The sequence below is a fragment of the Filicampus tigris genome, chromosome 21, assembly GCF_054856515.1.
Source record: "Filicampus tigris isolate MCC_2025a chromosome 21, RoL_Ftig_1.0, whole genome shotgun sequence".
NCBI classification, from domain to species: Eukaryota; Metazoa; Chordata; class Actinopteri; order Syngnathiformes; family Syngnathidae; genus Filicampus; species Filicampus tigris.
This window is the reverse complement of record NC_141237.1, coordinates 13,732,786-13,837,662: the sequence shown is the minus strand read 5'-3', so window position 1 is coordinate 13,837,662 and position 104,877 is coordinate 13,732,786. Positions and strand designations below refer to the sequence as shown.

The 104,877-nt window shown below is 38.0% G+C and overlaps 3 protein-coding genes across 9 annotated transcripts; 1 reads left to right on the top strand and 2 right to left on the bottom strand.

The window, feature by feature from the left end:
- Positions 1 to 1,598: 1,598 nt before the first annotated feature.
- LOC147127710 (ferric reductase 1) lies at positions 1,599 to 25,762 on the bottom strand. Of its 3 annotated transcripts, XM_086020108.1 has the most exons (15): positions 25,576 to 25,762; positions 25,219 to 25,355; positions 19,610 to 19,719; positions 19,328 to 19,493; positions 18,724 to 18,918; positions 16,817 to 16,918; positions 14,669 to 14,825; positions 13,310 to 13,417; positions 12,383 to 12,498; positions 10,714 to 10,800; positions 8,097 to 8,188; positions 7,876 to 7,934; positions 3,955 to 4,098; positions 2,218 to 2,244; positions 1,599 to 2,140 (listed from the first exon to the last, which is right to left on the bottom strand). In XM_086020108.1, the coding sequence occupies exons 1-15, from the start codon at positions 25,760 to 25,762 to the stop codon at positions 2,130 to 2,132; spliced, it is 1,698 nt and encodes a 565-aa protein (XP_085876234.1). In that variant the 3' UTR covers positions 1,599 to 2,129. The 3 variants fall into 3 exon arrangements, 2 of the variants coding, with proteins under 2 accessions (XP_085876234.1, XP_085876233.1); XM_086020107.1 differs by having other exon boundaries at positions 1,599 to 2,244; XR_015084126.1 differs by lacking the exons at positions 1,599 to 2,140; positions 2,218 to 2,244 and adding an exon at positions 6,269 to 6,338.
- Positions 25,763 to 27,410: 1,648 nt separating this feature from the next.
- Positions 27,411 to 74,315, top strand: abcd3a (ATP-binding cassette, sub-family D (ALD), member 3a). 5 transcript variants are annotated; one of them, XM_086020100.1, is made up of 24 exons: positions 27,411 to 27,559; positions 27,681 to 27,850; positions 32,175 to 32,211; positions 32,318 to 32,416; positions 40,212 to 40,300; positions 41,410 to 41,479; positions 43,236 to 43,333; positions 47,395 to 47,518; positions 49,185 to 49,241; positions 52,080 to 52,222; positions 57,077 to 57,146; positions 58,856 to 58,925; positions 59,348 to 59,445; positions 60,729 to 60,820; positions 62,959 to 63,047; positions 64,718 to 64,790; positions 64,868 to 64,931; positions 65,225 to 65,302; positions 65,774 to 65,839; positions 65,927 to 66,016; positions 68,139 to 68,258; positions 69,178 to 69,282; positions 71,817 to 71,873; positions 73,568 to 74,315. In XM_086020100.1, exons 1-24 carry the CDS (start codon positions 27,557 to 27,559, stop codon positions 73,643 to 73,645), a joined length of 2,040 nt encoding a protein of 679 aa, XP_085876226.1. In that variant the 5' UTR covers positions 27,411 to 27,556; the 3' UTR covers positions 73,646 to 74,315. The 5 variants fall into 5 exon arrangements, with proteins under 5 accessions (XP_085876226.1, XP_085876227.1, XP_085876228.1 ...); XM_086020101.1 differs by having other exon boundaries at positions 27,467 to 27,850; XM_086020102.1 differs by lacking the exons at positions 27,411 to 27,559; positions 27,681 to 27,850; positions 32,175 to 32,211; positions 32,318 to 32,416 and adding an exon at positions 39,230 to 39,375.
- Positions 74,316 to 76,728: 2,413 nt separating this feature from the next.
- On the bottom strand, positions 76,729 to 89,686 carry f3a (coagulation factor III, tissue factor a). Its single transcript, XM_086020106.1, has 6 exons — positions 89,422 to 89,686; positions 86,453 to 86,561; positions 86,134 to 86,327; positions 82,455 to 82,636; positions 82,208 to 82,376; positions 76,729 to 78,512 (listed from the first exon to the last, which is right to left on the bottom strand). Exons 1-6 carry the CDS (start codon positions 89,495 to 89,497, stop codon positions 78,370 to 78,372), a joined length of 873 nt encoding a protein of 290 aa, XP_085876232.1. The 5' UTR covers positions 89,498 to 89,686; the 3' UTR covers positions 76,729 to 78,369.
- Between the last annotated feature and the right edge of the window lie 15,191 nt (positions 89,687 to 104,877).

Sequence of the window (104,877 nt, the reverse complement as noted above, 5' to 3'; positions counted from 1 at the left end):
GACAAGGCATTCTGATTAATATTGTGTTTGTGGAATATGAACTAAAACGCAAAATCCACCCATTTTTAGTAATCTCGGGGGGCGGCCATTTATTCACTTCTGTCAACTGAAAATAATATCACAAGGATTGAGGGCTCAGGTAACGACCAATCACAGCTCACCCGTTTTCTCAAGCTGAGCCGTGGCTGGTCGTTACCCCTGCCCTGAGCAGTTGTGATGTCATTTTCAGTCGACAGAAGTGATAAAATGGCCGATAGTTAAAAACGGGTGGATTAACTCTTATTCCACAAACGCAATATTTACCAGAATGCCTTGTTTCAACTAGTGGGCTTGCATAAAACACATTCTTGAAAAAAATATGTTTGGGTTGACTTCCGCTTTAAAGAGGTAGTCAACCCAAACATATTTTTTTCAAGAATATGTTCCCAGCAGGCCCACTAGTTGAAACATGGCATAAAACACATTCTTGAAAAAAATATGTTTGGGTCGACTTCCACTTTAAAGAGGTAGTCAACCCAAACATATTTTTTTCAAGAATATGATCCCAGCAGGCCCACTAGTTGAAACACGGCATTCTGATTAATTTTGTGTTCGTGGAATATAAATTAAGCAGCAAAATGCACTCGTTTTTAGCCATCTGGAGGAGCGGCCATTTTGTCTTCTGTCGACTGAAAATGACATCACAACTGCTCACAACGACCAATCACGGCTGACCTGTTTTCTGAATCTGAGCCGTGATTGGTCGTTGTGAGCAGTTGTGATGCCATTTTCAGTCGACAGAAGACAAAATGGCCGCCCCAAGAGATGGCTAAAAACAAGTGGATTTACACTTACTCCACAAATGCAATATTTTTCAGAATGCCCTGTTTCAATTAGTGGGCTTGCATAGAAAATATTCTTGAAAAATAAATGTTTGCGTTGACTTCCCTTTTAAGACCATTTTTGTCCTGTCTCGAGGACATCAAAGCCTGGATATCACAAAAGTTACTTTGACTCAGATGTTTGTTGACCAGATGAGTAATGGTATTAATTACATCATCTGTGCCATGCCCCTGCTTATAGGCAAACTGGCAACAGGACGAAAATCATTATTTTAATCTGGACGGGTTTTTTTTTTTGGTACAGGTAACTGATTTCTTCCAGCAAGTGGGAACGGTGTGCTGATCTGATCAGTGACACATATAGATTTTAAGACATTGTCACACTCCAAAGAGAAATCATGGGTCTCAAATCTAAAAAAATAAGTAATTTAATTCATTTGTTTTTTGCAAGTCATTTGGAGTACTGAGACATTTCTTGGCTGTGGTTATGTTGGTGATGGACTTCATGGTATCCCACAACTTCCAAGAGTTCACAGCATGAAAGTTCTGTTCAATTATGTACAGTTGCTGCCAATTTCCAGCAACTTAACAAAGCCATCGAAGAGGAGTGGACCAACCTTAAAAAGGATGATCAATGATCAACATTCTCATCAGCTCTACGTGAAGGAGATGTGTCACATGAAGCAAATAGTGGGCACACCGGTGTAATGGTCGTGCTATCTAGTCAGCATCCGGATATCCCACACATTTGTGGATGGATTATGCTCACAAACTTCAGACGGGTTTTGGAACAGTATTTAATAGAATTAGGCCTTTTGTATACATTGAATAGCATCATCAAAAATGGGAGCAAAACACAAGTGTTGCGTTCATATTTATCGACGACGGCTACGGGGACAAACTTCTAAAATCTTCAATCGTGAAGCCAAGCCAAGAAAAAAAAATGGTTATAGAGGGTAAAAGTACACAATTCACAAAGTATTCATTGAATAAGGACTATTTCACCGTTATATAAAAACATCCATTTTGATTTTGTCTTCATTTCCTTGTACTACAAAAAGGTGGTGCTCCTGGTACTATATTTTGTCATCTAGTGTGCTGTATGTGCAACACATTTATGATCTATACTCAGCATATTATGTAAACAATAATAACAACAATAGAAGAAGAACTCACACTATTATCAAGTACAACAAATTACAATTTTTTTTTATGTGTAATTGTTCAAATTATAACATCCCAATTCCAAACAACAATGCTGTCAAAAAGACTACATTTCCAGTGATGTACAAGGCCACCAGCGGGACATCAGCCTTTATCTATAGGTAACATCAAACAGTAATACAAATCAAAAGTTTTATCATTTAATTAGGATTCAAGCTTTTTTTGATCTTACCGTATTTGAGTCTTACCATTGTTGTATCTGAAATATAAAGAAAAAAAGCTGTCAAAGCACAGAAACAAAACAAACAAAGGATGCTGAAAGAAGCAGAACACTATCCCAAGCAACCTTGACAATCTTGTGGGAATACAGCATTCATACAATCATAGTTCATTAAAGTGATGACAATCCTAATGAAATGACAGGGACCCGAGGAACATTAGTGGAACATTAATCTATTTTTGGGGAGGATCCAAAGTAATATATATTTTGGTTCACACGGCAAGATTTTAAAATTGTCAACTGACTTCCAAACTCTGAGAGACGTGGCGAGAAAAAAAATCACGCGTATAACAGTCTTGAACGTACCGTGTGTGGTGTGCAGCCACACGGCAAGATTAACACATCACACACGAACCGATTCATTCACGGATATACATTTTGTGAACAGCTTGACGTGATACTAAAAGACTATTCTTGACAAAGAAGTTCTTGTGATGGGGTATTTTAATATTAACTATGTTTATGAATATAAAAACGGGGCAAAAGAGTTTAAGGACATAGCAAAAAAATATGACCTTATTCAACTTGTTAAAGGTCCAACAAAGATGACTTCTATAATCCAGGTTCAAATCGATTTGATGTTTAGCAAAAGGCTAGATATGATGATAAAATCTTTCAACATGGTTACTAGGTTATCTGGCCATAGTTACATTTGAAGAAAGACGAATATTTCAAAATTCCCAAAAATGAGATGAGTCATTTTAATGCTCAAATGTCATCTCATGTCATGTCATCTTCCAAACCGCTTATCCTATACAGGGTCGCGGGGAGTTGCTGGAGCCTATCCCAGCCGTCAATGGGCGAAGGCAGACTACACCCCGAACTGGTCGCCAGCCAGTCGCAGGGCAATGCTCAAATGAATGAAATTAATTAGTGTGAATTGGTATTAGAAAATGACGTAGAAGCAGACTGTCATACATTCATATCTACAATTAAATCAATATTAAACCAGTTCCAAAAAGAAATAGAACCATTCAATTCCAAGAAAGTTGCTCTCCCATGGATAAATACAGTATAAACATAATGAAATTGATGAAAGAGAGAGATTCTGTCTTAAAAGTAGCATTCAAATCCAAACAAATACATGCGAAAGTATACAACACTCAGAAATAAAGTAGTAAAAGAACTAAGACATGCCAAAGTGAATTTCACAAGTGCGAGGGAAACTGTAAAATGATCTGGATCAGTTGAAGAAACTGACAGGGAAGGAACATAAAGCTGCAGGAAGTCACTTTCAACTACAAATAAAAGGATGCCTGACTGGAAAAACCATTAGAAATTACTTCTGCTCTTAATGAGCATTTGTTGGATATACTCCTCATACACAGACCACTCAAAGAGCATACAGAGCTGATGAATTAAATCGTATTGCTTTTTTTGAAACTTAAAAATTCGGTGGGTGTTGATCTTGTGTGTTGCTCTAAATTTCAACACAGCAAGTCATATGAGAAGGGGGGCTGATGGTCATAGACAACTGAGGTCTGCGGGGGTCTATGGACGAGGGGCTGGAAATAAGGGGTACAGCTTGACTCTCTTGTATCATATGGAGTATTGTAAACTGCGTACCTTCAACAGATGCACCAAAACAAAACACATGTAACAAAAGTGTGTTAAATATGTCTTATGGTCAAAGTTTTATGACTATAAAAATGTAAATGGAAATCAAAATACGAAGTACAGTATATTCACCTGATGTATTAACCTTGCGCTTTGAGTTGATCTCCAAGAAAATACAGAACAAAGCCTCCCAGGTGACCAGACCGCCCATCACTTTCATCAGCCATTGCGCAACAGTGTAGTCGATTATCTTCAGGCCAGTGAATATAGCTGCAACTGTGCGGCGAAAAAGAAGAATTTGGATGAAGAACTGCTCCTGATCAATCATTTATCTTCTCAAATATTTAAATGTATGTTTGGACTGAAATATAGTGGAACCTCAAGGCCCAGTTGTTCAAAAGGTGTTATTTGGATCAATATTATCTTGATTTTTGAAATCAATCCATCCGTTGCTCATAACAAACTTGTATTTGATCAGTCGGATCCATATCAATGTACCATGTGCCTTATATAAAGGTGCGGCTATTCTGTGGATTTTTCTCTCACCACTAGGGGCGGTCTAACCGGAATTACAATTCAATACAGTACAATTGCCATTAACAGGATGTGACTGCAGGTGGTGGCGTTCAACAGGCGAGGGCGCTATGCACTAGGTTATGAATTAGGTCAGGGGTCACCAATGTGGTGCCCGCGGGCATCAGGTAGCCCCCAAGGACCAGGTTAGTAGCCCATGGGCCTGTTCCTAAAGTTGCTCACCAGTGATGGGACATTGTGATTATCCAGGAATGTTGTAGAAGTGATTATGTGAATATATAAACAGTGGCAGGTATTTACAGAGGTAATGTTTCATATTGATATTTATGTTTCCTAATTATTATGAGAAATAATGAACATGCTCAGTCTATTCATGTAAATGAAAATTCGGAAGTATGTATCTAACTGGTAGCCCTTGCCATAATCGGTACCCAAAAAGTAGCTCTCAGTTTCAGAAATGTTGGTGACCCCTGAATTAGGTGGTATGCGAAAGTACAGCAAAAGGACGCTAACTGACAGCCTGGTGTGGCAGTGGGCAGTGGAATGAAGACAAGTACTTCAATTTTCCTTGGTTCTGTTCAGTTTTAGTCACCAAAGTTACGGCCGTGTTAAAAGGCACTGTTATAAAGAATCTGCTCAGGTACATACATGTACATTTCTAGTTCAAAATCGTTCTGTAAATGCAGTAAATATCTAATAAGTCGATTCAGAGGCGTTGCCAGGAGCTAGACATTCCCCAGGAATAACTGAGGCGGATTTTGGGCAAAGACCTCAAGTTGTACCCTGACAAAAGATCAAACAAATGCACACCCAAAGGAATTTTGTAAAAAGAAAAAAAAAAGAAAGAAAGCAGAAATTGCAGACAAGATCGGGGCTATTTCAAGAAAGGAGTGTCTGTGTTACCGACAATTTCAAATGTATACTGTACCTACGCTAGTCTAAACAGGGCATTTTGATTACAATTGTGTTTGTGGCATAGGAGTTAGGCAGCAAAATTCTCCTGGTTTTGGCCATCTCAGGGGGCAGCCATTTTCCCACTTTCTGTCAAATGAAAATGACAACGCAGTTGCTCAGGGCTCAGGTAACGACCAATCATGGCTCACCTGTTTTCTGAAGCTGAGCTATGATTCATCGTTACCTGAGGATAAGCAGCTCGGGTAGAAATTCAGGTATCTCTCATTTCACAGGCAATGGACTAAAACAAACGTATGTACTTACACGTTCAGTAAATACATAATGTAATTTTTTGTCACTGCTATCATAAAGGTGATTCGGAAAACAAGTTCGAGGATTCATTCAATCAATACTGAAATAGTAAACTGTTTTTTGAAATATGCAGGAAATAAAAACAGTCAGTTCACTTTAGACCCATGTGCATCCAAGGTATAGTTGCGGTTTGTGGACATCCCGACTCGAGCTATATGACACGGCCAGCTACCAGTACTGGGACAAGAAAAAAAGAGACCAGGCTTGGAGAACCGTGAGCGTGTTATGTTATACAGTGGTACCTGTCATGTCATGTCATCTTCCAAAGCGCTTATCCTGTACAGGGTCGCGGGGAGTTGCTGGAGCCTATCCCAGCCGTCAATGGGCGAAGGCAGACGACACCCCGAACTGGTCGCCAGCCAGTCGCAGGGCACAACAGTGGTACCTCTACTTATAAAATTAATTGGTCCCGGAAGAAATTTCTTAAGTGGAACATTTTGTAAGTAGAGACGTGTTTTCCATGTAAATGCCCTAATCCGATTCCAAGCCCCCCAATATTCAGACATAAATGTTTTATAAAGCATAAAAACTCATCAAAACATGTAACAAATACATGTTAAAATGAGATCATTGCACAATAAATGAGAGTTGTGCATATTGTAAAACACAAAGAATAGAGCAAAGAATAAAAATGATGGTCGTTTACCTTTTAAATCGCTGTCCTCATCGTTTTTTGTCCTCTTTGGTTCAAGTTCTCTCTCAGAAGTGGTTTTTGCCTAGCGTTTTGTAAAGAACTGATTTAATAACGTGGCGACTGTCGATACATTACAGTCATATTCTTTGGCGAGATCAACCAAACGCACCCCTTTTTTCATACATTTCTATTATCTCTTGCTTTGTTTGTATGGACCAAAAAAATATTTCCTTCTTGTTTTTCCTTTCCTCGTTTCTAATTTACGTCAAACTATCGGAACACCTCATGGCCCGAGGGGCGAATGACGAGGACGCTGCATAGACATATCTATCACATCTCTATATCTACCTGTCTATCTACAAACACAGACACATACGGTAGAGGTCCCTCTTAGCCAATGGGATGCCAGGAAGATGCTAGTTAATAGCCAAAGGCAGAGCAGCTAAGAGTATGTTCAGGAAACTCTGGAGCTGCGAGTAGCAGCCCATACTGTATTTTTACCTTTCGTATCTTGAAATTTATTTCGTAACAAGAGGCAATATTTTCCTGTTGAGGCGTTTCTTTACTTGAAAATTTCGTATGAAAAGAGGTTCGTAAGTAGAGGTACCACTGTACATGGTTTGACTTTTACTTTTTTACAGCTGTTGAAGTTTACCAAGACGGCAATATTGTCTGCATTATCTTTAGCACAGTGTCGGCCACTTGATTCCGATGTCGAAACCTTTTTTTTGTTTTCGTCTACTACCAAGCAAAGCCCCTCCCTTCTCCGAATTTCCCCACGGTCAAACGCTGGCGCTCCTTCTTCTTCGCCTTTTCTTCTCTCCGTGCAGATTGAACGTGTGCAGTGCACAGCATTCAAGCTGGGGCGTTCCCAAGGCAAGTGACTACGCACAGTTGGGTAACTAGTGGCGCGTTTGAAGCGTTCAGAGGCAATTTTTGTCATTTGCCCAACTAGGCTGAAATGAACTTTTGGCCGACTCGTGACCACGTCACACGCATGAGGGATGATTAGTGGGTCAGGCTAAAACCCACCTCCGCCCATGAATTGGTTGCCAGCCAATCGCAGGGCACACAGAGACAAACATCCGCACTCACAATCACACCTAGGGGCAATTTAGAGAGTCCAATCAACTTACCATGCATGTTTTTGGAATGTGGGAGGAAACCGGAGTATCCAGAGAAAACCCACGCAGGCACGGGGAGAACATGCAAACTCCACACAGGGAGGCCGGAGCCGGGATCAAACCCACGACCTCAGAACTGTGAAGCGGACTTACTAACCAGGGGCCCACCGTGCCACCCAATACAATACAATACGATACAATTTTATTTATATAGCGCATTTCATAACAGCTAGAGCTGTAACAAAGCACTTGACATACAAACAACAAAATAGCCATAATACAAATTAAATGGATATATACTGTGTGGTAAATGTGATTTATTTGACCAGTTAGAATTTAATTTAAATCATATTTTGTTCCCAAAGGTTCAACTCTATATATCCTGGGAAATGTGTCAAAATTCTTTCATGCGTCCCAAACCAGAGGTTTCACTGTACACAAAATATGACAATATACTGTGATGTGTATCTGTACATGTACAAGAGCAGTACTTACTAGCCAAGACTTTTATTACCACTGCGATCAAAGCATGAGACCAGTTGAACAGAAACCTCCTGTCAAAGACAAAATGTATATAACAGAAGTATTGTAAGGCTCGAAATAAGCGCCATTGCATTGCCGTTTGCAGAGCAAAATTTGGATGAATGGTGTTGAAAATGGATGGATGGATTTTAAAAAGCGAACAGATCATAGGTGAGCAATATGCAGCTACTTACAGGTGATTTTGTGGTCCACAGCGCAGCCAAGCCAGTGTGAGCTGGAGAAAACATAAAATCATAACCAGGCATCCCAGGACAGGATGGGCCCCCTGCACACATCAAAAATGATTTTTCAAGTGAATGCCTGGTTTAATACCCAAATTATAGTTGAGTGTTCAAAATCCCTTCATATTGCCTCACTGAATGTATTGCAGTTTTTGATGACAGGCACAAATTACACTTTCATGGGATGACTATGTTTGCTCTTGTGCCAATTTTGTAGTCCCTCCTCTTCCTTAACTGCTGGATACAGAAATGTGTAAATTTAGAAAACAATGTGTGAGAGGTCAGGAGGACCCCTGCCCAGTGCCCACTCTTTGTAATTCAGCTACTCCCAGCATTTGCTGATTGGCAACAAGTTAAGTGAGATTTGACACTACAGCGGTTGTATTTGTAGATGTGAGTAACAGGCAGCAAATTGTGCCTCATTCTGTCCCGACTCCACATGTATTTGTGGGCTGATGATGTCCAACTAAACCAGGGTTGACATTCAGAAGAAATTAAGTGCATAATGGCCAGAAATTTAAATTCTATGAAATTCTTTTTACTCTAGTTATTTTATAAGTTATTTTGCAAAATGTCACAGTTTTAGGTTAAAGATAAATACTTTATTAGTACTCCATGGCCTTTTGTATGTCAATAGAACAGGATGCACTCATGCACCCAGCAGATCTCCACATTCAGAAAGAAAATTAGCAATCTGTCATGAGCTGACAAATTTAAAGCAGTACCCGTATTTTCCGGACTATAAATCGCTCCGGAGTACAAGTCGCACCAGCCATAAAATGCATAATAAAGAAGACAAAAAACATCTAAAAGTTGCACTGGAATATAAGTCACATTTTGGGAGGAAATGAATTGTGCTCGTAGTATGCATCATTTCCACCGAGCTACAATGGTAACATTTAGCTAACAATCACACATGTAGCATACAAGAAAGTTACGGTAAGATAACTTTAAACTCACCAAAACGGTTGTAGATCGATTAAATAAGTCTTTTATTTATTCCCGATCGTGTAGAATGTTTCCAAGTCTCCAAAAGTAATTATCTCTTTGTTCTCTTCCCCGCTCTCAGCTCCCTACTCATGTGGCTGATGCAAGACCCCAGCCAGTGTCTTAAAGCAACAGTACACTATTTTGTATAGATAGTCACATTGTCTTTATCATACTATTTTAATCACTCATTTATTAAAATGTTAGATTTTAACCGTTTAAATTATTCATGCATTCTAATAGCTTTTAGGATTTATCTTTATGTTTCTTTATGTGGGTTACAATAAGATGTGAAATGATATACACTATACATGTTATTCTGCCCCTTGTAATGTCAATATGTAATGCAGGTTTATATGCAGCCTTAGACGCCCTCCTGTGGTTTTTTGGGCTTGTGTTGTTGGTTGCTGACGTTGAAAAGGAAAGAGATACAATATAACGTGTTAATAATTTCACGGTAAGTCAAACCTTGATATGGAACACAAAGTGTGGGGGGGGGGACTTTTTTGCTTCTGAAATGGAATTATGTTCATTCAGTTAAGAAGAGATATTTTGTTACTATTTTGGTTGAAAATGTTTTCTTTGCATGTATGTAAGCTCTGATTAAATCAATTTCCTCTTCTTCTTCTTCTTCTTCGTCTTCTTCTTAGTAGTAGTAGTGAGAGGGTGTTGCTATATATTTTATGATGAAGGCCATCTCGCAGGGCTGTACAAAATGACCTCTGGACCATGACGTGTGTAGGGCTGTGAATTATAAGGGCCCGAGCATGGAGGAATTAAAAAAAAAAAAAAAAGTATTTAACACGTCACAATTTTTATCACTAAATATATTTCCAAAGGTTCTATCGAAATGAAATTTTTACCAGATGTTGGCAATAACCCAATAATGAATACATGCAAAGAAAGCAGAACAAATAACTTTAGAAGCTAAGTTGTGTGTAAATGTGAAATGACACACGGAAAAAGTAATGAATACGTGAAGAAGGGGAGGTGCACAAAGGCATGGCAAGCCATGCCATTCTGCTTTTGGAAGAGAAATGGCACTGCACATCAGCCTAAAAACCAGAGATGGGCACTTTAAGCGCTTCGGACCTTACATTCCTTCGGTCCGCCCTCCCGACACTCCCAAAAAAAAACAACAGCAGTGCACTCATAAACAATATTTAAAGCTCATTAGCTGGCTAATTTCACATGCCCATAGTTGACAAAATATTAACGACATCCCCTGATCGTAACCCCTCAGGAGGACAAGGAAAAACAAACAAACAAAAAAAAAAACATCCAGGGGAAAAATGAGACATCTTGTAGGAACCACAGATGGGGGAAATCTCCCTTCCAGGATGATCAGGATGCAATGGATGCCGAGTGGGCAACATGCAGCGGCCATGGAGCTTCTTGGCTCCTGATGCATGGAGCTCCGTGTCTGGCTGGTAAGAAGCTCCTCTCGTTCTCCTAAACTTGTTCGAAAGCTACTTCTGCCTCGACAAGCCACGGTAGCTGGCAGGAGCTAACAACCATGGCTGCCTGCCCTTCTGCCTGTAGTATAATACAGTTGGAGAAAGTACAAATGTGGGGAACTGACCTCAGACCAGGTCTTTACGTATATGAAGGGAAGAGGGAAGGCAATCACTGTGGCTGCTACTGTAACACCCATCACTGAAAAATGAACCTGGAAAGACAAAAGTACACATGTATTGTATTGTACTGAGCACTTACAGAGTTGATTATTGTTATTTTGTCTTTTTTCAATTCAATATTTGCATACCTTGCATGCTGTATCTCTCCGTCTTTAAATTTATTGTTGTGAAGATTAAAAATCTTGGATGCACATGGGTCCAAAGTGAACTGACTGTTTTTATTTCCTGCATATTTCCAAAAACAGCTCGCTATTTCAGTATTGATTGAATGAATCCTCGAACTTGTTTTCAGAATCACCTTTATGATAGCAGTGACAAAAAAAATCACTGTTGCAACACAACATTATGCCATTACACTATGTATTTACTGAATATGTAAGCGCATATGTGTTCAATTTGGTCCACTGCCTGTGAAATGAGAGATGCCTGAATTTCATCCATCCATCCATAATCCGAGCTGTTTATCCTCAGGTAACGACCAATCATAGTTCAGCTTCGGATCAGAGGTGAGCCATGATTGGTCATTACCTGAGCCCTGAGCAACAGTTGTCATTTTCAGTTGACAGAAAGTAGGAAAATGGCTGCCCCCTGAGATGGCTAAAAACAGGAGAATTTTGCTGCCTAACTCCTATTCCACAAACACAATTGTAATCAAAATGCCCTGTTTAGACTAGCGTAGGTACAGTATATATTGGAAATTGTCGATAACACAGACACACTCCTTCCTTGAAATAGCCTCGATCTTGCCTGCAATTTCTGCCTTCAAGTCTCTGATTGTCTGGGGGTAATTCTCACAATCGAGGTTGACACAATTTTTTTACAAAATTCCTTTTACATTTGTTTGGTCTGAATTTTGTAAGGGTACAACTTAAGGTCTTTGCTCAAAATCTGCCTCAGTTATTCTTGGGGAATGTCTATATCCTGGAAACGCCTCTGAATCAACTTATTAGGTCTGTGAGCGACAGAGTCTCTGACAACTTAAACATTCCAGCCACCCTCACCCTCAAATATCATCCAGTTGGGACAACTTCAGCTTCAGGGCTCAGGTTCTGAACAGTTCCTTTGGTTATGAATATTGACCCATCTGCTTTTTATATTTTCAGTTAATACATTGAAAATGGATTTCCTTTGAAATGTTGTCTTCACAGATTTAAATTACCTGATCTGAAAATAATTCTCCACACAAAAAAGTTCTCTGCTCAGTTGTCCAATGCAATTTTAGAAAAAAAGCTATTGAAGGTTCTTTTTGCCATCCCTTCCTTCTGAATAATCACAAATTGACATAAATAGTATTATCAATTTAAAAAATGTATCACTCACTATGGTTTGCAATCATTTTGGGTTACCCTGAATCTACCTCTCATGTCATTTCTTTTGATATCACACTTGGACTAACAGATTATGTTTGACCCGGGCAAGATATTTGAAGGCAACCCAACAGGTTGCAAACGATGATCTTGTATTTTGACCAATTATGAGTTTTTATGAGAAAAAGTGTATACAGTATATGTTGTGCATCAGAATTGAAATAACACCACTAGTGGTGGACTTCAAAATGTTCACTGTATTGTATTGAAAAAAGACAGTTTTCAACATTGTATCTTCAGTCCCCACCACAAACCAGACATCTTTGCCAAATAATTTATGCTCCTTGGCCACTCCTTTCAAATATCTGGCTACCATCATTCCTAAGGATCCTGTGGTCATCCAGGATATCAGCATCAGAGCTCCTGAAAAACATTTAGGTATCAAATGCTGAAAATGAAGTCAGAATTCAAATTATGTAATTGCAGCGACAACTTAAATATCTAATGTCTGTAACAGCTTAAGTATGTAATGCAAATGCAACGAAGCAACGCTAATGTGTAGTTACTTTCAGTGATTAAAGCGGAAGTCAACCCAAACATTTTTTTCAAGAATATGTTCTATGCAAGCCCACTAGTTGAAATAAGGCATTCTGATAAATATTGCCTTTATGAAATGAGTGTTAATCCACCCGTGTTTAGCCATCTCGGGGGGCAGCCATGACCAATCACGGCTCAGATTCAGAAAACGGGTCAGCCGTGATTGGTCGTTGTCAGCAGATGTGATGTCATTTTCAGTCGACAGAAGACAAAATGGCCACCCCCAGAGATGGCTAAAAATTATATTTATATATATGTTATATTATATTATTATATATTTTATATATATATATATATATATATATATATATATATATATATATATATATATATATATATTTTTTTTTTTTTGTTTTGTTTTTTTTTGTTTTTTTTTGGGGGGGTTGACTTCCGCTTTAAGTAGTTGTTTACGTTTAACTTGTAAGCACACAGTTATCATTTTACTTTTATATCTACTGTATATATATTTGGTTTATACATATTGGTTTATACATAATCTTCAAAAGAGAAAAATCTTCAGAAAAATCTGAGAATCAAAACTAATGGTTTAACAAAAAAATCTTTACTACCTTGCATTGGTAAAATATTCACATTCAGAAATCAACTGTATTACCCGTCACCTAAAAATGTATCTCACCATGCGCTTTGATGATGTGAGGCCATCCAGCTGTTCTGACAAGCTGAGGTCTGGAAATGTCTACCTTGTTCGCACTTAGGAATGTATTTGTATGGAACTGGATTTGTCCTGTCGGAGGAAAGCAAACAAAAATAGAAGTATTGCTTAAAATGTGTATATTTAATGGTCCCCAAAATAGATTGTCTTTAGTTTTGGTTGTTGTTGTATCTTATGCTGATTCAGCACCAAAGTTCTTTAATTATGGGACTGCTGCAGAACAAGCAGCCCACATTATTATATTATATATATGTATTATTCATTTATTCTTCTTTATCGCCTCTTTTTCAACCAGTTTGTGACCCACACCGTTTAACGTATCCGCACAAATTAAAATCCATAAAATGAATGTGTCGCCATGTCAAAAGCCACCAAACGAGTTTTTCCAAGCCATATTTCTCTCACATACTGTAACGAATAGATGTGATTTTCATATTTTTTTGCCACTTCTTCCATATTAATCAAGTATGAAACTTTTTTTCTGAAAATGCACACTCACCCCAGGGGCGGAGCTATGGGTGGGCCTGGGTGAAAAAAATATACTTATTTTTGAAATTATTATTGAAATTATATTTTTTTAATTATTTTTGAATTTGTGTTTCGTTGTATTTTTTTTATTGTATTGAATATTAAGAATGGCATAATTGTGGTTGTCTAAGGAAGATCTGAACTTCATATTATTCAGTTTGTCATTTTATTTGAATATATGATGTGTCGGGACAGGAGGATTGTGCTCAGTGAGGGAAATATTCAGGCCCACCCTGATTTTTCCAGGCCCACCCATTAGCCACGTTCTGGCTCCGCCCCTGACTCACCCTACTGTGTGTGTTTAAAGACGGTGACTGAAATTGCAAACGAAAAAGAGGATTTCCATGCGTGAGTATTGCGTCGCCTTAAAGTCAAGCAGAGTGCGAGGTCTCAGGAAATTCTAAAAAAATTAATAAATAAAAATAAAAATTAAAAAAAAAAACCTACCGAAAAACGCTAATAAACATTGAATACACATCCATAAGGTAAAAGACAGAACTTGCAGATTTACAAAATGAGAAACTGTAAATAAATGAATGACTTGCATTTTACCCAAAACTGCATAACATATAAATATATCATGTAATTTTGTGACCTAAACAGTTATGCAATAGTAACATTTATTTTTCCCCAATCACAAATAATGTTGTGCCCTGCGACTGGCTGGCGACCAGTTCGGGGTGTAGTCTGCCTTCGCCCATTGACGGCTGGGATAGGCTCCAGCATAAGCGGTTTGGAAGATGACATGACATGACACAAATAATGTCTTTATTAAGGAATAGAAAACGCCCTTACCATTGCTGCCGCTGGATCCATAGGCAAACATGAGATAGTAGGATGTGTTAGGATCTTTAAAGCCAGTGTTCCTTTGAGTTGAAATAGGGTTGAACGAGGTAAACGAACAGCTGATCACTCTGTTGTGCATGGACACCCTTAAATCTGAAATATTACCCTGACAAGGAGGTTACAATTTTTAGCATCGAGTTCAATCAACAATTTGTTTCACACAGTTACATGTGAAGCAGGGGCGGAGCCAGAACGTGGCTAATAGGTGTGCCTGGAAAAATCAGGGTGGCCTGAATATTTCTCTCACTGAGCACAATCCTCCTGTCCCGACACATTGCATATTCAAACAAAATGACAAACTGAATAATATGAAGTTTAGATCTTCCTTAGACAACGCCATTCTTAATATTCAATAAAATAAAAAACACAATGAAACAGAAATTCAAATATAACAATAATAATTTAGAAAAAAATTAAATTTACAAAAAATTTAAAAGTATATATTTAGTCATGAATCTCACTGGGTGGACAGTCTGTCAATATGGGTGGGCCTGTGCACACCCACGGCTCCGCCCCTGATGTGAAGTAGATGTAAAGCATACTGTATGCAGCTCGGCTTGGATTTTAAATGTCACAAAAGGCAAAATTCACAATTGTTACACATTTTGTGAAACAGGTAGGACACAATATATGTACTGGTTATTTAATTTAACACTTGGCAAGTGAGTAGGCACGCCAGAGACCCAACAACTATACTGTATATATTGTATGTTGCTAACAACTATATATGCTGTATATTGCTGGCACCAGGCCGAAACCTTGTACCTCCAAAAATAGTCCCTTTTCATGATACCCCAAAAACAGCATGTTTGTTCAACCATTAACATTGCATCATCAAAGAGAGATTTTCAACATTAAAAATTGGTCAATTGTAACAGAGAATACAAAGTAAACTTTGAGTTATCAACCTAAAAAGGTGGATGTCTTGTATTGTCAGCATGACTGGGAGTGTAGGGCTAAAAGTCTTAGTATGCAAACCCCTCTAACTAAATTTCAAGGTAACTTTTTTTTATTTTAAAAATGTTTAATTTTATTAATTTTCAAATCTTTTTTTAATTTTTGCATTTATTTTGACTTTTTTGTACTTAATATTTTTTGTCGTTCTTATTTCCATATATATATATATATATATATATATATATATATATATATATATATATATATATATATATATTTTTTTTTTTTTTTTTTTTTTTCAGAATTGTAATTTATTTTTTCAAGTATATTTTTTATTTTCACTTTTATTTATTTATTTTTTTCATTTTTGGCAGTTTTGGTCCTCCTGCAAATGCAGAAGGAAAGGGTTAAGCTATTCGCCTATTCGCTTTTTGGTTGATCGACATGTCAGTGCAGCTCAATGCAGCAAGCACCATCAGCTACGTTGGCGAATAGTTCAACCCAAGCCACACTCAGGACCCGCCCCTCATTTAAATAACTGCAACCCAGCACTACTGTTAAAACATTTTATGCAACAAAATGTGTTCTGCCCTGCGAACACACGTCGAACACAACAAATCCCTGCCTACCCCGCCAAACAAGCTCCCACCCATCGCATCAAAAAAATAAATAAATTCTGTGCAGCAAAGTTTCTCTTGCCAGTCAAATGTCAACTGCATCAAGCCGAACAGATGGCAACTTAAAGCTGGAAGATACACCGCCCCAGAAACGTGAAGCAGTAATTGCAGCGAAAGGTGACTCTACAAAGTATTGGCACAGGGGGGCTGAATACAAATGCAAACCGCATTTTTCTGATTTTATTTGCTTAAAATTGTGCAAACTATGTATCATTTCTGTTCCACTTTCACAATCATGTGTTACTTTGTGTTAGTGGTTCACTTAAACTTTCAATCAAAAACATGTAAGTTGGTTGTTATAAGGTATCAAAATGTGAAATAGTTCAAGAGGTATGAATACATTTTCAAGGCACTGTACATAAAAGAGTCCACTGCAAAATGCTGGCAGTTTTAAATTGTGAAAAAAAAAGGCATAACACGTCTCCTGGAGAAAACAAGCATATGTCTCTTTTAATGCTGAATGCTCACATCTAATATGAAAAAGTCTGAATGTGTTTAATAACCTGTATGATATTTTCCATACCAGAGGAATAGTTTGTGGAACTGTCCGTCCTACTGAAAAGGCATGCCACAACTGCACCAGGCCATTACTTGCTTTGCCACACACATAGATGTCATCATTTCCCTTAAAAAAAACATCACAAAACAGCAAACAATTAATTGTCTCACTAATATAACATAATTAAGTTGTTACCTAAGGTTGGTTGATTGATTAAGAGAAGAATGCCAGCACTCTACTTTTGATCCGAAGTTATGGGCCGTGACACTTCAACACACAAAACACATACCGGTAACCCTTTTTCAAAGCGGAAGTCAACCCAAACATATATATTTTTTAAGAACATCTTCTATGCAGGTCCACTAGTTGAAGCATTCTGATTAATATTGTGTTTGTGGAATATGAGCTAAGCGACAAAATTCATACGTTTTTAGCGGGCGGCCATTTTGTCACTTCTGTCGACTGAAAATGACATCACACACCCTCAGCGCTCAGATACCCACCAATCATAACTCAGCTTCAGAAAACAGATGAGCTGTGATTGGTCGTTACCTGAGCCGTGAGCAACTGTGATGTCATTTTCAGTCGACAGAAGTGACAAAATGGCCACCACCTGAGATAGCTAAAAACGGGTGGATATTGCTGCTTACCTCATATTTCTTATTAATCATATTACCTTGTTTTTTTCCCAATGATTTACTATCGCAAAACATTCTTTTGATCATTATTATCATTATAGTCAATATATATATATTTTTTGCCTGATGTGTAGCGCACTATGGTATATATTGTACACAGGGCTTGAAATTCTTTCCGCTGTAGCTTGTGACACTGCAAATTCAACTATCCACTTTGGTGGGTGCATAGATAACTCTCTATGCACGGTTTGGCACATATGTAGTCCACGGATTGATTGGTGAAATAAAAAACTTGTGCGTGTTCACGTGAAGGCAGCATGTTTAATCCAGGGCCAGATATACGCTGCGGCCGACGTGCCCTTTCTAATCAAATCCGTGCAAACTTACTCAGCCATTTCTCCTCAGAAGCGGAAGTATGAAGTATGAAGTATGCTGTGTTTATTGTTTAAGGAAATATGTTAACTATATAAATGTGTGTGCCTTAAACAGTTATATTTTGCATGCATTTATACTAGACCTGTCAAAGTTAAACCGTTACCTATGGAGATTAATTTGAATTTATACTATATACTATAATGCATTAAAAAAAATGTACTCAGTTAAATTTACTCCCTGTAGCAGCTGAACTCTGCTCACTTTGCAGGCAAACTTAGAGGAGAGTCACTGTCACAAAGACTGACTTTTACGTAGTTTTACTTTAAAAAGTTGCTTGACGGCTTATTGGAGAAATCCAAAATGATTTGCGCACTTTCCAAAGCCAAATTCAAATACTATATTAGTTGTACATCTTTGGTGTATCATATTTTACAGTAAAATAATTGTATTCAAGCATCAAAGAAATCTATTAGAACGGTTTTTGAATCAAAGTATACTTTTATTTTTTTCTCACATTAATTCCAAGATTTTACTCAAGTAAATATTGGATCCAAGATTCATAAAAAAATGTAGTTGAAAAATACGATTAATCGCGATCAATTATGGAAATGTTGCGATTAATTAGTTTTAAAAATGTAATCGCTTGACAGTACTAATTTATACATATAATGTTGTTTGAAGAGTCTAATTTAGAGTGCCATCCTTTCATTTTATCATACCGTTAATTCTATCCAGTTCACAGAGAGCTGGAGCCTTGAATGACTACTGGACACTGTTTTTATTTGTTTTGGTTAGAAATGGCAGCCCCTTCAGAATATCTTCAAGTTAATGTCTTTTAATTATGGGGGCAGGCGCTAAACCTGGAAAACAGAGAGAAAGCTCACCTCATGCACGTCATAAAATAATACACTACAGTACCATTGTCTGATCGTCTGAAAATCCAAATGAGATGTATCCGTCAGAGGTCCCTGTCATCTCATAATGGATGACTGTGTCACTCGTTGACAACATGATGGCGGACATGAAGTAACAGTTGGTGTTGACTTGAGGGATACAATTTGATGGGTGACTGAAACACACCTTTGTGACACCACAATCCTCACTGGAAATAGCCTGCAGTAGCAAAAACATGCATGGTAAAATCAGTTTCATACTTTTTTTTTCTGTATTCAATTCAGATATTGTTTCTCCCTGTAAAAGCAGTCCCCTATTAAAATCTGACATACCGTATGTAAGAAAGACTATGGAGGGCAGGATAAATCACAAAGACAGACAAGAAAAAAACATGAAAACTGTTAGCGAAGATCTGGAGAGCGTTTGGCGTTTGACGCATTTTGCTAGATTTGCCAACACTCACAAACGTTTGCCCTTCAGTGAAATAAGGGCTTTATGAAAGTTGCCAACACTACCTGCAGAGCGACAGATCGTTACTCAAAAAAAACCTAAGGTGATTGTAATGAATGTGTGCAGGGCTGGTAAACTTTCCATTTGACTTATTACTGTGACAAATATGACTACTTACCCGTGATGGAAGGGATTGATTTATTAAGGTTGTTTTTTTTTCTGCTTGTTGTTCTGTTGTTTTGGTGGAGTCCATTTGAACTGCATCCAAGTACTCATTTGTGAAGATCAACATTGGGCTTAAAATGTTCACCCAGAATGTACTGTAATTCTGCACAAAGGAAGCACTGCAAAGCCACCAAATTGTGTTCACAACAATAATTGTAGAAAAATATTAGTGAAGTTAAAGACGTGTAGCTTTTTGATGGCAGCCTAGCCAAAGCATGGAGTTGACCATACTTACTGGAACTGAATAGGTTTTGCAAATCTTTCAATTCTTCCAGAATCTTCTGATCTCCATATCACCTGAATGGAGGTCTTTGGTGATTGTGATATATGGGACACAGCTGAATTCTGTTTTTAAAAAAAACAAAAAAAAAAACAGGACACTCACTTGAGAGTGCACTTCGCTTATTTGCGGAAATATTGTACATACCAAATTGCAGAGCTGGGCAATCAATCTAACCGACGGACCGGTCTGTCTATCCGCCGATGATGAACGCTCATTTTGTAGGCGAAAAACAATAGACGGGAAATGCCAAAAAAAGGCGGACTATGCATAGGGGGAAGTGCATTTTTGCCCCTATATGTATGTATCACCTCTAACCTGACTCGGCGGGGGCGGGGGGCAGCGGAGGGCCATGGCTAAGGGGTCCTAAAAGGGGATGTATTGAGTCCGGCTGTGATATAGGCGATTACTGTTTGGTCTGGCTTGACGGAAGGGTACCCAGGCAAATTTGAGTAAAATGCCCACCTCTGCCAAAATGTACGTGCTAAATTACATATCGTCGCTGTCATGTGATTAACACTTAACTCCATCCATCCATCCATTATCTATACCGCTTATCCTCACAAGGGTTGCGTCCAATCAACTTACCATGCATGTTTTTGGAATGTGGGAGGAAACTGGAGTACCCGGAGAAAACCCATGCAGGCATGGGGAGAACATGCAAACTCCACACAGGGAGGCCAGAGCTGGGATTGAACCCATGACCTCTGAACTGTGAGGCGGACGTGCTAACCAGTCTTCCACCGTGCCGCCAACACTTAACTCCATTTTTTTTAAATTTTCTTATTTTTACATGAATCATACTTCCACGTTACAGACGTCGCATTAAAGTGAAAATTAAAAAAGTTTGCAAAATTGGAGATAAGTCTTTTTCTCAGGACAGCGACGATATGCAACATAACCAGGGGTGCACATAAGTGCTGCACATGTGAAAATATTAAAGAGTGCACCAATTTCGATTGTGTTATTGTGCATTTGCGTATCAAGCATATTGCACCTCAGCCGCCTGCGTGTTTACGGTCAGACCAGCCTCCAGTCAAAAAGTCATAATCAAGCCAGCCACCACAACAATAGCTGCAAGGTCCAACTTCCTAATAAAAGCCTACACAGGCATTGATATCCATTTGAATGTGCATGTTTTTGGAGACAATTTCAATCTTCATTCAACCAGTTTTGTAAACGTCAGAGATATTTTTGAGTCAACCTAACATGTTTTGTAAATATCAAAGAAAATTTAAAGCCTTCGCTGAACCGAAAGGGTGTTTTATTTCCCTAACTATCAAAGACACAGTATTTGAGTTCAGTGAACCTAACATGTAAACACCAGGAATGTTTGGCGTCTTTTCCAAATCAAATGTACAGCAGTTTTTTTTTTTAAACATCATTGACAATTTTCAGTCTGTTTTATGAAATATCAATGACAATTTAGTCTTCAGTGTAAAAGAAATAAAGTACTTCTTTGGGGAACATTGAACAAAATCAAAATTAATCAACAACCCGAATGTGCCTTTTTTTGTAAACAACAGACACATTAGAGTCTAAAATGCAGTTAACATTATGTTACTTTTGTTATGTTCTGTGTTTTGAGTTTTGAGGTTAGTTTCATGCTTTTCCTTGTGTTCCTTTGTCTCTCGTTAAGTTATTGAGCCCACCTGTCCTTGTCATCCCGGTCCCTTGTGTTAACCAACCAGCTTCCTCCTACCCTCTGTGTCTTGTCCAGGTGTTCCTCGTTGTATCGTTAACTTGTCTGTATTTAGTTGCCAGCTTTCTTTCAGCCCTGGTTGGTTCGTCTGTTCTGTCCTATCTTGTCTAAGCCCTCTCGTCACTGTTCAAAGTCAAGGTCGGTCTAGTCCTAGTGTTTTAGTTGTTTTGTTCCTTGTTGTTTATTTGGGTCTTAAATATGTTTGTTAGTTTAGTATCATCCCAGCACCTTGTTTGCATTTTTTTTCCATTAAATACTTTATATTGCACACGCAATCCTTTTTTCCTAAATGACTCCAATTAATCTCGTTTCAACAATATACATCATCCTTAAGTATTACTTGTTAGCGGGGGCGCAGATAGGATTTTGTAACTCGGGGGGACCGTATATGACATCCGCTTCGCTGATTCCTTTGAACTGTCTGTCTGCTCAGATTTGGCCCACCTCAAAAATGCGCTTGATGCGACTACTCACCAGACTCAATCACTGGTACAGATGGTACAGTGATGAGTCTGGATTTCCAGGCTACAAAAAATGTGCCTACAGTGTCCGTATTTTTTTTTCTATTTGTTACGTTTAAGTATAAGTTTCTCCCTTGGTCACTGTATCTGATCTTGGTCAGAGATGGCATATGCTTCCTGCCATTTCGTAAAATATGCCACAGCAGCTAGGACATAATGGTTGCCTTTGTCGGTGGGTGGAATGGGCCCATTATATCCATCCGAATTCTCTCCATAGGAGCGCCCCCTGCTAGCTGTTGGAGATGAGCGTGAGACTGGTCTGGAGGACCCTTGTGCACTGTACAGAGGTCAGCAGCGACAAAAGTACTCAACATCTCTCCTGAGCTGACCCAGGAGAAACTTTAACAGAGACTGTGAAAGGTTTTTGACACCAAAGTGCCCTGCTACGGAGAAGGATTAGAGGGCCAGTGGGGGGAAAAAATAGGTTTGCAAAATTCTCACTTTTATCTCAGAATTCTGACTTTATTCTCAGAATTCTGACTTCAAAGTGAGAATTCTGAGAATAGTCAGAATTCTTAAATAAAAGTGAGAATCTTACCAACCTTATTTTTTTCCCCCCTCACTGGCCCTAATCCTCTTCCGTACCCTGCCCCAGCAGGCCCATGAGACGCTTTCAATATAGCGTCTCATCTCTCACAGCCTTGGGCACAACCACCTGCCACCTCTCCTCCCTGGTAGCGGGCTCCTTCCCTCACCCGGAGAGCCCTGATCTTTGAATACCGTTTTTAGTGGCAGGTGAGTGTCCAGCGACCTCCTCCCATTTAGGGTTTTGACTGAACTCTACCCGCTGTAATAGGGGTCACAGGTCAGCATCCTGTTCCTGCTGCTTCCTCCATTCGGGTGCATCCACAACTTGCTGCTCCCTACATACAGGCTCGAACTGATCATGTGCGGGACCTGGCTCCTCATCACATACTTCTTTCTCTCGGGATTCTCTTCTCTTGCCAATAATAGACGTGTGGGGGACAGTTTTTTTCAGGGACATAAAAAAGGCTTTCTGTAAATTATGTTGACTTTATTTACAACTTTACCCATTTTTCTTTAAATGTTAAATCCAAAGCTGGGCATTGGAGTGGTGCCCAATACGTCTGTTTGTTTATGACCAAATCATATTCGAGTGCGCTTCAAGGACCACTCGGGAAAACATAAACTCAAAGAATATTACAGTGCGTTTAATATTTGCGTTATGCAACGGGGAGACAACTTGCCTTCACCGTAAAGTAACTTTCGTAAAGTAAAGTTACTTTCATAAGGGCCCATTGAGAATGCTCCGCCATCTCCGTGCTGATACCTACGCTCAGTCACTGGTATAATGAGAAAACGTTTGGTGGAATGGGTGGGGGAGTACCCATTCTGGGGCAAGGGCCAGTACACCGGAAGGAAGAAGAATAATGAGATGAAGAAAAAGGAGCGCTGGCGATTGATCGCAGGAAATTTGAAACCTGAATGCCGCAGCCACTTCATTTGCGGACATCGGAGAGGGGAGGGGCTTTGCTTGATATTAGACGACGACTGGCAAAACAAATAAAATGTTTCAACATCACAATCAAGTGGGCGACACTGTGCTAAAGCTAATGCAAACAATATTGCCGTCTTGGTAAAAAGTTCAACAGCTGTAAAAAACTAAAGGAAGTAAAAACATACCCTATAACAAGCTCCTCGCTCACGGTTCTCCAAGCCTGCTCTTTTTTTTTTCTTGTCTCAGTAGTGGTAGCTGGCCATGTCATATAGCTCAGGATGTCTACAAACCACAACAATATTTTCCGAAAATCTTTTCCACACACGACTCACCGAGTGTACATGATGCTGTGTGTAGTACTTCCCGATGCTGACTGGCTGCCGCGAGGCGAAGAGGGAAAAAAGTTCATTTGTTTTAGCCGCGCCAAATGGACAAATGGGCGGATTTTCTGTGGTTCGCTCCACGTCCCGCCGTTCCAAACGCATCACCCGCGCAGCCCCACCCGCAACCACGCCCGCTCACGCTAACTACATTGACTTCAATTGAATCGTGCCGCCAGATTCAACTGAACATTGACATGTCGTAGCACCGAAACTGCTCCTGCGCGATTTGTTTCTCCACACACGGACTGATGGTGTCCCAGTAGGCGCTCTGGAAACGGAGGGGAAACCAGCGAGCCAAGCAGCAACCCAAAGGGCTGACCAACGGACCGGCGTATCCGCCCATCCGTTCAGACTGAATTACCTCTCTCACGTCCGCTGCACTGACATATAAACAATGACCGCTGTTAAATAAAGCAATTACATTACAACCCCCCACTCGCTCACTTCGTCTCCTTACACACATATTATTGCACACATATCATTACACAAGTGTGGTGGCAAGCGGTTCCTCATACAGTTAACCCAGAAGTAGGTGCCCATAAGGTCAGCAGATTTGAAAAGTCAATTAGCCAGCTAATGAGCTTCAAACAAACCTCTGCCGTTAGCATCCCCCCAGGGCATTATGCACGGATGCTTTTTTTTTTTTTTGAGTGGGTGGGGGCAGATGTAAGGACGGAACCGCTTTCAAAGGACCAGGATGGACGGGGTCTGAGGACACTAATTTTTATGAATAATTTATACATATATATATATATATATATATATATATATATATATATATATATATATATATATATATAAGATATTTTAGCGCTGTCAAAATTAAAGCATTAACTCCAGAGATTAATTTAAATTTCGTAACGCACTAAAAAAAATTTACTCAGTTAACTCAATTTTATTTACTTCCTGTAGCAGCTGACCTCTGCTCACTGTGCAGCCAAACTAGAGGAGAGTCACTGTCGCAAAGACGGACTTTGACATAATTTTACTTTAAAAGGTTGTTTGACAGCTCATTGGAGAAATCCAAAATAATTTGCACACTTTGCACACCCAAATTCAAATACCATATTAGTTGTACGTCTTTGGTGTATCGTTCAACTGTTGTATTTTACAGGAAAATAATCTTATTCAAGGATAAAAGAAAGCTATTATAACAGTCTTTCAATCGAAATATACTTTTATTTTTTTTTCCACATTAATTTTAAGATTTTACTCAAGTAAATAACGGTTCCAAGCTTCGTAAAAATTGTAGCTGAAAATACGATTAATTGCGATTAATTATGGAAAATTCGCAATTAGATAAAAAATGTAATCGTTTGACAGCACGTTTGACTAAAACTAATATATATATATATATATATATATATATATATATATATATATATGCAACTTTAGGTGTACCTTTCACCATATCAGTGAGTTAAATCCCCCAAATGTACAACATTTAAGACCATACAATTTTTTCCCCTCCCTCAGTGTAATGATCTCACAAAACTCACAGTTTTCTGGCTGCAGTTCAGAAGCTGGGCACCTCCTGTTTTCAGAGTGAAGGAACCAACAGGAGACAACTCTCCTGATACTCTTGCCAGTAACAGGAAGCCAACGAATGGTTTGGAACCTGTGGCCTGAAGTTGAACTAAAATAAAAAATGACATGGTTTCAAGTCAGCAATCAAATGACGGTGGTGTTACAAAAAAAGTGAACATTATCGGCAATAATGAATGTCGGAAAATAAAATACGTTGTGATTGGGACAACTTTAAAAATATAACATTGTGATCAATACAGTGTGTGTATCTGAAACGAACTAACTAGAATATACATAAACAGTACCTACTTTATACTTCTATAACTTACCTGTGATCTCCTCTCTAAAGCTGTAGTTTCTATGGTCTGTAGTGATTGTAAAGGGTGCTGTGTCACCTTGTCCATGCAGCCCAGAGTGGTGGGGGTGCAGGTTCTCACAGCTGTCTGCCACTTGACCAGAACTGTAGCTCCACACCACAGGACCAAGACACCAAAGCAACAACACAACATGGTCCATTGATAAATACATTGTCTACAAAAAGAAAGCTTATAAAAAATAAAGTGATGCAAGTAACTCAGGTGTGTTCTAAAGCAATGGTGGGAGGAGGAAATAAGAGGGAGGGGTTTAAACAATGCTGAAAGAGAGGATGAAATAAGAGGAAGGGATTTAAACAATGCTGAAAGAAGACCACATAATAACAGTGCACACCCTTGAGCAGTAGACACGAGTTTCATGTTCAATGATCAGTTAAAACATTATGTGTGAATATTGTAAACAATGGATCTGGAAATCCTTGTTTTCAACTTTGAATGCAGACCTTCTTATAAAGATTATGATAATTAAGTTCTCAACACAGTGACTGATGTGGCAACAACGTTGAATTGGCATTCAAAAAAGTCCAAAACTAAATTATGTCACAAATTCATTACAGTAGTCAGAACGATTCGGTGAGAACCGGAACGATGGTCCCGGTTCCACTCGATTCCCGGTTAAGTATACTCAACACAGTGACTGATGTGGAACCACGTTGAATTGGCATTCAAAAAAGTCCAAAGCTAAATTGTCACAAATTCATTACAGTAGTCAGAACGATTCGGTGAGAACCGGAACGATGGTCCCGGTTCCACTCGGTTCCCAGTTATCAATGCCCAGTTCTAGTAACACTTAAACTGTTGTAAATAATTCAATCCACTCATGATACTCTCAGCCGCTAAGTGGATGTGAATAAGAAATTGGACCGACTGACAAAATGTATAAGGACGGAAGCGCTTTAAAAGCAAGAGGACGGACACGGTCGGAGGACAATTATTTTTATGAATAAGGACGGAGGGGCGATGACGGATGGGTGCCCAGGTTGCAGATGGAGGACGGACTGGCAAATGGGTGGAAGTCCCCATCACTGGTGATTTATTCTTTGAAACATTAATATGAAATATAAATATACAGTAAAACACACACAATATTGTTATGTCCCTGATAGAATTGAAAAAAAAAGAAGGAAAATTGAGATAAATTGTTCAGGAAAGAAGGAGGAAAGGAAGGATATAAAAGACAGATATTACTCTGCCACTACATATAGTACTGTATGTGGTGTATGTGTTAATATTTATTGAATGTTGTTGTTCTTAAAAAATAACAGAGCCTGAGTCTTTTTTTTATTGATAAAATTTTTATTTATTTATTTAACCAAGATATTGTGTTGTTCTACATTTCAATGAAAATGTCCATATCCTTGAGAAGTGAGATAATATCACTTTAAAAGGCTGCACACTTATTTTTGCAAAAAAATTAAATAAAATACTTACTAATTCTTAATTATTATTGTAAATTTAAACAAAAACGAATGATACTATAGTTTATTGTGATAATTTCGGGGTAGATGTATCATCCGCAAAAATGTGTTATATTGACAGGCCTACCACTACCAATAAGTAATTACGTTGAGGCAACTTTGCTCGCGCAGTTTTTCTCACAAACTTACATCAGAGAAAGGAAAGGTTTTGTGCCGCCCACAGGAAAATGTTTGGTGCCCCTGTCCTACGAACTCGCAGCCTCGACTGCAACGTGTTAATTTAGCTACCTACCTGCACTTGCACAAGATGAAATTACTTTCTATATCTCACCAGCAGATGGCGATAATCCAACCAGGGAAAGAAGAAAACCACAGGCCTCCTGTTTCAGTCACACAGAGATTTTACATAGGCAGAGATTATACTAAATGTGGGAGGAAATACAGCATCACGTGACCAGCTTTGTCTTAAAACATGTAGCTGTCCTGAATCTGGCTGGCATTAAAGCATTCTTGACGAAATGGTAGTATTTTTAGCCGTTGAGGAAATACTAACTTAACGTCATGGAGATACAAATTCTAAGTAACATCAGACTTTGAAGCAAAAAGTCGTTTTCCTCAAATTTGTATTCTTTTCCGGCGCAGCGTCTCTGGAGGACACAGTCTGACCATTCGACCCATAGACCCAACGCCTGTGTTGAAACAATGGCGGCTTTTAGTAAATATGTCACAGCGAAGAATTCTTCCATAGCAGGTGCCATTTTATTGGTCTTATATTTGTTGAAAAACAGAAGACGACGGCCAAAACATGACATGTAAGTGGATAGTGGTGTGGAACGAAAAGTATTTTACGAAACGTGAAGGCGTTCCTCGATACTTGGAGGTTGGTGACTTTGACAGGTGACATCCTAAGTGTGCTAAACTTTGTGCTAAATTGTGTGTATTGAAACTTATCGTCAGCTCAGTTAGCCTAACAGTTTACTCTTGATTAGATACTATCAAATGCTATGTCAAGTTGATATCGATGTTGGTCAACGCTAAAATGAATTCAGTTGCTAATGCGTGTATTTTACTGACACTGAAAGGTGTACAGTTTGATTCAACAAATTATTGATCGAACGCATCGTGAATAAAGCCTTTGTGCTAGCATAATTTCTATGCAAATGTTAAGCATTCCCAAGTTATCTCTGGTTAAGGTGTGCCAAAGGTCATGCTGCATTATCAAATCTCGGTAGGTTAATCTTTGCATGTCATGTTGCCAAAGTCTAGCTAATGGTGCCAGTTTACCTAAATCATCTGATTAATTTTGCTTCGTAAATATTGCTCAACTAAAGTGGTAAATACTTAAATTTTGTATTTAAAAAAAAAGTTGCATCAACAGTATTTAAGTGTTGAGTAAAGGTTGTGAAAACCTTTGTATGTATATATGAGTGTGTATATATGTATATATATATATATATATATATATATATATATATATATATATATATGAGTGTGTGTGTCTATATGTATACACACACACTCATATATGTGTGTATATATGTTTACATATATGTGTGTGTGTATATATGTGTGTGTATATATGTATATATGTGTGTGTGTGTATATATGTGTGTGTATATATGTATATATATGTGTGTGTATATATGTATATATATGTGTGTGTATATATGTATATATATGTGTGTGTATATATGTATATATACGTGTAAGTGTATATATGTATATATATGTGTAAGTGTATATATGTATATATATGTGTAAGTGTATATATGTATATATATGTGTAAGTGTATATATGTATATATATGTGTGTGTGTGTATATATGTATATCTATATATGTGTGTGTGTATATATATATTTATTTATTTGTTTGTTTGTTTGTTTGTATTTGTGGGTTCAATCCCAGGCCATTGTGACCATGTTGAAGTATCCTTACTAAGATACTGAACCCCCAGTTGCTCCCAATGCTGCATCATAAGGAGGTAGATGAGGTTCAGTTTGAAGCGCTTTGAGCACCAAAGGTAGAAAAGCGCTATACAAGTGACAGTCCATTTGCCATTTACACACAAATAATAGTGATGCATAACATATAATCGATAATTGGTCTAACAAGATAGATAGAGAGGGAGAGAGAGGGAGAGAGAGAAAGAGAGAGGTATATAAATATATATATATATATATATATATATATATATATATATATATATAAATATATAGATATAGATATATAGATATATATTAATTTTGTAAGTAGGGACGTGTTTTCCATGTAAATGCCCTAATCCATTCCAAGCCCCCCAAAATTGAGACATAAATGTTTTATAAGGCATAAAAACACATCAAAATATGTAACAAATACATGTTACAATTAGATTATTGCACAATAAATAAGAGTTGTGCATAATGTAAAAAACAAAGAATAGAGTAAAGTATTAAAATGATGGTCGTTTACCTTTTAATTGTTGTCCTCATCGTGTTTTGTAAAGAAGTGATTTAATAACGTGGTGACTCAATACATTACAATCATAATCTTTGGTGAGATCAACCAAACGCATCCCTTTTTCATCCATTTATATTATCTCTTGCTTTGTTTGTATAGACAAAGAAAAACGATTTTCTTCTTTTTTTCTTTTCCTCGTTTCTCCATCACTTTCTTGGGGTCCACAGCGAATACTGTAATTCACGTGAAACTATTAGAACACCTTATGGCCCGAGGTGCGAATGACGAGGACGCTGCATAGACATATCTATCACATATCTATCTATCTACCTGTCTATCTACACACATAGACGAATGCGGTAGAGGTCCCTCAGCCAATGGGATGCCAGGAAGATGCTTGGTAATAGCCAATGGCAGAGCAGCTATGAGTATGTTGCGTTCACAAAAACTCTGGAGCTGCGAGTAGCAGCCCATACTCTATTTTTACCTTTTGTATCCTGGAATTTCTTTTGTAACAAAGGCAATATTTTCCTGTTTTGGCGTTAAGTAACTTGAAAATTTCGTATGAAGATACGTTCGTAAGTAGAGGTACCACTGTATTAACCCATTAAGGCCTAAAGCGCCTGGCTCAACAGCTCCCCAAAACCTAAGGTCGTCTTTGGAATTACCCTTGAAAACCTGGAGTTTTCCCAGAAATTCAACAAAGTAATTAATATCCCAGCCCCTGTAGTAGACAGAAACATAATTCCAAAAGAATTTCAGAGCTTTGACGTGTGGCTTTCACACAGACCCGAGTTTATTCATCTTTACTCTTTCAATCGAAGAGGTAAACATAAAGTGTCAGTGCAAGAGAAGCACTACTTTTAATTCTTTTAAAAATCGAGTGGTAATTACCATCCTCTTTTCTGTTACAAAGATGTCGATATTGTCATCATCTACAAACCTATATCTTAACCATATATCACATTCGACTAGTTCTACTGGTTCAAAATTCACAATCGCGTCGTCTATATCACTGCCGTTATTGATTTCAGAGCTCCCGCGATCGACGGCGTCCGCCATTACTGCTCGAAAAAATTCCGGATATCCTTCGACGACTCACGACACCGTCACATATCTATTCTGATGCATTTCATTGGTTAAGAGACCGAGAATTAAATAATAAATAGAAAATGACGTATACGCTCTCCCGGCTTTAACGGTAGAAAGACTCTACAGCGCTCTCGGCTCTAGTGGTAGAAACGAGGTTATGCGCTCCCGTCCTTAATGGGTTGATTTCAGTCATATGCAAAAAAAAAAAAAAAAAAAAGTGTTCTATCACACCAACATACTGTTTTTTATAATTATGTAATCGTAGCTGAAGTCATCTCTAATTATATTACATAGGGCGCGCCTCCCCTACGGGAGCCGCCATGTTTTGCCGCCATCTTTCTGCTACGGGTACCAGGAGACAAATTCAGCAAATGTAGTTCCTCCACATCATGACTACAGCATGTGTAATAAATGTAATGCACTTACTTTGTCACTTGAAAGAATACTAGAAGTCGTTTGTGATGATATTTTGCTTGTACCTCTGCTGATGAATTTGGTGGTAGGCTTGCAACGTGTGGTCTGAGGCACCATAATGCACGTGATTCAAAATGCATGCACTTCCACTTCGAATTTACGTCATTGCATTCCATTAGTTCATCACTAGATGGCACTAAAGTGTGCACATTGGACCTTTAATTTAAGAAAAGTTCCAGACGTTAGCCTATGGAAAATCTAAATAAGAATAAAAAAGGAATAAGCAGAGCAGGGCATTCCGTCTGACCGACGGACTGGTCTGTCTCTCCGCCCGGGGGGGGGGCGGGGGGGGGGGTGTCAGCGACAGCTAAGGGGTCCCTATAGGAGGCACGTATTTAGTCCGGCCGCAGTGAGGCTTCCATTACACATTGGAGGCGGAAGTTGGTCGACGGGCGCGCATTCAAAATGTTAGCCTGACTGGCCCCTAGGCTTGACAAAAAGGCGGATAAACGGACGGCGGAAGGGTGTAGACGGATGGCAATAAAAGGACGGGCAAATTTTAGTGAAATGCCCACCTCTGTAAATAAAGTTAAGGCTATACAGCAAATACAAAGTTACTGGAGTGACATTGTCTTAACGGCCGCAGCTGGAATCGGGAGCCAGTTAATCTGGAAGACAATTGAATCGGAACACAACAGCCTACACATCACGCTAAAATAACCCAATTCACGGCCAACCTCCTGTAATGACGGTCAAATAGCTGATTCATGGCAGGCCCAGAATTCCTCGCACCGGCTATTGACCAATCAGAGCCTTTCATGGCAAAATAACCACTGCCTTTATGAGAAACTGTATTCTTACGGGCTATGAGGCAATGTCAGAAAACAATTACTTTTCGTCGCTCCAACACAGCACACAGTCGCAAATATTATTTTTAAGTTATTGGCTTTTGAGGATAGCTGTGTTATACTGTTATGTCAATCATAAGTTAAGTTTTGTTCTTTAATTTTTTTGGTTACAACAATGGCATTTGTCAGAATTCGTATATTATGGGAATGATAATGGTAGTTTTGAAATGTAGTCTTTTTAACAAATTACAGCTCTCACAAGGGGATGTTAATGGCTACTTGTTAAAGGAAAATATTGAACAGTACAAGCTGTAAGACTTCATTTTGTTCCTTTCTTGCAGTCCGAAACAAGGATCAGATTTGGTGCTGAACTTGGAGGTAAGTGCATTTTTTAAAATATTATAATAATTATCAAATAAAAATACTCTAATATTCTCTAAAGATTATTTTTCTTAATTGCACTTTTGTCATGTCTTTCGCACAGAAGGATGGCAAAAAAGACCGTGCAGCAGTTGACAAAGTTTTCTTTCTTCGAATTCTACGGATATTGCGGATCATGGTACCTCAGTTTTTTTGCATGGAGGTAGGAATTCAGTCTTATCTTGGTTTTGCATGTTTACAAGTCACTCAGACGCAGATTTATGGGGACATACTTGCAGTTTAACCATCACTTGAAGATGGGTAAGAAATCGGGAATTTAGTAAACGCCTCCTTTTAGCAGGGATTGGGATCAAGCCCTGCCGCGAAAAGTGAAACATGTTTTTGTCGTTGCCCATATTATTGTTACGTACGGTAGGGCTGGCAATTATCGAAAAATTAATCATGATTTTAATTTTTTTTTTATTGATATAGAAATCACGATGAATTGATAATTAATGAACTTATTGGCCTGACCTGGGACCTTGGTTCATGTACAGTATGTTGGTACGACAATAACAATTCCTTGAGTCGTTGAAAACTTGAAAGAGCAACCAGAAAATAAGTTAGTACCAAAGTGAAATAATGTACTGTACTATACTGTAAAAGTAGTAACAAAAATCAGTAATAAAAAATATAAGGACTGTCTGTTCCTGCTGTGTGTGCGGTGGCCTTTTAGCGGCAGGGTGGTGCCATGCATGCTTTAAGTACACAATTAACAGTAAAATAAGAAGAATAGAAGACGAAAGTTGCAATTGAGCTTTAGTAACCCATCAAGGCCTGAAGCCTAAGGGCAACCCCAGAATCACCCTCTAAAACCCCTAAAAGCGCCTGGCTCAACAGCTCCCCAAAACCTAAGGTCGTCTTTGGAATTACACTTGAAAACCTGTTTTCCCAGAAATTCAACACCGACGAAATAATTGATATCTCAGCCCCATTTAGCAAGGCAAGGCAGTTAACAACATTCAAAAGCAAAGCAGAGAAAACAAAAGTAGCTAACAAAGTTGCAACATATAAACACATTAACAGAAAACTTAGAAAAACATTTAAAAGTAAAGTAAAGAAATAAAAGAGTGTTTCTAAAATATATAAAAGAAAAAAATGATTTAAAATTGTTTATAGGACCTTAATCAAAGATATGAGAAAAAAGTTTTTAAACCTGGATTTAAAAGCATTTACACTCGGTAGCACATAAATCCAAAAGAATTTGAGAGCTTAGACATGGCTTTTACACAGGCCCGAGTTTATTATTATTTACCATTTCAATCAAAAATGTAAAAATAAATGTAATGCAAGAGAAGCATTATTTTTAATTAATAAAAAATAGAGTGGTAATTACAATCCTCTATTCTGTTATAGGGCTAGACTGATTATCAGCTGGGCTGATTATCTGCTCAGATTTTCAGTGTTCTGATGGATATCGGCATCTGCTTTTTTAAAAAATCTGAGGGCCGATAATAAATCCATTTAAAACTGTGGTAACTTCAAGGAATTATTTATTTAAATTCTGACTTAACTGTTAACTGTTAACTTTCTCACTTAACCGGCCCTGGGAACACTCTGCACTTTTGTTTTTGTTTGAAATCAAAACAAAGATAAGTGAAATTAGAACATTTCAGTTATTTTGAAATTTTGGAGGACTACATTTACTGTAGAAAACTACTTGGAGCTATTGTTTAAGTTTTCATTTAACTTTTGAAGACATGCTGATCACCCTGCAGGAGCTCCCTTTTTGTTAGAATTTTACCACATAGATGTATATTGGCAAAGATTTATAATAATAATTTTAAAAATCTACATTATGTAAGTCTGAAAAATATATATGCTTAAAGACGATTCACCAGATTTGGACGCCAATATTTTCCTTTTTGCTGAAAATGAATATCGGCTCCAAATATCGGTTATCAGCCTTTTTGACCACTTATAATCGGTATCGGCCCTGAAAGAACCATATTGGTCTATCGCTAGAACAAAGCCATTGATATCGTCATTGTCAACAAACATACCTGTATATCTTAACCATATATCACGTTTGACTGGTTCCACTGGTTCAAAGTCCACAAGCGTGCCATTTATAGCACTACCGTTAGTTATTTCAGAGCTCGTGCAATCGTCTGCGTCCAGCGTTACTGCTCGAAAAAATTCTGGGACATCCTATAGGGCTCACGACACCATCACGTGTGTATTCTGATGATCTCATTGACTAAGAGGATGAGAATTGGTTAAAAAAAATGACATATACGTGCTCCGGCTCAAAAGATACAAAGACGCAACAGCGTCTAGTGGTAGAAACGCGGTTATGCGAAACAGGTTGATATAGCTCGTTTTTCACAGGTTAGGAAGAATTTATGACTTTTAGTATTATTACATAAACTGTACGGTGTTTGTGTGAATAATTCATTCTTTAAAAGAAAACTACTCCCGGGAAATCAATGCTAATTTCCCGTTAGCATGTCAATGCATGTTAATAATAATTTTACATTGACTTTAGCATTAACATTGGCAATGTTTCTAAACGAAACGTGTCTTTTATTTAAATGTGCAGTGTGTATAATTCTAAACAACAACAACAGTTCTTTGATTGCCTACATTCCGTCCAACTCACAGTTCACGGATTCATGACTTTGGTAGTTATTTCATTTCATTTTTATTTGAATAGGAACAGATGCCACAACATAGATGCATGAAAAAACCATCTGTAATGCACAGCATCACAGCATTTATATTTAATGTTAATATCCAATACCGGTCCCTAAAAGGGCTTTAAGACAAACACACACAAAAACAGCATGTAAAACATAATCTCATTTCTAAAACAGAGAATCATGGACATTATTGGAATAAAAAAGAAAATCAAAATAAATCATAGACTAGAAAACTAAAATGGAAAATTATGTAATGGATTCAATTTAATATGTAATTTTGTTTTACTCTCTTAAGAAGCAGGTGAGGATCTGACTCCCCTGACCACACATCCCTGGAATGGGAAAAAAATAAAACACTGGATGAACATAAGAAACAAAACAATGCAGTAATCCGTCACAGTCAATATTTAGGCTTTGATCAATTTACAATTTGATCAATTTTACAATAATTAAATTGGATTAATTAAATAATATAAGGAATCCTTTCAGTTTAACCTGAAAGTTTTTTTTATGTAAACCAAATTCATATGTTGAAACAAAGTATATTTTTAAAATTTGTCTTAAAGATATGTCATACAGTGTTATAATCCATCCATCCATTATCTATACCGCTTATCCTCACAAGGGTCGCGGGGCGTGCTGGAGCCTATCCCAGCTGTCTTTGGGCAGTACAGTGTTATAATGCTGAATTAAAAAAAAAAGAAAAAAATACTTTGACATACAAACATTTGGAATAATACGCAAGGCAGCTTTATTTATATTGCACGTAATTACAAGTACAAAATTAAAGACATTTGAAAATAAAAGTCCAGAAATAAAAGATAGCTTACTAGTGCGTACAATGCAAGAAAAATATTTAGTTAAACATCATTTTAAAAATTCTTTAAAATAGCTAAATCATAGGCATGGAAAAATAATCATAGTTTTTAACCTGGACTTGAAAACATTCATACTTGGAGCTGACAACATGTTCCGAACAAATTCCTTAATAAACCCTTTTATTGTTTAATGAGGTGTTTGGCCCAAATGGCTAACATTGTACTTTAAACAATAAATGATGGAAACTTGTTCAAGAACCAAGTGTTCCATCAATGACTAGCTTAATGTCATTGGGTGGGTGCAAAGGATCCGCTCTCCCAGTGTCAAAGATTGTCATGCTGACGTTCTCCAGTTTATCAGCTTCATTTTCCTACATAATCTGCAAACACACAAAAAAAGCAATAATGCAATTAGGGACATATTCTGCTTAGCGTCATTCTTTTTGCGTTATTCTTGGGCACTTTCTACCAATTGCACAATTCTACCATCTAGGCTTCTGACACACCAACCACGCGTAGCCAGTAAAATCCCGCGCAGCCACTAATGTGGTGTGACCCATTGACTTCTGAGGCTTCTTGCAATGCCCGGATTGTGGAGTTTTCCTGAGTCAGGGTTCCAGACTAACATTTTTATACCAGGAACGCAGTAGCCCCTAACTTAAAATTTTAGGAGCGCTGAAAGAAAATTTAGGGGCGCGCCCGATAAGTCAGTCTCGTTTTTTTCCCAATAGGTGACAGAATGTGTCCAATGTATGAGACAAACTTATGATATGAAGTAAATAAAAAATATGTATTGTGAGTTTACTAATAACATTTTCAAAATATGAGTATTATATTTGTATCTACCTCCAAATAAATTTGGGTGAGAAACGATCCCGTTTTATTCCACTAGATCAGTGTTTTTCAAACTTTTTTTGTGTCAAGGCACATTTATTTCATTGAAAAAATAAGTACTGTTTATTTTCTCTTGGTTATTTTCTGTTTTAATCAGCAACGTTGCTGCAGTGTTAAAAGACACTGTTAGGAAAGAATCTGCTCAGGTACACACATGTACATTTACAGTTCATAATCGTTCTGTAAATGCAGTAAATATAAAAGTTTTCAACATAGATAGGTGCGGCTTATATAAAGGTGCGGCTTATTTAAGCTTTTTTTCCAAAATGTTCTAGAAATAGAGTGGGTACGGCTTATATAACGTGCGGCTTATAGCCCGGAAAATACGCTACATTATTATTCTGAACCAAATAACTTGCCAAGAAAACAATACATTGAAGTTCAGGCTAAAGAGAGATTAAAATATATTATCGTTACATATTCAGAATAACAACACAGAATGGACAATAACCTGCCAATATTTATTTTTTGGCAGCATCATTAAAATCAAGTGATAAATAAATGTACGTAAATGAATGTAAAACAATCGCTTCAAGTATCAAGTGTAAACGTTTAAACATTGCACACTACATGCATTTATTTTAAGTAAACAAACCTTTATAACTACTCATGACAAAACCGTCTTCTCTCTTGTATAAACAGTACAAAATGTATACTATTTTTTTAATTACTTATATTGCACACATTTTTTGTAAAGGAAAGCTGGCTTTACACACTTGATGAACTGGTATTCAGGGGAATCATTTCCTTGACAATATAACGAGTTATAGCCCTCGGAATTTCTTTGCCGATGCAAACTTTTTCATAAGGAGTTACTAACGCGAATGCTGCTGTTAGCGATGTTTCCTTAGCACGTCAATGGCCACTAGTTGTTGCCTCCCCTTTATCTGTCTTTTTTAAAGCTGTTTAACAGGATTCATACTGACGTCGGTGGTGTTTTTTAAAAAAAAAATATTAAGTGTTGATCTAAGTTTGTGTTGTTGCCTCTGGATCTGGCTACTGGTAGATGGCAAATTTTCCAAAAACTGGCGCTTTTCTTTAGATCCGCATCATTTTTGTCAAATCCGAAGTACGTCCAAATAATAGACGGCCTTCTTTGGCACAAGCTTCTCCCTCTCCTCCTCTTTAGTGGCAGAAGTTCCTTCTTCCATTACATCCACTTCGGTACTCGGCAGTCACAGCAAAACTCAAGGTTGTTATGGTCCCGCTTTGGTAGTGGTGGGCGATATGGCAAAAATATATCACGATTTAAAAAAAATAAAATCACAATAATGATTTTATCATCATTCTTTTTTTACATGTTTTTTTTTAGACTAATTTGCACATTTTGCAACATATAAAATATATTTAAAATGTATATAAAGCTCTAAAAGAACAAAAATTGCATTTTAAGACAGCTAAGCTTTCTGAACAGATTTTTAATTTGAATAGTGTCAATTTTTATCAAAATGTGCAGTGAATGTGAACATAAAAGGTAACATAACGTAAACATAAAAACACAGCTCGTAATCCGGGTCGAGTACTTTGAAAACTTTTAAACCCCACATTTTCCAATCTTTTGATGGGAATCATGTCTTCAGCAAGGCAATAGGTCACTGCCTCAGTTACTTCTTTACACTGCTTTTTCATACAGAGTGAGTGTCCTTGTTGAATGACTGTGTTACTGTGGGTTGTGTTAGCTTGGAGCTAGAGGCTGCCTCTGGCTACCATATGTCTGCTCAACGTTTGCTTTGGCTGTCAGCGTAGTTTTTTGGGTGCCGTTTCCGTAAGTCATTAAACAGGTTTGTCGTGTTGCCATCTGACGTACGAACCAAGTCTCTGCAAACTTTGCAAATAACTGGTTTGCACTTTCTCCTTCGAGGAAAAGCCAAACCAAATCGACACTGTGGATGTGGAGTTTCTTTTTGGAACCAACTCTGCTTCGTGGTGACTTTCGGCTATAGCTTCCCGCTATACAAACAAACAGGAAGGCGGGGAGTGTCACATACGGTGCAGTGTGCGTGCTATGATTGGTTGGTCGGGTATGCGTCAGCGGCTTTGAGCCGCCATAGAGCAGCCCGACTGTAGACCAGGAAAATGAACAGTCTAGTCACTTTATAGACTTATTGCAGTTATTTGGGGGCCTGTTTATATATATATATATATATATATGTATATATATATATATATGTATATATATATATATATATATATATATATATATACATATATATATATATATATATATATATATATATATATATATATATATATATATATATATATATATATATATAAACAAACCAATAATATGTTTGCAAATTGCATTTGAAGCAATTTGAAACAAAAATAAATACATGTTGACTTCATATTAAAGACGACACAAGAACTGTAACTTAAGTCACAATAATAATGTTTAGCATGGTTTTTCTTTTTCTGCCAGTAAAAGTAGTGTATATTTGCACAAGATATGTTATTTAAAATAAATCCCTCGTGCCAATTGCAAAGTGGAGTCTGTGCCCTAAACATTTGGAAGGCTTGTCCGGGCAATAGATTTTGTTATCTTTTTGTGTCTCTCTGATGTTGATGGGTGGGAGTTGCTGCGTACAGTGTTTCAACGTTGCGCACGACGCCAAATCTGACTCTTGTGTTTTCTTGCTTTGGAGTATATCATAACATCATCGTAAACCAAACGATGGTTGAATAGATTCGTCACATTGCCGGTGGGTGCAGAGACAACTTGCACTTTATAAGTCTTTGCTCACCATCTTCCACGGCGAACCCAAAATGTAAGCAAATAAGCCATTTCGACTTGCCTTGCTTGTTTACAAGTCGTTCCTGTGGCAGTTCGTGTGCCATTTTAGGTCTGTTACTCTGTTAAAACGTTGAGTAGTAGTGTGTGCAGTGTGACTTGCTGGGTGCGGGGTACGGGGTACGGGCTGGATGGCTGGCTAGCTCGCTAGCTCGCTAGCTAGTTAGCTTGGAGAGGGCGGCGCGGCGGAGCATCTCGTGAGCGCATGCCTCAAAACAACTCAAAATTAGTATTAATAATCGTTTTTTTACGGTTAGGCCAATTTGGTAATCATGGAGTGTAATAATTGAAAATGTAATTGAATTTCGATTAATTGCGTAGCACTATGTTGTAACATATACACACACAGAATACGTGTGTTGAATAAACAGCCTATTTCCATAGCTCTTCGTGCTGGTGAGATTGCGACATGGGCTAGTTATTAACATGCATGTGCATTTGGATAAGGCGCTTCTGTTTCCCTCCGGTGTGCGGCTCTCAAATTTGCGCGCTGCATTCAAAGAATGATACCAGTACCAATAACCAGCATCGGCGCTTAATTTGTTCGTACTTGCCGATACACCCATATCTACTATCGCACAAAGGTAAAGATTTCCCGAATATTTGCCGGGTTTGTGTATGTTTAAAAAACAGAATTGAACATGTCGCTCCACAATTTACAGACCACTCTAAAATAGATACGTTGGTTCCAAAAGCCAAGGTCACTAGCGCCATTTTGACTTGGCCTTAGTCGATGAGCAAAGATGATAAAAAACATAATTAGCAAGAGTGTTTTACAACCTCTAGTAACTATGCTCTTGCCACTGTTTTCAGACTGGGTACCTGATCCTTATTGCTGTGATGTTAGTGGCAAGGACCTACTGTGACGTATGGATGATCCAGAATGGAACCATGATTGAGAGGTCAGGCTGTTTTCACAGTTGTGATGGTGCCATATTTTACAAAATAAATATTGCTGCTAGTGTTGCCAGTATCGATACTTTAAAAAGTATCGATACTTACACTGCGTATCCGAATACAATGCTAATATGTATATATATTAGTTTTAGTCAATATCTCAATAAACATGAGAACAATTTCCAAAATTTTGACTAACTATTTTTTGTACAGTATGTGTTCAACCCCAAACATGAAAGTAAGGTTGATAATGTAGTGTATAAATTGAAAAAATCTTAAGTTTAATCAATTTAATGAATGCAAAAATACAGCCCACAACAAAATCAACTATATCTAATATTTTGTTATATATATTATATATATATATATGTGTATATATATATATGTGTATGTATATATTTATATGTATATCTATATGTATATATGTGTGTGTATATATATGTATATATATATGTATATATATATATATGTATATGTATATATATATGTATATGTATGTATGTATATATATCTTGGATGTATGTATGTATATATATGTATGTATATATATATGTATGTATGTGTATATGTATGTATGTATGTATGTATGTATGTGTATATGTATGTATGTATGTATATGTGTATATATATATATATATGTGTATGTATGTGTATATATATGTATGTATATATATATGTATGTATATATATGTATGTATATATATATATGTATGTATATATGTATGTATATATATATATGTATGTATGTATGTATGTATAAATATATGTATATATATATGTATATATATATATGTATATATATATATATATGTATATATATATGTATGTATGTATATATATATATATATATATATATATATATATACGTATATTTATATATATATGTATATTTATATATGTATATTTATATATATATACGTATGTTTATATGTGTGTAAATGTATATGTGTATATATGTGTTTCTCAGTAGATAAACATTGCATTAATCATTAATTAATAAAGTTATACATTGCTTTTGTGCTTATAAACATTGCATTAATCATTAATTAATAAAGTTATACATTGTTTTTGTGCTTATCCCCTTTTTTTTGTCTTTGTCCATGTTGTTTTGCAGTGCAATAATTGGCCGCTCAACAAAAGATTTCAAGACCTTCTTGTTCAGCTTTATCCGATTCATGCCACTTGTAAGTGTCTGTTTTATTCATATTATTTTTATGGTTAACATCTATTATATTTGTTTAACTATTTCATTTTGAAAGCTTTATTTTGTGCACTATTTATGTCTTTTCAGTCAGTCGGTCACTCACTCACTCACTCTGGATATGGAACATGAACACACTTTTGTTGAGCCGACTGTTTTTTTTCTTCCGTTAGAGAACAAAAATAGAAAAATCACTTGTACATTTCAATTGAAAAATAAATAGTTTATGGCCCAAAATGGATTGGCACAGTGGTACATTGATTTATTAGTGCCCCACTTAGGTTTTTTGAATAATGAGCAGGTCACAGTCTTGATTTTTATTTTTTTTGTTTCTCTTTCTTTTTCCTTGTGTTGCAAGCCAAAATTTGAGTTACCAGCATGCATCAGACACTCCACAACTCGAGTGAAGTGAAAACAAAAAAAAAAGGGATCCACATACAGTTGCCAATACTGTTACGCACCCATCTAGGGTTAGATGCATAACATAAAAGAAGGGAATCACTCTCAGTCCCCAAGGGTGGTATACAGAAATAAAAAAAAAATTAAATACCTTGCTGCCGCAGACATAAATCACGCTGTGTTGAACAATATCAATCCCTCTGGCGCTCTGGCAATTTTTAAAGCAGGAAAAACCCTGGTTTCTGAATTTACTGACTAGGCCTCATCCTTTTCCAGGCAAACATAGGGATGCCCAGTGTTCCAATTTCTCTGTTTTTTGTTGGCTGAATGTTAAGCTATTGCGGATAAATCTAAAATGTTCAGGAGAGAAAAGTTTGCGTGCTTAAGTGCTATATTCTTACAGTACATTCACACACATATTATTTTTATTATAATTTTTAAATCCTGGCTTTGCACACTTTCCATCAATGTTTATTGTTCCATCCAGACTTGTGAGATGCAATTGTTGCTGACAAAATCAAAATGTTCCTGACAACCTATTCAGAAATACTCACTGCTTCACTAGTGATTATAGGCTTGTTTTCCGACGATTGTCAGCAGATTTGTAACACCCATTTTTAGGTCCAAATTGTGTGAGCCGATGATGTCAATGTGAAAATGACGCAAGACGAATTGCTATATTTCCGTTGTTTCTGGTCGTTATTTTCTCATGACAGTTGAAGAATTAAGCAAAATAAAACCAATGGGACGGACACAAGTGAGAGGATTGTAATTTGGAGCCATCGTTTCAGTGATTCTGACTTCAAAGATAGTGTTTAGGTCAGAGTTTTGAAGGAAAATTAACTTTAACCAGGATGGATAGTCGGTCCCACTCCGGAGCAATAGCTTCTTTGTGGCTTAAATTAAGGTGCTGCCTCATCCGAGCGGCTCTTTGGGCTCGGCTATTGGACACCTCCTTCTTGTGACATCATTGCAGGGATTAAAGACCTCCTTTGCCACGATGAAATTCCGGCATTTGAAAAAATTACGAAAAAAAGAATACATCACAAGTAAAGCTGCCCTGACAGCTGGAAAATGTAAAAACTTTTATTTTGTAGGTGCCGCGGGAAGTATTAAGTGAATCTTCGTGACGTATCTTCCAATCGCAATGCACATGATTGGCAAGCGGGAGGGCACAGGGCTGAAGGTTTGACAAAAAAAAAATTTTACTTTTTAACTAACTTAGCATGCGACTCAGATGAGTTGCTTTATTTTCTGAATTCCTTAATCCATTACTCCTTGCACTACACTCCCTTTTGAAGTCAGTGTCCGAGGGATTCATATGATATGTTGTCTTACAGATAGCCTTGGTGAACAACTTCCTCAAGTTGGGCCTGAACGAGCTGAAACTGAGGTTTCGAGAGCGGCTCACAAAGAACCTGTATGACCAGTACCTACAGTAAGTAATACAAAATAGCGTAAATAGCAAAATAGGCTTTGTGTAAGCATTTTTTCAAACTCAAATAACATACTGTTGTTGCGGCTTTATACCTGTAACTATAATTATTAGGGGTGTAACGATACATTTTTTGTTGTTTTTCAGATATGATACGTATCGATATAAGGCCTTCCGATTCGACATAAAGCACTTCTTCACTTTTTTTGAATAATACAATTTGATACGATAAAAACGATTTTGATAGGGTATTTCCATATGATATTATGATACAGTAACAATGGCTTTCTTTGTAAATAAACATTACAAATTAACAGTAACTCCAAATAAACAATATTATTTTTTCCGTGGATTTTATTTTAAAAACTCAGCTTTGCAGTTTTCAAAATGTAAAAAAAACAACACATTGCTCTCAGAACAAGCTAGTTCTCTTAATAAATATTCTTGCATAAACAAAGAACAACAGATCAAGCTTGTTCTCTTATTACATTCTAACTTACCTTATTATCAGAATATTATGTTATTTATTATGCATTAAAACACTATAAACAAACCTTTTTGATTAAGTGCTTCATATATCTGAACAATATTTAATACTCTTTATCAAATGAAACTGCCGCTGTGTTTGTTCTGTATAAAGGTCAATTGCATGTTACAGTAAACAATTTTGCTAAAGACTTAGCGTAAAATTCTGTGCATAATACTTCCCCCCCAAAATGATCACAAACGGCAATGCCGTCACAAGCTGAAAGAATGTTCAATCGCTGATTAAGGATGCTAAAAAAATTACTTAGGCTAGGTTCACACCGCAGGCAAATGCGACCCAGATCGGATTTTTTTGCCCATATGCGACCTGTATTAGATTTTTTTTATGACAGTCTGAACGGCTCATTTCTGATTTTTTCAAATGCGACCTGGGTCGCTTTCATATTTGGTCCTAGATCGGATACGTATCTGATCTTTTCCAGTGCGTTCACGGTCTGAACGGCCGGGTCGCATTTAATCCCACTTGAAACATGAAGCATAAACATTTATGGCGATCGTAGTAATTCAGCCGCGGCTCAGATAGATTCATTTTTTACGCACGGTTAGGACGCGACGTCATCGTCAGTGATGAAATGAAATGAGATATTAAAGCCTCGCGTCATCATTTCCCCCCAAAACTGTATTTATTTCTACTTGCTACCTAATCGCTTGACTATATAAATGCCGCAAACACAACGTCGGGTGTGACGTCGTCTCTTCTTCTGCGCATGCGGGCCACTTTTCATACAAGACACGAGGTCGCATTTATAATGTAATATGAACGCTTACACAAAAAAATCGGATTTAAAAAAAAAATCCTAATTGAGCATTAAGACCTGCGGTGTGAACCTAGCCTTAATTACGCTGACACTGTGTTCTACAGCGCCTTTTGCGGTCGCTACGCTAGTGGCTAACAGTGCTGGCAAGAGCTGTCTTGATTACTTTTCAGATGTACTTAATTAGTCGTAAATCACTCTGCACACTTTCATGCTGACAGCCTGACACAGTTGCCATTCCTACTGATAACTTTTTTAGCCAATGAGGCTTGTTAAAATGTGCTGTTTTAGCCGGTGAAGTCACTACTGTCGTGACGTCAAGTCTCGAACAAGTAGTGCCTTTACGAGCTCGTACATTTCAGTACTTAACGTATTTTCACGACCATAGGGCGTATTTAAAAGTCCCAAATTTTCTCCAAAATGGACGCGGCGCCTGATAATTGCATTTGTGTGCACACAAAAGAGTTCCAAAATCTGTAAATGTTGTGTGACTTCGATGAGCGCTCTGTTGCTTATCTAGAGAAAAGGCAGACGTGACTGACGACAGCATGCAGATGTAAAAGGGGAAGGGTGGGCGTGACAGAGGACGCTAAAGTCATGCCCCCCCCAGTAGGAAAGTAGTGCTGGCCGTTATCAGAGCTGGGCAGTCCGTCCCAGGGGTGGACGGTTCGGACTCTCCGGCCCGGCCGGACGCCCATTTTTGGGGTGGGGCGTGGGGGCTGACAAATTTTTAAAAAGGGCTCAACTAAGCAAGGCCAGAAGTGGATTTTAATCCAGCCCACTAATCGTCCCTCATGCGTGTGACGTGGTCGCGAGGCGGCCAAATTTCATCTCAGCCTACTTGCGAAAGGCTTCTTTTTAGGCTTCTTTATACTCCCTCGTCCGGAGCGAGCGACAACTGCCGCATTGCATCACGCGACCGACGCATTGGGCTGTTGGCAACAGGTCTGCAACACATGACTTGCACACATCAGGAATTGTTGCTGCTCTGATCGGTCCATTATGTCACATGTTGCAATGACATACAGTTTCCCACACGTAAAGGATGCCCCACGCAGCTCGTTGCTGCTGCAAAGCAAGTGCAAGCTAGTTTGGCAGCCGCGTGGGTGTTATGTCCCGTATGTGTGTGTAAAGAAGCTACACATGCACGTACCACCTTTGCCGCCACCTTCCAGATCATTTTCACAATACAATTAAATGCATCGTCTAATCATCTAGGTCCCTTTGTTGTCGCAGGCACGAGATCCATTGTTGCCGCTGTCTTTTTGATTGTTGCTCGACAGTAAAAAAGCAGACTAGAATTGGCCATAAAAGGCAGAGGAAATTCCGCCCTGCGGTGTCCTAGTCAGTAGCTGTAGCGACGCCCCCCGACTTGGAATGACACTGTGAAACATTTTCTAAACACCGTTGTGTACGCGAGTACAAAGTCAAACTCCGCGCAGCACTGCAGCAGTGACACGTTCGCGGATGTCTTATATTGAAGTTTAGAACAACCTCTCTCTAATTCACCTCTCTCTCTCTCTTTCAAACCTAAGTATTTTTTAAAAAACTATATCTAATAAAAAATAGTGGTGCAACGGCTCATCTTTGCTGTTTATGGTTGCTCTAATCGGTCAACTAGAGATTTTATTTTGTGATACCGGCAGTGATTCAAATTAACCGGAGGCAAAAACGAAGTTGTTTGAAAGCAGACGCGCACAATGTCTGTCAAATCTTCAACGTGATCACTTAACACCATCACAACATACAAGGTTATGATCTGATGACTTTATATCAGTTATTGTTTTCTTTTTACTTTTCATTCAAGATTTACGTCGCACTGCTGTTTAACATTAATCTGTTAATTATATAGGTATACAAATTTCATATACGTTGATGGAACATTATACAACATTAGCAGTTAGCAAGCTAGGTCGAGCTCGAAAAGCTTCGACGGGTCATAAAGACGAGTTTATCTGGACACAAACCATTTCATGAAAGACGTTTTACACCATTAAACTAGTGATCGACGAACTGTCTCAAACAAAAGCAACATACTTTGCTAGGAGACAAAGATCCAGCCGACATGCCCCAAAAGTAATTTGCAGGCTCTTGATAGCATCAAAGTCCACCCAATGTGGCGATGTATGTCCTTATCGCGACCTTTTTCACCAAACTAGACATAAGTAGTCCGATGACCAATAACGCTAATAATGGATAAGGCTTCTCCTCGTATTTTCCTTCCACATGCGGCTCTCAAATATGTGCGCTGCGTTCAAATAATGATACCAGTATCGCTAACCGGCATCGGCGTTTTATTTGTTATTACCGGCCGATCCGATACCTGAGTTTTTTAATGCGGTATCGGGATACCACCCGATACCAGTATCGGTATCGGAAACAACACTAGTTCTTGGCCTGCATTGCGAATGGCGACGAGCGCCGGGCTTAAAACGTTGCTAAAAAGTCACTGCAAGTATGTAAGTATGATCCCCACTGTGGGATCAATAAAGGCCTTCTTATCTCTTATCTCTTATCTTATCTCAAAATGTCACCAACGACACCTTGATAGTCGGCGAATCCAACGTTCGCTACGTCCGCAAATGTTTGCCGCTCAGTGGGGTAAGGGCTGTAGCTGGAACATTTCTTTATATCTATATATAAGTATTTTTAAGTACTGTACTGTATAAATAGTATTTGGACCTTAAAATATTGTCCAATTCTGGTGTGATTCTTGACAGTTATTGTGAATGTATTCCCTGGAATCTTCTTCCTGTCTCTCAGGGGTTTCACCTACTACAAAATGGGCAACTTGGACAACCGGATTGCCAACGCAGACCAGTTGTTGACTCAAGATGTGGAAAAATTCTGCAACAGTGTCGTGGATCTCTATTCCAACCTCAGCAAGGTACAAAACTTTGTTAGCTCTCTGCTTAGTGGTTCTTTAGCTTCTCCTTGGCTGCAGATTGGTGCGGCGGTCTACCAGTTCACAAATTTGCTCAAAATACGTTCAATCATATGTAATTATTATTGTTATATATTGTTATTTTGGCTAGGGGGAAAAGTCGACCAACAAAATCGGTTGACACAAAAATTTCTGCCTCGAAATGGGGGTGGGTCGATTACCTGAGTTATCGATATGATAATCAATTCTAAAAAGACCTGTTACTGACAGTCCTAGTTATTATTACTAATTAATGACATCCATTTATGTGAAGACACTGACCATGTTAATAATTGATCAGATTAGGAAACAGATAAATACTTTATTTAGCCTATAGCACTTTATTGGTATAAATCTCTTCCGTTGTTTACATTTTCAAATGATCACTTATAGAGTATTCCTAGAAAATCACTGGTGAGCGATTTTTGGAACAGGCCTGCGGGCTACTTATGTGGTTCATGTTGGTGACCCCTGACTTTGACAGTACAGATTAGAGTGCTTTTGGGATAAATAGAATAATTACAGAACTAGGATTGTTAGACACATACATTTTGTCAAGGGCCAACAATATCAACTAAACAACAATAATTGGTTAAACAGTAATCAGGAAAAACAATTTTGTAATATACTGTACTTTCATGCAAAAATAAAATTGTATCAGATTATTCTATTCACCGATTTAATAATTGATCTAATAATTACAATGAATACCACCATAATCCATAGTAGACGCTTCGTCCGTCCTTTTTTAAAAACTTCATGTCCTCCGTTCCCAAAATGGATGGACAGACTGTTTCGTCACTCGGACGGAATGCATCCATGCAATGAGCCGCATCAGTCGCCCCTCCCCGCTATATAAGCGTCCTTATTCCATTTGTGCCGATTTGTCACAATTGCCACTTCTTTATTATAACTTGGTCCATTTCTACCACTACAACATGAAGATAGTCATCAAGCTATGCCCACAACCCCAAAAATACATCTCTTTCCTGTTGTGCAAAACAGGTACGCAATTACTTTATTTTCTCAAATTACTCTGGCTCATTTAACTCTTAATATATAGATATGTAAGTTGAAACTCTACCATGCAAAGCGAAAGCCATATCAAAAACACCCAGAAATGTCGCCAGATTCTCTGGGCTTGAGCTCGTCTAAGACGGACTGAGACAACGTCAGAAAGTGTACTGTGGTCTGATGAGTCAACATTTCACATTGTTTTTGGAAATCATGGATGTCATGTTTTCCGGGCCCAAGAGGAAAAGATCATTCAGATGGTTATCAGTGCAAAGTTCAAAAGTCCGCATCTGTGATGGTATAACTGCGTGTTAGTGCCCATGGCATGGGTAACTTGCACGTTGGTAAAGGCACTATTAATGCTGAAAGGTGCAAACAAGTTTTGGCAGCACGATATGCTGCAATCCAGGCAATGTCTTTGCTTATTTCAGCAAGGCAATGTACTGTATGTGTTAGAACAGTGTGGCATCATCGTAAGAGTGCAAGTACTAAACTGACCTGTCTCCCATTGAAAATATGTGGCACAAAATACGACAACAGAGACCCTGAACTGTTGAACAACTGAAGTTGTTGTATTTTTGTCAAACACTGAAAGTCCGTTTTTTCTTTTCTGCAGCCTTTGCTGGATATTGGTTTGTACATCTTCAAGCTGACAAGTGCCATTGGGGCTCAGGTATGCTACACTGTGCTTGTTTCCAAGGTCAACGAAATGATGTAAGTTTATAAATTAGGGCTGGGACATGAGCGTTTATTAATTATGAATACATTAATGAATAAAAAAAAATAACCTACCATATTTTTCACACCATAAGGTACACTTAAAATCCATAAATCTTCTCAAAAATCGATATAGCGCCTTATAATGCCCTATGTATGGATGAATGCCAGCTTTACAGATCGTCTTCGAAGTCAAATTCCTTCCTATTACGTTTGCGTTCTCATGCGCATTTAATTGCTAGCAGGCGTCCGTTTTCATCGTCGGAACTAGGACTGCTACCTGCTTCTGTGTCTCAGAATTATGGTAAATGTAGTCCTACTAGCAATATGGGATAATATTTATTGTGGTCTATTGCAGTGTTTTTCAAACTTGTGCCGTAAGATAATGTCAGGTGTGCCGTGGGAAATTATCTAATTTGTGTGCCTGTGCGGTCTAGCGCCTGGCAGTGTAATCATGTAGTTACTACATTGTAGCACTCTTCCATACCAGTAGGTAGCAGCAGCAGCAGGTAACTAATTGACTTTGTTTAGAGGCAAGCGAATTAGTGATGCATGTTTATCCAAACAGGCCCAGGTTTTACACAAAGTATCAATATGAAACATTTTAAAATACTTTTTTCTTTGTTTATTTAATTCCTATTCAAGACGTTATGATATAATGTCATTCTTCAAAGTTAAAAAATGCTTATATAAACAATATAACACTTTAAATTGTTATCGTTAAAATAAGCATTTTTTCCCCACAATTTCAGATGGTGGTGTGCCGCAGGATTATTTTCAATGAAATAAATGTACCTTGACTCAAAAAAGTTTGAAAAACACTGATCTATTGGACCGAGAGTTAAACGTTAAGTTAAATTCCTTCCTATTTGCTTTCACATTAATTTTTGCATTCTCATCCGCATCTAATCGCTAGCATGCATCTCTTTTCTTCATACTGGAACTACAACTACCTGCTGCTCAAGTGTGTGAGAAACATCGAAAATATAGTCCTACTAGCCTGGTGCTGCGGTCACCGATAGACCCAAAGAAAATTCCCTTTTCACATACCGGTACTGTCAAACTATCACAATTGTTGTGCAAATGAATATTTACAAATGTCTACATATCCGTGTACATACAGTATATAATACAATAATACATACTAGATGATGTCTACAATTATTTCTCTATAGCTCTATATATATTTTAAGGATACAAACATATATCCACAGATGTACTTTTATAGACCAATCATTTTTATCCATAATTTTGCTAAGCATATGAAAGTGTACAATTCTTTTATAACTATTTATAAACATGTCTTATTCATATATTTGAAGATCTTAATAGAATTAGACGTTTTGAATTCACAGTCAAAGTTATTCCCCAGGTTGACTCCTTATCAGACTCCAGCGAAGAAATCCGCTGTCCATGAGCGGTCAATTTAGTTTGCACAACATCAAGCTATGAGTCCAATGCAGAGATAGTAGGTATAAACTCCAAAGATAGAACGGTGGTCTTCCAGTAGCTTGGTTAGCGCGACCATGTCAATGCTAATGCCTGAGGCCTCTTCCTTAGGCGGCATGTCCCTCTTAGTTTGTTGTTTCGCTGCTTGAATGAATGAACAAATGAATTTCAGAGCTGCAATGTAAATCACGTGTGACACTAATAGAGAATGGATCATTCTAATAATACTATGCAAGTAGATAAGTAGGAGTATACAGGTCTACTCCTCACCCACCATTACCCTAAGTCTGAAATGAAAAATTTAGTTTTAAGAAAGCCACAGCAGTTATACATGACTTCAGTGCGTTTTCCTTCTTTCTTTAGGGGACCAGAATAGTTGTTGTACAGTGAATGTGGGGATTTTGGAAGTCAGTATCATGCAAATGACATTGACATATTATTAACAACTTTTAACGTGTTAAAAGAATCGTATTGTATCAGTCTAGGATCGGTATCTGCTGATCCTGATGAAGCTCAATAGCAGATTTGCCTCGTTTGATAACGAGAGACTGAGAGATTGAATAAAGTTCATTCTGTCTCTTAACTCATTCACTGCCAGACATATTCAGACCCCCTTTTACCCTAACGTTTGAAAAAAATAGAAAAAAATATGAATATGTTCTGAATGGCTTGACTGTGAAAAGACAAGTAAATTCGTCAATGGCAGTGAATGAGTTAAAAATCCATCTGTGTGACCTCTGTCTTTGGAAATATCCCATGTTATAACATCGAGACCCACGGCTATTGATATGAAGCAAGCAATATATGTAAACATTTGTTTTTATGGCTAAATTTAGCATCTTTTAATCAGGTGCGTTTTGTAGTCCGGAAATTACAGTATGATTCATTCATGGGCTGTTTGCTCTTTGTGGGAGCCTCGTGGTAAGACATTTTTGATTCATCTTTGTTCAAGTGACGTGGCAGAAGTATGGCGGAAACATTCTTGTCCATCATAGGTCTTTTAAAACAGAAGAGGAGAGTATTATAGTGGGTACTGAACTTGTTCAATGAATGCAGATACTATCTTCCTGAAATTTACCAAAAAAAAGTAACTTTCCCACTGCTGATAAACAGCAAAACTGAAGGAAACCGGCTGTTGACATGGTTATGGGACATTTCATTAGAGAGGACACTGCAAAAAAATGACTTAAAATAATACTTTTTAGGACCTGCTGTTACTCATAGAAAAGCATCAATAGCAATTCATGCCTTGTTGACCTATGTGGGTACTGTACAGTTGAAAAGCAGCATTAATGTCATGGTTATTTATCAACCGTACTTATACCCATGTATAATACCTACCTAGGGCCCAGCCATTATGATGTCATACCTGCTCATCTCGGGTTTGCTGCTGACCCGACTGAGGAGACCCATCGGCAAAATGACCGTCACGGAGCAACGGTATGAGGGAGAGTACCGCTATGTAAACTCTCGCCTCATCACCAACAGGTAACTACACCAGCAGTGAGAATTTGGAGGTGGTTAGTCTGCTTAAAGGCATATGTTCTTGAGTGGCCTGTGCTTGCATTGTTTGAAAAAAAATAAAAAAAACATTTATCATTTTTATATCATATTACACCCTGTCCCTTAAAGCCATAAAATACGTAAACATAGCAAATGTTGGATTTTCGTCAGGGTTCGTAAAAGTACAAGTACAGTGCATTATGAAAGTTTTTTGCCCTTTTGCCACATTTCAGGCTTTAAACAAAGATATAAAATGTGTTTTTTTTTTTGGTGAAGAATCAACACCAGTGGGGGACAATTGTGAAGTGGAATGAAATTTATGACATTGTAAACTTTTTTTTAACAAATTAAAAAAAAAAAAAGCAAAGTAGAACGTGCAAAATTATTCACCCTCTTTTCTCTCAGTGCATCCAACTTCAAAAGTTCCCTGACAATGTCTGAATGATCCAATGTTGCCCAAAATGAGTGATGACGATAAATAGGGTCCACCTGTGTGTGTGGTAATCTGTCCATAGTACAAGTATTAGTCCAACATTGCACAAATCCTGGCCTTCATCGAGGAGTGGCAAGAAAAAAATATATTTCCCAAAGAAAAGAGCAATTTTAGAAGAAAAGATGTTGGAGTCTGCAAAAGACCCGAGACTGGGATAGAGGTTTACCTTCCAACAAGACGATTCTAAACAAATGCAATGCAATGGAATGGTTAAAAACTTAACATATCCAGGTGTCAGAATGGCCATGTCTAAGTCCAGACCTGAACCTAATTGAGAATCTGTGGAAAGATCTGATTACTGCTGTTCACAAACAATCTCCACCTAATCAACCTGAGCTGGAGCTGTTTTGCAAGGAAGACTGGACAAGAGTTTCAGTCTCTAGATGTACAAAACTGATAGAGACATACCCAAAAGACTTGTAGCTGAAATCACAGCAAAAAGTTGTTCTACAAAGTATTATCTCAGTATTCAATATTTTCACATGTCCTACTTTTCAGGTTTCATTTTTTATTTGTAAAATAAGTTTAAAATATCATATAAATTTTGTTTCACTTCAAGATTGTGTCCCACTTGGCAGGGTTTGCACGCCGCGTTCGCCACCTCGCCAATGACAAAGTGAAAAGAGAAGTGGCCATGTAAATATTTCCCACGCTCTGTCAGAATTGCAATAGGGGGAACCTGGCTACCAAAAATAAAAAACAAAACATCCGTATGCAATTTGCATACTTTAATCTCACAATCCCCCATGCGGCTAGTGACACATGATTGGTACTATTGTCACAATCTTGCTTCTAACCAATGACGCATTATTTACATCTGCCATCTGCGGCGGCATGCTAGCAGGCATTCATGAGTTAGCACTTCCCTTGCGCTGCTAGAGTGGATGAAAAAGTGAATATTTTGTCAGTTTCTGCTCCGAAAACATACCATATCGCTCCTCAGTCATATAAAACAACTTTCAATTAACCCCCTCCCGTGTTGAAAAGAAAAATTCATAAATAAGGATGACATGCTGGTTGAACTATTTCATTGGCGCACAAGCCCTGAAATCTAGTGGTTTGGTAACTTTCCTGGCTTTCAAACGACGAGGAAAACACTGTTTTTCCTACATGTGTGAAAAAAAGTTCAGAATACCCACCCCTTTTTGGAGTCATTGGAAGGAGTGTTGGAGAGTGTGCCTTCTGGGGACTGCATCGTTTTGCTGGGTGACTTCAAAGCTCACATGGGCAATGACAGTGAAACCTGGACGGTTGGGAGAAACAGTCCCCCCTGATCAGAATTCCAGCTGTGTTTTGTTATTGGACTTCTGTGTTCGTCGCACATTGTCCATAAGGGACACCATGTTCAAACATGAGGATGTCCATATGTGTACTTGGCACCAGGACACCCTAGGCCGCAGTTGGATGATAGACTTTGTGGTTGTGTCATCAGATTTGCGCATGTTTTGGACACACGGGTGAAGAGAGGGGCGGAGATGTCAACTGATCACCACCTGGTGGTGTGTTGACTCCGATGGTGGGAAGATAACGTCCGACCTGTCAGGCCCAATCGTATTGTGAGGTTTTACTGGGAACGTCTGGCAGAACACGCTGTCAGAAAGAGTTTCAACTCCACCCCCGACAGAATTTGGTCCAAGCCCCGGGGCAGGTGGCGGACATTGAGTCTGAGTGGACCATGCTCCATGCCTCCATTGTTGGGGCGGCCGACCGGAGCTGTGGCCGTAACAGCAGTGAGGGATGCCGTCAAGCTGAAGGAGAAGTCCTATCGATCGGTCCTTTTTGGCCTGTGGGACTCTTGAGGCAGCTGATGGGTACCAACTGGCCAAACGGAATGCAGTCTTGGTGGTCGCCGAGGGAAAAACTCGGACGTGGAAGGAGTTCGAATAACTAATGGAGAGCTTCCAAAAAATTCTGATCCACCATCTGGCGTCTCAGAAGGGGAAAGTAGTGCACCGTCAAGACTGTATGTAGTGGGCATGAGGCGATGCTGACCTCAACACGGGACATTGTGAATCTGTGGAGAGAATACTTGGAAGACCTCAATTCTACCGACATGCCTTCACATGCGGAAGCATAGTCTGGGTCTCTGAGGCGGGCTTTCTTATCTCTATGGTTGAGGTCACTGGTGGTGGTGATGTTCTATGCAAGCCCACTAGTTGAAACAAGGCATTCTAAATATTGGGTTTGTGGAATAAGAGTTAATCCACCCGTTTTTAGCCATCTCTGGTGCCCAGACGCCATTTGGTCACTTTTTTCGACTGATTACGACATCACAAACATTGTGTAGTCTCTACAAACTGGCGGACATTAGTGCAATTGTGCAGTCCTGCACCTGAGCTCTTATCATGCAATACCCAATATTCCCCACTACTGTAATGCCGTGTAATACTCAACATTCCCCACTACTGTTAGTCTAGTTTTATTTTTATCCAATGCTGTTCCTTACATTTCACTACAGCACCGCAGCACTGTCACTTACTTAGAGTATTTTTCCTCTGTACTATGTACAGGCCAAAATGAGTGTTCCTCATACTTTTTATGTAGATGTATGTTGGTGTGTATATACACATGTTACTGCTTATATTTACATAGGTTTGATCCCGAATGTTTGCCGTCAATGTTATACATTAATGGCTACATTATGCCGCTGTCCCTGTGTGACCTATATCTTTGCTGCTGTAACAATGAAAATTTCCCCACTGTGGGATCAATAAAGGCATTCTTATCTTATCTTATCTTACAACTGCTCAGGTTACGACCAATAACGGCTGACCTCTTTTCTGAAGCTGAGCCGTGATTGGTCGTTACCTGAGCGCTGAGCAGTTGTGATGTCATTTTCAGTCGACAGAAGTGACTAAATGCCTGCTCCCTGAGATGGGAAAAAAGGGGGTGGATTATTCTGCTTACCTCATATTCCACAAACGCAATATTAATCAGAATGCCGTGTTTCAACTAGTGGGCCTGCTGGTAACATATTCTTGAAAAAAATGTGTTTGGGTTGATATAAAATCAATGATTACATTTAAATGTACTGAACATTTTGAATGAAAATCATACTCCAATAGATCCATCATTCCATCCATTATCCGAGCTGCTGAATTTCACGAGAGTCACGGGCGTGCTGAGGCTATCCCAGCTGTCTTCGGGCAGTCGGCGGGGTACACCCTGAAATGGTTGCCAGCCAATCGCAGGGCACACATAGACAAACAACCATTCACAGTCACAGTCACACCTTTTTTACAAAACTTTATTTAAGCAGATACACAATTACAACACAGAGTATCCTCAAAAGTCTCATGGGTATTTAAGAGTCCAAGTCCAATATGTGCCAGGGGTAACTATTTTTTTTGCCCTTTTTTCTTTAACTTCTCACGTAACCAAGAACTTGTTTTACCACAACATTACTGCTTATCATGATATTTTCTATACTCATAGTACACCGGGTCTTCCACATAAACGCACACACGATGTAAATAATTGTTTGAAAGAGATCTTTTTCTTTGGGAGGTATGTCATCATCAATTAGTCGGTACATAATGGTAATATAATTAATTTTAGTTTTTAAGACAATATTTTCCATACATACCCACACCTCCCGAGCTCTATAACATTCAATCAGTAAGTGTTCTAGTGCTTCCTTTTCCATACAATTAAAAACAGGACATTTTGTTGTTTTGACATAACAGCTCCATGAAACCAAAGCTCTTGTAGGGAGCCTACCCATGGCAATCAGCCACATTATATCTTTTGTGAACTCCTGAATGAGTCGTCCTTGTACTCTTGAAGTAATTTTGGTGGGCCGACCACTCCTGGGAAGGTCCACAATTTTTCCCTGTTTTGGGTCGTTCCCCCATTTGTGCATATGGCTCTGACCGTGCTTCACTGGAATCCTAAAGCCTTGGAAATGGCTTGTTAACTTTTACCACTCTGATAGATTTTATTCACATGTGCACCTGTTCTTGAATTTTTTCGGTTTGCGGCATGATGTCTTTCTTTTGGAGATCTTGCGGGCTAAATCACTTTGTATGATGGGTACTATTTAACTTATTTCAACAAATCCGGCAATAAGCAGGACTCAGTGTGGCCATTCAAAACTACTGTGCAGTGAAAAGGTTCTGCCCCCTTCTCAAATTTAATTATTTTGCATAATTTAGTAATCTCCTTTCTTAATGTTTAAGATCATCAAGCAAAACAACAATAAAAATATCAGATAAAGATAACCCAGGAAAACATCAAATGAAGTTTTTAAAGATGATGTATTTATGAAACAGTAACATGAGAATGACACATGACAACATTACCTGAAAAGTGCCATTGTATAAATGAACCTTTTGTTTTTTCTTCAGTGAGGAGATTGCATTCTACAATGGAAACATGAGAGAAAAACACACCATTCATAGTACTTTTAAAAAACTGGTAAGTATTAATTGTAGTTGTACACGCACATATTTGTTGTGTGACGAACGGTTTGACGAACCGCTTGCCAGCGCACGTATGTGTGTAAGGAGACGAAGTGAGCGGGTCGACAGTTGTAATGTAAGTCTAGGTTCACATCGGAGGTCTTAATGCTAAATTCTGATATTTTGAAAAAATCTTTTTTTGTGTAAGCGTTCATATTACATTATAAATGCGACCACATGCTACACTGTGCTCAAAGTGGCCTGCATTCGCAGAAGGAGAGACGACGTTACTCCCAACGTTGTGTTTGCGGAAGTAAATGTGGTCCAGCTTGTCGGGGCATATATACAGCGATGCGATTTGGTAGGAGGTAGAAATCAAGTATTTGGGGAAAATTATGAGGCGGCGCTTAAATATCCCATTTCAGGGAGACATCACTAACAATGATGTCACGTCACCCTGCATAAAAAATGAATCAATCTCAGCCGTGGCTGAATTACTACGATCGCCATAAATGTTCACTTTATGCTTCATGTTTTAAGTGGGATTAAAAATTAAAATAAAATATAAAGTCAGTAGTGTTACTCAAAACAACTTTGCAGATTCGATCCCCTGCTGCCAGCAGTATCCCTCTGCCTGCGCGGAGCACATTTTGGGCTCCGGATGACGTTAATGTCAGATATATGCGACCTGCCCGTTCAGAAAGCCAACGCATTGGAAAAAGATTGGATACGTATCTGATCTAGTACCACATATGAAAGCGACCCAGGTCGCATTTGAAAAAAAATCGTAATTGAGCCGTTCAGACTGTCATAAAAAAAAATCTGATACAGGTTGCATATGGGCAAAAAAACCCAATCTGGGACGCATTTGCCTGCGGTGTGAATTTAGCCTAACTGCATTATTTAACAGCGGTCATTGTTTGTATGTCAATGGAGCCGACATGAGAGGTCAGTCTCTGAACGGATGGGCGGAGACGCCTGGTCCAGCGAGCGTTTCCATTGGTCAGCCCTTCGGGTTGCTGATTGGCTCGCTGGTTTCCCCTCCAGCAGTTTCGGTGCTGCTACATGTGTGTGCACTTCCCACGTCCCACGCATAGGCCAGCTGCATTCACACCAAATCCGTTGAGGGTGTTTCTGGCGGCACGGTTCAATTGAAGTCAATGTAGTTAGTGCGGGCGGGCGCGGATGCGTTTGGAGCGGTGGGACGCGGAGCGAATCACCGAAAAACTTTCTTTAGTTTTATTTACAGCTGTTGAACTTTACCAAGACGGCAATAGTTGTTTGCATTAGCTTTAGCACGGCTAAAGCTACGTACTCCTCCAGCTGCGGACAGGTCAAGAGGCAATTTTTGTTTGCCCATTTCGCCGAGTAGGTTGAGCTGAACTTTGGCCGCCTCGCGACCACGTCACACGCATGAGAGCCAATTAATGGGCTAATGGGCCGGACTAAAATCCACCTCCGCCCTTGCTTAGTCCGTCCCTTTTTTAAAACTTGTCGTCCCCCGGCGTCCGTCCGGGACGAAGGGACGGACCGTTCCGCCCCCGGAAAACTCGTGGTGACACTTAATTTGCAAATTTGGTTATTTCCTCTTTTTTATTAACTTCAAATTGTCTTTGCAAGAGAACATTGAAATTGATGTTTTGACAAATGAACAAGTGATTTTCAAAAGCAAATATCCTAAATTCACGTCAGCTCAGTCTGATTTTTTTCATATGTATCTTCCAGGTTGACCATCTACATAACTTCATCTTCTTTCGTTTTACAATGGGATTCGTGGACAGCATAATTGCCAAATGTAAGTAGAAGCATTTCTTACTTTGAAGTACTATTATGTTTTCCTATCTTTTTCTTTTATCAACAAAATAAACTAGAGTGACGGACCGGCAGAAGTTACTGCGCCCACAGCTGCCGATGAGACGTGTCTACGAACTAAAAGTGAATGGATGTCATCATAATTGGTGATACATGCTATTTTGCTATGGATATCAACTCATTTTGGAGTCATAGGCGAATAATTTTGGTTAAAACATAAGTGACAACTGCGAGCCAATGCAGCCACAGCTGAGCAGGCTGCCACCATTATACTAACACATGTATTATGAATGAGTGCAATATCTCGATAAGATGTACACAGTCCGCTGATGTTTGGTGTTTTTTACGTGTTTGTATGTGTGTACGTGTATGGGTGCGTGTGTGTGTGTATGCGTGGATCTGCAGACATTGCCACTGTTGTGGGATACCTGGTGGTTAGCAGTCCATTCTTAAACCTGTCCCACCCGCGACATCAGCACAGCACACAGTCTGAGCTACTGGAGGTCAGTGATAGCACTCACACTTATAAGAAAAAAATGCAAATTCACTCCGTTTTCCCAAATTGTATTTTGAATTGTTTTAGCTACAGGTGGACAATTTTTTTTATTAATTTACTTTTCACAGTACAACCATTCAATCCCAGGAATTTATTTATATTTTTTTCAATTTTTTTCAAACTCTGGGGTCAAAGAGAAATGTCTGGCAGTTAAATGAGTTAATGGAAATTGAACAAAAAGTGGACCACACTTTTACCTGACTGTGACTATTTTGATTTATTATCTCAGGATGAAAACAGGGTGTGGGATGTTGTATTGCTGAATAAATTGAATCCAAACAAGTAGAAGCTTTGCAGTTAATTACAAACTATATACTATGTCTCACAACAGTGACTACCCCGCTCACATTTTTATGAATATTTTATTAGCCTTTCATGGACAACAATAAAGAAATGACACTTACTGTACACAGTGTATAGCTTGTAACACAATGGACATTTACTGACCCCTCAAAACACCCATTAATTTCTCACCAAATGTGAGTTTACGCCAGGGTGAAAATGTCCCAATTAGCTATTTTCCCTATTTGGTGCCATGTGACTAGTTAGTGTAACAAGGTCTCAAGTGTAAATGGGGAACAGATGTGTTATTGCTCTCACGCACTCTCATACTGATCAGTGAACGTTCAATATGGCACTTGACCGCAGACTTAGAGCCCAAAAAGAAATGTTACAATTCAAAGCCTAACGGGGTGATTCTTGTAAATTAGCAGCACAGCTATAATAGGCTCAGCATACACTTTAAACACTCTGACTTTTCAATGTAGCCTTGAGAAAGAACAACGGAGAGAGACACAGCAAAGGCGAGAAATAAGGAAAGGACTACTGTGCTGGAAAAGGTTGAGTTAATCATTAATCAGTGCTTAATGATAACCATTTGTTTTTGCTTTTGCTGTTAGTTTTCTCTTCTTTTAAATCTTTTTTACTTTCTACTACAAAAATATTTTCTGTTCTCTGTTTGTGTTTGATAAATCAACAAGTGTCTTCTCGCTTGCGTTGCTCCATATAAACATAGGAAAAATATCCTAAAATGTGAGGGGTGTGCTCACTTTTGTGAGAGACCATAGCTTGCTTAAATTCTTCATCCACCTTAGATCATCATGAACATCTAACATCACTGAATGACAATGAACCAAATAAAAGAATATATATATAATATGCTTTGAAAAATGTTTAGTGTATGTGTTTTGAAATTGTGAGTCTTACATATTGTGGACATATTTTCTGTAGGATTATTACCAGAGTGGAAGGATGCTCCTTCGAATGTCCCAGGCTCTTGGCAGGATTGTTCTCGCTGGTCGAGAAATGACTCGGCTCTCAGGGTAAGTATTTACTTCTGAAAGGCCACAACAATTGTGTGAAATGAGCAATCGACTAATCATGATGACATAAACGATCAAAATTGGCGACAGTTAATTTTAATAGTTCAATAATTGATTTAATTATTTGACGCTGTTTTTCTCTCGCAAATGCCTCGTCCCTTGCTCGTCCCGCTGGCTGCATGCCTGTCTGAAACACACATGAGCAGTAGTGGTAATCCGGGTCATCCATGATGTAAACAGAAGCATTGTGAGAAATTCAGTATCATGGCTAACTCGTGTTAGCAACATTGTCCAAAAGTCCAGTCACATTTCCAAAAAATTACTTAAAATGGCGAAAACCTCACTTTTAGGGCAGCACGGCGGTGATAAACGAGCATCTAAAAAAGAAACACGTGGCTGATACCTGATTTAATTTATGACAATCGTTTATGGAAGCTAGCTGTAGTTAACACACACAGGCTATCGTGTGCGTCTGACGGAATGCCGCACGCAATGTTTTGTTTTGGTAGCCTAACATATTGTGGCGTCTTCTATGGATTATGAAGGCATAAGTCAGTGAACTCATGTTTATTATAAACCAAAACACTGTTTTTGTATACCCGTGGTTGACATCAAACAGCAAGAGCACATGTGCTACCTCATGGTCACTCGCGACCACGCATCGAGTGTTGTGTTTATGAACTCAAAGTAGCGCAACATGACCTATTTGCCACAAGCTCTTAAAAGGGAAGTCAACCCCAAAAAATTTTTTGACAAGAATATGTTATCTGCGCCTCAACTAGTTTAAACACAGCATTCAGATTAATCTTCCATTTGTGGAATAGGAGTTAAACAGTAAAATCCACCTGTATTTAGCTATCTCAGGCGGCAACCATTTTGTCACTTGCTTCAGATAAAAATGACATCACAGTTGCTCAGGTAATGACCTATCATGGTTCAGCTTCAGAAAACAGGTGCACCGTCATTGGTCGTTACCTGAGGCCTGAGCAACTGTGACGTTATTTTCAGTCGACAGAAGTGACAAAATGGCTAGTTGGCCTGCATAGAACATATTCTTAAATAAAAAGTGTTTGTGTTGACTTCCCCTTTGAAGGTTTTTTTGTCATTCCAGGTGCATACCATATTTTCAAAGTGTAGATTAAATTATGCATACTAGAGAAAAAAAACGTTTTGGATTAAGGTTAAATTTGAAAAAATAAAAAAACAATTCAAGTGTTTATTTACTTTAGCACAGTGCATTTCCCTAATTTAATTATATGATTTCACTACCTACTATATTAAAAAAAAAGGATTGGTGCCAAGAAGAATGAAATATGTTTATAAGTGATTGTTTTTGTATTTATAGGTAGTTTTATAGTTTTAATGCCACTCAGCAAAGTGTATAGTTTTTGGCTCCATTTTAAAACGCACTTAACATTTACAGAAAAAAAAAAAAGATTAAGGACACAGTATCACCTTCGATTTCAACTACTCCATCATTTATAAACATGTCAGGAATACTGGAACAAGCTGCAAAGTTTAATACAAGTTGAATGTACTATCATCTTAATTGTTTTTTATTATTAATTTGTACATACCTTAAAAAATTCTAGCTTTAAGCTACCAATGGTCAGAGGTGGGCGGTTCTTCTTGTCCCGTCACTGACGGACACCTGTTTTGCTGATGTCAGACGATAGAAGGGAAACTTAAAAAAAAAAAAAAAAAAAGACTTTCGTCAATCTGTCTAATCATCACTAACCTGGTTAAGTCTGAAACTCACAGTCCATAATTGACGGACGCCCGTTTTGTTGACGAGAGACGGAAACGCAACCCGGATTGCATTGATTGTATTTGTATAGCATGTGGCGGTTTGCACCAAAGAAAGAATCATGAGTTACTCAGGATGACTAAGAAGTAATAAAGTAGCTTTGAATAAAAAAAATAATTATAAGATCAATATAAGGCCCTAAAGGGCAGTACACTAGAGACTTCAATGTTTACTTAATCAGGGCTATTTTTTAGATGAATAATGAATACTACACAGAACTGCATGCCCAAATTAGAAATACGCTTTCCTCTGAAAGACACACTAAGCATCTTGCCTGCTCAATTCAGTTATTTCTTATCTCATGTGGTTGTTGTCTTTTCCTCCCCCACAGATTCACAACTCGTATCACTGAACTGATAAAAGTCTTGAAGGATTTAAATTCTGGCAAATATGAACGCACCATGGTCTCCCAACAGAAGGGTATATATTGTTTGTTGCAATCAGTGTTTACTTTTGCATTGCTGCAGCTGTTCTTGGTATGACATACATAACACTTCTTACATTTACATCAACTATTGTGTCACGGCTTTTCAACAAAAATCATACACACTGCTTGCCATCTAAGTAGGGCTGAACAATTTGGAGTAATTCATCTTATTAACTGTTGCATGACTTGAAATTAAAACTTTTTTTTTTTTTTTAATCTTAAAGTGAAAGTCAACCCAAATTTTTTCTTCGCAATAATGTTGTATGCGCCCCCACTAGTCTAAACAAGGCCTTCTAATTAATTTTGTTTGTGGAATATCAGTTAAGCAGCAATATCCACCCGTTTTTATCCGTCTCAGGGGGTAGCCATTTTTCCACTTGCTGTCAACTGAAAATGACATCGCAGTTGCTCAGGGCTCAGGTAATGACCAATCACGGCTCAGCTTCAGAAAACAGGTGAGCCGCGATTGGTGGTGATTGTAAATAAAATGTTTGGGTTGACTCCCTCTTTAACCCATTAAAGCCTGAAGCCCCTCGTGAAACATCTCTCTAAAACCTACAATCGTCTTTGGAGTCTGACCCTTGAAAACCTGACATTTTTGCCACCTACAAAATAATTCATATCTCAGCCCCTGTAGCAGATAGAAACATAATTCCCCAAAGATTTGAGAGCTCGGACGTGGCTTTCACATACGCCCGAGTTTATTTATCTTTACTGTTTCAATCGAAGATGCAAGTGAAGCACTATTTTTAATTTAAAAAATTGAGTGGTAATTACCATGTTGTGTTCTCTTACAAAGTTGTTGAAATCGTCATTCTCTGCGAACATATATCCAAACCGCACATCACATTTGGGTGGTTTCATGGCTTTAAAGTCCTCGAGCGTGTCGTCTATATCACTGCCGTGACTTATAGCGGAGTTCCCGCGATCGACTGTGCCTCCATTACTCCTCGAAAAAATTCTGGATATCCTCCGACAACTCACGACACGTCACATGTACATTCTGATGCATTTCATTGGCTAAGAGACCGAGAATTGGATTAAAAAAAAGAAAATGACGTATTCGCTCTCCCGGCTTTAAAGGGAGATAGAAACGCGGTTATGTGCTCCCGTCCTTAATGGGTTAACCACACAAAAATATCTTAACTCACTTTTCCAAAATGGAAAAAAATTATGAATGTTGACTCTTTGGAGAACGTTCCAGCGATGTTACCGTATGACTTATGCCGCAAATTTGTTAAAGGTCCCATGCAAGCATATTTATTTGTTCTAATTTTTGTTATCCTGCAAGATAATTTGGGTTGGAAATGAGCAGGATGCCCTTTATAAAGCTGGTCAATTTTCTAATGAATATTAAAAAAATATTCAATATTTAATTAAGCTTTTCTCCGGAATCCAGCTCGCGGTCTGTATACTTGTGGCCAGCCACAGTGCACTTTTGCGCTTACAATGTAGAGTTACAAGAGGATGCCTGTTGGTGAACACTCACTTGACTACCTTTTTGTGGTTGTTACTGTTATAAAATGGTGTTTTAAAATATCACTATATTATCACAAATACCATAATCATTCAGAACCAGCTTTCAGTAATTCTTACTGTTCAATGAATAATACAAAAAAAATACGTGGACTAGCCCTGACTGAATGGTGCATTTGACTTACAGAATCTGACACAACAGAAAGTCTGACACTCGTGCCTGGAAATGGTCAAATTATCAACAGAGATAACATCATTAAGTAAGTATATTTGTACCTGCTTTTTTCACTTTTTTCTTTAAATTTTTTTTTTTACTTAAACTGTTTTTATTTTGCAGATTTGACCATACCCCTTTAGCAACGCCAAATGGAGACATTCTAATCAAAGACCTCACATTTGAGGTAAAATCATTCCTTTTATTGTGGTTATACTTTTGCAAAATCGGAAATGAATTTTCCCTGTTTAACGACCCTTAGTCATGTGTGTGATTAGCTCAGTTTGACTTTTCTCTGTCAGTGTCTTGGTTAAAAAAATGACCACGCCCATTTGTGGCATGGAACCCTTTTGGAGGGAAAACACAACAGATTGTTCTTTTAAATAGAAGAAGCGTAATTAACTTACTAAAACTAAAAGTTCTGTGGCAATAGTGTTCAGTATTATAACATGTGCTACTTAATTTTCTTGCCCGTTCAAGGTGAGTTCTGGCACCAATGTTCTTGTGTGTGGACCAAATGGTTGTGGCAAGAGCTCGCTGTTCAGAGTCCTTGGAGAAGTAAGTTTTTGGTTTTGTTTTTCGACACAAGGAAAATTATTTTTTTCATCTGCTGTTTATTTCATGTAGCGTGAATTACACCAGAGAAATAACTAACTCACTCAGACATACACTAGATATGGAAAAAAAAAAAGGTCAGAGTGATGGAACAGGTCAAAGGTATCATTGTGCCTTGGTTTTACACAATCTGGATTTTGGAGCCGATCGGCCAGTTAAAACAAAAAACGATAACCGATCACCGAGCCGATCAAAAGATTATCCAATCTCTCTAAACAACTTGTTTATTTACTGTAGACTCAATCTATCTAAACAACTTCGTGGGGGGTTGGGATTGAATTTTAATAACTGACATACAGTCTCAAAATTATGTCCTTGTGGATTGAACTGCATTTAAATATGTTCAAATTATGTATGTATGTTTATACTTTGGCACTATTTTACCTTTCAGTTAACTGTGTCTGTGTTTTCTAGCTTTGGCCTCTGTTTGGGGGACAACTGACTAAACCAGAGAGAGGGAAGCTCTTTTATGTTCCACAGGTAACATATCCAAACTGGACACGGTGCCGAAACTGACAAATAAATCAAAAGAAAAATGTCTCCATCAACACCATTTTTTCCCCCCAGAGACCCTATATGACCCTTGGTTCTCTCAGGGACCAAGTGATTTACCCTGACACCGTTGAAGAACAAAAGAGGAAAGGAATATCTGATCAGGTGGGACAAAGTCAAAGCCAAAAAGCCAAACTGTACTATGTTGGTTGTGCTCATGCATAAATAAGGACGAGGGGCAGGTTGGCCTAAGAAGTAGGTGGGGCATAAAGAAAAAACAAGTGTAGCGCTATGGCCAACACTTTTGATGGACACTAGAATAGGATTAGGATACCACGTCCTCAGATTTATTCGCACCACAATCGTCTCTCTTCTCCGTCTTTGGTTTATCAGACAGACAATGAGGCTGTAAGTACAGCGTCACCTGTATTTTTCATTTTTGAAGGTGATCTTTGAGATATATTGTATATAGTAGCATTGACTGACTGACTGTGTCACTTAGGGTGTCAACAGAAGTCACAATAATTTAATGCCAAAAGTAGCAGTAATTTAATACATGACTAGAAAAAAAATACCCCTGTAACTATATATACTTTACAAAAATAACAAATATACGCTGTCAATAAAAAGTCTCAAGTGTTCATTTCAACAGCACCAAATCATTGTGGGAACGCCGCTTTTTAATCAAAGAAACATCTCAAAGGGCTTCACATGCCCACAGATGACAAATATAAACGACATCCCCTGATCTTAACCCCCAGGAGGACAAGGAAAAACACAAAAAACAAAATTGAATGATTTATCAAATATATATATATGGGATTTATTAAACTAAACGCTCACTTGCCTGAGCAAATAGCAGAATCGCCGGAAGCCATGGATGGTGTTGTAGTTTTTCCGGTATGCGCGCTCGTGGGAGGAAGCGGAAATGCAGAGGAAACTACGGTGGCTTAGATACACCAATAATAAAAAAATCGAACGTGTCTATTCGAACGTTTTTAATATCGTTTTATCCAGAAAATTAGGTTTCGGTTCAAAATCGCTTAATCAAGCAGCCCTAGTCCAACCATTATAGTTAATGCGTTATGAAAGCCTACATTATAAAAAGCGTGTCTGCTATCATAAACTGCTTGTGTGATGATTTTAACAAACCAATCCGTGTCAAAATTGGTAAATAATTGGACGAGTTATGATTAATTTATTGGAGCCAAACATAGTTACCTCAATACAAGTGAATGGTGGTTCAAGATGGCAGCCAGGTCTGCACGTCTGCAACCAGTCGAGGCTCCCGCTAGTGTTTTTTTAAGTCTACGGTTAGAGCGCTACGCTTGTTCTACGTATTGCCACGCTAGTAGCGACCATGTAAACTCGGCATGCATGTTGAGTCACTTTTGTAGCCAACAGAAAAAGTAAATATTTCACAAACATTTATTAACTACATTAGACAAATTGTTGGATATATATATATATATATATATATATATATACACATATACATATATATATACACATATACATATATATACATGTGTGTATATATATATGTACATATAATTATATATATATACACATATATATACACACATACATATATTTATATATATATATATACACATACATATATTTATATATATATATATATATACACATATATATATATATACACACATACATATATTTATATATATACATACATATATTTATATATATATATATATATATACACATATACATATATATACATGTGTGTATATATATGTACATATAATTATATATATATACACATATATATACACACATACATATATTTATATATATATACACATACATATATTTATATATATATATATATACACATATATATATACACACATACATATATTTATATATATATACATACATATATATATATATATATACACATACATTATATATATATATATATATACATACATATATATATATATACATATACATACATATATATATATATACATATACATATATATACATATACATACATATATATATACATATATATATATATATATACATACATATATATATACATACATATATATATATATATATATACATATATATATGTGTGTGTATATATATATATATATATGTATATATATATACATATATATGTATTTATTTATATATGTGTATTTATATGTACACACACACACACATATATATTATTATTATGGAAAATTCTCATGTTGTGTGTTACAGCAAATAACACCTGTGTTTGCATTACTTTTGTTCCACCTTACTCCAGGTATTGAAGGAGTATTTGGACAATGTGCAGCTGGGCCACATCTTAATCAGGGAGGGCAGTTGGGATTCAGTGCAGGACTGGATGGATGTTTTCAGCGGGGGAGAAAAACAGAGGATGGCTGTAAGTATTCCTCTCGACTGTGTTTACAATTGTCACTGTAATCAGTCCAGTTTTTACAGTTACACTCAGTTTAGGTATTTGTAAGGGACAAAGCAATTTAATGACAAGAAAAGTATTTTTTTAACTAATAATTTCTGTGTATTACGAGTAGCTGCTGTTGTATAAAACGCTTACATGCGCAGTTGGACTTCTGGAAAAGCTTAAGTTTGGCTTTAAATAAACAAAGAAAAAAAAAGCTAAATCATTACCTGGTAAAAACAAGACGGGAGTAGTAGTAGAAGGGAGTAAGTAACCCAACATTTGAAACGCCAACCACAATAAGGTACTCTATGAGCATTTAATCAGAGATGTGCACACTACACCCTTTTTTGCCGGTCCGTCCTCGCGACCTGGTTACCCTGGTTACCCGCCTCTGGAGGGTACTGTGGAGTGGTGAGACCAAGATAAATGCTTTTGGAAGCAGGCCAATGTTGGATTGTTCAGTGTTATTTTTCAAACGGGGTGTACTCAGTTATGCTGAGCACTGTAAGTGATGAGAAAAAAAAAAGGTTTTCTACTAAATTTGCAACCATGCAGAAAACCATAAATAGGTGTGTTTGCAAATAACTAACCTTGAATGGATGTGAGGTGGGAGGGTTCACTGTTATTGTTCCACATCAAGGCATTTCATAAACGCACAATTGTTGTTGTACAATTTTGCCCAATCACACATAATGTCTTCAAATGTTCAAACTTTATGCCAAGGAATCGGCAATAATTACTTGCAGCGAAGATTAGGTAATCTTGTTTTGTTCCTCTCGACTTGATGACTTGATTAATGATATGAATGCAATTTTGATATCGTCCTAAAAAATATTAACATTGAAATCAGTGTACATGAGCATTGTATTGATGTTTTTTTTTCCTATTGTCCTTGCAGATGGCCCGACTGTTCTACCACAAACCCCAATTTGCTATTCTGGATGAGTGCACCAGTGCCGTTAGTGTTGACGTGGAAGACTATATCTACAGCCATTGCAGGATGGTACGATGACTTTCTATTGCAAACTTCGAATGAAAGGGTACGCCTAGATATTATGTAAACGTGGACAACTCACTCAACAGCCGTTGGATATAAAAAGAGGACTACTTCTTCAAAACATTTAATGTTGAAGGCACTGCTGTGAGCTTTACTTTGGTGGCCCTCTCCATCTGTGGTTGTCTGGCTGGATGAGCCCTGCCTGCAGGAGTTCAGCATCCTAAAGCACATATGCACACTTTACACCCAAAATACTTGTCACTTACGGGCATACACACATCCAGAATTTCTTGGAGGACTGGGATTCAGCACGTCTGTGCTCCTCTGCCTTTTCCCTCCCCCGGTTTTTAATGCGAACATGCACCCATTACCCCTTTCTTTTCATGAATTGCGTACATACTGGTGCAGTGTGATCTGGATTTGGGGAGTAGACTGTAAGGCAGCAATGCCTGGTAACCTTCCCCTCTTCCGTCCCCCCATCAGCCTCCGCAGATTTGAATGCACTCTAGTGCACATGGACCACACATTCACAGGGCAGGGATAATGACCGCCAGTCTGGGACCTAGTGATCATAATAGGAGGGAGGTGGGCACTCGGGTTGAACGATTTTAGGAAAAGATTGAATTTTGCAGAGAGAAGATTAAATATACTTTCTTTCTAACCCTTTTATACCCCTAATATTTGCATTTCCCATTTATACAGTATAACCCATTGAGAATACTTCCGTTATATTTTTTTGCAATTCTACACACAGCATTACTGTGAAGGGGGATTCAGTTAATTTCGTTATTAATTCTCTGTCTTTCTGCTAGAGACTTAACTGCTTCAAACAGAGACCAAGTGCTTAGCGATATGGCCTGAAATTCATATAATGGTATTACATTTATTTAAGTGAGTGTAAAAGTGTAAAAAAAAAAAAATCAAAATCATAATGGTAGTACTTCTGTGTGGGTTATTTAAATGTGAAATTAAAACATTTGCTGTTTTAATTTTCACGTTAATGCAGAAACACCATTCACGTGAAAAAAAAAAAAGACATACCGGTACGTGTTTTAAAGGACGGCGTCGATATTCATTCTTCTCTGCTTCTTTGCATTCAAATTTTCTTTTTTCATATAAACGTGTGCTTTTTCTTTTAAATAATGAAATCCATATAACAAATAAAAAACATTGTCTTTTAGCAAAGCTAAAGTGATTAAAAATAATTTTGAGACCTATTATTGTGTAGATGTCAAAACTCAGTATTATGGTGCAAAATAGTGCACATACAAGCAAATAACATAGATGATGATATAAATATTTAATCTACGTTTGACATCGAGCTCTTCGTCATGGCTGACCGTTAGCATGTTCTGGTATTACAGCTTTTGCTAAATTGCTAATGGAGCCGTCGTCTTAATTTGTCTTGATACGTATTGATTGCAATACAATATTTCTGTTCATTGCTGCTGGCTCTCCGCCCTAAGTGGTTACCGCCAGATTTCTGTGAAAAGTCTCCTGTACACCTACGCACTTATTTGGGGTGTTTGCCGACTCTGCATTTCGCTTTAACGAATACCACACCGTGCTTAGCGATTCCTCGTTCGCCTCCTCTGTGAAAACGCTACTTGTTAGTGGGATAGTTTATTTGTAACCACGGAGTAGAGGATCCGCATCACGCAGCTCGTTGCTGACTGCTGCAGTGCACGGACTTAGATATGTTATAAATAAAGTCCGCGCTGCTGCGGCACAAGCTAATTTAGCGCCTTGCTTTGCCAAGCAGCCACGAAAGAAAGGATTTCCGGGACTTCGGACGACAGTGTGATGTAGAGGCGGCACTTTTTTTTTTTTTTTTTTTTGTACTTGTTCAGCGCTGGTTAGTACGACCAAAATCGTTTAGCCCAAGTAGTAAATGTTACTACACATAATGAATATTGCACTAAAGCGTGAAGACAATCCTGAATTAAATCAAAATTACAATATATGTCGCAAAAATCGCAATTCAGTCTTTTCCTAAAATCGTTCAGCCGCAATGTGCAGGACATGTTTAACATACTTCTCTCTCTTGCATGTTGTTCTACTGCAGCATTGTTTGGAAAATATCCTGTGGGGAAAAAAATAATTAAAAAAATAATCATAATAATGTTGTTACCTTTCAGCACAAAAATGGCCCAAAGCATACATTAGAATTCAATTTAGGACTTTCACAGATGGTTCCATCAAGTCACAGCTTGAGCCCCCAGACCTGAAAAATCTGTGGGGTCACCTTAAATGGATTTTGCACAGCTTAGACCAAAAGTGAAGTTGAGAAAAACGGAAGTTGTGTAAAGGGAAACCTGTCTTCGTTTTAACATGTTCATATAAATTCGACTGCTTTTATTCTGTGGAGCACAATTCTGACTGATCAATAAACGGATTATATCTTACTTTGTCAGAGCAAAAGCTATACGGGTGAATTTTATTTTTACATTTTAGCAAACAGATAAATGTGATCCAGTTTTAGTTTTAAGCTTTTCCTGTATTAAATCGGTAATTAGTCCTATTTTGTCTTTCTTTTGTAGGTGGGCATTACTTTGTTCACAGTGTCTCACAGAAAGTCCCTTTGGAAGCATCATGAGGTAAGAATTCATATGAAATCATTTCAACATGACTCAACTTTATTTATGCAGCAGTAAAAAAAAGAAAACAGCTCTAACAGCGTGATGTGCTTTCTACAATAGATCAAACAAAACAAAATAAATACATACGTAATTTTAATCTAACTTGTCAAACAAACATGGCACAAGGATTATTGTACTTAACAAATTTACTATTAAAGAGGCCATATCATGCTAAATCACTTTTTATAATTTTTTTTTTTTTTTTTTAGCTTTTAGCACGGTATCCAAATGTCACGATACGAGAAAATATCACGATATGAACCATCACAATATTGTGGGGAGGTTGGAGATATATTAAAAGCTCACGATATTGTAAAATATTACGGCATTCACAAAGAAATAGATGACCTACAATGACTGAACACCTAATATTGAGACACTTACTTGCTAATGCTTGCACACATTGTGAATCTGGTGGAGGAACTCAACTGTGTTATGTTCCACTTTATCTGGCGATTAGCATGGGTCTTAAACATCCTCTATCCATTATAGGTGGCAAAAAAATGGCATCAAATTAAACTGCAGTAATAAACTAACCACCAGAGGGTGCTGGAACTGCACAAATGGAAACCGAGGGCTTTTAAACAGATTTGCTGCTATTAACTGATTCAATATCAGTAATTTTCAGACCCTATTTTACCCTAACATTTGAAAAAAATATATAAATATGTTCCTGATATTGAATGGCTGGACTGTGAAAAGACATAAATATGTGTTTGGGATTGAATGAGTTAATAACGTGACATGACCACGATCGTCTATTGTGGCAATTTTAATATCTCAATATCACGATATTGTGTCGTGCCTAGGTTTTAGCCAAGATCAAATGCTAATTCAACAGCAAAAACACCCCCAAAGTGGTGTTTTCTTCCATTCACCTATCTCTGAGCATTTGCGCTCATTCCGGCGTTGGGGAGAAGTGTCTCCTTTCACACACCAGGTCCTATTCACTTGAATGAGCCAGCGCGGAGCATCGCCGCTTCTCCGGCCTGACGCTTGTGGCTTCCGCCGCCTCAGGCATAGCGGATTTCGGCAGTCGCCGTACTGCTCCGGACGCTGCAGAGTGAAGATGACAAGCCGTTGACTCACAGGGGCGGGTGAATGAATGGCAGTGAGCTCGGCGTGGTGTGGGGCCATTTGTGACTAATTTAAAAGTGGCACTAGTCTGCCTCCTGATGATAAGTGTTACTCACCGTTTCGTGAGTGGTGTCCAGCAACGAGCTTTAGGATGAAGTCATGATAGGGGTGCGGCAGCGGGATTTTAGTGAACCACGTGTCTTACTTCTTGGTTAAAAAAAAGGGCCACCAAAATAACTCATCTTTCATAAGAAATTTGATCGCCATTGTGCCAAAATTAATATATCATAGATATGCCTCTAGTGGAAGGCTTAAAATAGCATGATATGGCCACTTTAAAATGAAGATCTTAATTAGCTAGAGTCGTCTTGTGTGACAGAATAGAGTTGAACGGTGTCTGTGCAAATTGTTCTTAAGGTGGAGTGAAATGAAAAATCAAGTAGTGATGTTTTTAGGGCTGTGAGTGAAAATACACCTTTAAAGAAATAAGAATCATGTGTGAAAGCCCTTGAAATATTGCTTAGGCATAATTCTCTGGTGAAAAATTATTTCTGCTTAACCCTTTTTCTGTCAAGTATTACCTGCACATGGATGGCAGAGGAAACTACGAGTTCAAACCCATCACGGAAGAAACTGTGGAGTACGGCTCATGACCGGTGACTCCTCACTCAAATGCACTTGTCTACTAATCCAGTCCAATATTTGCACAGAAAACAGTGCCTACAACTGGGCTCCTATATGCGGTCATGGTTCGATAATTTTTTTTTTGTTTTTTTAATTTCTTGGGACCTATAATTGTTCATTTGTCAATGTGATTTTAGGAAAAATATCTGTATTGTGAATTTGAATGTTTTGCTCACATTAAAAAAAATTCAAATCGATTAAAAATGTTGGCATCACTACATAATCTCATGAAGCGCACTAACCACAATTAACAATTTCACATCATGAACTATCAGAAGGTCATGTCAGTGTGGTTTTTGTTGTTGTCTGTAATCTATGTAGTGTACGGTGACCGCTTTACTAGACCGCTGACTAACCGGCAGTTGCCCATGATGGTTTTCTATTTGGATTAGAATCTGAACCTCTGAAATGTAGGATCATTTAGATCAGACTACTATTTTCTCATCTGATTTGGACTTTTCTTAGATTTTACAGTAATTCAGTTATATAATTCTTAAGTTCTATGGGGGGGGGTGTTAACACAGGTAATGTTATAGGTTATGAAATTTATCTATAATGGGCCCACAGGTGCACAAGATTGTCTTTCCATGATTCTCTGTTTAAAATATCTTAATAAACAATGCACGCAATTAAACCTGACACTACCGTATTTATTTGGAGCTATAAAGTGGCAAAGTTACAGTATTACAGGCCACTGTGTATAATACACCAATGAACAAAATTGTTGGTACCTTCTTTAGTTAAAGGAAACAAAGACTGATGGTTATTCAAAGAACTAAAACTACAAATTGACTATAGTACTGAAAATGAACAATTCAGAGCTCTACACTAGCTTTTCCAACCCAACATTTCTCACTGGGAAAGTAAACAGGCTAGACCTTCTTCCGCAATCTCGCAGAGAAGGCTCCACAGCTGTGTCTTGATGTTTCTGGCAATTATGAAATAGTTGACCTGAGAATATGAAGTCTTCTGGTAGTTAATATTAGCATAGCGAGCATTAAAGTTAAAAGAAGCAGGCAGAAGGTGAGCCAAAAGCCTTCTTTTACTAGATACATTTCTTCCTAAGGGAGCAGACTGTTGGGGGAAAAAAAAACGTTGTCGCCACCTGTTCTTCATGGACTCTCCCTTGTTTTTTTTCTTTTTGCCTACTACTGGATAATCCCGTTCCCGTCTGCTCCCGTCAATTTTGTCCTGTTCCGTCCCAATCCTGTGATTAAAGATAAATTTGACTCCCATGGGAATCCCGCAGGATCCCCCCCCCCCAAAATGTCGGTCTTTAGTCTACATGTGCCCTGTGATTGGCTGGCGACCAGTTCAGGGTGTACCACGCCTCTCGTTCAAAATCAGCTGCGATAGTCTCCAGCACGCCTGCAAACCCTTGCGAGAATAAGCGGTTTGGATGATGAATATATGCTCATGTATGATATTAATTGGCAGACAGAAACGAAGGCTAGAATTATAGTTCGATAAATGTAAGATGAGCTTCAGTTATCTTTCAATCTTTAAAGCAATCGTTTTTTGTGGTAAGAAGTAGCCAGACTCACAAGTAAACACTGATTCCAATAGGCCGACATTGTCCTTTTTAGGCTTAAAGAAGAAGCTCTGTCACTGGAAGTAATCATGCCAAGTTAACTTTCTATTTCGACATCAACAAGGACCTTTGGATATAATGCAAGACGGGATTCTAGTTCAGGTAAGCTGTTTTAATTATGGATGTAACGATTCACTCAAGCCCCGATTCAATTTTGATTTCCAGTTCCCGATTTTTTTCGATTCAGTTTTTTATTTTTTATTTTTTAAACTGCTACCATGCTTGTCTTTGTGCGCTAGTGTAGTGCTGCAGCCATTCGCAACCACAATATGCAATGATGTTTGACGCAAGCGTGTTAAGTAGACGTGTGTGGATAGTGCTGGTTGACTACCATCAGGTTTATCTCTCGTTGAATAATTGATTGTCATTGAAAATTAATAATGTTCCACAATTTGAATTGTCATTTTGTTTTCTTCATGGATAATTTAGAATGCTCTGTTTCAGATTTGATTAAAATTATTTTGTTGTTGGGTAAATACCATACAAGCCCTCCTTCTCAGGATTTGTGACTGACTTTAAAATGTTTTTCTTATGCCTTAAGAAAATAGAAACAAGCAATTATGTGAGGAAAATATGTACAGACATTGCTAAATATCTATTGTTTTGATGTGTATTCCTTATCTATGCTCCTTTGTGTTTTTGAATGGAAATACCTAGTTTTGTTTTATACATCTATTTTAGTTTACATATTGTTACCAAAATTGTGTTATCCTCTGTGAGTGTTTGTAATTTTCAATGTTCAAGTTAATTAAAAAAAAACAAAGGTTTATCTCTCGAAGACGATCTATCGCTTTACTTCATCCTTCGGAGTACGCATCTTCCGGTTTGATGACGTCACGTCCGTTAGCAAACTACACTGATTTATAATGAAATAAATAGTTGCGTTGTATAAAATATTCTTATTTATAAAAATGTTAACGTTATTTTACTGTACCTTAAATGCAACATTTGAACTTAAATCGACTTTAATACTGCAAGCAAAACACATAGCGTTATTTTGCCGCGAATCGTGCAAGAACTTGGTCAAGGGAGAAGTAATCGAAGCTATATTTGCCACATTTGACCGCGATTGCTGACATGACATAGTTGGATTTGCTCTGTTTTTATTTATTTCCCACATTTCAACAAGTAGTAACTTTTCCTCAAACAACTGTGGATAATTTGCTTATTTGCAATTAGGTATCGAACTTTTTTTTTTTGTAAAAAATGTTTTTAAAAAGTCATTTTCACCCAAGCCACGACTAGAGGAGACAACACAATGCTGATTAAGACTCTACGATCCTCTAACATATTAGTCCTGTATTTTTCAACACTTTATCTTTTATATTTTGTGTATCAAGTAAACACAAAAGCATGCTCCAATTTTCTGTAATGAGTGAGACTGTCATAGCAAATCACTGGTTCTCTTGTTGTAATGCGCTATTCCACCATAGGGGGCAAGAGAATTTACATCCAGACAAATTCATTTGCAGCTGTGCTGTAGCCTGCTACACACCCCATATATTTATTTCATTTTCAATAAACGCCAGTTTTGCTCCATTTGGTGCTTTTAAACAAAGAAGAAAAGGCAAGTGTTCAGTCAAACTTTAAAAACAATTATCAGTAGCAAAGTAAATTCTTAAAAGGACAATGTGTAGACTTCAGTGCCATCTAGTGGTCAACTCAGTTTTGAAGCACGCGCACTACGGCGCCTCCGAGAGACCACACGCCCAGCCTACAAACCGTTTTCTCAGCAGAGGTGCAAGAAAAATGTCACCACAAACGACTTCTAGTATTTCCTCAAGTCATGAAGTAAGTTCATTGCCTGTGTTACACACGCAGTAGTCATGATGTTTAGGAATTACGTTCGCCAAGTTTGTCTCCTCCGAGTATCCGAGCACAAAGATGACAGTGAAACATGGCAGCCCCCTGTAGGGGACGCACAACCCATGTAATATAAATAGAGATTACTTCACCTTTCGATTATATAACAATAATTACGTTGATGAGATAGAGCATATTGTTGAAATTAATAGTGGGTTTTAAAAATGAACGATCATTGAAAAATCAAAACATTCTACACATTGTTTCTTTAAGAGTGCTTAGTATTGAGAAACCAGTGGAGTTGACGTTTGATTGGCAAAAGCAGCATTACAACTGATGTTAAGGAAAATATCGCTGGCGTCGGGCCAAAACCTCATCAGTCACACTATGGTGAATTTCATACTTTTTAAAAAATCTGCTCTCCTGAAAGGTGACTATTTTGGAGGTACAAGGTTTTGACCCGGGCCAAAACATTGGACTATTTTGGAGGTACGAGGTTTTGGCCCGACACCAGCGATGTCAATTAATTATAGCCAGATACTAGGGATGTCACAATATCGGCAATATCAAAATTGCCACGGTATATCATCGCCGTCATGTCACGAATTATCGTATCGTGACATCCCTACCAGATACAGATACATCATTTACAAGCAACGTTTTCAAAGAAATACTGCCTCGATTCATGCTTTGGTTCACAAACTGTCTCTGCGTCCATGCAGAAGCTCAGTTCATCATCATCATCATCATCATTTGCTCTTCTAACTTTTAACTTTTTTAAGATCTAAATTATTCCCTTAGTATGACTTCAAAGAAACCCAAAACGGCTGGTGATGGTGTAATACAGTAGTATTGCTGTTGAAAACAAAATAGAAATAATCATTAAACATGAGATTGAGATTTACCTTTTTTGGTTTGGAAAAATCGAACTGCCTGTACAATAATAATTATGATGATGAGGAGGATAATGATCACAAAAAGTACAGTAACAGTTTTGTTTTTGTTGTGTTTTTTTAACTTGAGCCTTGATGAAATCGACATGGGATGGCAAAGAAGTGAGGCGATGACTTCTGCAGCAAAGATTTGTGTGGCAAGAATTTTGACACTATTTTCTGGGATAATGTACAGAATATCAGACAAATTTAAAAGTGGTTTCACAGAAACCAAAATATTGATTCTTACATCCCCCCAAAAAAAAGAAAAAAAAAAAGAAAGAAAATCTTGGGACTAGTTTTATGTCCATCCAGTGAACTGTAACTGCGTACCGTACTGGTGATTTGTGACTGTGATGAGAACCTTCTAAATACTCTTGAGTGGAACGCCTTCTTTTTCAGTTTTGAGGGCGCGCTTCTTGCGCCTGCAGCACACTATTGTTACAACCACGATGATGATCAGCAGCAGGATGAGGAGGGTGGCAGTTGCAATCACGCCCACTGAATACACTGGATGGAAAAAGACATTGGAGATGTATCATCAGATGAGTTAATGACAAACATAGAGCAATTAAAACAACACACACTGACACAAAAGTACAATGTCTTGGTGACACAGAGTATGTTCAAGTGCTTGAATCTTTCTCCAAAGTGTTCCCATGAAGATGAGAGCACAGAAAGTCCTTTTTTATATCGATTGAAATTAAAGTACCAAATGATATTTAAATGATAAAAGATTGAACACTTAACACGCCTTAATCCAAAACATTTTGTTTTGCTTCTATAATGTGCTTAATTCTTCATAAATCTACACATTCAAAATGTAGTATGCACCAGGAATGGGAATTTTTCTTTTTTAAAGATTAGGAGGAACATAATTTTTTTTTTTAGCACTCTAAATTAGTACATTCTAACGACCTACGTATGTCTTTTATTGTTAGATGTTGCCAAAAGCGGAAGTCAACCCAAACATATTTTTTTCAAGAATATGTTCCCAACAGGCCCACTAGTTGAAACATGGCATTCTGATCAATTTTGAAATATGAGTTAAGCAGCAAAATGCACCCCTTTTTAGCCATCTCACGGGGCGGCCATTTTGTAATTTCTATCGCCTGAAAATGACATCACAACTGCTCACAACGACTAATCACGTCTCAGATTCAGCAAACAGGTCAGCCGTGATTGGTCGTCGTGAGCAGTTGCGATGTCATTTTCAGTCGACAGAAGACAAAATGGCCGCCCCAGTGATGGCTAAAAACGAGTGCATTTTGCTGCTTAATTTATATTCCACAAACGCAAAATTAATCAGAATGCCGTGTTTCAACTAGTGGGCCTGCTGGGAACATATTCTTGAAAAAAAAAAGGGTTGGGTTGACTTTCCTTTTAAGGGTTTGTGGAAAATAGTTCACGTTGTTGTGTTAACTTTAAATTGTGAGATGTCCGAGTTCATAAGCGCAACATTCGGCACATGGTCACAGTGACCGTGAGGCACCTCTCTTGCTTTTTGATGTCACACGCGGGTATACAAAAACTGCGTTTTGGTTTTGAATAAATGCGAGTTTGCTGACTAATGCTTCCATAATCCGTAATAGATGCTACAATGTTAGCGTACCATAACAGGACATGCCTGCAACGTTCCTGCAGACACGGCACATGGTGGCCTGTGTGTGCTAACTAGCTTGCTTCCAGAAATGACTGTCCCAATATGAGAAATCAAATCGGGCATCAGCTACAAAGTGCTTCCTTTTCAGATGCTCGTTTTTTGCCGCCGTGCTACTTTGAAAGGGAACTTTCGGATGCCGTTGTTAACTTTCACTCGGGTCGCCATGACACCATTAACCACAATGCTTCTGTTTACATCATGGGTTACCACTACTGCGCATGTGCGTTGCCCCACCTCGCTTCCCATCATTAAAACTTGTCTTGAAACTCGTTTTTATTCTTTGGCTTTTGACTCAGCATGAGACGTGGTTTTGGTTTTACTCTTTTGTTTTGCCTCTTTTTGTGCTTTTTCTTGTCTTCATGGTTAATTTTTTTATTATTTGTTGTTGTATGGCTTATTTTTGCTCCATGTACAGCACTTTGTATACAGCGGTGGTTGTCTTAAAGCGCTCTATAAATACAGTTGAGTTGAGATGAGTTGCTTTTACCCGATGATAGCTAGCGTGTCTCGGGAACCCTGCTGCCAAAAAATTAACCCGGAGTTTCTCGCCTCAAACATAATTCACAAATGATTCATATAAATGGACACAGCAACCAATAAAAGTCAAAACGCACCATAATGTGGCCCTCCAAGCATGCTCGGTAGATTCACTCTTCTTACTTGTCATGGGTTAAAGTCGTCATGGGCACCGGCGAATGTGTGATCCAAATATAGTTTATCGTCCGTTCCAGGATCTCTTCCTTTAACAGTCTATTTCTACTGTTAGTTTAATGCCGTCATTCCTGCGCTAATGCAAGCTTTGTTAAGACGACATAACACTTGAGTTTGCATGCTAGTACCTCCCACCAGTGCAGAGGGGACACTACAGTGAGTTCGGTTTCACGCTTTAGTGTGAAAGTTTTGAAATGACATGTATGTAATAATGGAATGTTTGGATCACTCCTCAATGTCGTCCTTTCATGCGACGCATGATGACACATCATGTACAAATGAGCAGTGTGTGTACGAGGCAGAGTTCTAACGCCACAAATTTCCACTTTCTGCTGTTTTAAGTGGAATAAAATCAAATCAAATTTGAGGATGATTTCAGGTTTGGATAATGGATGGAGGGATAAACACTGTGAACCTTGCAGATGAAAGGGTGACTGTTTGTGCTTGTCCTATAAAGCCCGGCCCATAATCCACGCAGCGCATATTTGGAATAACTTGAATACAGGACAGTCTGGAAAAGAAAGTGCTCATGTGTTCTTTATGTATTATGTTGAGTGCAAAAAAAATTGTTGAAGCATCAAATCATTGTGGCCAAACGCATTGGAAAAATAATATTAGCGATAGGTATGTTTATTTCAGGGCCGATGCCGATCATTAGTAGTCAAGGAGGCCCGATAACCGATATTTGTAGCCGATATTCATTTTCAGCAAAAAAAAAAATTACAACTCTTAACTTTGTTTGAATGTATTTAAGCATATCGTCGCTGTCCTGTGAAAAACACTTATCTCCAATTTTTGAAACTTTGAATTTTCACTTTAATGCGATTTCTGTCACGCGGAAACATGATTTAGGTAAAAATAAGAAAATAAGTGTTTTTCACATGACAGCGACGATATGCTTATTAAACTTTTTTTTCAGATTTGCAAAATGTTGATTATTTTTACATTTTTGCCCATATACATCTTTTTTGCAAAATTCTAACAAAAAGAGCGCTCACAGGGTCATCAGCATGTCTTACAAAGTGAAATGAAAACTTAAACAACAGCTCCCTATATTTTCAAAAGTAAAGAAAGATCTCCAAAATTTCAAAATGACACAAATGTTGAAATTTCACTTATCTTTGTTTTGATTTCAAACTAAAACAAAAAGGTGCAGAATGTTGCCAGGGTCAGTACAATCTAAGTTAACTGAAAATTTACATAAATAGTTCCTAGAAGTTAACACAGTTTTAAATGGATTTATTATCGGCCATCAGATTTTTTAGAAAGGCCGATACCACGCTGTCGGCACTGATAATCGGACTGGCTGATAATCGCCCTATCCCTAAATAATATCCATGATAAAATATCAATATGCTTTCTTGTCACACACCAAACCAAATAGCAAATAATCTTGTGACACAAAAATGTTCAAACAAACTTCCCACTGTGGTAATTTGACCTAATTAAAAAAAAAAGTTGCAAAATAATAAAACACGCTAACTTTGGCAGACGATGCCTCAGGACAATCCATAACAACCGGCAGCTGTTTCTGTATGGCAACTAATGACGGATCGCCAGCCGTGGTATATAGTAATAAGTGTTGTGCTCCGGCTTTACAGTTTGTGATTAAAAGAAGTGTGCTATGATAAGGACTAACATGCAGACAATGTGCAGGTGCGTTCATGAACAAAAGTCACCACAATCAAGTAGGGCACGTTTGCCTGCTATTTTTTTGGTTTTGTGTGTGTGTTTCTTGGATCCACTCAACATTGTAAATTCTCCCTTTGGACTAAGAAATCTTACTGTATCTTATCTTTATTTTCTTTGGCACAATACATCAAACACTCACCTTCAAAGAAGGATTGTTCATCATCATCGGAGCATTGAGTTTGGCTCAACTCCCCCAGCTGTTTATTGACGCTGCGGCTAGGAACGAAGGCCTGAACATTAAAACAGTAGCTTACTCCCTGATCGAGATCAGTCAGCTCGATTACATTGGTCGTTGAGATGAGCACTTTCTGAAAGCAGGAATAGCAGTTCTCAGATGATGAACGTCATTTGCAATCGATGCTGATTTGGATGAAGGTGTCATTTACCTTGCCAGAGCTCTTATTTTTACGATATGTTACTTTATAGTTTAGTTTGTCTAAGAAAATGTCTCTGATGTTCAGCTGGTGATCATCTTTAAACAATGCGGTGAGTGGGTCAGTCACATACAGCGTAGTCTTCTTTTTGTCGGTGCTCACCTCCAGCTTGAAATCAGGTCTGCCTAGATCGGCTAGAAAGACGACACTGATCAGATGTGGTTTGTTGGCAGAAAGAGTAGAGATTAGGGATGTCACGATACGATATTATCACAATATGAACCTCGCGACACGATAATTGTCACGATATTGTTGGCGATATATGAAAAGCTCACAATACTGTATAAAAGCTCACGATATTGTAAAAAAATGTCTAAAAAAAGGAGTTATATAGAAAGTAAATCGCAATATTCTGTTTTTGTACATCACAGCATTCACAAAGAAATAGGCTTGGCCAGTCATGGGCTCCTACTGGCGATTAACATGGGTCTTAAAAACATCAAATTGAACTACATTAATAAACTAACCACCAGAGGGTGTTGGAACTGCACAAATGGAAAACAACTTGAGCTTTAAACCAGATGACAACCACGATATACTGTGGCAATTTTAATATCGCGATATCACGATATTGACGATATTGTAACATCCCTAGTCGAGATCGCTTGAAGTTTGAACCCCGATAAATTGTCCATTTTAATGTTTAACCACAAACAATTGCTTTGAAAAAGTGATCCAACATTTGTTGGAAGTTGACTGTGCTCTTAGTGACGTCAGACCTGGGCTGCAATTTCTCCTTTTGAGGGCTGCACCTTTTGTCATCTTTAATAAAGATGACAAGAATTGACGTCAGTTTACTTCATGTTAACCAGGATATAATCAAGAACAAACTCTGTGTTTGTGACGCTTTTTCCAAAAGAACAACCAAGATAGGCTAAGAACATGACAAGAAAAAAAGAATATCCATTGCATGTTTATCAGAAAATCAGATGAAACCCCAGCAGTGTCCAAGTACAATACTCTTGTCCAACATTACAGTGTGTTCCAGTGTCAAACCAGCTGGAGATATCACCAGTAGTCATCCGGATGACTAAGTAGAAATATTGGTTCTATTCAGCGATATTAGGTATTTATAATTACTGAATTGATCTATTTTTGGTGTTTTACACCCGTTCTTGTTCTCTTGATCGGACTCTTGCAGTATTGACCATTTTTTTTGGTCTTGATTTTTAAATTCTGCAGGGTTCCTTCGACATTAAGCCCTGGTGCACCTTAGCATTTGGTGAACGTTTAACGACTTTAAGGACCACAAATGGTCCCCATTATAAAAGTGTTCAATTAATTAATATAATATTGTTGTTGTTTTTTTTTTTAATTTAAACACATCAAATCTCTTTTGTAACTTCCGACCTAACTATAGATATATTTTCTATTCTAGATCTGTTAATTTTTTTAAATTATTTTTAATAAACTTGTTGTCCTAGCAACCACAGCTTTTATGATGGGCTAATCACAAAATTTGTAATATGATAAAATAATAAATCAAAGTGTACGTCTTAGGTGTATCGTTCAACAGTTGTATTTTACAGGATAAGAATCGTATTCAAAATCAAAGAAAAGCTATTAATACAGTATTTGAATCAAAATATACTTTTGGTTTTTTCCCATATTAATTCCAAGATTTGACTCAAGTAATATTGGTTCCAAGCTTCGTAAAAAAATTGTAGTTGAAAATTAAGACTAATCACAATTAATTATGAAAAATTTTGCAACAGAGCTGGGCGTCCCGCCTATGTGACGGACCGGTCCGTCTATCCGTCGCTGACGGGAACAATTTCGAAATAGGCGGACTAAACATAGTCGGAAGCCCCTTTATTTAGTCCACCATTTGTCTGTAGTCCGTCATTAGTCTATGTTTCGCCGCGAGGCTGTTTGTGTATAACGAGACACGAGATAGTAGTGTGCGTTCAAGCGTGCATGTATTTCCTCATTCCTACTTCACGTACACCACCCCTCCCTCCTGCTGCTGGGGCATACCATTACAAGAGGGGGCGGACAATACCACAATCCCTATAACAGAGGCTTCCGTTTCCCTTTGGCCGCGACCGAGGCTTGCACCTTATCGTGATATCGCAATATTAAAATTGTCACAATATATCGTCGTTGTCATGTCACGATATTAATAGCAGAAAATCTGTTTAATAGCCCAAGTCGTTTTCTATTTGTGCAGTTCCAGCACCTTCTGGTGGTTAGTTTCTTGGTGCAGTTTAATTTGATGCCACCTATGTTTAAGACCCACGTTAATCGTTAATAGTTGCCCACGACTGGTCAAGCCTATTTCGTTGTGAATGCTGTTATTATTAGAGAAAGACCGATGTGATATTTTCAGGGCCGATACCAATTATTAGTAGTCAAGGAGGCCGATAACCGATATGTGGAGCCGATATTAATTTTCAATAAAAAGGAAAATATTAGCATCAAAATGTAAAGAAAATTTTACTCTTAACTTTGTTGCAACGTCTTTAAGCATGTTTATTGAACAATGTTTCAGGTTTGCATAATGATTTTTTTTTTCTAGTTATTTCAAGAAATTTTGACAATATACATCTCTGTTATAAAATTCTAACAAAAAGTTCAGGGAGCATCCGGGGTTGTCAGCAAGTCTTAAAAAGGAAAAATGAAAACTTAAACAATAGCTCCATGTAGTTTTCTACAGCAAATGAAAATTTCAAAATGACAGAAATGTTAAACTTTCACATATCTTTGTTTTAATTTCCACAGTTTAAAATTGATTTATTGTCGGCCAGCGGAGTTTTAAAAAAGCATAAGCAAAAAGCCGAATATCGGTGCCGAATATTGGTGCCAATAATCGGTCTATCGCTAGTTATGTACAAAAACAGACTACTGTGATGGGTTTTTTTTTAATATGAGCTCTTTTGTTTTTTACAATATCTTTTATACGGTATCATGAGCTTTTTATATCTTGCCAACCTCCCCACAATATCGTGCTAATTATTGTATCGCGAGGTTCACATCATGATATTATCGTACCGTGTCAAGCTTTATGACATACAAAAAAGTGGGGGAGCGACCAAATCTTGTGTTGGTGCAACCAATTCAAAAGTTGGTAGCACCAGTGCTACCAGGTGATACGTTGGTGTAGAGCCCTGGGAAAACACTGGTCGAGTCGGTGTATATGGTGCACCATGCATCGTACACGTTTCCAAACACAAATACCACCACAACACCATTAGCCATAGAATATGGGCATATTGGGAACATGGAAAGTGAATATTATTTTGACATAATGTTTTGGGTTGCCAATGAGGATCCGTTCACAGTCAAAAGAATCCTGATATCTGTGCAATGAAGGCATCAAGCCACTGGATGGCAATGTCTCAATATAAGCACTAGGTTGAGGAAAAGCCTGTTTACCTCAACAACTATGAATTGACAGAGCTGAAGTTACACAACTCCTGTTGTACACTTCAGCTCGGAACATGGAGCTAAATATGCTAACTTCAGCTCACAACCAAGGTCCGGACATTTACGGGTAGCCTTATTCTCGGCCTCCCTCAAGTTTGTAATGTAAAAGCATGAACGCATTTGCACGGCAATTTGTATTGGTTTCCATCACTGCTGTCATCTTTTTTGGATCCAGTTAAATTATGTTGACTTTCAAGAGACTTACTGTCATTTGCTGGGCAGAATCGTGGGGAGCTTGTGTATGGGAACTCAGTGAGGTCAGAGGTTACTCCCAGTGGGGGTTCAGACAAGACATCAGCTACATAGCAGACATTTAAGTCAGTCAGTGAACTGGTCAGATCGCACATAGTTGTTGAGATACGTATGCAATTAGAGTTCCTCTGTTTGTCCCTGGCAATCCTGCAAAAAAGGTTCACACACAATCCATGACATATTTATGAATCACAAAACAGTGTCAGATGATAGAGCAGAATGCTGCTATTGGAGGAACTGCACCACTGTACACTATCTATGAAATGACTTACATAGAGAACTCTACAGTGTATGAGTAGTCAGTTGGTAATGGTTCCCAGGTCAGAATGGTTTTAAAGTTTGTGGATTTCCAGGTTACACTCTGTGCAGTGGGATAAGACCCTGTACAAATTAAAGAGCACAAATCGTTGGAAATACTTTTCAAAGTTTGTAATCAAATGATATCAACGTTGCAACATGACCCATAATACTATGAGCAAAATCTCTGCAGCTGACAAGCAGACCAAATATACACACCTGAGCAAGTGTATATTTTAAACATACTACATGAACACTAAAGATCCCTTTTCTTTTCGGAATCTAAATTCAATGACCTCAAAAACAATGTAGTTGACAGAAAATATAGTTAGTAAATACCGACTTTGAGCTGGATGGGCCATTCCTTCTGGATAAAAAGCTTTTCAGCCATAAAACACTGAGTCATTTGGGACTTTGTGGCTGGTTAAGAGTTCAATTGACATGGAGAGCGACGTACACGATGGTATCAGCAAATGTTAAGCACTCCTGCTCATTCAATTATTCCAAGCAGGTAAAGCTACTTAGAGAGTGCCGCTAATCTTCGGAAATATTAACTTCTTGCTGTTCTTCCTGTGGGAGGTTAAAATGAAGTTGTTTGGTAGAAATTCTTGCATTCAAACTAGCACATAGACACAGTATAGGTGATGTCTACTTGATATCACTAAAGCAAACAAAAATAATTCACCTGGTAAGAGTACTTGGCTGGTGGTTACCCTTGTCAAATGAATTAAAAAAAAAAAAAGTCATTCAAGGTTTCCTCCTCTTGATTTCATCCATCTTACAAATGTAAAAGATCTCATAAAGCGTATCTCGATAGTTTCTTAACTAATTATTTGTATTGATTTTTATTTAATCAATCTTCATCCATGTAAGGCAATTAAGAATAGATTCTCATTTGCAATGCTAAACTGTCAGCATACAGCAGAGTAAAGCAATATAAATATTTATACAGTATTTGCTTTTATTTCATTACGGTTCCCCTTGGAGGGCCATTATCCAATCAATCACATTTTATTTACATAGCACTTTTCATACATGAAATTACACCTCAAAGTGCTGTGCAATAAAACATCCAAAATACAACATAAAAAAAGACCCGCTCCCTCGCTCCCAAACATACACAAAGACATATATCCACAAGCACATCAACACTCACACACACAAAACACACACATGCGCACAACCTGATAAACTGTGTTAAAAAGACATGACAAGGCACAGAGGAAACCATATGAGGAAAGGGTACCCAAGGGGGGCTCATCCACGCTGAGCGGAATGACAGCCCACGGCCACAGGGAGCGCCACCTTCGCAGAGACCCCCGGCCCAGAATAACCGGGTAGACCTTACACATAGCGCAAGAGGCCCCCGGTCATCCGGACCTAATGAGCCCCCGCGAGGATGCCCCCCGCGGGAAGGGCAGCCACCCCTCTCAGCGCGCAGTGCCCCTATGAAGAAATACTGGAGCTAAAAGCTAACAACAACCGAAAACAACAAAACAATAATAGAAGCTAAGAAATCAAAACAGTAAGATGAGGTAAAAATAGTCCTAAATCAAAAGACAAAGAGCAATTATTTAAAAGCCAAACACTGCGGACCTGACGTCCTCTGGCAGGCTATTCCAAAGTTGAGGCCCAAAATGGCTGAATGCAGCCTCACTGTGTGTTTTGGTTCTCACCCTAGGAATAGTTAAAAGGCCGGTGCTAGAGGACCTTAGGATCCGCGAGGGCTGATATGATAAAAGCAGGTCAGATAGTAAATAAGATGGCCCAAGACCATAAACACATTTATAAACTAATAACAGCACCTTAAAATCAATCCTGAAAGAGACGGGGAGGCAATGCAGTGATTTTAAAACTGATTTAATGTGCTCCTGCCCTCTGGTCCTTGTCAGCACCCGTGAGGCCGAGTTTCTGGAGTAACTCTAAGGTGGAAATAATCTTTTTGGAAAATCCAGAGAGCAGGGCATTACAATAATCTAAACGACAGGAAATAAAAGCATGCATCAGCACGTCCGTGTTAGCCTGAGAGAGACTGTGTGATATGTATGACGCCTAATATTATCACGTATACACAACAAATGGATGGATAACTAGTTTTGAAATCAGAAGCCAGTAAAAAAACAAAATTTTTTCTCCTACTTTTCCATGGCCGTTGTTTTCAAGAAAATGCCTGCAATCTAAATGTTATTAAAACTGAAGAACAATTTGCAATTTCTGGTATTTTAGCAAGAAACACAAAGTCGACACACATGATTTGCCTTGGCAGGCTACATAAAATGATGTGATGGGACTTGAGTTTGACACCTGTGGTATAGACGATAAAGTGTACGGTGTAAAATGTTCAAAGATATGTACAATTAAAAAAACAATGTATGTGGTACGTTTATCAATACTAATGTAACTATCAAATTTCTATATGAATTGCTAAATGAAGAGGAAATTAATTTAAGAAAATCTAACTTTGATGTACAGGTTATGTTTGAATTGATTTATTATGATTCCCGCTCCCTCTCTTTAAGACTGGCATCTATATTTGTCAAATGTATTCATTATTAGTAATAGGAATTTATTTATTTTTATTATTATTTATTTTCTATTTTGCACAACTCTTTCGTAGTGTTCTCTCTTTTAAAGTGCTTAACAAATAAAGTTGGATTATATCCATCAAACAAGTAAATTACATTATTCAGTCATGTATTTCATGCGAATTAAAACGGTTTGAATTCTTTTTTTCCCCCAAAAGAAATTAAAGCACTTTTTAGATGATAACGCGATGTTTCAGGTTCTCAAGCATGTCGACAACATTGTATAATATAATAAAATACAACACACGCACACACACTCACAAAACATTAGTAATGCGTATTTGGTTAAATATATTCAAAAGAAAACCTTCCATCAGCGACATGTACATCATAAAAGGAAGCGGACTAGATAAACTCACCTGTGACGGCATTTGAGTGGAGAAAGACGAGTATCAGCAGCGTCGGAGCTGCCGTTGTCCTCTTTGTCCCCGGCATTTTGTGTTCTATTCCACGGAGTTTGTATAATTCGGTTGAAAATGTGTCGACAGTGTTTTGTTCTTGGAGGTTGTGTTAGTAGTGCACACAGTACTCAACTGACCCCTTACGGTACCACTTGTGTGACTATTACGAATTGAAAGTGTAGTCCTTCAACCATCGACATTGACTATGAATAGACCCCGCCTGTAAGGGGTTGACCCATTGCTGAGATACGTAAACGTGACCGCCATATTTAATGTGTTAGATCTGCTCTCGCCCCGTGAGTCTTAACGCTATGAATGTATGAATGTCATTGGGCTAAACTTCACAAAGTGACAACCTACACAGTGCAAAAAGTTGATGTCACTCACTCACCCTTTTACCAACACTAATATATTCAGGAAAAAGTAATCTTTAAAAAAAAAAAAATATATATATATATATATATATATATATATATATATATATATATATATATATATATATATATATATATTCTTGGCATGAGTTGACCAATCCGCAAACGATTCTGTGCAGAAAATTTTAAGTGTTTTTATTGTTGTGTGTATGACTTATTATTATCATATGACTCATTATCATAAATATTCAATTCTGCATGTGAGTTGTAAAATGTGAGTTTGTGGATCAGCAGACGCACAGAGGTTGGCATTTTACAAAATTTTGCTGGTCCGTCATTTGTCATCCGTCATCCGTCAGTGGCCTGGGTACCCATTCGTCATTCGTCAGTCCATCATTTTTCATGATGAACTGAACTGTAATCATCAGTTGGTCAGTCAGTCAGTCAGTCAGTCTGACTCCCACTTCACACCCAACCCCACCCGCAAAAAACATCAGCAAAATGGGCATCCGTTAGTGACGGTCCACGTGTTGAGTGACGATTACTCTGACGGACGAAAATCCACTTCCGTCAGTGCTTAGTCTGTCAATTTTTTAAAATTGTACCGACATTCATCACTCATCAGTAAAACGGGCGTCCGTCAATGATGGACTGCCGAATTTTACCATCAGTCTGACGTAATGCCCACATCCGGTAATTGCGTCACGAGTATAGTTCAACACACATTTGGTATGCCCGGAGACAGCTGTGATAGGCTCCGGCACACCCAGCGACCCTTGTGAGGATAAGCGGTATCGATAATGTATGGATGGATGTTTCCACGTTACAGACATCGCATTAAAGTGAAAATTAAAAAAGTTTCCAAAAATTGGAGATAAGTGTTTTTCACATGATAGTGACGATTTGGTCCAGCTTGACAAAGAGGCAGATAGACGATGAGCGGAAGGGTACCCAGGCTCCAGACGGAATGCGATTAAGGGACTGGGAAATTTTAGTAAAATGCCCACCGCTGCATTACGCAATAAACTAAAAATGATGTCAGCACTAAAATTCACCCTCCTAAAAGAAGCTGTAGTGATTTAGGGGCTTTTTTTGTTATTACGAAAGCCGCAGATTGGTACCTTCCTTTTTGGTCGTTTTTTTTTTCCCCCCATCTCCGGCTGTCTACGTCATAGTGGGGAGTGCACATTCCTACTCTTGTCCATCTCAGCCTGTGAAAATGTAAAAGCCTTTGTTGGTGAGGGGTTGGCAATTTGTCATAAATTTTATCCCAAAAAAGCCCTTAAATCACTCCAGATTCTTTTGGGGGGGGTTGAATTTTAATATTGGTGTGATTTTTACATTTTACATTTTGCATACCCATTATATAAGTGCCAAAGTTCAGCCCCTCCAAGTGTTCTTGAAGGATCGAAAGAAGCCAAAATGGAAATCAAGATTTAAATTTCGATATTTCCCACAGCCTTTATAGAAGGTCAAACCTTTGACCTTACAAGGATTTACAAAGTTCTGACTGGCGGATGCCAAGTCGCAAACAAACAAATCCCCAAGCTCAGTGGATTTATGTTCTCACAAAACAAATTTAATCAAGTGTAGTTAAATAAATAAATAAATAATTTTGTGGACATTTAAAATGTAGACTTCGAGATGCTGTGTGAAATAATCTACAGTCAGTAAATAGTGAAATATTTAATTTAAAAAAGTTCCCTCCTAATGAGTGAAATTGGCAAGGCATTGATAACATTTTTCAATGGAATGTCAATATATAATGCATTATAATTCATTTAATTATTTGTGATATAATTGTATAATTGAAAATAAAGTAATAAAGTGTAATTTTGTACTGTAAAATTTAGCAAAATTATAAGGGAAGTCAAGTCAAAACTTTTCTCAGATAAAGTTGCTTTGTCACCGTATACTGTATGAAATAATATACAGTCAGTAAATAGTAAAAAAAAATACATTTAAAAATGTTTCCTCCCAATGATTGAAAAATTTAAAATGGTAAGGTATATTTATAACATAATATAACTATATTACATTATATATTATATTTATATATATTATATATTATAATTATAACATAGTATAACGTAAAGTATAACGTAAAATACTTGACTAACATTGTATAATGGGATGTCAAGATAGAATGCAATGTAATATATATTTCATAATTTAATTAGTTGTGACATAAGTGTATAATTGAATAAAATGTGTAATTTTATACTGTAAAATTGAGGTACATTTGAAAAACTCAAACTTAAAGTGGATGTCAAGTCAAACTTTTCTTCAGTAGTATGTTTTATGCACCACCACTAGTCTAAACACTGCATTCTGATTAATATGTTTGTGAAATATAGACTTAAGCAGAAAAATCTACCCGTTTTTAATCCATCACCTGTTTTCTGGGTTTGGTCATGTGATGTTTTGCAAGATGAGCTCACCTGTTTACTGAAGCTGAGCCATGATTGGTCGTTATCTGAGCCCTGAGCAACTGTGATGTCATTTTCAGTTGACAGACAAACAAAATGGCCGTCCCATGATATGGCTAAAATTGTGGATTTTGCTGCTTAACTCATATTCCACAATGCAATATTAATCAGAATTCCGTGTTTAGACTCGTGAAGGCTCCTAGAACACGTTATTGCAAAGAATTTTGGGGAGGTTGACTCCCGCTTTAAGGTAAGGGTAGGAACGTAAGATCGACCAGTAAGTGCTTTGGCATGCAGCTCACCTCTTCGCCATACAAAGTTTCTTACCTCACTAGTGAATTTAGAAGTCTCCACTTAAACCCTTCCACTTGGGACAGGAGCTTGTCGACAACCAGGAAGGACACTGCACCCTTTTCCCTGAGAAATTGAGTAGGAATCTTGATTCCTAACAGTTCGTTATTGTAGAAGATTGTTCTGCTATTACGTGTGATTAGAAGAAGCAGAAAAAGCAGCATCTCCAATAAGATTCAGTGTAAAAAAAATAATAATAAAAAAAAAAGAATGAAAACAGCTATTGTGACACACCAGAAAAGTACTGTCATTCTAAATAAAGTTGAATGTAAATACTATAGCAATACAGCAGCTATTCAGGTCCTCGTATGACTCATTCCTTTCTGCTAAACTAATGTGGCAATGTGTTGTGAAATACCATTCATCCCGATTCTCACAAATGTGTGATCAAACAATAGGTAGGCCACAAAAAGAAACTTGCTGTGGACATAAAACAATGGACCTTTGCACGTAGGAATGTGGAGGCAGGACTAGAACACTTCAAGTACCTTCAAACAAGTGCAGCCCCCCTCTGACTGTCTCCCTTGAGTGTGTCAGATAATTAATAGACAATATGGTAAAAACATCACCTCCATAAAGAAAATGCCGACTTGCTTAAGAGATTATAGGCTGACAGAGCTTCTTTTCTGTGTCTTTGCCTGGTTAATGTTCAGCCTGATTCGACTTCAAGGACAAAGGCTGCTGTGGACATTTCTGATGGAAATATTTACCATGGGTGTGACATAGCAGAGAAAGCTAGCAAAGGTTTCGTCACTCCAGAACAAAAAAAAAAAAAAAAAAAAAAAAAAAAAAAGCACCCCAGTTTTCTTTATTCTTGCGGGATGTTTGAATCACATGAAACTGTTTAGCGCTACATCTCTATAGCAATCATGAGAAACAAAGTGCTTGATTAGTATGTATAACAGCCTGTCTGCAAGGAAATCTTCTGCTCCCATTGGACGGTTAGTTGTTCTGCTCTTGCCTGTTACTTTTCACATTTGTTTGACAGACATTTGTAACACTTAATATGGGACCTGAAAACCTTCTGCGCTGCTCATGCCTTAATATTTACAACAACTTTACATAATTCAATTTTTTTTTCTTAAGACAATGAGTTTCTTTCATTGTCTTAAGAAAAAAAAAAAATGATTAAACATATAAGAAGACAAGATGAACTCATTAATTAACTTTACATAATTAATGTGACTTACATTTTCTTTTGTCTTTTTGTGCCTTTCCTCTGTAATGTAGTGTTCATTTATTGTCTGTGTAATTGTATTTACTATAATTGTCATAGTCTGTCTTTTGAGTTTGCTTAGTTTCATGTTTTTCCTTGTGTTCCTTTGTCCGTCTCTCGTTAAATTATTGAGTCCACCTGTGTTTGTCATCCCGGTTCCTGGTGTTAGCCAATCAGCTCCCTCCTACCCTCTGTGTCTTGTCCAGGTGTTCCTCGTTGTTTCGTCAACTTGTCTGGATTTAGTTCCCTGCTTTCTTTCAGTCCTTGTCAGTTCTTTGTCATTTGTTAATGGTCTGCTGTCTGTTATCAAGTCAAGTCCTAGTGTTTGTTTAGTTTCCTTTTGAGCCTTGTTGTTTTGGAATTATGCCTTGTTGACCTTTTTGTTTTCTTCTAATTAAATACCACACAATAGCCAGCACTTGATTTTTGCCTCATGCTTTTGGGTCCTCCTCTACGCATATCATGACAATAATCTTGAAAACTTATTTTTTTATTTTATTTTATTTATTTTTTACTGCAGTGTAGTACATAACAAATATGAAGAATATATTGCGTTGCTGAGAACAACATTATCTCACTGGAGACCAAGGGCAAATCTTCAGAAATAAAGTACATATATGAAGATTTCTCCCTTATTTTATAGGATTTTGTATAGAATTTCCTGGGTTTTTGTCTGTTTGTTTTGTTTTTAAACTTTTATGCATCCTGGCCAATGAACAAAAAAAAAACACCTGGCAGTCCTCTCTATGAGAAAATGTAGGGATGGAGTCTTCAACTTTTAAACAAAAACAATCACTTTTTTTAAGTATATATGTTTTAAAAGTGTCAGTTTGACCTGACAGTGGCCCTCGAGGAAAAAGATATATATAAAAAAAAAAAAAACACCAGCCCTCCTTGACCCCATCTTGTACAGTTCTAATTTGATTTTTAAAGCGGGGGTCAACCCCCAATTTTTTTTTACAATAATATGTTCTATGCACCTCCAGTAGACAAACATAATATCAATCAGGATTTCTTGTTTAGACTAGTGGGCTGGATAAAACATATGATTGTAAAAAACAATCTTGGGTTGACTTCCTCTTAAAATAACCACTGTGCCTGAAGAAAAACAACCAATCAGATATACAGGGCATGACTGACAACGTGGCAATCATTTGCTGTGCACTTGTGGGCACATTCATTGCAGGATCTAGGGCATCAGGCCCTTTGTTGAAATTGTGGTGGGAAACAAAAAAATAAATGCCCATCCCCCATTTGCCACTAAGCATAAAGCTAGCAACCAAAAGCATAGTGACAAAGCAACAAAAGAAGGAATTAAACAGATCCCGAAACAAAACAAGGGCAGACATACGAGTTGCCTTTCGGGTGTGTAGAGATTGTTGACAGTTTAGCAACACCTCTGATCAACGTGAAAGTTTATCACCTCCTTTTGCTCATTATTTGATTGTACACCCCCCCCCCAAAAAAAAAAAAAACTTCCAACATTTATTGCTCTAGTAACACTTTATTATGAATAAGTCATGCTACCAAGTAGGAGTGACACACCTGTTCCCATGAGCGGGTCATAGAAGGCCGTGCCCGCCCACTAAGATGCTGATGCAGTCCACTCGAGGCACGGATCTCTAAAAAACATCGCTCTATCTGTCTATAATATTTTATATTATCATTGTACTTTATCAGTAACTCATCAAAAATATACAGAGAGAATGGTGTTATTTTTCTTTGATTGATGGCCAGTCTTATCAGCAACAGGCGCCTATCACAGTCTTACTGAAAATAATGTTAGGTGTGCAGGCCTATACATGACAAATACGGCAAAGTTGGCATGCAAGACTCCCACACATTTTTCAAAGCGAATCTGCACGTACTTTGTGTGGCATTGTGTAATGTAGCATAACGTGTCTGTCGGAAAGGTACGCACTTGTATAACGAGGGCCGAGGACACTGCAGTGAACTTGCTCAGGGGGGCGGACTCAAACGCTTAAACATTAGCATAAACTAAAAACACAAACACAAAACAGCAATCATCTAAACACCTAGACTGTATATTAAAATAGAACATATCATCGAATAGATATTTGTAACCAAAATAAAATCAGCCCTAGTTTGTCCTTTTTATTTTAGCACACAGGTCATTTTAAGCATAATTAAGTCTCAATACAGTATCTGTATCACTGTGTTCCCACATTGTCCACTCATAAATAATGGAAAACATGTCCTTTAATAGAACACATAAATTTCTAGTCACCTGACCTCTGAAACACGCAAAAGAGCCTCTTTTAAGGGGCTCGTAAAGTACACCCATTTTTGGACTTCTCAAATGGAGCGGTCTGTGGAGTGGAGTGCACACCACTGGTCACACGATGTAAACTCAGAAAAGTGGGAATGGTGTGGAGTTCTGTTTGTAGATTCAAATGGGGTGGAAATGAAGGAATGAGTGTAGAAATGTAATGTGTGTGCGTGGTGTGGTGGCCAGCATCACCGTGTGCGCTGAGAGGGTAAGCAGTACGCAATTGCTTGCCCGTACAGCCGACAGGGATCATCAACAAGGGTGTCAAACTCATTTTCGGCATGGGCCACATCATAGTTATGGTTTCCCTTGGAGGGCCATTATGACTTTGAAGCCATATAAATGTAACATCTATCATATCACATATACACAAAAGAATCAAGTAAAGAATTGTTTTTCAAACTATTTTTCAATTTATTTTGAAAGGGGTATTGTAACACAATGCTTGCATGTATGTTATTAAAAGTGATGACAATTTGCAATTTTGGTATTTTCAGTACCAGCCATTTTCAAAACTTAGAAAACAAATTAACAGGGCAATCAACCCAATCAGATTTTTTTCAGGAATATGTTCTATGCAGGCCCACTAGTTGAAACACGGCCTTCTGATTGATATTGCGTTCGTGGAATATGAGTTAAGCAGCAAAATCCACCCATTTTTAGCCGTCTCAAGAGGGCGGCCATTTTGTCACTTCTGTCGACTGAAAATGACATCACAACTGCTCAGGTAACGACCAATCACGGCTCAGCTTCAGAAACCAGGTCAGCCATGATTGGTCATTACCTGTGCCCTGAGCAGTTGTGATGTAATTTTCAGTCGACACAAGTGACAAAATGGCCGCCTCCTGAGATGGCTAAAAACGGGTGGATTAACTCTTATTCCACAAACACAATATTTATCAGAATGCCTTGTTTCAACTAGTGGGCTTGCATAGAACATATTCTTGAAAACATATGTTTGGGTTGACCTCCCTTTTAAAAGAAAAAAAACAACAACATATGACTAAGTACATGGGATGGAATGTCTGGACTCTGAAAAGACGTAAATATGTCTTTGGGATTGAATGAGTTTGAATGAGTCAACCCAAACATTTTTTTTGGGAGAATATGTTCTATGCAGGCCTACAAGTTGAAACATGGCGTTCTGATTAATATAGCGTTTGTTGAATATGAGTTAAGCAGCAAAATCCACCTGTTTTTGTCCATTTTAGAGGCCGGCCATTTTGTCACTTCTGTCGACTGAATATGACATCACAGTTGCTCAGGGCTCAGATAACAACCAATCACAGCTCACCTGTTTTCTGATGCTCAGCCATAATTGGTCGTTACCTGAGCCCTGAGCAGTGGTGATGTCATTTTCAGTCGACAGAAGACAAAATGGCCGCCACCAGAGATAGCTAAAAACGGATGGATTAACTCTTATTCCACAAACGCAATATTAATCAGAAGTTTCAACTAGTGGGCCTGCATAGAAGATATTCTTGAAAAAAAATGTTTGGGATGACTTACCTTTTAGCAAGAAACATGAAGCCGACACATGATTTGCCTTTGCGGCCCACGTAAAACGTTGTGTCCTTGAGCCTGGGCCTTGCGTTTAACACCTGTTATGTAGATGTATTGTAAATGCCTTTGGTAATCCTTGCCAACGGTTGTCACTAAGGGTGCCTTTCAAGACTATTCACTGCGAGTGACAGTGCTATGCGAATACAATACAGTAGCATCAAAAATATGGATCAAAGTAAGTAGTGTCTGAAGGGGATTATTAATAAATCCCAATGCACTGCATGTGCTCCCCATAAGGCTAATGTTTGAGAATGGGTATGAGTAGTGAGGCTACGTTCAAACGTTAACACTGCAACCTCCCTTTAAATAATATGAAATGATATTTAAAAACACTAACGTTAAGAGTTATAAGATAAGTGTGAGAAAATGCAGCCTGGGCCAAGTTTGGCTTGGGTCAAACGGCAACCTCGGAGAGTGAGTACAGCCAGGAAGTTTATCAGACTGATGACTGATAAGAATTAAGAGCTGGCTTACATTCCTGTGATGCAAGATTGCTAGAAAACAAATGGTTCATCTTACACACAGGCTTACGATCATCACCAGAGCTGGGCCTAAATCCTCATGCAGGATTTTTTTTTTTAGTACGCCGCTTGAAAGTTCGTGAACCTGTTATTACATCATGTAGTTTTGCACATACATGAAACAAACATGAATTCATTTTTAAAACACCTTACGGATCAGTAAAGCAGATGTGCCAACCACTTTTTTTTCCACTGTGCTGCCCATATCAAACAAATTACACCCACAATGTTTTAATTGAGCTAATGATGCCTTTTTTATTTGTTGATGCAGATGCTACCCTACTTCTAAACATCTGCGTTACAAACCTTCGGACCTATGTATAGACAGTTGTTTTAGTCTGTTTTTTTACTTAATTTGTTTTTATTTTTACAAAAACTACTGCAAGTCCAAATTCACATTTCAGAAAACAGAACACAGAAAGGTTCCTGGACACATAGCATGATGGACATGCTGAAGCTAATATTGATCGTGACAATAAAATATGGCAAAGTAAAATCTTATGAACAATTAAGATGCTTCTGGAATGTAAATTGTTTATAAGTAGAGAAGCATTTGAAAATTGCTTCCTTGTGTGAACCCCTATTCTAAGTGGGAGTAGGGAAAGATTCAGGAGGATGTGGAACATCCTGCTGTATTTATAGACTATAAATTGCAGTTCCCGTCACACTCTAATTTTCAGGACCTATGGTAAATTCCTCTAATCTCTCATGGCTCACAAAATTCACATTTGTGATTCTGTTGATTATCACCAAACTGCAAAGTGTTACAAATCAATTACAATACAATACAACTTTATTTACGTAGCGCATTTCACTACAGCTACAGCTGTAACAAAGCACTTTACAACAACCAAATAGCAATAATATAGCAAGTGAAAGCAATAAATTAAAACACCAGCAACAGAAAAGGCTTGATCCCCTCTGAGGCACTGCTTAGTCCTAACGGTGAAATCAATCATTTTGACAGTTACACTCCCACCAAATTACTATGATTTATGATCAAATTTAAGTTCAAATAAATCGAGTAATTTCTCAAATAATACACAAAAACTTAGAAGAACAACTCAGATCAATAACATCTGGATCCCTTAAAGCGGAAGTCAACCCAAACATATTTTTTTCAAGAATATGTTCCCAGAAGGCCCACTAGTTGAAACACGGCATTCGACGGTAAAACGACCAATCACGGCTGACCTGTTTTCTGAATCTGAGCCGTGATTGGCTCGGTATGAGCAGTTGCGATGTCATCTTCAGTCGACAGAAGACAAAATGGCCGCCCCTGGAGATGGCTAAAAACAAGTGCATTAACAATTATTCCACAAACGCAATATTTATCAGAATGCGCTGTTTCAACTAGTAGGCTTGCAAAGAACATATTCGTATTAAAAAAAAACAAAGTTTGCGTTGACTTCTCTTTAACACTCGTTACAGGAACTGTATATTATACTGTACTTAGTTATTTTCCACTAACACAGCAAGTTTGTGAATAGGATGCTCAATAATGGATGGACAAGAGAGCCGTTGACCTTTCTTCCCTAGTTTCCTGATTGTATAGTGGCTTTTCACACCAGACCATCATCTGTGCAGACGTTCAATACTTTTGCCAGTCTCCATTCATTGCGAGGAGTCCCTTCTTCTAGGAGAATAACAATATCTCCCACCTTGACATTACGTCCAGGAGAAAGCCACCGTTGCCTGAAAATAATGTTTGACAGATATTCTTTCTTCCACCTACCCTCAAATTGTTCTGATAAATATTATACGCTGCGACACCTTTTTTTGGCATACAGATCTTCTGGCACAATTTTTTCCTGGGGGAGCCAAAGGGACAGAGGTCTTTTGAGTGAGCAAATGGAGTAAGTGGCTCTTCACTTTGAGGATCACTGATGCTGTCAGTAGTGAGTGGGCCACTGTTTACGACGTGGCTTCAAGGAAGTGTCGTCATCTCCCGTAACTCTTTGAAAGGATCCAAGTCATCACACTTCTTCCTGTCCTAATCTGACGCTCACATACAGCCCCCCCCCCAACCATATGACTGGCATCGGGTACATTCAATACCAAGTCACACTGTTTCTCTGCTAAATACCGGTAAGTAATCAGTCTGTCTTTGTATACTTCAGTCAAATCTTTTGAGAGGTCATTCTTGGCCCCTAAAAAATGTGTCCCTTAATCAGATCTGATCTTTCTGACTGTTCTGATAAAACATCTCAAAGCATTGATGAAGGCATCTGTTGTTAAATCTTCCAGCATTTCTATGTGGATGGCTCTTGATGACAACAAGCATGTGAATATCGAATCATATCTTTTACTTTCCTTGCGACCCTGCTTGGTAGGAAAGGGCCTCCCCATCGTTCGTGTCTGCGAACTCAGACTACGGAACTCTGTTAACAGTAGCTGGTGATAATGATGGAAGTTCTTTGACTGACACATGATGACAAAGACATGTCACCTCTGTTGATTTGGCCATCTTTGGTGGGCTGCCAACAATACTCCATCCCAAATCAGTCTTAATGACATATGGCCCTTCATCACCACCCATAATGACGTGACGTGGTGCTAATGTTCTACAGCAGTCATAGACTATTAATTTTGCTACTACAACTACAGCAGACCACCTGGTTGTTTTTGTCCTTTTCTAGCAACAACTAGAAAATAACAATGAAAATTGACCCATTTTGCCAATTTTTGGCCACTTTTTCAGGAACTATGCAAGTAATCTGGTAAATCAATATTATAAATTGTAGCTGGTTAGAACAGTGCAATAACAGCAAAAGAAATTAAAACTGATATGAATTCAATAGATTTTTTTAAATAAAAGGTGTAAATATACATGAACAAAAATGTAAAGATTGCACAAATGTAAACTATTTTACAACTGTTGAAATTGTTGTGTTTGCCTAAACCTATTAGTGTCCATGCTATTGGCTTTTACAAGTGTCCATGCCCGGGCGTTTTGTTTTTAGATGAAGCAGTGGTAGGCACAGAAGCAGATTCTGGTCAACTGAAGACACAGCCCAACTTTGCACCCTTTACACATCCAAGGTGTGTTTCTTTTTTTTTTTTTGGCAGACTGTGCACTGCTTCCTCCCATTGCTGGTTGCCTGGCTTTGGACGGTGTCCACTGATTTGTTGGTGGGGATAGGAAAGTGCACTTGATCTTTGGGTATGCTGGGGTCAGCCACACCAAGCGGCTGTGCACACAGCTGCTCCTAGAATAATAATGAAGGAAAACCAATAATAAAATGAAACAGTGCAAGAATAGGAAATGTGGCCTGTATACATATGAATGAATGATGCATAAATATGCAGTGTACACAAGCTGTGTTACTTACTCTAACTGTAACTTACTTACTGTAATTTGAAATGACGACACACACCCTGCCTCCTCATGCTGCGTCATGCTCTCAACTCCTCCTGTGGACTCTCCGGTGAATCCTCTAAAAAATCCCATGAGTTTCCTCTTCCTGGTGGACTTCCTCAGCATTCTCTTTTTCAGTATTTAGGCTATTACAATTACTATTTACAATAAAATGTCCAAAAATTCGAATGATGAAAAAAAAGCTGAACAATAGACAATGCAACGACCCAAAAAAAGACAGCGAAAACACGGTAAAAACACTTCAAAACTGTACAAAAATTATTTACAACATCAATATATTATGAGCCCCAAGGCTGACGGTGAAGGCAAGTTGTCTCCGTCGCGTAACGCAAATATTAAATGCACTGTATTCTTTGACTTTATGTTTTCAGAGTGGTCCCTGAAGTGCACACGAATGTTAACAAGCTAGCACCTCCTTCGCGTAATGCTATTTCTTATCCTGTATCGCCAGCAAATGAGTACAACCAACAGACGCATTGGGCCCCACGCCCCTTTAGTGACTCTGCCTCAAAATCATGTTTGTAGCATAGTACCTACTGCAGTCAAGATGTCCATCAGAGCAGCAAAGCACCATGGCAAAAAGCGTTGAACGCAGTGCACAAATCGCTGCGAAAAGTGCAGAAATGGAAATGGGGGGAGGCAATTGATTTACAAAGGCAAGAATTTAGAAGACTCGAAAATCAGCAAGAGCTTAAAGCGGAAGTCAACACAAAAACATTTTTTTATCAAGAATATGTTCCCAGCAGGCCCAGTATTTGAAACAGGCCATTCTGATTTGTGGAATATGAGTTAAGCAGCAAAATCCACCCCTTTTTAGCCATCTCCGGGGGCAGCCATTTTGTCACTTCTGTCGACTGAAAATGACATCACAACTGCTCAGGGCTCAGAAAACCACCAATCATGGCTCACCTGTTTTCGAAGCTTCATTTGAGAAGTTGACTTTGAGAGTGACTTTGATCATTAATCTGATTCCTGGTTTGCTAATTGTAACGCGTTAGGTTACTCGTTACCAGAAAAGTGGTCATATTAGAGTACAGTAATGTGCTATAGTAACAATTTACTGGCACTTGTGCGGGCAGATTTGATCAGATTTTTTTTCCTTGCTTGGGGCGCCAGTAGGAACATTGTTTTTGCAGTGCATGTTCATGCACGTTTCGTTAGATTCCTTCAAGACAGCTGAGGAAACGAAGGAGTCCTTTGATCCCTTTATTTTCCAAGATCCATTAGAAATGCTGGTTGAGGCCTTTTTGAAAAATATTTAGCTTGAGGTTTTGCACAGAATCATGAACGTCATAGATGAGAGGAACAATGAGAAAGTGATGTTCAGGTGTGAAGATAGATCTAGCCATTTCCCAGTAACTCACATACCAACTACCAAAAATACATTTCCACATTCTTGGGCAAGTTGAAACAATTTGCAGCAACCAAGTTTCGGAGGGTGGAAAATGCAGTCATCAGTTTAATGTTGCTATATTTCACATTGTGTTGGCCACTTAGGACGAATCAAGATTATACAAACTACACAAACTATGGGATGGTGAGGTGGTTTTCTTCAGATGGGCCGAGCATCTTGCTGCTTTTGTCAGAGGTCGAGTGCATGATCCTCGCATAATAAATCGCCAACCACTGCAACAAACCTTTGGTCTACATCAAGCACGGAATTAGTGCGGCATCAGTGTTTGTAGCCACAACAGCTCTGTATGGACAAAAAAAAAAAAAAATCAGCTTCATTTTTACTTTTTTTTCTTATTTGGCTAAGAGAGTACCGGAACAGTTGTGTACATTAACATGCACAAACATTCTCTGCTGCAGGAAAAAAATGTTTCTGAAACGCTATAAGATTTTGTTAAACCATTTTACAAAATACAGTACAACTTTATTTATATAGCGCATTTCAAAACAGCTACAGCTGTTAACAAAGCACATTACTTACAACAACAAAATAGCAATAGTATAACAAGTGAAAGTAATAAATTAACACAAAATACAATATACAATAGACACCGGAAAACAGCAGAAAACTGTCAGTTTGACATCGAATCAAAAGCCAAAGTATAGAAATGTGTCAAATGGTTGGATGGATTTCAAATATTTCAGAGTATGTACATTCCATTAAAGGTCTAATGCCACAATTGTTTTCTTATGATCTTTTATGTCCTTTTACTTCCTGAGCTAGGATAAAGTTATTAAAATACTTCTTGAGGATTCTATATTATATTACATTATATTATATATACAGTATATATATATATATATATACAGTATACATATATACATACAATATATATTATATATATATATATATATATACTGTATATAGAGTATAGATGTGTATATATACAGTAATATACAGTATATATAGTATATATATACAGTATATATATAGAGTATATATACATATATACAGTAATATACAGTATATATATACAGTACATATATGTACATATATACGGTATATATATATATATATATATATATATATATATATATATATGTATATATATATACATATATATATACATATATATATGTATATATATATATACATATATATATGATATATAATATATTATACATATTAAATGGATAAATCAAGCTTTAAGATGCCTGAAAATACATGCATATTCAACACATACTATAAATTTTGCATCAAGTATTTTTAACCCGTGTGTGTGTGTGTGAGACATGTTAGATTGTGGTCATAATATTTAAGGACTCAGGAACAGACACAATACAGGCATTGTCCATATGACTGTACCGGCAAAGGTAACAGTTTGTACTTGGATAGACTTATAAACTCTCAAACAGGGAATTTTGCCGGAGAGCGGATGGTGCTGGAGACTGGTCGTCTTTCTTCAAGCTCACTTGGCTCTCGGCATGATGTTTGTATAAATGACCTGTGTAGCCGCAGTATGCAACATCACTCAATTGGCATCTTGTACTGACTGATCGACGGGTGAAAATTAACACCACAGCGCACTTTTCTTCCTCTCTGCCATGCCTTCTGTGCCTTCTCAGACTACACGACTTTTTTCGTCGTTTACGACAGTCGCGCTGTCAGACTACGAGACAATGTCGTGTGTGTCTTTGACCGGGTGAGACGTCACACAAGTCAGTCAAGACCAGACCCCGCCCAATCGTCTTGAGCTTCTGTCAAGATTTATTCCATCCGCGCTGGACCGTCGGGGAGGCGGGACAAGTAGCTGTTAGTCATGTCGACGAAAAAGCATTAAAAAAAAAAAAGTGACTATGGAACCGCGTTCCTGGGTAGCATGTAACGAATATATTTAA

Excerpts from the sequence above, each read along its gene's own strand:
- LOC147127710 (XM_086020107.1), bottom strand. The coding sequence starts at position 25,762 with ATGGACCATGTTGTGTTGTTGCTTTGGTGTCTTGGTCCTGTGGTGTGG. Across the intron at positions 18,919-19,327 it reads ATCAATCCCTTCCATCACGG|GCTATTTCCAGTGAGGATTG; the intron begins GTAAGTAGTCAT and ends TTGCTACTGCAG. Across the intron at positions 12,499-13,309 it reads TCACATCATCAAAGCGCATG|GAGCTCTGATGCTGATATCC; the intron begins GTGAGATACATT and ends AATGTTTTTCAG.
- abcd3a (XM_086020100.1), top strand. Across the intron at positions 41,480-43,235 it reads TTATCCGATTCATGCCACTT|ATAGCCTTGGTGAACAACTT; the intron begins GTAAGTGTCTGT and ends GTTGTCTTACAG. Across the intron at positions 65,303-65,773 it reads TGTTCAGAGTCCTTGGAGAA|CTTTGGCCTCTGTTTGGGGG; the intron begins GTAAGTTTTTGG and ends TGTGTTTTCTAG.
- f3a (XM_086020106.1), bottom strand. The coding sequence starts at position 89,497 with ATGCCGGGGACAAAGAGGACAACGGCAGCTCCGACGCTGCTGATACTC. Across the intron at positions 86,328-86,452 it reads TACACTGTAGAGTTCTCTAT|GATTGCCAGGGACAAACAGA; the intron begins GTAAGTCATTTC and ends CCTTTTTTGCAG. Across the intron at positions 78,513-82,207 it reads TGAACAATCCTTCTTTGAAG|TGTATTCAGTGGGCGTGATT; the intron begins GTGAGTGTTTGA and ends TTTTCCATCCAG.